General features: G+C 39.2%; 2 protein-coding genes and 3 long non-coding RNA genes across 8 annotated transcripts; 2 read left to right on the forward strand and 3 right to left on the reverse strand.

Moving 5' to 3' along the window:
• Nucleotides 1-25,598: 25,598 nt before the first annotated feature.
• On the reverse strand, nt 25,599-52,639 carry LOC116243711 (ADP-ribosylation factor-like protein 8B). 2 transcript variants are annotated; one of them, XM_031615102.2, is made up of 7 exons: nt 52,394-52,639; nt 48,059-48,139; nt 34,034-34,107; nt 33,136-33,229; nt 30,967-31,034; nt 29,007-29,077; nt 25,599-26,024 (listed from the first exon to the last, which is right to left on the reverse strand). In XM_031615102.2, the coding sequence occupies exons 1-7, from the start codon at nt 52,580-52,582 to the stop codon at nt 25,975-25,977; spliced, it is 627 nt and encodes a 208-aa protein (XP_031470962.1). In that variant the 5' UTR covers nt 52,583-52,639; the 3' UTR covers nt 25,599-25,974. The 2 variants fall into 2 exon arrangements, with proteins under 2 accessions (XP_031470962.1, XP_031470971.1); XM_031615111.2 differs by lacking the exon at nt 29,007-29,077.
• A 175-nt stretch (nt 52,640-52,814) lies between these two features.
• On the forward strand, nt 52,815-79,722 carry LOC149919447 (uncharacterized). The gene is made up of 5 exons (XR_016464965.1): nt 52,815-52,896; nt 71,561-71,738; nt 75,147-75,294; nt 75,604-75,724; nt 78,576-79,722. It is a non-coding gene; the product is annotated as an uncharacterized LOC149919447 (long non-coding RNA).
• Nucleotides 62,144-67,576, reverse strand: SPAM1 (sperm adhesion molecule 1). The gene is made up of 3 exons (XM_031615906.2): nt 66,384-67,576; nt 63,884-63,973; nt 62,144-62,803 (listed from the first exon to the last, which is right to left on the reverse strand). Exons 1-3 carry the CDS (start codon nt 67,350-67,352, stop codon nt 62,144-62,146), a joined length of 1,719 nt encoding a protein of 572 aa, XP_031471766.2. The 5' UTR covers nt 67,353-67,576.
• Nucleotides 77,341-85,397, reverse strand: LOC116243724 (uncharacterized). Of its 2 annotated transcripts, XR_016464962.1 has the most exons (4): nt 84,447-85,397; nt 83,231-83,343; nt 81,176-82,621; nt 77,341-77,942 (listed from the first exon to the last, which is right to left on the reverse strand). It is a non-coding gene; the product is annotated as an uncharacterized LOC116243724 (long non-coding RNA). The 2 variants fall into 2 exon arrangements; XR_004170040.2 differs by lacking the exon at nt 84,447-85,397 and having other exon boundaries at nt 83,231-84,430.
• LOC149919448 (uncharacterized) lies at nt 82,249-86,726 on the forward strand. 2 transcript variants are annotated; one of them, XR_016464966.1, is made up of 3 exons: nt 82,249-82,337; nt 85,639-85,797; nt 86,512-86,726. It is a non-coding gene; the product is annotated as an uncharacterized LOC149919448 (long non-coding RNA). The 2 variants fall into 2 exon arrangements; XR_016464967.1 differs by having other exon boundaries at nt 82,261-82,337; nt 85,634-85,797.
• Nucleotides 86,727-110,706: the final 23,980 nt, after the last annotated feature.

Here is a 110,706-nt window from a genome sequence, read left to right on the forward strand (position 1 = left end):
AGTAACAAACCATACTACATAATGTGATCCTTTAAAAAAAGATAAATCACTGAAGCTGGAGCACTCCATCCAGTGTGGAGTGCAGTATTTCTGGGGACAAGGAAGCCACAGACTACTTACAAAGAGTCCACTGAAGAGCAGTCAAAGAAATATCTGTGAAATGCTTTTGGCAAAAGCAGATTGTTTAAATCAACACTGACATTGATGGATTACATACATGTTAACACGCCGTTCTCTCACATAATGACCTCCTTGAACTGATCAAGTACAACAACAAAATAAATACACAGAAAGTGAAACAGGGCAAGCATAAGCTTTTTTCTCTGAAGAGAAGGAATAGGCAGAACGTTATGTTGTGAAATCCTAGAGGCTTAGCTTGCCTGCCTGAGGAATGCAGGAAAATGGTCTGGAGATAAGAAGCCAGAATAAACCTTCATCAAAAATGCATTGAACTGTGATACCGCAAGAGCTGAAACTTGGAAAATATTAAGAAGCAAAAGTTGACAGAGAAGAGTTTTTCTTGCAAACTGCCCACTGGTGAGAACAAGCCCCCGTGAACTGAATGTCTATGAACCACAGATGTATTATTCCTGTAGATTTTTGTGTCTTTTGCTGACTTGGTTTTCCTCATTCTATGCTCTTGTCATTTGATTATTCTAATTAAAATATAAAGACAAGAATAACTGATCAATAATGAGATCGTAGCGAATAAAATAGATATTTAGCAAAGTCAAGTTTATTTTGAAAGTGGAGGAGGAGGTTCAATCTGAACGGCCTATGTAGTGAGACTGAAAGACTTCTTGCACAAAGTTTTTGCTGAGGATGCTTCAGTGAAGAATTGCAGAAAATGATGCTGTAAGGGACCTTAGGCAGCCATTTCATTTTCCCTGTCATACCCACAAGCATGGTTCACAATATATAGAGCTCAGAGAGATTGGCTTAACCTGTTCTTAAAACTCTCAACAAACCTTGATTTCGTGCCCTTCTGATACAGCCTATTGAATTCTCAACTCTCCTGCCTGATAGAAAATTTTAATCAATATGTATGTTAAATTTTATTTCCTCCTGTTTAAACTTCACAGCTTGCCCTATCTCCAGTGTATATGTGAAGATCTTACTTTCTTCTGCTTTACAAAAAAAAAACCTTTTAATGTTGTCATACTGTAGTTGTGTTTTTCAAGCTGGTCTCTTCTATTTATCAAACAGACTTATCTCTTTCGTTCCTTATCCACAAGTTGTGTTTTTCTGATTTTTCTTAGGATTTCCTCTGAAATTTAATCCAAAATCTCCATGTTCCATTGGCCTGCAGTCCACCAAATGGATGCAATACTTCAGTTGAGCTGTTATTTACTGCTTATTGGAATGAAAGCAATATTCTGTTCTACAGTATACTTCATATTTATATAGCCTACTAAAATCTTTTTGTTTCCTGTAGGACTATGAGCCTTTCCCTATCTTCATTTTGTGCTATTGATTATTTCCACACTCATCTAGTATTTTCCACTTTTTCTTACTGAATAGACTCCTCCTCTTTAAGAACATTTTTCCAATTTGATGAGATCATTTCAATTCTAGACTCCTCAGACAGCGTGCCTTCAGCCTCTCCCAGCCTCAAGTTGTCTGCAGATTTCATTAGAAAATTCTCAGTTCTTACTTCCAAAATGAAAACACTGAGTGAACTCAGGACAGAGCTTCATGGGACTCTACTCAGTCTGACAGCTAACTATTGATAAATGCTCCCAGATGGTCTAAATCATCTTATTTTAGACAAGTTATCAGAGAATAACCACTGAAGGAAGAATTATTGAACAGATACTGTGAGAAGGATAATAGCCTAGTATTTATGTAGATGTAAAGAAAGTTCTACAAAGGAACACCTGCTGTTATTCATATTGATCTTCTATAATTCTTGTTTTACATCTCTAGGGTGTCTTACTTGCATTACAGTTAAAAATAAGATGCCACTGAATCAGCATATTCCTTTATGCATTTTCACCCAGTGTATATGATAGCCACATTTACTTGATTAATTATTCTCTCTGGTGGGCACAGCTTGGCTGGGAATGAGTTTTTAAGAGTTTTTATCCACTGGCTCTGCTGTTATTGTTCTAAGAGAGCTCCCTCCTGCACCATGGGGTGCAATTCTTGCAGGTAACATAGAGGGTGGTAACAAATCCATGCACTAGGAACTGCTTTTTGGGAGAGAATGATATCAGCTTAGCCACTACCTTTACCTGACTCCTGAACTTGTAAGGGAGTTCCTCTGTCCTGCTGTAGTTTGGCAAACTGGAGGGTGGTGGACTGAGACAAAAAGCCTGACTGGAAGTAATACAGTCCCAGAAGGAAATACTTATCATAAATCCCAAAGTTCAATACTACTATGCACCCCCGTGCTAGCAAATCTCACAGTCCACTCAAAATGGCAGAATTTTGAAATTCCAAATTTTATCATGATGCATGGGAAAGGCCCACAGGAAAATGCAACTCAGATAACTTTTTTTTTGAGCATATTTTCCTGTGTGAGTTTTTGTTCCTCCTGCGAGAGAGCATGGCTGAGCCAGACTGAACAGGATTCAGACTAACGAGTCCTACTCAGCTGTTCTTCCATCTCCTTCATATGGCTTTTTTTTGCTACACAATCTGACAACAAGAATTCCTTTTCTATCCATCTGACTCTACTTTTCTAAGACAATTCTGCTGCTACCAGTAACAGATGGGAACTGAAATGCCTATCTGCAAATGGGCTTAGGTGTTATAATGCTGAAAGCTGCAAGTATCTAAACAGTGTGTAGGGAATATCAAGCATCTCCAAATAGGATTGACAGGAACTATTATAATGAATAAGAGAGCTGCCTAAGACAGCCATTAGGAAATGCTAAAGAGAAAGGTTTGCATAAACTCCTTCTAGAATTTAGATATCCCATTCCAGTCTCGGGGCAAGAACTCAAATCTCTTCAAGACAAAATATCTATGTCAGAACAGAAGTTCATATCCAAAGCTCTCTCTTCAAGAGATCATCCCATCCTGCAGCTAAGAGGGACATGCAGATTTGATGCTCCCCTTAACCAAGATCGTTTGAGATGACCAGATGCCATACAGATCCACAGGACTGCGTGGGCCTGGGAAACTTCATAATTAAAACCCACATTTCCAAGATGTGAAAACCTAGATGTTTCACAGCTCACGCTCTTAGACTAACATTGAGTCTTAAAGAATTTTATTTTAGTGCCAATAGCACTGATGTAATTTGGCATTTTCCAGGCCTATGTAACTAGCCTGAGACCACACAGCACTACCTAAAGGATTTGAGGTGTGTGTTATAACATTAGCAGCAGTGCGCCATCCTATCTGACCTTTGTTAATATCAAATAGTTCTTTTAGGAACACTGGAAGAGCTATCACAAACAGGTGATAGGTCCTCCAAATCAGAGTGCAGATGCAAGGGGCTGCCTACAGCATGGCAGATTTCAGTCCATGCGGCACCAAGCAAAGGAAACAACCTGAAGAATCTCTCAGGCCTCACCGTGTACAATTGCTCTCCTCTCCTAGGACTGGTTGGCTTCCAGATGCTTCCACTATATGGCATAATGATCAACTAGCAAAACATATAGACATGAAACATAATGGTGAATAATATCAGTGTAGTTCACACTTGATGAGAATGCAGCATCCCCAGTGCACGGCTTCATGTCAGCTACAGAAAGGCACACCCTGGAAAGCTCCTGTTGGTTATCTGTCTTCAAGTAATTCCTCTCCTTAATTACCATTGTGAAGCATAGTAAGACGTATAGAAAGTACTTCTCGTGTCCAAATAGATTCCTGGTGGCTACATGGAGGTTAAAATTCCTGTTGGCTAATTGCTCAATTTAATATTGTTAGCAGATGCATTTATGGTTTTAAAACTCATTTTATGATATCTAAGTAAATGCATTAATTTGGCAACTCTCTACTTAATTTTAAACAGCTTTAACAGAACACTTACAGTTGAAAACAATTCTTGTCAATGCTACATAAATTGGCTCATTTAAACTGCTATTTTTTGTGAAAGGGGCAATTTCAACAATTACTCTGCATTGAAAACAGCTTTTGTCACTGCTAAATTGAGTCACTTGAACTGTTATTTACATGTACTATAAAATTTTATTTACTGTCAAAGGACTTTTCAAGAAATTGAATTTTCATTGTAACTCCCAGATTTTGTTTGGAGTGAAATGGTTAATTTATTGCTCTTTGTTATACACTTCTAGTCGGCAGCAAAGTGATTAGAAGCACTTCTTTAAAAATAAAATGAATCACTATCTAGCTTTATTTACGTAAAAATCACTGCCATTACTCATTTCTGGTAACAAAAGAAGTTTGTTTTTTGAAAGGTGAAAGAGCCATTTATTGCATTTTCATCATCTTCCATCTCAAAGCCCAGCTTCCCTCAGCCCTTTGTAGCCATTTCCAGCAGGCAGTCTTTGTATTCACCATTTTTGACAGGTTTTTGTTATTGACAGAACTGCCAGGGCAGCTGTAGATTCAGCAATTAATCCCAGACAAGATGCAAAATATGCAGCGTTCATTAGTGACTAGTTAATCCATTAGGAAAGACAGCCCCAACAGCACTGACATCAGTTGTGTCGCTGATACCTTACATCTTCACAGATGAATTCCAGTGGTTGTCAGAAGTGCCAACTTGACAGCTTTGGTGCCTAACATCCTATTTGACCAGAAAGCAATAGGACACAGGCTGTTTTCCCTGCATTTCTCAGCCTACTTTGCAGACCAAAGGAGAGCTCAACCAAGGATGAAAGATTTGTCCTCTGACCATTTGCAAGGTCCTCTGACAGAGGAGACGAGCTTACGCCAGTGATGTGGTGGCTGTGCTCAGGGATGTGCCCAAACTAGAAAAGAATCTGATGAGCAGTTATTTTGCCTGACCCTAGGGCTGGAGCTGAATTGATAATTTACAAAGTGAAAGGTCTCAATAAAGAGAGGGATTGCAACAGTAGCATTTTGAAATACCAAGTAGTCTTCCACAGTAATGCAAAACAAATATACTCAGATCAATGAAAGAGCCTGTATTTCATCTGAATTTCAGAATCCTTACACTGACCACAACGTTGGATTTGCCTCCCTGTGCTGGAAGACAATGGGGAGATGCCTTAATTTGTGCATATGTGGATTTTGTGACCCCTCTAGATCCCTTTCAATCTGATTTCCTCTGATAATTCTTCAGATTATTCTACCTCCATGCTGCGTAACAAGCCCTATTTCTCACCCAAGGAGGTTGCAGATGCCCCATTCCTGGAGACATTCAAGGCTAGGCTGCATGTGGCTCTGGACAGCCTGGCCTAGTGGTTGGCAACCCTCTACATAGCAGGGGGGTTGAAACTAGATGATTGTTACAGTCCCAGGTCATTCTGTGATTCCGTGATATCTGCTGTTTACGCTCAGTCCTAAGAGCGCTTTACCCCTCTGCTCCAATGTGCCAAGAGCTCACTCCACTTCTCTTGGTGGTCAGTTTAACAGTTTGCTTCCAGCCTAAATATTTCCTGCAGATCCACACTGTTTCATTGATTTTCAGATCACACATGCATTCTTCTCATATAGTAGGTGCAGCTTGTTCAGGGTATTTGTCAAGGCTCTTTGTCCTAATCTTCTTGAGGCTGCTGTATCAGGGTTTTGCTGCAAATTAAGTAAAAACCTGTGTTTTCTTCAATGCTGTGGTACGAATGATTCTCTCTGCTAATGGCAGAACTGTCAGAAGCAGAAGAATCTGTTGTGTTTACTCAACAGCAATGGCAGCAAATTGCTATTATTCTGGATGGTTTTACAATTCTTTAATGCCATTATCTGTTTCGCTACCAGAATACTAAGTGCTTTTCATCTTGGTTCCAAGGATTTCTTTGACCTTCTTTGACATTTCTGTGTTTTTGCAACTGTGGCAGCAGAATACCCAGATGCAGTCTCTTTCTTTCACTTTAAAATACATCAGCTTTTTTCCTCTCACTTTGTAGGCACTCTGAAATAGGTATGTTCAATTTTCTTTTATTTATTTTTACTTACTCTGCACATTCAGGCATTTTCATAGGGTCAGACCATTGTGTTTCTTTGTTTTTTAATGTGTGTTTACTTCAAGATCTCTACGGAAGTCTTAAATTGTATTATGTGTATTAAAAATGTTCTCTTTGTCACCTCCCATCGAAGCCATTCCACACCAGACAGAAAAGCCAGTTGGCATGGAAAACTTTTACATTAATTCTGAGTCACTAAAATGTCTTGCAGTTCCAGAGTTCTCCTAATTTACTGAAGATACAGCACTCCTTTGCAGCCCATCAAGTAGCCCACCTGCATATCTCAGGTATATAGATTCCAAGTACTACTCATTAAGAAACAACGGTCTCAGCAAGAGAGTAACTTGCATCAAAGCTGTGCTACAGTGTGAGACAGATCTCTGAAGGATAAACCAGTTTACAATTTCAAATTTTTTTTAATCAAAATATTCAAAAGATTCTTTTATTATATGACAAAGAGAGAATTGTATTGAACTACCCCAAAGTGGAAAACCAAGCAAACAAAAAAATCACCTAATCTGCCAGGCACAAGAAGGGGAGCTTATCCTTTTCCCTCAAATGATCCATATATTCCTGAGGCCACAAGCCTCAAGAAACTCCCCTATTTACCCTGATGCTAATTATAATCTATCATCTCTGTATCACTCCTGCTTCTAAATAATTACTTAAAGGTACCAATACTTTCCTATTGAAATCTAGTAACCCATGTTTATGCTTGTCCCAGTCCAGAATGCAGGCAAGGCAAGACACTCAGACAGCTTCAGCAGCACTGGAGAATGACCTGTAGCCCTCCGCAAACACTGTGAAGATATTCCTTCCCATCCTCCTGACACTGTACTCTTAATGATAAGAGAGCCATTGCCTGGCATGAGGAAGATGAGACATCAAGCCATCCCAGGCCATAACCAGCATAGGGTAAATTCTAGCATTAGGTGGAATGGTTGGTGGCCCTGCGTGTGGCAGGGGGGTTGGAGATTCATGATCCTTGAGGTCCCTTCCAACCCTGGCAATTCTGTGATTCTGTGATTCTGTAGGGTAGATAAAGCTCCCCTAAGTATAATATGTTCAGTCCTTACTTACTCAAGCACATGCCTGAAAAATTGTGAGTGCAGAAATATTTTTGACACTGTCCACTTCAGAGTACTTAGATTGTTGTTTAATAATACTACAGTATTTCACTGTTTCATATACTTAGATCTAATTTAGATGAGGCCTCTCAGGAATTTTTTTTTTTTTTGTATCTTTAGCGAAGTCAGTATTTTATCTTTTTAGCATTAATTTCAATCTTAGCATTTAAGCATAAAGAACTTGTCAGACAGCATTTCAAAGAGCAGATAGCTGAGAGCTTGGAAATGAAGGACTATTCAGTGGTTTATTTGTTGTATCTTCATTGGAAGCATCTATATTTGGAAGCCACTTCAGTTAAACAGGTAATCCAAGAATATGCTGGAAAACTCAAATAGGGACTGAAAAGACCAAAGTAAAGGGCAAAGAAGCTACAGAAATAGAAGTCCTCTCTCTGTCCTTGTCATAGCATACTTAAATGGTAAATGCTTTTACATCTGCATGAATGGATTTTAATTAAATGCATTCATAAATAGAATACTGAAGTGACACATCTTGTTGCAAATACAATCTGTCAGCAAACAGCATCTGGAAGAGATGGTGCCCTGTCAGCTAAAGCAGATCGAGGAAGCTTCAGCTCATTCCCACGTGAAGACAAGAACATTACCTCTGCTAACTGAAGGGATCTATATGGTCCCATATTTCCCCAGGTTGCACAGAAGAACAGAACCTCTGATCATACAGCCAGGCTGACTGCACAGCATTCTGGTAATAAATGTGATATCCTATGTTTATACCTACCTGAGAAGTCATCCATCAGCATCTACAAGCTGCAGTAGGAGCCTATCTTCCATTCATCATGTGCTAGATATGGTTAATTAAAGAAGACACAGATAGATATCAACAGTAAAATAAGGTGTCCATCTGGTGTGGTTCTGCTTGCATTTTCACATCATGGACACCTGTTAAAGAACAGGATCATTCTGAATAATAAATATGAACAAATGAAGAGATGGCACACTGTGTTCCAGTGGCTGTGTTCCAGTACCAGCACTGACTGCCACACTGTGCACACACAGCCACCTGCCATGCATGATGGGGGTGTTTTAAGTTGTGCCAAAAACAACCTATTTTCTATGTTGTTTTTTTTAAATCATTCTTCCATGCAATAATATCTTTTGTCTGACTGCTTGGAATTGTCTCAAACATCTAATATCAAACACTGCAGGTCCTTCACTGTTAAGCACAAAGCTGTAGCTGTTGCCTTCGGTACCTGATTTGATCTACAGCATGTATTACCCCAGCAGGTCTTCCAAACCAAGGCCTCTGAGCCGAGCTGTACTGCAGTAATGGCACTTACCATATCTGCATGGACATAGGAGAGGGGGAAAAAAAAAAGAAAAAAAAAAAAAGCATAAACCTGGGCCAAGCAGAGATCTGGCAGTTTTGTTCACAAAGCAGTGAGCAATAAACAGTGGCACAAGGGTTTTCAAGATCACTTCAACAATAAAAATGCACCATTTGGTGGGTGTATTTAATTAATTCTAAGTGACACAGGCAGTAGTTATGCATTTTCCAGAAGAGAGCTATTTACTAGGTACACCAGCTGTTACACATTACACAAATTCTGAAGGGGAGTTGCCTAGATTCACCACTGTATTCCTCTTCTCATTAAGAGGAAACAAGGCCCTTCCTACAGGCCTTCTGAACCTTTCACCAGTTCCATTCTCCCTGTGTGAAGACAGTGAGTTTATTTACCAGTGCTTTCACCTCTTCTTAACAATAATCACTCTCTCCTAAATTCCTTGGGACTTTCCTCGTGTTCCCAAATTCTTTGACTGTTTTTCCTAACAAAACAAAAACAGAAACAAAGGAAACATTTGCCATATATGCCATACATCCAAGCCTTAAAAAAATTTCTGTATGTTCTCAGAAGCATGCACAGATTAATAAATGCCAAAGCCAGAGAAGCAGGGATGGAAGATCTCATTCTGTCATCAGTGTCAGGAGAAAAATAAAGTAATCCCACAGATTTTAATCTCTTCATTAAGACCATTTCTTAACAGTTATAATGATTGACCCTTAGCCCTTTATTAGGCTTTTATTATGCATCAGAAGTGTGGCTGAGTACCCATAACATTACCTTGAACCTAAAGTACTTTCAACTGATTTCTCTGTGGCTCAGAAAGAGCATATTCTTTAAGAAGTAGAAAAAGGCAAAAACAGCAACCTTGAGCAGCATTACATGAGCATGGCTATGCGTAGTTATGCTGTGTCCATCCTTGCAGTTTAACTTAACGCTAGAATAAAATGCAGGAGCATGTGCTGTAACTTTGAGAGACATTACTACTTGGACCCTGCATTACAGAGATCCTGACCACAAGAAACTACTGAATTCAACTACAAAGGCAGTATTAATGAGAACTGAGCCACAGAATGTGTGTTCTATCTCCAATTATCTAGGCATATCCCTGGGGAGCTGGTATCTTTCTATATTCTTCATTTATCTGGTGAGCTGCCAACTAGGCTCCTGGTTCCCATTAAGGATTGCTAAATGGCATGTGTGATATTTTCTCACGAGTATTACACCAAATAGAGTTTCAGTAGAGAAGTTATTTCCCACAAATTTTACATTCCACCAGTACCCATAGATTTGAAATCATACTCCTGTTTCATTAAGGTACAGGCATAAGGAAGTTGGACAAAAGTGCTCCAGGCCATGGGATGAGTAGAGAAATAGAAAGCCTCACTGAGCTGGGAGTCTGAGGCAGTTCGGTCTTGGATGGAGATACAAGTATGATAGGAGTGATTTGGTTCCTTAACATTTAGAAAACGACACAAGTTCTATGCAAGACACTGTGACTTCCATTTCACATGTGGAGAACGTAGGCACAGCAGTCATAATTGGGTTATACCCTATCCTGAGTTTATGTCCAAACTAAATCCTTCCTACAGGAAAACAACCATCCTTTTAACTATAGCTCAAGCTACGCAGAAAACTTGCCCACCTCCCTCAAATGTAAGTGCAGAGAAAAGGACTGCTCTGAACATTTACCAAGAGCAATTTAGAGAGCATAAACTAGAAGCCTATGTCTTCCAGCTTCTCATTGTGTACAAAGAAAAGTAGTACTACTTGTCCCCACAAGGCTAAGCAGGCAGTGACAGAGGCAGTCAGCTGCAGGCACCAAGCATCCTGCAGCCATTTGCTGGCCACAAACCATAGCAGGGCTGCGGCCCATCATTCTGTATGGCTGCCTCCCATCAAGGAGCCCTTGCTGAGCAAAGGTGACTGGAATCCATGCTGCCTCCAGCCATGAAGAGTACCTGCCTGAGTTCCCCAACATGGGGTTGCTACCCAGCTACTGCAAGACAAGGTATTCCTGTTGTGAACACTTCCACATCTCCTTGCTTGCTTTGGACCATCAGAAAAAATAGGGAACATAAGGTTTAAGTGAGGAGAATGGCAGCTTGATAGTCTAGCTTTTACCTAGAGGGTTACTTTCTCGCTAGATGATAGCAAAGTCATGCAATATCCTTGTATTCCTTGAGTTATTTCTGCTTTTGTCCTACCAATTTAACATTCATAAACACTCATACATGTAGTTATGACTCTGACCTGCAAGCATAGGTGTGAGGCTACCTCATACATCTGGTTCGTTCTACCTGATCATTGCAAAATATGACTTTCCTTGACACATTGCAATATTTCATTGCTTGCATACTTGAAGTAGCAGGGTTTGAGACTGTAAATAAGATCTCTAACATCTTTAATAAGCTTCTCCAGAGATAAAATATATCAAATTATAAAAATTAACATTGACAATGCAAAAGTAAGAAGCAGTAAAATTAACTACTTAGAACTAATTCATATTAGAAATCGAATGTCTCATATCCCATAAGCAGTCAAAATCTTTTTAAGACAGTTTCATAGATGTTGAAGCACTAATTTTGAAGAGACTAAAGAACCCACTTCAAAAAGTTAATTAGGTTATTCAGAAGTTTAATTTGAGCATTTGTTTAATTCTCTTTGCTACTAGAATAGTGGTGTTTCTCAGATCAATTTAATCTCAACTAACTGCATGCATAATATTGAAGTCCTTGCAACATGAACCTAAAATGTAATTGCTTCTTTCCCTTATTCTTTTCAACTTTTAAAATAAAAGCTCCCCTACAGTCTTCTATATACAAAATTCCATAGACCTGAGGGGCATTTTTCCATCCTAATCTACTCTACTGACTGCAAAGTTTTACCTAGAGCCAACAGGAAAGATGCAATTTCCAGAAAACTGAATCCAGTCGGTGTGTGATGATAGATCTCTGTTGCAGTGCAGCACAGCCAGCAACAACACAATGATCTGATGGCAGAGAAGCTTTGGCTCTGTAAGCAACAGTCCATCAATGATCAGGTAAAAGCCCTAGCTTGCTTGATGTAAGTTTTACTATATTAGCAGCTCTTCTAAAACCAGTAGATAAAAACTCTGCTTTTCCTGCCAAAGGTTTCCTACTAAAGGCGTTACTCTCATAGACACATAAAGGAAAGCTTCCATTCTTTCCTTCCAGACTTCCATAGCATTGCCTTCTTCCCTTCTCCACACAGAGAAGAAAGGAATGAAGCTCTTTTGGAGTTTATATTGGTTTTATTTCCTTTTTCATATTCTGTTGCAGCAGAAGGAATACAGTTTTCTATTAGCAAAGGATGCACTCCTTTTAACCTACAGATGTAATATCTCTCAAGAAACGTGTATTTCATACAACAATATCTGAGCTGGCTTGTTACAAACTGCACTGCAGAGAGAGTTGAGAAGAAAGCCACTTTGATGAAGTAAATAGTTACTTCCTTATGAACACTAACATTAAACAGAAAAAAAACCCAACCAGTTCTGATAACTGCCAAGGAGAACAGATGGATGCTCAGCCACTACCAAATGTAAAGCTGTGAAGTATAACTTTCTGGGCAAATCCTAAACTCCATCTGAAATGCAGTTTGGTTACTTTGCATAACAAAGTTTGTATGTTTTTATCTTTGTTGTTAATATACAAAGGCTTCTCTGAAAGTAATGCCTCCTGTTTTATAATTTTGGTCCAGAGTAAAATATTGAACATTGACATTAAGGTTGAATCTTCCCAATAATACTCCATTATATTTAATTCTTGCACTACATTTGTGACAGATAGCAGCTGAGAACTAGTTCTATCAAATAGCATTATTATACTAGTTGCAGTTTCCACAAAAATAAATAGGAGGCATTACTTACAGAGCAACCTACATATATTTAAGAGCCTACAGAATGGCAAAAGCTTACTGGAGAGCCCACCCAATTTCTTTGCTGAGATAAAAACAAACATAATGACCTACTAGCTATTTGTCTTCTGTGATAAGACTGGAGAATTTCAATTGCTCTCATAGATCTTTGATCAGCTCACAGAATTAATGGCAAAACTGAACTTTTTGTGCCTTTTTTTTTTTTTTTTTGTAGGCAAAGGCAAAAGCAGATAACCAATTCCAAATTACCCAAAAAAGGCTGATAGCCACAAACCAGCTAAATAAAGATTTTCTCACTTGTCCCAAGGATCAGGGCTCCCCAAATACTCCAAAAGGAAGGATCTCCAGGTAGAGACACTTCCCTTGTGACTGCCAGCCTTTAAATGAGGCTTAGGGAGGGGTGCAGCCTGGTTCTGGTTGCACAGGTAAATTGTTTGCATCCACGCTCCCAGGGTTGGCTGTTTCCCTTCACCAGGTGCTCAATCATTGGTTCAGGCTGTGATTTAGTCATTCCCATGCCGTACCTTTTTGAAATGACATTTGTTCAGCCTTGAAGCATACCTTAGTGTCACAGACTTCTCAGAGAAGAGAGGAAAGTTAATTTCTCACTCACGAGACTTAAAGATATTCTATTCTGTCTGCTGGTACTTTGCTACCTGCTCACTTGTACCAGTGGTTTTTGTTGTATTCTGTCTCAGTTTGTGACTAAGTGGTGTCCCTGCTTGCTTCCTTGTTAAGGAAGGATGCATGATCCCAGCCATCAGCAGGCACAAACCCGTGGGCCTGAGCTGATTAGTTACTGTCCTCAGTCAACACTGACCCTGGGCTGATTGGAAACAATAAAATAAAGACTGTGTTTTATAACCATTTATTATTTAAAAATATAATAAATGGCAAGTTGATATTTTGGAGTTCAGAAAGGGTTGTTTTGTATTTTGTATTTATGTCTTCCTTTCTTGGTTTCAAAGTGAAGGGTAATGGAAGTGACCTAGATTTGGAAAAAATAAAAATAAAAATAGTTGTGTGTACTCTATTTACTGGATTGGATTTCAAGTAACTGAAAAAACAGAAAGAAAAAAGACCCTTTTTCTAAAATTCTCTGAAATATCCTTCCTTAGTGTCAGATTTCGTGAATTAATTCTAAGTAACATTTAAACAAGAAGTTCCACTTCCATGCGCACAGTCTGGTACACCAATTCACAAAAAAGGGGACAAGAAGTCAAAATCTTAGTAATATTTCTGGCACTGATTTTATCTCATAGCCTGTTCATTTGTTTTACCTACATGAAGAATGTTTTTCCCCAGTTAATTAGCTTCAGAAAAAAAGGAAAGATATTTTCTAATATATATGAAAGAAAAATGAAGATGTTTCCCAGATGGAAACTTCTCAAATTCTGTGATGCCTATTAGTTATTGGCAATTTCTCCATTTTCCATTTTCGAACAATTCCACATCTTCCCACCCACAGCAAAGAATTGATCTCATTTTGACAGAGATTATTAAAGACATTTTGGAAGAAAACCTGGCTGTATTGAAGTCAGCAGGCATTTTGCCAGTGATCTGAGCAATGTCAGGATATTACCTGGCTGCCTGTAACGCCCAGAGCTTTATAGTAAAATTAAACACATTCATTTCTCCCATCAGAGATAAATCTGCTCGCTATTCAATCAATAACCCAGTTTTTGGACAATGCAGAGGCTTAGCTTTTGAATTAAAGTTCCCTGTAGCAGAAAGAGAGAGAGAGATTTAGCTTTTGAGGGCCCTCCCACAACACACCGTTGTGGAGTTTACCTTACAAATTGTCACAGAACTTATGGGAGTCTCTGAGTTCCATACACAGTCAATCAGTTACAGTACAACACTGGGTTCTGCTGGGTTTCATTGCATATGAGCAATGGGGAAGAACAGAAGCAATTGGAAACATACTGGAACTCAAATCTACAGGTATTATTTTTTTAACCTGTATCCCCATTGTTCTTTCTTAACACTCTGAGGCTTATTATTTATCAATGATTTCTTTTAATACACTGGAAATACGTATGTATTGGTCTCCCAAATTGTAATAATGACATAGTTGTCATTATTATTCCTGATAATATATATTTTTATTTCTGTTCTGATTAAAAGCAAACAGGCAAAAAACCTAAGGGAATACAAAAACTCTTGGCCTGTAGGAGAGATTGCCAAGCAGAGGCAAGTGGAAAACACTTGGTCGAAATGAAAGTTCTGTTAAGGTAGCTGAGTTCCCTCCTCCCTCAGCCTCTTAACACAGCAGTTTTCCCAAGGATATGATTCATAGATAGGGACACAGAGGGCAGGCTCTCATGGCTTCAAGACTGCCTTGATGTATAAGTTAGTTAGTATAATATATATATAAAAAATAGATGTAATATATATATATATATATATATGTTAGTATTTATCTCCTTCATGTTAACATCTGCAAACCTGACTCAGGATCCTATTATGTTAGATACTATACATGCACAAAACAGAGTGCTAAGGTGATCTTACAGTATAAAGCTGAATGGCTGCGTGGAATGGTCACCAGCACACATTACTCAGCAGAAGTGACTCTCATCCCAGCTAAAACCTCACATGTATTTCTGTGCCCATGCTCAGAAAAGACTACTGCACATAGACAGATAAATCATCCATCTGTACAGCTGGGCACTTCTTGCTACACTGTACGTTCAGAGATTCTGACTGAACTTTGATGTGCATGCAGTACAACCATCCTGTGCACAGCTAGGTACCTGTCTGCCGTGATGGAGACTCCTCCAGATGTATTGTGCCTGAGGCCTGCAAAGTCCTGACTATACTTCTGACAGCTATTCAGAGAATTTATAGCTGTCTGTGAATAGTCAAAGGAAAAAAAAAAAAGATGAGATTCTGGAGTAAAACGTTGAAACTCAAGAAAAAAGAAAGATAATGGAATTTAACAGAAAAATGAATCTTTGTTCAAATTCTTTCCAATTAAAAGATATCAAGTTCAGCATGATATATTGGAAGGAAGAAGTGTTAGCTTGAATACATCAGTGATCATAGTCTCAGAATGGCAGTAAAGCAGACATCCTATGTTTCATATTTGTGTTTATCAAAAATGTGCTGCACACATTCCAGATAAGTGATGAAGTGTTTTGTCTGAAACAGTATATGCAAAGATAATGCTGACCCATCCCAAACCTGTGGGCCTTCATTCCGCTATGCCTAAAGCACCAGCAGGTTCTGTCTGCTATCTGTTGTGCAGAGTCTCTCACCATCAATTAAATCCTATGCCAAACTTGGAGTGCTGACATCACACTGCAAAAAAAGCCAGTTCTATTGAACGCTGCTCCTTTTCCCTTTCTTTGGTACTGCACAATACTGCAAGAAGAGACAACCTGCTTTTTAAAATATATTTGTTTGAAGAAACCATTCTACAATTATCATAGAATATTCATTTTGAAAAAGATCTCCAAGATCATCAAGTCAGACTGTAAATATGATTTTATGAGTAAAATAATCTTACATTTTCAAGGAACTGTGAAGAACTAGAAGTTCTATTTTCATTGTTATTATCCAGCTCAACTCAGATAGCAACAGACTTTACATAGCAGAGTACAAGGAATTCAGCTGCTTCTGTGTTTCTCCCAAATGTTAAATGCAAGGCCATGGAGTGTTGGTTCCTGCTCTTTTCATGGAAGAGGCAGCAAGTCTGCAAACTTCTGCTCTATCCTATAACCACAGAGTGACAGAGGACATGGTGTGTACTGCAACACATTGTCAAGTAGAGCCCAGTAAAGCCTGCGGAGGGAAAAAAAAAAGAAAAAGAAAAAAGAAAAAAGAAAAGTAGCCCCACATCTTAACAGAGATTTATGCTGTTTTAAATAAATTTATCTTGTTACTATACCTGAAATTCAGCTCAGGTTCTTTCACAAGCACAAAGGCAGTGGCAAATCTCACTATTAATCTCAGAGGAGAGTGATGAAGGTACATCAGCTGGTGGTAAACAGAGCAAGTGAATGATTCTGGAAAACCAATTCATCTTTCTGTCACTCCACCCTCCTAGCTTGCAAATATATAGCTGTAGGATCTAACGTCAAAGCTGACTGCACTATCTAGAGTAGGATGAAGCCTGTTTTACACGACTACTGGATCTGGGCAGGTAAGAATATATCTAAATATCTTAGTTTATTTTTCTCTTCCTGAAAGGAGAACAACACAGAAATAACAGTGCTTACTGGGTTTGGTTTGGTGCTTTTATCTGGAGAATTTCTTCAGATTAAGTTTTGCCGCATATGTTTTGAAACATTCAGCCTCTAATAGACAGTTGAAAAGAAAATGATTTTAACAAGCAATAAAACTGGCAGTTCATTGATTCACAAAGCAAATTTCATTTCACTGTGATTGCGAAACCACATCTGCTGAGTTTTCTTTGATCTTCTGTCTCTAAGTGCAACCCCAGCTAGAGCAAATTAATGGTAAAAGATGTCTTTGGTACATATCCCCTAGCTACCCCAAAGCTATCTATTTCAGTAATATCCAGGCCAGCAGTTTAATAAACACAGCAGGACATGAATGTCTCCAGGTACCAATGAAAATAAGTTTTTCCAACAGATAGAAAAGAGTTCTGCCTGGCTATATCAGCTCTGCACTATATGTACATTAAAAGGACCATCACTTGTTGAAAAAGAGACTGAATCAAGCGGATAATATCCACAGGATGTCAGATAACAATACCAAGAGTATAAATAACAGCTTATGCTGGGTTGTTGAAACTTTCAGAAAAAAAATGTTTATCTGATTACAAAAAAAATGAGCAAGTTATGTACATTTTGGTTTTGTACTCTGCAGATTCTCCAGTCTCTTTCTTCAAGGTAGGCCTGGCAAGGACCCACGTAATGCTATGCTGGACATAGATTTTTGGAATTCCGTATTTAGTATAAATGCCCATTGTTTTTGAGAGTTTCTTATTGAAGAACTTTTCCTGTGGACTGGTGGGATGATTTTTTTCTCATCTGTTCCATTTTAACAGAAGCCTTTACAAAGAGACTATATGCAGTTCCATGGAAGAGTCTGGAGGTCTTAGTGTAGACTGTGGCAATATATGCTTATAATATTTTTCACATTCCTGAATCTATTGTAAACAAAATATGAAGCTTATTCAGCAATGGATTTCACAAATCTTCTTGAAAATGCAATAGTGCGACTGCCAGAACACCTCACCTTGAAAATTCTCACACATTACATGCATACCTCACACCCTGATGTGAGTAAGCAAGTTCCTGGCATGCTGGTGGTCACAGGAAGACACGTCTATTTCTCACTCCCACACCAGTGATTTTCAAGCCAGCCAATATGAAAACAAGTCCATCATGTCAACACTCCCACCCTGGAGCAATGCGCAGGAGGTCAAGAAGTTGTTAAGTTTCCCAACCTTCCACTTCAGAAGGTGGTAACATATGCAGGGAAGGAATGGCTTGACATTTGAAAGTGACCTTAAAGAAGCTTTATCACAGGACTGGCTAAGATGAGAGCAAATAGAAACTGTTTACTTGCTATACGTAAAACAGACAACATCGTTTGCAAAATAGAAATCCATGAACGAGCAGAAATGAAATGAGCATGAATGTATGTATAAGTTACCCTGCAGTAAGCAATTTAGTGATTTATTTGTTCTTCCTCACAACAGCCCTTCAGAACCTGCTGAGAAATGCTCAAACTTAATGTTGAATCTAATTATTACATCTTACATATAAATTAAAAATGCATCCACTACCACATTCAATATGTGTTTGCGTGCATTTTTATATATGTATATATGGATCCAAGTCTGCTGCTTTAGACCGACAGCATATAGGACAGTAATCAATCATTTTGTAACAATAATGTTTGAGGTGAGCTGTCCGTAAACCTTGTCTTTGAAAGCCGAGGGGTTGAAAGCCTGGCTTTCCCTAGTTCTTCTTCCTTTCTCCCCTTCTGAGTATTCTTTTTCTCAAACAGACCCTACTCAGTAACCGTACCTTCAGAGACACCCACCTCACTTCAAGTAGGCAGCCTGTTGCCAATTGCCTGCCATCCTTCGGAAGCAGCTGATAGCACCATTCCCAGAAGGAAGGAAAAATCTCCAAGATTAATTACTTTCCAGTTGAGTGTGGAAAACACATTTCCTGTGACATATCTATCATCTCGCAGTATTCAAAAAGGCTAATATCTTGTGCTCTAAATGAAATGGCAGGGACTGTTCTGAGAAGTTTGAATCTCATTTTAGATCCCTGGTGCACGAACTTTGGTTGCCACCCATCCCTGTCAAACATGGCACCAGGCCGCAATGTGGGGTACCACATCTCCACCACCTCTGAGGAGATAGATTCTGGCAGAGAGGTGGAGCAAAGAAGCAGAATGCTTCTTCAGAGGCAACAGCAACCAAAAACCCATCAGCGTTGACCAGGAATGAGAAGCTGGGAAAGGGCAGCCCCATGAGCCATGGGTGGATCTCTGCACACAGGAGGGCACAGGAGAAGGGCAGATAGCAGGAATTGAAGCAGACAAATGAGCATCATTAGCGAACAGCACAAGAAAAGAAAAAAAGAAAGCCAGATGAAAGGGATGAGGGCAACAGCCACATTAATCTTCACCCCTTTATGTATCATAAGAATTTTCATGGTTGTTATTTTTGAGAGAGCAAGCTGTCAGTTACCACCATCTTACATCTGACTTTGAGCCTCATTTCTCAAATGTACCACAGAGCTATTTTGACAGTTGATATATTTAATTAGAAGTAAGTTTTCCAAGATTTCGAATACTGCTTTATTATTTTGTTAGCATTTCCCTGTTTTATGCTAAGTTCAGCATAGGCTGAGCTACAGCTTTGAACTTTGTTTTGGCACATTTAACACTGTGTGACAGCTTTGACTTTATTGTCAATGAAAACCAATTAATATACATCAGTAAGAAAAATCTTAGAAAAACAAGGTCCTTCTGGATGATAATTCCTCCCTTCAATAAAACCTTCCTCATTCCACGAATCCTTTAGTTCTTCTTTTTCATAGAGACATGTAATCCACTTGTATTCTGTGATGATCTTATAAGGGCAAAAGGGCTTTAATGACCTCAGTAGAATTTGACATCAAACACATACTCAAAAGACACATTTTAAGCAAAGAAATTGCAAATATGTATACAATTAATTGCTAGATCTATTTAGCAGTTTCTTCAAAATGTAAGCTATAAATGTATTTCATGTTCTTGGTTGGCTCTGGTAATATAGATCTTTCTGTGGATACTTTGTTAAATACTGCTTTCCTGAAGCACTGAAAATACAATTCTACCTGCACTTATAGGCCATTCAGCTCTGATTTTTGTGTAATTGATGCAAATGAAGCATGTAATAGTATTTTGTCAACTGCATGAAAAATTGCTTTAGGACATTCTAGTTATAGGAAAGATGAGAATGAAGAGAATTTGAGAATCATGTCAGGGGATTTCATTCTTCCAATGCACAAAATGTTTGTCTTGTCTACTTCCAAGCCTGAATGGATATGCTAAGCTCACCTTCTGGCAGATAAGATACCTTTTTTAGAAGACCTAGGGTATTAGCATCTACATGGATGATATCTGAACAGGCCATATGCATTTGTTAACAGTTGTGGACAAAACACAAAGCACTTCTGAGTGTTAGGCACACATTTAAAAATTTCTGTATTAACAGTATCCCCAAACACAGAGATATTATGTTATATCCATTTCTTTTTCATTTATTGCATTTACATGAGAGGCAGACAGCCACCAGACACTAAGGTTGAAACTCACAGATTTTAAGGTCTCAGATATTCAATACAGATTAGATTGTAAGCACTAAGAAAATTTGAGAGCAGGGTCTACTAGAGTCAGAAGTGAGACTTGAAGTAATAAAAAGGTTAAATGAAAAGCTCATTGTCTGACATACCAGACTTCCTTACAAGCAAAATTAACAGAATCAAACTCTCAGACCCGGGAGTTAGAAGACCAATTCCTGAATATTTCACATCTAAGGAACAAAAATGTACTTTCTTCATTTCATTTTAGAGCAGACTTGCTTTACTGTGCCAATAATTCACTGCTTTCAGAGATGAACCAATTTTGTACAGCTAGGAAATCTTACCTGCTGGCAAAGACTCCACTGCTTAGGATGTCAATCAGCAAACTGGTAGAGTTTTCTGTTACAAAGGAGTAAATTGCCTGATAAGCAAGTGGATGATAACACCATTTCCTTTCTCTCCATACAGAAGGTGAGGTTGTAGAAACATGCAAACATCTTAATGTGGCACTTCATTCACCTTTCAGATTAATGCTTAGCCCCTGGATGACCAATGCATCCTCAATTTTCTGTGTACCAAAGAATGCACAGGGTGATGGTTTGGGAGCTGACCTTTGGCACATCCAGGATTGGGACACTGATCAGAGTTGGCACATACTGAAAGCTGTTCGATGTGGAGTGGTATCACAGGTTCTTAGTTAATCTGACATGGAAGCTTAATTTTTTGGCGCAGTATATAATAAATATTGAGATGTTCCTGAGCCATCTTGATACATTCTATATGGAGCACTAACAGACCTCCATATGGCATGAGTACAGCAAAAATACAGGTAATCTGCATTAATCTCCACAGAAGAGATGACGTGTTCTTTTTTGCTTGTGGCTTGTGACCTGTCCTTTTACAAGTCGGATTAATGTGAACCTTATTCAAATAAGGATGTAGCCAGCTAGATGTCTGCATGTACAACTGAACACAATGTACACGGATGTACTTTTGTGCATCCAAAGTAGATGCACGCGATGCATGTGCGTTTGGAGTTGTGCAGGTACTGAAACTTAGTGGGTCAATTTAAGTTAAGGATTTAAAAATAAAATATTCAAAATCAGTTCACTCCTCTCTGGAGACTGAAAGTGAATCTCATTTAAGCTATGTTTTGTAAAATACTCTCACGTACTGACCAACAGATATCAAAGAATCTTTGTGCCATATCATGCACTTATATATAACTTCCTACGCTGGCTTTTGAGCTGAAGAGGTGTAAGATCATCTTTTAATTAACCAGAAAGTTGAGTTTCTGGGTGCAGAAGCAGCTCTTTACCCTATGTGAAATTTACTTAACACTAGGATTTCTGTGTCCCTATGTGAGTAGAAAGGGGAAGAAAAACAGACACATGATACCCCTTCACTAGGCTTAATCACACCAGTCAAAAACAAAATACAGCTCAACAGTATTTGTATGAACTCTTTAAAACACTGCATTTAAGTTTGAGTGCCATAAAGAAAAACAAAACCAGCTGAAGGAATGTGCAAGGTGATGCTTACATATCATGACTGCCTTGTCGTCATAGAATCGTAGCATGGCTTATGTTGAACAAGATCTTAAAGATCACCTAGTTCCAATCTCCTGCCATGGGCAGAGTTGCCAAAATACCAGCAGTGCACGTGGCTGCTTTTACAGTGAAGGATATATTAGGGAAATGTATTGACTTGTTTTCCACTTCACTGAAACACTTACCACACAATTTACAGGTAACAATGAGCAAAGAGTCAGGCAATGCTGCTTAACAAATCCACTTACTTAAAGTGCACTTAACTGTAAATACCCTATTCTTGAAGAAGTGTACTACCTACATAGATGTATCATAATGCTTCAATTTTTGAAACTGGAAGGCAGATGAGCTACCCTCCTCAGGGACCATTTTGTAAAATTATGTGCTCTGGGTACAATCTAGTTCACTCACTATCAAAAAAGAAAAAAAGAAAAAAAAGCATTTTCTAATGGTGAGCCCCAGGGTTGACTTGTCTCTGGCAGCAAGGATTATGTATTCAGAGATGACAAAAAAATCACCTACCCTTTCTTCACCTCATGAGGGCAGGCCTCCAACTCCACCACAGCACATGCTGGACACTATAACACATCCCATAAGAAGCAGAATCTCCCAGAAGAGCTGTTCTTAACTGAGGGATTAGGTGCACAAAGAAATATTTGAATGACTACCAGGTGCCATACCTTGTCCTCACTGTCATGACATTGAAGTCAATGTCATGGCCTTGGAGAGCCATTAGGAAAATCTGGACAGATGTGGCTAATCCTTCTTGATGCCATTCTTCTGCTCATGGAATGGCACAGGGCTGTGTCCACCCTCTTAAAAGCCGTCCTGTAAATCTCAACAACAGCGATCCCGGATCCCTCCTTCAGCAGCTGGAGGATGCTATTACCATGCCAGCAATGTGTGCCTGCAAACAGAAATTTACTCAGCAGCTACCAGAGCCTCTAGCCTCCCATCAGTGTACCCTAGAAGTTTGGAAGGGAAAAATACAAATGTGTCCTGCTCTCTGAAGACATTTGAGTAAGACAAATTTGTAGAAAGATCTGCACGCTGTATGGACTGCCATATATAGACTCAAGGCATGGACTGGCCTTGACACCATGGAGTAGAAAATTAATCACCAGAACCAGCCCCTCACCTATATATCACCTTCCATGTGTGCTTTTAAGCTGTGAGGTCATGGCCTGACACAGGCAAAGTTTGTTCTGTGGGGCTTTGCAGGATCACTGTGTGTGCTACAGACTGGTCTGCATCATAGCAGGAGCCAGGAGAGCCTGGATGGAGATCTCACCAAGAGTACAACCTGTTGTATTCCACAAGCTTCAAAATGCTTTATGTTATTATATTTGGTTCTAGTATTTGTTCCATGGGCCTGCACAAAACTTGTTTGACAGCCACTATGTACAGCCTGTCCCAGCACACAGAAAAAAGGCACTCAGTCTAGTGTGCTGCTCCGGTGAGTGCAGTACCAATGTTTCACAAAATGGCTTATTGAGGAACAAATTATATGAGTGTCACTGATCTCTGCAATAAATGTAGATAGTTTCATAGTGTATTTCGTAAAACAAACAAAAAACGAAACAAAAAAAAAAAACAAAAAAGAACAAACAAAAACCACCAACTTGACTTTTATTTTTCCTTTAATATCACTTAGCTAAAATTTATGTTCACAATTGCTCTCTACAGTAAATGCAAATGGAAAAGAAACATGGGAAAAATTAGATCCCTAGCAGGAAAAATAATTAATAAATAAAGAGCTGAATGTAGAACAGATGGATGGCACCTGGCTCTGCACAGCCCTGGGTGACAGTTACATTATTCCTATACAGGAAGGAAGGAAAACACATCTGTGTCACTGTTGCACTCATACTATTTTAGGGCTCCTGACATTGTGGAGTCTGGAGCTATTAGATGTGTCCAAACCAAATGTAAGTTCTCATTTCACTGTTGCCTACGCACCCCAGCACTGCTCCCATGGCCTGGAGGACGCTGTCTGTGTAGGTCAGATTACAGCCATCTCATGTGCCTGGGGTCAGGACAGCTGAGTACAGCACACCATGCTGCTCACCACCCCGCAGCAAAGCCACAACACAACAGCAGCCTCTAGTGTTCCATCTTGCAGGCAGCTTCTCAGGAGTACCAAGAAGCAGAAAGCAATCCCAGTGTGGTCATACCACATCTTCCCTTCTGAAACATACCTCATATGGGACCTAGATAAAGCACTATGTCATACACTGCACTCAGAGCAAGTGAACACTTGCAAGTGGGCACTGAGACCCCTCTGAGATTTGTGACCTTCTGTGCAGATTTTCTGCAATATTGCTTCCAGTAGTCTAGAGTGCTGTAACATTTTATGACCATATGCAGTTTCAGAAATAGGATGTCAAAGTTGACAGTCCATCCTTCCTGCACAGCTATTGACTGTGACAGTAAACTCATCTTGAGTTAAGCCCATTTTGAAAGATGATTTGAAGGCAAGTCACTGAAAAACGCACAGGCTGTTTCAAATGCAAACAGCGACGCCAGCGTCTGTGCTCATTTGCCTTAGGTTCAGATACAAGGTCACACAGTAGGAGAAAACAAAAGAATCCGCATATGCTGCACAATGGGATGATTTTAAGAACAAAATAATTCATTCTCACCTCACATTCAGAGATACGTCCAATCAGCCTGAAAGGTAACCTCCCATCTCCATGGGCTACCTTGAGTTTGCACTGATTCAGGCAATGTGTATACCACACATAGGAAGTTAACTTCTTTGGTCCTCTCACACAGAAACACTACTTGAAGCAAAGCAAGGGAAGCACGGGAGCCACCGCTGCTTTTGTCACCAGTGCCCATTCCAACCAACTAGCAAAGACCAAGCTTCTCTATGCCAGAAAGGACCTTGTATGTCATGTTAATAACTACTCAGGTAGGACACCGAGAGCAGTGGTAGAGAAAAAATAGGCCTTTTGTCCACACTTCTGCATTAAGACAAAAATTTACAAATAACTGCAATGCTCTGCCTATCGTGCTTACAGTACCACAACCCTGTCACACTCAAGAAGGATTTTATCAAGGCTGTTCAGTTTTTAAGCAGCTTATCAGTCACCTATACAAAAAGCATCTTCAGAATTGACAAAACATGTTACAAGGTTTGTATTTCATGTTTTTAACTACAAAAAACAGCATCGGCTACCTCTAACTTTTAATGCAGTTCATTCATCTATCACATCTTCAGATCCGTATCTCTGAACTTCACCCTCCCATATCTTCAAGTGTCCTTGAAACATCTGGTAACGAGCACCCATCTCGTGTGTGAGCAATGCAAAATTTAAAAAGTGAAATGCTCTTTTAATCTGTTTGAGAGAACTAATCCTACTTCAGCACCCAGATACACTGGTAAATTCTGCTACATTCAGGAATGGAAGCAGTAATCACTTCAAGCACAAATACAAACGCTTAGAAATACAATAAGTTTGGGGGGCAATAACATCAGTTGGTCCATAAAGAAAAACAGTGTGTACTCTCACCTGCTGTATGCACTCTTCCCTCTCTGAGAGGCAAAAACTTGCACTGCAGCCCCTGAATCTTTCTTTTCCCATGAGAGAATAAGATTGCTGGCAATTTATTTTGTTTTTCACTTTCCAAGGAATATTCAGATGGATCATTTATTTTTGTGACTGGAAAAACTAGATAACTACAGATACATAATTTGGAAATAACTTGTCACCCATCACAGTATTTGAAAGTGCTCTGATTAACAGCATTTTGACAACTAAGAAGCTCTTAAATACGGTTCTAATTGATTATTTAGATTTAACCACCGGCATTAATAGGAGAAACAATTATTGAATAATTAAATGACACCTTCAAAAAAAAGAACAAAACAGTCATATCTGTTTCCACTGTGCAGTTTATTCAGTTCAAAATTAGAAAAAAATAACCAAACAAAAAACACTGTTTGACAATTCACATGCAAAAACTCAAACATCTCAGCCCCCAAAAGCACCGATTTCTTTCCATCCTGTATTAAGGTGTTCAGGAATTTCATCTAGGCAAATATCTGTATTTATTATTAAAAAAAAGAAAAAAAAAAAAAAAAAAAAGCCAGAACCAAAATGGAGAGACAAGCTATAGTTTAATTTCCATTAACAAATATGATCAAAGTGAGTCCTGGTAGTATGCAGCTGTATTTTTTATCTTTTCAGTTGTATATAGGTGATAGGAGTCAAAGTGATTGGGAAAGAAGAGTTATCTTCAGCAAGTTTTCTTCAACAGTGTCTTGATTTGGAGTGCTGAATAAGCCATTGCAATGTTATGTCTGCCAGGATAGAAAAAACAAAATGAAAAACTCAACAGTCTGTCTGCAGAGCTTAGAGGGACAGCACAGCACAAGCAAGTTAATACAAATTAAAAAAAAAAGAAAAAGCAAATAAAGAAAACTCAGTAACCACAGGCCTTCATTCATACCTCATTAAAAACTGAGCACTCAAGACTGCAGGGTTCTTCTGTTGTTTTTTGTTTCTAAATTACGTGCATTTTTATATTCCTAAAATACGATGACTGGCATCAAATTTTCTATAGATAAAGAACTGTTGGAAAAGCAAAGATCTAATACGACCATAGGATGTACTGTAAAATCCAGACTGTAATGAAATGCAGTATGAGAACAAAGGCAGAAATACATAACCAAAAGAAAAGAGAAGGGCAGGCATCTGACAAGGCATGAAGAAGCCATTTAAGTAGGTTCTAGGAGCCCAAGGTCTCTGAAAGACATGGAACACTGGAGTAAAATTTGAGAGCTGAAATTGATCCCCCTCCTGATACTAACTTATGCACTGGGCTGAAGACTGCAGCAGTTTACAAACTGATTCATGAGCAGATCAGTTGTTTTTGCCTCACGGCAGTAACATCTGTTAGGGTGGTAGGAAGGATGCCAGGAGGCAGGAACAACCGTAGCCCTCAATTTTAAATTTTTCGCCCTATTTGTGCTAAATTCTAAATGGCACTCCAGGAAGATCAGCTTAGGCACTGAGGCAGACAAAAGCATCCCAGGGCATCCAAAGCTAATAACTATGTACTAATCTTCCCCAGTCTCTCAGGACACAGAAACTGACAGCCTCAAACAGACACCCCTTGATGAGGCTCGTTAGTTAGGTTACAGTTTGCACTGAAAAATGACTCTCTCGTTCAACTGCATTGACATCAATCATAAATGTGGAGCAAGAGGACAGCTCCCACTCTTCTCCTTAACAGAATTGTATTTTCATCATTTTAATAAGCTAAACACATTTTCATTACAGTTTTTTCATCATAAATGATATCTACTAGTCCTTTGATCTCCCCAGGTTATTTCTCAATCTCTTTTCAGTTTCCCAGGTCTTTCTCAAAAAATGGCACAGAATTCACACTGTGTTCCAGTAATGCACATGCAATTCCAAATGCATGTGATATACATCATCCAATCTCTTTTTTTTTTTTTTTAATTTCCCTATGCAAATATTCAGCAACCAGATCAGCTTCCTCAGGCACAATGTTACACTGGAAGATACTTGACTGATTCTCAGCCAGCACTTGGTTATTTTTGCTTTTTTTTTTCCTTCTTCCTATCTCTACTCTCAGGACTCCCACAAGTAAGTGATCTATACTGTTCTGCATTAGTGATCATTCTTTTCATTAGTTTCCAATTTACAAATTTTAGCATAATTTTTTTTTGCATGCTTTTTTCCTCACAGCCATTCACATAAATGAACTAAGATTAATACCTATTTTCTCCAGAATGCTTCCAGAAACGATGCTGCCTGATAGTTTCCAGTTACATTATCACTTTGAGATCCTCCACTGAAGCCTTAATGATTTTAATGAGGATCAGACACCACATTTATAAAACTTGAAGGCGAAGATGGTTCTTAGGTGAACTGGGGAATACATCCCGAGTTTTGAACAAACCCATGCTTACTTAACTGGGAGCCATGCAATTTTGGGAGTCATCCAGTTTCTGGTGTCCTCTACTCTCAGCCTTTCCTTCCCTACCCTGTATTTTACTTTTTCATTTTGTTGCTAATTTAGGCCAGCCTCCAACTCAGTCTGTCCTTCACTTCTGCAGATATCCCTAACCCTATTCTTCCCAAGTTTAACAATACATTCTGTGCATTCCCCTTACTCAGAAATAATGGTTACAACCCAAGCTGGAGCAAAACCAGGTCTGGTCCCCTTCAAACCAGTGCACCCAAAGCCTACACACCACATCCAAGGGAACAGATGAGTGGTCTGCCTGACACTGCCTAATACATTCCTGCACTTGGCTGAAATTTCCCTAACTCACTGAAGATCAGGTATGACAGCACAGTCACCTCACTGCCTCCACTATCTGCTTCTCCCTGCCCAAAGAGAAAATTTTCCCTGCTGCTGGGAGAAGATGGCTGTCCTCCAGTTTTCACTCCCACTGTCTCTCACTCAGCTGAGTCCTACAGAGCTGACCAGTTCTTCCAAGAAGCCTGTCTTCTTCAAGAAGCAGCTAGAAGTATCTACCAGGTTGTACGTGTCCCAGTGAGCACCACCTATCTCAGCAATGCACAAGGAAGATGGGTGGCACAGACCATGCCAAGGGCTGCCAGGGCTGGCCTAGCCTACCTTCCCTCCTGCTCACTGCAGTGGCCAAGTGAGCTCAACTATCTCTACGGGATAGAGAGGAAAGGGGAGAACATGACAGAAGACAGGAACAGGAAAGTGAAGAAAAGAAGAAAGAGAAAGACTGAGAAGGGCAAAAAGCAAAGGCTAAATATGAGACAACTTCATGCGGCTTTCAGAGGTCCCCAACAGACTTTAGGGTAAATTCAGCATGTCTTCAGTAGGACAACAGCAGTAGTCACTCTATTTGAGGAACACCCTATAGTCATGTGCATATAAGGTCTGCTTTAAAAGTAAGATCACATATGGAGAGAAACAGTTATTAAAATTTTTTAAGTACCACCTAATAATTGGAAGGCCTTCATACACAGTTACTATGTCTTTCAAAAGTAGCACAGTCTTTGTGTGGGGTTGAGTCCATTCCATTTTTAAACCCCCTTTTCCAAGATCCTTGCCAAATTTATTTCTTAACTTCACCCTATAAGTGATTTTTAAATTACATATAATTATATATTAAAAGATACACCACTGAAGGTGGTATTTCCAACAAAGTCTTTCAAAGAAATTTGAGATTTTCAAGCACATGTGGGAGCTAAATATTCAAATCTCATTAATGTTTCTAAACATCTGATCCAAAGTATACAAGATGAGGCAAAAAGAAAAAGAAGCTTACCAATGTTATCCTTCTCTTTACAGGAAATAGAATAGCAACAGATTTCTCTGTCTTGAATAGCTGAAAGGTTTCTAAAGAACAAAAACATGTTTTAACATCACAAAAACGGGCAACAGAAATTTCCTGTATTTTATTCACTGGGTTAAATTCTACTCTCATATATTAAATTTTTAAAATATGCCATAGCACATTAAATTGTTATTTTTTTAATTATAAAGACATTAAGGTTATAAAGTTATTTCAAATATTAAAGTTTCTCATTAAGTTAATGTAATAATGAATAATAAAAAAGCAGAATTTAATAAGCTGACAGTAACAATCTGTGCCGAATAACAGCACTTGTTTTAGTGTTCAACTTCTTCAAAACTTTTAGCTCCATTAACATTTGCAATCAAGCAACAGTATTCAGCATTATTCTTCAGAAAGCTTATTATGTCATATACAAAGCTGATAGATCCGATTCCTACTGAAAGGAAGCCTCTACGGTTAGGAAGATATTGTTTCTTAATTTACTTCAGTTTCATTATGGGAATCTCCCTATTCCCCAGAATTTCTAAACACTCTTCTATTTTTTTCATTTGTTTATCCTCACACAAGTGAAAGGAACATGCAGGAGACAGATGATGCTCATGGAACAGATGGCAAGTAGAAGCACTGAGAAAAGAAGAGTCTAAAGTTTTGCAGAAAAGCACCAGGAAGTTCAAGCTGAACAGGAATCAGCAATGTACCCTTACACAAAGAAAGCCAACAATAATACCCTGGACTACGTTAGGAGCAGTGTTGCCAGTAGGTCAAAGGAGGTGACCGTTTCCCTCTACTAAGCATTGATGAGGCCAGATCAGGAGCTCCATGTTGGCTCTGGTGTCCCAAGTAGGAGAAAGACATGGAGCCACTGGAGAGGCTCCAAAAAACAGACTACAATATTATTAACTGGAGCATCTCTACAATGACGAAAGGCTGAGAAAGTCAAGGCTTTTCAGCCTGAGGAATATCAGGCTTAGGGAGGGCAGGGAATCTTATCAATATGTACAAATAACTGAGAGGAGGCTGTAAACAATATGAAGCCAGGTTCTTTTCAATGGGATTGAGTGACGGGACAAGAGGCAACAGGCAGAAGCAGGAGTACAAGACATTCCATCTGAGCACTGGGAAACCGTTTTATTCTAAGGGTAACCGAGCACCGGAACAGGTTGCCCAGAAAGGCTGTGTACTCTTTCTTCTTGGAGATATTCAAAGCATTACGTGGAAATGGTCCTGCGTAATGGGCTCTTAGGAACCCAGCTTCAGTAGAGGACGTCAACTAGATATCTCCAGTGGTTCCTTCCAAACATTTTGTGACTCTGCTTTCTAATTCTCCATTGCTCAGCCTTTGGACCAGCCTTCTAAACAGAAAGCTTTGCTTCACTTCCTACTGATTAAAATTAGGTGATCTGAGATACAAAAATTATTCTGCAAAATTATTGCAATACAATCCATTTTTACAAAATTGTGTACTTCATTTAAAATTACCCTTGCAATGCAACAATTTAAGTCAGTTTCAGTTATACATGAATATATGCTTAGGATACATGTCAAAAATATCCAAATTGCTCACATTTATAGAGAGTAGTTTGAAAAGATTCTGTTGTAATGCCATTTGAACACTAAACTGCCACTCCAAAGTACTCTGGGAAGTGATCCTACTACTATCTGTAGCAGTTCTACCTTCAGCGATGGGAGAACAAGATTATCTGAAACAACTTTACACAACTGAAATAATAACCAACAGAGGTTCAATTCTCCTGCAGTCAGCTATCAGCCTAGATTGCTATTTCAACAGCTAGCAGCTCTTGAAATGGAGCATCTGAGAATGCAAAATGGAATCTCTTACAGCTCTGTATTGCCACAGACTACAAAAGAACTTTCTCTTATATATCTTATTTCATAGTGTTTTAGCTTTTTACACTGACCAGCTACTTACAATTTCTCAATTAACTGCTTTTCATCCAGTGCACCTGGGAGGTCTCTTTTATTTCCAAGGACCAACACCTGAAAGAAATAATTCATATTTATATTAATCCATGGGCAATAACAGTTTATTTCTGTATTTTGTCACCTATTGCCAATATTTAGGATCTTGCAGCCAAATATATATATACACACACTGCAATAGCTGACATATTCACATTGACCAATGTCTGTGTGAGCAGCCTGGAAACATCCTTTTGCAGTCAGGTATGTATTCTCTGAAAACTGAATGTGTTCAATCATCTATGAGTGCATTAGTATCAGAAGTTCCATACACGGACTCCTTTAGCATGAAACAAAAACTTGGAGGATAGCATGCATCACTGCACTCAAGCCACCAGTAGACAATGAATCTACAGGACCAGATCAAATGTATGACCCAGCAGTAAACGTTGAATCCTCAAAACCACTTAATTCTCTCTACAGTTTTGCTTCCCTGGTTCTTAATGTAGGTATAATGTAGGTATACATACCACAGCTCACCCTTACCCCAGTTAAATGACTGATTCCTTTCCCTCCCCTTTGAATACCCATTATATAAGAATGAAAACAGCAACAATTACAAATGAAGTCTGAGAAATGCAGAAAATTTACTAAACAGATGCTCAGACTTAAAGTCTCAAGTACAAGTTAAAGTCAGATGAATGGTTTGAGTACATTCTAAAATAAAGTAAGCAACAAAGGTTTTTTTTAATTATAACTGCATCACTGTTTTACAGATGTACTTCAATTCCCAGACAAAGAAATGATTGTCTCATTAATTCCCATGCAACTGGAACACAAAGAAACCCATTACTTACACTCTCAGATTAATAAAGTTATCTTAAAATTTATAATGCCAAAGCCTAGTTAACATAAAATGGAGAAAGTTCAATACTAGTGACTATCTATGAAATAAAAATAAGTTAAAAGTACATTACTGCACCGTGCTGGCCAAGCTGGGCAAATGAAATGTGGTATCATAACATATAAAAGCAAAGGAATTTAATTAGGTAGTTTTGACAGTAACCTATTCTGTCAAGGAAGGGAAAGTGAAAATTAAAACAGTTGGTACAGACAGTAAAGAAAAACGACATCATCCACCATTGACTGCTGTAGAATTTGTTCAATATTTAAGTAACACATAAAAACAGAATAACAGCAAACTTTATAATAAAGATCAATAATCACTTGAAAAACTCTCTGATAAATGCATTTGCCTAATTTTATTCTCTCAGTGAATTCATGTGAACTTTCTGTCCACTCCTCCTCAGATGACTTCAAGCTTTTGTACTGGGCTGAGCATCCACTCACTTGCAAAGAGGGTTGAAGCAAAAGCCATTAAGCTGTCAGTAAGTCCTCCCTAATTTTTAAGTATTATTAGTTTCTTTCTTATGATCAAACATAATAACTCATTTGGTGATGTCAGCATTAAGGTCAATGCTAGATTGATTTATATCAGGTCACGAATGACAGATTACATTTAAATGAATCACTGAATAGAAGAATCATAGAATGTCTTGGGTTGGAAGGAACTTTATAGACTACGTAGTTCCAAGCCTTGTCATGGGGTTCAACCTCATTTTTGAACAACATTAGTCTCTAACTCCATAACTCCTCAGCAGAATTTCAGCACGATTATTATTTGACACCTCATACTCGAGAACCATTATAATTTTGCATTTTTTCAAACATTTTTATTTTGAAAATCCAAACAGTCAGGAAATAGAAGTCAAGATAGAAAAAGTCAAGTTCCTCCACAATCTCTAGAAGCAGAGATGACTATGTTAGCATCTGACAGAAAGACAAATCTCACATGTCTTAAGATACTGCCACAAACATATTTAGGTCAGAGGTTTAAACCTAGTTGACAAGGGGACTGTCTGGAAATCATTATTTTCTGATTATGCCACATGTGAAAATGAATTTGTTCCAAATCTCTTCTGACCTTTAGACTAGAAATGTACAAACACACTGCAGCTCTGATAAGATGCTAAGTCCTGTGAAAAAATATTACACAGTTGTAACAAGGCTGCAACAGACTTAAGCTAGTATTTTCTAGAGTCCAGGAGAACACATTCACAAGGATTTAAGACTACACCATCTACGGTCAGGTAAGAACAATAAAAATCAAAATACGTACTGGAATTCCATGCAATTGCGGTTTATCTATCAAACTGTGCAGCTCATTCTTTGACGCTTCTACTTTTTCCAAGTCTGCTGCATCCACCATGTAACTGCAATGGGAAAACAGATATTTATGGTATTGTCCTTCACTTGCAGAAAGCTGCGTTAAAACTTCTGTATAATGTGACAAATGCATTCACATTGTCAACAGCATTACACCACTCCTCATTTGTATAAACCCTGCATTTATTAATACTGGAAGACACAAAACTGGAACATACAATTTCTTATATATCTGGAACATAGGATGCATAAAACACATTACTTGTATAGTGTTGGGTCTTCTCACTGAATGGTCTGACAGACTTAAGCATCCTATTACAGACTTTTCTAGAAGCATCTGTTTCTAGCAGCAATATTTTTTTCAGTTCAGAAATCTAACATCAGCAAAGTAATAAAGAGTAATGGATAAATGGGCGGAGAGAATGGACTCTATTAAATACACTTCTCTCTGTACCTATATCAAGTGCTAGGAATCAACAAGAATATTACAAGTATAGATAATAATTTTCTGTCAGCTGAATAATGTGTTCCTTTCATCCAGATGCCAGAAAAGTCAAGACAAGTCACTCTAATAATAAGTCAATTAACTCACTATTACAATGCAAGTATTTTTTTCTTAAATTCTGCTTTATGCTGATATAGTAGCCAGCTTCCAAAAAGAAGGCTGCTGCAAATTTTATGCTTCCTTCTTGTTTGCATGTTATCACCAAGCTCAGTTAAACATCTCACGATAAGAGAACAGCAGCACAATTAAGAAATGGGTAAGTGATGGAGAAGGACAGGAATGCAAGCATATCCATATTTTAATGTTAAAAATATTATGCATTTTAATATTTAAAAAAAAAACTTACACAACTGCATTGACTCCCCTGCAGTAACGCTCCCACATGCTTCGAAACCTTGGTTGCCCTCCAATGTCCCATACCTGGAAAAGATAAAAACACACCAAGCCCAAAACTTTTTTTGAACTATACAGAACTAACAGAAGAGAGCGTAGCAAAAGAACTCTTCCATGCAATATGCACATTGTGTTTACACTGCCTGAATGTAGCTCCTAGACTGTCTTCAAGAAAATTATATTCTCAGCTTCTTCCAGTCAACAAGTAAGTCAGTCCTATGACTGAAACAGTTCCCAGTGTCTACCAGAACCAGAACGCTTCTGCCCTTTTCCATTAATAGCAAAAAAAAAAAAAAAAAAAAAAAAAAAAAAAAAAAAAAAAGTCTAACTCAGATCCCAAATTGAATTGTTTAAATACATGGTCAAGACCCACAAAATTTGGCTTATTTGAATGAAAACATTTATGGAGTTGCATTTTTTATGGGGCTAGGGAGACCTGAGATAAGAATACATCAAGTCCTCAGTGGGATAAAGGATACTAATAAAGACTTGGTCAGAGAGTAGAGCCAGTCCACAAAAAGGACTGTATATAGAGAACTCCAGGACCTCAGCTCTCCCACTTGTTCATTAGGTGTTCATTAAAAGGCACATGAATTAGAACCAGAAAAGAAACAGCAGGGTAAGGTAAGGTAAGTGATTAATATGTGAATCTTAAGAAAAGGAAACGTAAATTCTGCTTGGGATTTTATAAAGCTCCAATCCTGCAAATGCTTATGCCTATTGTTAACATCAGACAATCACAGTGAATTCCTTGTCATCAAAGGGCTAGCACATTATTCTTCTATACAGGAATTACTTCTACTTTGCTTGCAAAAAAATTAGTATTTTTGGTGGATGAAAATAAACAGCTTCAGAGATCCAAGATCAAAACAGCAGGGATAGGATCTAATTGTCGATGCAAGGACTACACGTTGATGCAGCTGTTGCAGCTACATCTAAAGGCTGCAACATCTAAGTTGTATTACATGCAACATGGCTTGTAAAATATTGATGAATACTGAAAAATAAAAGGAGTGGATTTGTTCCTATACCAAGGACTTACCCCTTATTTCAAATGATTTAGCTATCAAAGTTATACGTTCCATACATCAAAACTAGGACAAATATCCATTACAGCCCAAACTGAATTTGCAAGTAATATGCACAAAAGCAAAAGTTTATGCCTTCCAAATTTCCTTAGGAGTTGTTTTCACATTTATGCTTTCTAAATCAAAACACATTAAAGCTGCTATGACAAAATAAAACAGACAATATACCCTTGGATTAAAGACTTTTTCAATTAATGTTGACTGTATTTTTCCTTCCACAGTCCATAGATCACATTCTGTGACTGATAATCTTACCACTCCTCTTGGAATAACATTAGTATATCACATAAATGTACATTGTCTTTGATCCCTCTTACAAGATTAAGAATTTTACACATTAAAGAGAGTTGGGTGAACTTCTGAACATGAACTGGGTATCAATTATGATCTGCACTGACATCTGAGGTGCTGTTTCAGAAGTCTTAATAAAATAAACCTTTTATTTTTAAAGCTTGAAAGAGATGAGCACCCTGTTCAATATTATAGTTAGATGACAAACCTCTCATCAACACTAATTACTCCAATAACTCTTCAGGACCTTGAAACTAACTGTAGCCATCTGGTGACATCTGTGTGTCTGGAGAAAAAAAAACAAATTACTTTCTTGGTAGATCAGAGGAGAAAAGAAGGGGCAAAAGGATAGGGAAGGCCAGTAATAGAATTAGATTTCTGGAGACTGATTGCCATTATTCCTGGTAGCCAGAAAAATTCAGAAGAAGATGTGGCCTGGACTAATCACAAAACAAATACAAGATAATGAAATATTGGTTCTGTCCTTGTTTGATGATATACTGTATGTATAATGTATTAAATCACACTGCAGAACAAGTGTTATTCTCATTAGGAGAAAGAGTCACCTTGAAACAACAGAAAGATAAGTCATTTCCAGTTAGTTTCCCTCACAAGGCTTACAGTTATTCATTAAAAGTACAACATGAAGGACACGAGGTGTTCTTAAAAGCATGTGCAAAGCAAGTTTCTATCATTGCATTACCTTATAATTACCTTAATTAAAAAATGAAAATTAACTGATGAAATAAAAAATTACCTCCTTATTTATGAAATTAAAATGTTGCTAGGAGTAACTTTCTAATACTCTTTACTATATTGTATAATGGCCCTAAGCCATTTTCACTGTAAATCAAACAGACAAAACTGTAAGAGGCATTCTTACATTCAGGAAAAAGAAATGTGCTGTATTACAGATGTTTTTGTGCATAACCTCTGCATGCTTTGTATGTTACTTATTTTTGTATCCCAGTATGTAATACACAGATAAACATTCTGGGAGAGGAGGGAGACTACACCCTACCAACAGAATATCAAGTTAGCTAAAAAGTTAAGCTCACTGTGTCTTGACGATTTTAAAAAGAGACTGGACTTCAATTTCTCCCATGGTTTTTGTTGATCCCTCAGGAATAAAATTTTCACAACGTATAATAGGTAGTTTTATGCACAGATCAGCTGATGTTAAGCACAAAATGCCTACAGAATGACCAAAACAGACAAGAAGTTCCTTTGATATCCAGTGCCGTTGTCTCAGAGGAGATTAACATCTTAAGTTGTTCTTTACGCTAAATCTCAGTTCTATGTATTTCTGCATTCCTATTTCTGTAATATTTTATAAATCACTACATTTTTTGTTCCCATCTATATCAGTAGAACAGTAATTCCTACCATGCTTGCAAGTCTATATCTCATAAAGAAACGTTTTAATTTGCAAACAAGATTAATCACTGTACTTCAGAATCGCTATTTACCACAATCCTTACAATTACCTGTTCAGTCAGCCTATTTCAGAACAGGAAACTCTCTGGGTATGTCTCTTGTTCATACAGCTTTAAGGCTCCTCGCTAAGACTGCAGATATCAGCTATGTTTAAGGAACAAATATTTTCCTTTTGCACAGAGGTGTATCATGACAGTTGAGAAAAAATGCAGTTATGGGTTAATTTCAAAGTTTCCAAAAGCTTTTCTAATATGGGGAGGCTCATTAACACTCTAGTTGTGCGTCTTATAATTAGCTTATATTGTGGGAAAATTTGACAGTTATTGAGAAAGTTGCAGGAAAAGATAAGTAGTAATTTCTAAATGCTAGTTTTTCACAGCTTTTTTTTTTCCCGACACGCTGGGTGGGATTTCTCTTGCAGACAGAGATAAGTACAGTGACACATTTCTGTCCTCATGTTAATGCATGGGCACAGTACCTAAGACCTCACTGTAGGCTGACAGCTGTTCAGCTATTCAGCTGACCAGAAGCAATGCTTTCTTTAGGAAGACAGTATTTCACTCTAGGCTTGCCAGTAGTGACTAGAGCTTCTTTCAATATTGAAGGAGCTTAATCTTCATGCAGATATGAAGTTGATGGCATTGAAACATCCTAATTTGCAAGCTGAATTTGACACTGTAAGTACCTGAACATAGAAATATATATTTCTGATTGGATGTAGTCAGAAACTATCAGCCATAAAACCTAACCTAAACAAACAGATGAGAAAGTTCTAAATACAGAAAAATATTTGGGCAGAATAAAGTAGCATGAGCAACATTCAGCAACATGTTGTACATAGACAAATCCAGGTAAACTGATACATGACTTAAAGAGCTCACACATACACAGCAAGCACAGTGACAGCATTCATAGCCAACTCACTGTGAAGAGGCAAAGAGAAACTGGAAAGCAGTTCCTGCAATTCATTTCCTGCAATTTCAGCCACCTAAAATGTAGGCATCTCATCCAAGTTACTAGCATCTGGAGCTCCCTGAGGGCACCTAAAGCAGAAAAAGCTGTCATCTGTCTTACCCACCTCACCTATCAGGTGAACCATTCTTGCAAAGCACGCACTGCCTTCCACTGAGTTCAGGCAAATGGCTCCAGTTGGCCTCCTCCTTTTCACTGGCCAAGGTTAGGAGAGAAAAATCCTGAACAGTCACCTACTCTAGAGTGGAATGTTCACTCAGTAACACTCTCCTTTTTTGTCTAATGAATGGGAAGAATAAAAAGAGCTAAATGAAGTACACTTTTTAATAAATTGCCTTGTGATTACAAAAGTATAGAGCCTTACTTGTAGAATTCTAACCATGTAGCTCATTATGGAAGTGAGAACACACTCATAGTTCTATTAATTGTAATTAGTATCTGTCTATTACCTTGTATTTTGCAAACATCTGAACAGCTGCCTTAGAACTGAAAAAAAAAAAAAGGCACACAGCTACAGTTTCTGCAGGCAATACTTCCCAGAACAGCCTGTTCTCTGAAAACAGCCTTGGTCCTTCAAAGAACCCTGCAGTCACCCCTCCCTGGTGATAATGCCCAACTTTTTAACATTTCTGCAATTAGGTAATTTATTTTAGTCATGCCAGGCAGAAAAAAATGTACTGTATGCACAGTTCACACCGTTCATAATTAATTTAATCATGGCACCGCATTGTCAGCGGAGAGCTAGAAACAGACCTGCAGCACAAAATGGCTGAAGAGACACAAGGCACAGTGTCTGATGGACTTTAAATGGGACACGGAAGCAAAGTCTGTTCTCAGCAACTATTTTCTGAATTTAGTGCTGCTTACAGCCACGCTGTGTTCTAAGGCAGGAATGCACCAGGGAGGTTACGTTTAGAGATAAGACTGCAGCCCTCTTAATGAAGATGTAACACATCACTAAACACAAGAAACCAATCCATCCTGGCCTAAAAACTGTGTCCTCTGCCAGGCAGAAAGCCTTGACTAAGGGTGAGTGGTGATGAACAGTCCTCACAGGATCACAAACCAGACTCCAGACATCAAAATCCAAGAGATTCTGGTGAAGGTCAGCATACAGAAGTCATAAGCTATGAGCAGAACCTGCATTTGGAAGACCGACAGCAAGGAGACCAGAGGCAAGGTCATTGCTAGCCCCTAACAACCAATCGATAACTACTGCAGTAATTATTAATTTTACTTGTTCCTGAGGAACATATAACCATGAAAGCAAAAAGAGTACGTGCTCAGCAGCAAAAACTATTGGGATGTGCAACACGGCATATGCTGGGAAAACTTACTCTAATATTGGATATTAATGTCTGGTATTACTCTAATACCAGACAACAATAGGACATTCTCCGAAGCCAGCTTTAACTCCACTGAACTCCCACTGTCTGTCCCCCTTGCTCTCTTACCTCTGGAATGAGCAATTATGACAGATTCTCAGCATGCATCAATGAGACAAAGCTGCTGAGGAGAGAACTAATCAGAGGCAGCATTTATGGTTCCCAGGCACCCCAACAGTATGTTGGAATAGAACATATGTTTATATAAGTTACAGAAAACTTCAAGCTGGAAATGGATAAAAGAAGATCAGAATCCTAAATTACCTGGACCAACTTGAGAAATGGTCTGAAATACAGCAGCTGAGATTTAACACGTGCAGGTTCAGCATCCATATTCAGACAGAAGGAACCAAATACACCAACACAAAATAGGTGATAATCCAGTAGATTATTACGTTTCCAAAGAACAGAAAAATGAGTAGTGTTCTTTACGGCTGTCAGACACAGAAGAACAAAGCAGCTCAATCTATAATGATGGAAAATCATTCTAGAAACTGGGAAAAAGCTTTTTTTTTTTTAACTCTGAGAGTGAAAGTGCATAGCATAAAACAAGGTATACTGTAGAACTCTCTTCATGGAATACCAGATTTTAAGAAAGAGTTAATTAGAGATATTTGAGTATCAAACACCTGGTTCATCTCAGAGCACAAGGCTGGTTTATACAATTGAGTCAGTTCCTTGAGATCAACTGTTCCTATTCTTAGGAGTCCAAACAGTTACTTTGAACGGCCAGTGAGATATTTGAGGATTCTTGCTTCTGGTCCCATGCATTTGCCCAACCAGTGAAGACCCTTCTGCCAAATACATAACCCTAACTCACATTATTTTCTGTGCACAACTGAGCACATACACAGCCTACAAGAATTCTCTGATGGGACAATGATTTAATATTTTCCCTGCCCTTCACTAATACTGGTTGACTGAGAACTAGACAATGTAGTCCAGGCATGGCTTCATCAATGCAGAGGAGATGAAGGTTTCCCTTTCCTCAATCTCCTGGCAATATTACTCCTTGTGCAGTTCATGAACCATTGGCCTTCTTTGTGGTAAAGACACACTGCTGTAGAGATGATGACCCCCATGTTCTTTTCCACAAAGCTGCTTTCCAGTTGGCTGGTCCCCAGCACATCCTGGTGCCTGGGGTTGTTCCTCCCCAGATGCAACTTCCCTTTTTTGAAGTGCTTCAGGCTCCTGTCAGCCCATTTCTCCAGCCTGCTGAGGTCCTTTTATGTGATGGAACAACCACATGGTGTATCTACTGCTCTGCTCAGTTTGGCAGCACCGGCAAACTTGCACAGGCTGCAATCTGTCCCGTGAGACATTAATGAAGATGTTAAATACCCCCTAGTCACTGACTAGTGGCTGGACTTTCTGATGTGATGTGATCCTGATTGATTTGACATTAGACCAGAGATAGTATGGCGTTTTCAAATGGACTCAAACTGGAATACCCCAGTACTTGTAGAGAATCTACTGGAGCTGTATCAGCAATACAGTCACATGGTTGTATTATAGCATGAACACGTGAGATGGTATAGCAGCAGCTGTTTTTTAACTGTAGGATGAAACATTAAAAAGCAGGAGGATTATGTATATCTGCCAAAACTTGAAAACAACTGTTTAGAGGAGGAAGGAATGCAGCAATGAAGGAAGCAAGAGAGGAACACACTGAGCTGGGACCCTTCTCCATCACATCAGAGCAAACAGCAAGCAGCAAGATCTGGCTTGGCCCTCAGGCACTTGCCCAGGCTGTAGCTGCCATGGAAAGAGGCTGGCCTCTAGCGGTGGCAGCTGGAATAACTGCAGTCCGACCTCCTCAGCTCGAGTTCTCACCAGGCTGCACCACCCAGTGGAGCGCAGAAACCAGCTGGTGATACGACTTTAAGACAGTAAGTTTAAAGCACGCTGAAACACCAAGGAAATTGAAGTTGCTTTTTTTCTGTATGCATTTCTTGTGTTACAATATTTCTTTTTTTATTTCTTATTCTAGAACTCATTCTAAGATTCTTTAGGATCAAAGGTTGATTAGTTTGAGTTCCACAAACATTTCAGAGAACAATTAGCAACGTGTGTCTTCTGAGTCTCTCAAAATGTTAAACGTCCTATCTATTCTCTAGCTTACTGAACAGTAAACCTCACTAGAGTAAAAGTATCAATAAAGTGCTGATCCAAAAACAGAGCAATACCACAAAATCAGATCACTCAGCAAACGACATTTTTTTTTAATTAAAACCTCAAATTATTTCAATCATACAGCTTTATCAAAATAAAATAAAATAAAGGAAAGCCATCAGTTTCATTATAAACTTCATAAGAGCCTTAACAGATCCATAAGGTGAAGTACACTAAGCATTTTGATACTGGAATCTTGTAATTTAATATTTTGACCACAGCCTTAAAATCCACTAAGCTTCTTGCTTGGACTGTAAATGTCTGCTCAAACACTTCCTCTTTTCCTTCCATTTTGTTTTGGAAATAAAAGATGAGAGGTTTTATGAAATATCTGGCCACACTAAAGTTTAGCAGTACATGGTTAGAGCTGAGAACTTTATGGCTTTTATCACTTTCAACCACATGAGCCACATTACGGACCACATAAAATTGGCACCTCTCTATTCTTCAGGCCAACACAAATCAGTATTTTTCTTTCCATGTGGTTCAGATAAATGCTTACACATAAGTATGCCAGTCACCATACTTTTACACTCTAGGATGACAGACTAAATCCGCTGGCTTCTGGAAAAGACTGTCAAAACAGGAAGAAAGTAGACTGCTTTTTTTTTTTTTTTTGTCTTCTGGAATAGAATAGAATCTAGAGACAGAACTGCAATCAAGAAACCAGACAACAATGCTGCACTAGCACAGTATTTCCTTTTTAGTGGCCTAAATGAAAATATGGCAAAAAAACACATGAAGGATTATTACCACCCACTTTTTGGTGGTGTAACTTTATCTTCCTAAAGCGATCAGTCCTAGTCTTCTGCAATGCCTTTTTTTTTCCCCTTGATGACTTTTTGACACAGATAGTTTCTCAGTCTCACTCTTATAGTAGATTTAATGTCTTCTTCTATGCAGCATACCAAAACCTACAAAAAAGTCAAATGCAATAACCTATCCGCATGCCATGAACACTTTTCCTGCCACATTTCAAGGACTTCACAAGTTTAGTAAAATAATGCTTTATCCAAGAATTTTCATAGTAGCTGATGGCTGGATTATCATAGCCTTTTGGTGCTTGAGAAAAAATCATGCTTTATTGCTGACACATCCCCCTCAGTATTCTCCAGTCATCAACATATCAACAAATTCTGTCATTCTTCTCACAGTAAAATAATTTTTAGAAATTGTATCTAGCAATTAGTAAGATTTTAACAATTTATCTAAACACAGGAATAGTGACTTGTAAGTACTTTTTGACAGGCTTTTAAGGAAGTAAGCTTTTATACAAAACAGCCATATCCTCCTCTTTTTACTATATACTACTGTCACAGAGACAATTAGAACTTGTTGGGATAAATTATTTTCCTGTGCATACTGGTTTCCCAATTAAATACTGTTTTCAAATCTAGTTATTTTTTAATAATGCTAGCATTATCCTTTTATTCCAATCAACTGTATTGTAAAACCTATTGTATGACTTTTGGAATTGGACACAGTTGCACAGAAACTCACAAACATCTCATGCTTGCATGATGTTCATCTTAGAATGTCAATTCTGGCACAAATTATTAGTCTTTTTTTTTCACATGCTTGGGCAGGAGTGGCTGGAAAGGGACCCTCATGTACTCACAGACAGTTGGCTGAATATGAGCCAGCAGTGTGCTCAGGTGGCCAAGAAGGCCAACGGCATCCTGGCTTGTATCAGGAATGGTGTGATGAGCAGGACTAGGGAAATCATCCTGCCCCTGGTCTCGGCATTGGTGAGGCCTCACCTGAAGTACTGTGTTCAGTTTTGGGCACCTCAGTACAGGAAGGACACTGAGGCTTTTGAAGGACTTGGAGAATATACCCTACGAAGAGAGACTGAAGGAACTGGGGCTGTTTAGTCTGGGGAAAAGGAGGCTGAGGGAGACTTTACTGCTCTTTTCCAATACCTGAAATGTGCTTACAGTGAGAGCCGGATTGGTCTCTTCTCACTGGTGACAGGTGACAGGATGAGGGGAAATGGCCTTAAGTTGTGCCAGGGTAAGTTCAGGTTGGATATCAGGAAAAACTTCTTTACAGAAAGAGTTGTTAAGCACTGCAATAGGTTTCCCAGGGAGGTGGTTGAGTCACCATCCTTGACTGTGTTTAAAAACCATTTGGATGTGGTGCTCAGGGACATGATTTAGTGGAGGGTTGTTAGAGTTAGGGTAGTATGGTTAGGTTGTGGCTGGACTTGATGATCTTTAAGGTCTTTTCCAACTTGAGCAATTCTATGATTCTATGATTCACTATAAATGTACTTAGTATTCTGAAACAAAGGGAAAGTTCATGTAGGAAGACAAAATTCCTGCATGCCTGGAAGAACAGTAAGAAAAAATTACCTGTCTGAATAAGTGAAAACTTAAAGACAGTTGGACTTTCTAAACTAGAACAAATAGTTTTTTCTTGTGAGTCTGCATTTGCGGCTTCATATCACAGTATTAATCACAATTCTGTCACTGGTCTAGTTCTCATAGACATTGGCCATTGATGGTTAAGAGACTAAGAATGCCTTAGGATGCATCTGCACTTGTAAGGCAAATACCTCTGATGCAGTTGTTGCAAATACATTATCTTTATTTGCTGTCATAGCTAGCACAAGTTCATTTGTGTACAGTAAGTAGAATAATGAAGGAGAAAATCTATACAATTAGCACATCAATCAGACTTTTGGTATTGATGGCCACTGACTTTTTCATAAATTCTCTTTTATAGTTAGTATGAATTATTAATTAATTCCAAGGATTAGAAAAGTTTAAAATCATGCAAAGTGCATAAATTCTAACAATATAGCATTCAACATTTATTTTAAAAAACACTGTCACAATCATATAAATTCACAATCAGTCTACGTGTGCAAACTGAACACATAATTCTGGCAGCCCTCTAGCCATAGTCTGTGTTAACTGTACTCAAGAGTTTATAGCTGTCAGGGTGGAAGGATGAAGGAAAATGTAACTTTTCTCCGCAACTGAAAAACTGCTTTATTCCTCTCCACATTCTGTCTCTAAATATGGAGCCCTGCAACCAAGACAGTCCACCCAGATTGCCCCCAATACGCACATTTGTACCCTTTCCCACATCACAGAGGCAACCACGTAGCTGGGACTATACTACTTCAATAATTTGACCAGGGGCAAACTAATAAGGTTGCCCTGCTTTTGTTTTAAAGAGGTTGCTTTCAACTACCTCAGTTACACTGATATCGCTTTGCCATGGGATCACTAGTGCAGATAGAAAGGAGTAGTAGGGTGTATGAATAGGTTTAAAGTAGAACGTAAAGCTTCACACTATGATCAACTTAACCTGATTGTAAAATGTGACCTTTAACCTCCACTACCCTCACCTGATTCCCTCTTAGTTTTCCCAGAAGTAAGTCTGGTTTGTCCCCACTGTAAGGAACATCATTCTCAGGTTCAGAAGTAGGCAGAAGAGCAGGTGTGATAAAAGGTTATTTTTTGATTTTTTGAAAACTAACTGACTTCACCTCCCTCTACAAGAAATGTGGTTTGGAAAGAATTTGGAGCCCAAATGAAAACTATTTAGAAGCTCTGATTTTGATTTAAAAGGTGTTTTTTTTCCTTAGAGAGAAGACAAATAGGAATGCATTGAGCTGCTATTACATTTAAGCATTTTCTTTCTACATCAGACTTCAAACCTTTGATCAGCAATAGCAGATGGCTATTGGGAGACATTCAATTAACAGAGGCACTCAAGACTAGTATTTCTTTTTTCCCTCTATCATTCACTGACATCCACTCCTGGACATCTGCTGCTTTCTCTTGAATTCACAGGAGCAGTTACTTTGAGGAATGAGGAGTTTATGGACTGACCTTCATGCGTACGCACAATGGAATGAGTCATAAAGAAACAAGGCAGTGAAAGAAGGGAGCACGTCTGACTAAGATAATGATTGTGATAAGATTTGGAAGGAAAATTGTTCTGGGAGTTACTAAAAAATGCCTGAAAGACAGCACAGTCACTGGTCACAGCCAACACAAGGAGAAAGTCCTGTTCAATAAACTTAATCTCCTTTCATGAAGTTACCCGCCTAGTGGACCAAGTGAAACCAGCTGATAAAATCTTTCTGAGTTTCGGCAAAACTTTTGATGCTCATTTTCACAGCATCCTTCCAGAAAAGAAAAATTCAGCACACAGCTAGACAAAGACAAATGCAAAAAAACAGACAAAAAAAAAAAAATGCAATGGGTGAAACAGTCGTCTGATGGGTCATGTCCAAAGGGTATCAGTAAATGGGGTTACATCAAGCTTAAAGCCAATCACTAATAGATTTCAGCAGGCTCAACTTCAGGGCCAGTTCTCTTTTAATATTTTCATAATTTACCTGGATGTAGGACTCAAACGCATGCATACTAAATAAGTTTGCAGACAGCAGTAAATTAGGAGGAGCTGTTGGCTCCTTGAAGATAGAGAGGCCTTGAAGAGAGATCTTGACAAACTAAGAGAGCTGGATAATCACCAACAGCATGAAGTTTAACAAGAGCAAGTGCCAGACAGAGTGTGGGACAAGACAGTATGTGGACAATATCTGGATATACACAGATACATAAATATAAGGCTTTGCTACACACATGACTAATGCTGAACTACATGTAAAATAATGAGAAATTTTATCTTTAGGAATAAACCATAAAACTGAGAGCCACTGAACACTTCAATTTCTAGAGCTCTCAACTCATACCTTATTTCTTACTTACTTATTTCTTACTCTTTGAGTCAAAAATTCTTTTGAAGGTTTTCTATCAACATTTAAGAAAATCACTCATATAATTTCTACTTTTTGTGCTATAATATATTTTAATGAAAACATGATAAAGGTATGATAATTTGTATTTACTTTATTAAATCAGACACTGCCATCACATATTTTTGTATCCTGTGATGACATTCTTCAAAGGGTTTGGCCACCCAACACTGACTTTTGCAGTTCTCATCACACAACAGATTTGGTTTTTTAAGCCCACAAATACACAGAAACGATCTGTACTGGGGAAAAAAAAAAAAAAAAAAAAAAGTTTAGGCTTCTATCAATCATCTAGCTTTTGGGTAATGTCAAACTTAAAAATACTTCTATAATTCTACTTTGTCTTCCTGCTCTACCTACTCCCTGATAAGAGTATGGTCAGATTCTCCCTCAAAACGAGCTGTATTCATGCACCATACTGATTGTTTACAAAGACATAGAACTTAGGTCATCACAGCCATAATGATTCTCCTCCATTTCACATTTTATTTTATTTTACATTTTATTTCACACCACTTTTAAGTCTTAACAGCCTTTACTGTGGACCTAGTTTTCAGATATTCACCATCATTTGTTTTTTATATTCCGCCAAGATTTCCCGTGAAATTAAAATCAGGTTAAACCATGAAAAGAGTTGTTATTTCATCCAAACCTGATGTGAATCTCAAGGAGAGCATACTAGAAAGAGGGTTGGAGTGCTGCAAGTAAAAAACTGGATCTAACATTACATCCTTTTCAATATATTTCAAAAGTCTGGCTTTACTAGGCACTAAAATATACAGGTGGTTGTGGTGCATCTAGTGATTATCTTATATCCATTTAACATCGAAGCAGATACTCAGTTTAAATGTTCAGCTGAAACTCCCTATAGTCATGAGAGATTTTGAAAAAGCATACCAAGAGATTAACACCAGAAACAGGCAGTCACAGTATCTATATCCCTATGGTCATCTTAGGTTTTGGACGATGATTATACTTCAGCGTTAACATCTCCCAAGCAACACAAGTCAGTTATCCCTTTTATCAGCCTGTACTTCCTCACTGTTTAAAGTGAGCAGGTAGATAACTTACAACTGCTTATTTTCACATTACAGGTGCTTTCAGAAAATCATTCCTAGGTACAAGAGTCATGCCAACCCAAGGAATAAGAACACCTTTAGAACTGAGCAAGAAAGGAGAGAAAATGAAGGAAAAGAAGGGAAAAGTCAAGGTAAAAGCAAAAACCTACATTCTCTTCACCTAATTTTAGATAAAAGTTATGAATTTGAACTAATCAACCTGACTCCCTTTATTATCAAACAACAGAGAGAGCCTTCATGCTAGTGATTTGTCTGTATTTTGATGCCCATACTATGAATTACAATCAAACTGGCAGCATCTGTATCTCTCCATATCTAGAGAGAAAAGGGGCACTAAGAGATGGTGCAGAGACAACTGACTTAGATTAGATGTACTATTTCTTGATAGCTAACACAATGTGATCTAAAATGCATTCTCCACTGAGCTTCAAAAGTTAACAGGAAAGTTGCTCCAGATTTCTGAGAAAGGAGGAGAGAATACAAGAGAGGCACCTCTAGGTTGTTCGCTTGGCTCCCCAAGTATCTCTGAGTTTTATGACCTTTCTAATCCAAAGGAGCACCAGGTTCCACCTGGCATGGATATCATGAAATAATATATATTAATGTAACACAGAAATGTATAACTATATGCTCTTAAAAGAATTTCTGAACTACAAAAACAGATAGGTGATTCTTTATCACCTGAAAAAAACAACTTTGCATACAGTTTCATTACAAATTCTTATCATTCTCTCTTTTAATTATACATTCTATGTTAATGCAACCATGCACACCTACCTTTATGGTTACGTTTCCTTTTGTTATTTTTCTCATATTGAAGCCTACTGTAGGAATCATATCTTCTGTGAACTGCCCTGACTGGAATGCAAAAAAAAAAAATACATATTATAAAATAACTGACACAAAGCAGATGAATTTCTCACTTGCAAAATAAAATTTTATTTTAAAACACAGTAAAACACCATATTAATTTTCCACAAGAGAGCATTGGCCAGCACTTCAATTAATGCATTGTCACACCAAGGAAGACTGTTCATTTCAGTCCCTTTAAATGATCTTTTATTCTCCTCAGTGACAAAGATCACCCCAGAAACCACGAGACTTCAGATAATTCCTCATCTGATTCTTGAGCAAACCAGAAAGCAGGGTTGTCAAAATACAATAAAACTGACTATATTTGAATTTTTCCCCATAATTTTGTGGGTTGGACTCAGTGACCTCTGGAGGTCCCTTCCAACCCCCACAATTCTGTGATTCTGTGATTTTCACCACTACTGCCAAAGGTTTAACCATCAGATGTAACAAATGGTGAAGAAGTACTCATTTAAAGAGCACTCTGAGCTTCTGAATAGGTGAAGCAGGGAAGTCCAGCTGTGGAACCTAAGAGAATGTCACTGAGACAGAAAAATTCAGGGAACTAACTCAGTATACCATAAACCACAACAAAATGCTGAATGCCTACCTCCAACCCGCAGCAAAGACAAATACTTCTACAAGATAGATACTCATCAGTACAACAATGAAACCTTACAAAAATTTATCCACTGCAGAAGATAGCTTTTGATGAGAAAGGTGAAACACATTCTTATGAGTTATGACTTATGAGCATGACTTATAAGGGACTGAATGTCAACACAAGTAGTGTATTAAGATCTGACCAAGGTTACTTAACAACTCTTTCTATACAGAGGTCCAGGTCCTGCTGTCTGCAATGCACACAGCAGTCCTGGTTTTCCAGTCACACAGAGAGAAGGAGCATGGTGCTTCCTGGAACTGCCACCGCCCTTTTGCTTCTATCTTCCCACTCCCTTCATTCACATCAACATCCTTTGTATTCTTTATTTTTTCAGCATACAGGTATACAAATGAGGGAAACAAACATCCTCCAGCAGAGCCCTCCCACTCGTGAAGCAGATGATCAGAGCTGCAAGGTGCAGCACAGCAGCAGCTCACAGCCCCACAGTGCCATCAGCTATCCTTAGTGTTACTGCTGATCACTACACGCTTTCTGCAACTGCTTTCCTCACTCATGGCAGATTGAGTGACCTCTGGTTTGTGTCCATTAAACAAGTTCTTTTAATTTAGGATTAAAAAACTATATAGCCTTTGCCAGCTATGTGCTCTTCTCAATGATTTGGGGGCTTGGAATTTGATCTCTTAAGCAAGAACCAAATTCCATCAATTACTTGTTTGATCTTAGCACTGTGAAATTGTGTACCACACATCATCCCCACTTTCTGTTGCTGGAAGTCTCTTTTTCTTCTCCTTCCTTGCTTCAGTGACTTGTCAATAGCAGCAGTGAAGACAAATGCACCAGCAGTCTCCTACAGATCCACGCACCCGAAAGTGACAGAAGTTTTTAATAGGATCCATCACTACCAACCTGCTGCAGTGGGTTCTGGCCTGTTTTGCTAAAATATGTAGTATATATACTTGCTGAGGACAAAATTTTTGTGGATGTATACACACTTCCTAGCAGATAAACCATGGGGATGTAATATCACTATTTAGGAACAGGAAAGCCAGGAAAAAACAGATACCCAACTCAGCAAGTTATTGTTTAGGCAAAGCATAAGAAGTCTGGATTCCATTTTGATCACAAATCATACACCACATTCAATACACTGAACTGGAAGATAAAAACAGAAACCAATCCAGTTTGGAGGATAGAATGCAACACATAAATGTTTTCTCTTTCAACAGTTTTAATCTTCTAAAATTTTCAGTTCTCGTTGAGTGGATCCAACTACAAACTATGTACTATGTTTACAGTTCTTTATTTTCCCACAGAATGAAAAAAAGGAAATAAGTATTTTTAATCTTTCACCCATATTAGCACAAAAACTCTGATTACTGTGTTGTTTCAATTGCTGTTAGCAGGAAAGTATAAAAGTAAAGTAAAAAGTTCAGTTTTGCTTTCTAGCAAAGCTTCACATGACAAATGAACTATTTTCCTGAATATTCAAGATGTACAATTTCATTGTTACACTTGAGTAAAAGAGATTGTTCCCTAACAGAAATGAAAATAATGAATGCCAAGAAGACTGTAATGCCTTTTCTAAATGCTGATGAATATCAAACTGACAATGAATACAAAGTCATTACACCTTACACAATCAAAAACAATGGGGCAGATTCACTTCAATTCATCAGTGTGCATCCACAGTAAGAGGTGGTGAACTTACCCAAGGTTTCCACTGGTAACCAAGAACTAAATAAGGCTCTATCAGGGAGGAGACTGTTCTAAAGCATGTTTATTGGATGGTAGCGTAAGAGGAACTCAGAATACTACTGCATAGTGAGAAAAATAATTATTTCTTATCATTTGTTTTTATGATCCACTGAAGTATGCAACGAGTTCAAGTATTTGCTGTTTTGTAATGGTTATTTTCCCCCTGCTGCATGCTAACCACACTTACACAAACACATGCCCATCACCAGTCTGTTTGCCATCCTCTTATCAATTGACACCTACTGCCTTATCCCAAATCATTTACTCCCAAATTCTTCAACCACCCTTCTTTGGTGTTTATCAGGGCACGTGATCTCCAGATTAAAAAATCCAAAAGCTACAAAAACTGTAATCTGTGACATTTCTCAGATCAGAAAACATGGATGCCTTGCAGAATGCTCTTTAAAGAGATGCTGACAAAATTAGGCCTGCATAAAAGGGAGTGTTATCACATCTGGGTTAGCATGAGAAAGACAAACATGTATGTTATTCTACAGGTGTAGTCTGAATGAGTGGGCATTTACAAGCATAAAGTCTGACAATGCACACTACTGTTAGAGCACTGAGGTCTCTGAAATGCTGTGTTCTCCCCTGCTCCCTTTATTAAATCAATTCAAGAAACAATACAATCTATTATGTCTCCTCCTTCAGCAAAGCCTGCTGCAGGAAGCATGCTTCCAATGGATTATGAGAGTACAGAGATCTATGTTATTATGACCATCTGAAACTAACAAAAATGTGAATTTAATCTATTTTCTGTTTATTGACCGATGTGCCTCAAAGCACACTATCATTGCTAGCTGCACTTTCTCCACTCCATTCATTTTTATCCTTTCTCTCAACTTCTTCACTCACACTAATTCACCATCTCCTTTTATTCCCTGTAACGCACACGAAAGAAACAACAAATGCCCTACGCTTCTGTTCATCACTGTCTCCCTATCTACGACTACAGGCCCTACTCCTGCTTTTGTTCAACATCTAGATGCTCCCACCTCATGGCAGGTGAAGCTGCAATACAGTAAGAGCCGATGACTTCGGAGAAGATGGCACCATTGACAAGCTTCAAGATCAGCACAAACCCTATGTAACGTGCATTTGTTTGCAACCTTCTGATGGAAAGCTTTGGGGCAGATAGAAAAGTGCACCAGCAGGGTGAGCAGCACATCAACCAAAGATGAGAGTATTTCAGCATGGAGACAGAATGGAAAATGTCACGGTAGATGTCCGTGCAGACACTGAACAAGGCAGCAAGGCCATCCCATTGTTACAGTGGGAAGGGAATGGCGTGCTGGACTTGAATGCTAGGGAAGGGCTGGGCATCAGGGAACTGAGGGATGTGGTGCAGCTGACGGGAGAAGCCAGTAAAGGGAAAGTTGAGGCCCCGGAGGAAGCACAATGTCTTACTGATTAATTTGGAATACACTGACGTGAGCGGTCAGCTCTCACTGACGGGTGAGAATTCGGGAATCTGATTTGCGACGGTCACGTCGTGCGGTCGCGACACACGAGGCATCTTCTTCTTCTCCTGTGTAAAACGCCACCCCCATTCGAGCCCGGCGGAGACGCTCGAGGCTGCAAAAGGCGCGCAGCCCCTGACGGCCCCACCCGTCCCGCTGCGCCGCACACAGCTGCAGGGATGTCACGACGGCGCACGGCTCCGCCGCGGAGGCGCAGCCCGCACTTGTTGCTGGGGAAAGCGGAGCGAAGGGGCCGGCCGAGACCGGCCGTGCGGCCAGACCTCCGCCCGCCGCGGCCCTCAGGGCGCTGCCGCAGCCCGCCGCCCCCGGCCGCCGCCCGCAGCGCCCGCCCGCCCCGGCCCCTGTCCCTGCCCTGCCGCCGCCCCAGCCCCAGCCCGGCGGCGGCGGCGGGGAGCGTACCGCCAGCACGGTGAGCAGCGTGGTCTTCCCCGAGTACTGCAGCCCCACCAGCGTGAGCTCCATCTCCTCCTTCCAGAACAGCGAGCGCAGCCACTCCAGCACCCGCGCCACGAGCGCCAGCATCCCGGCCAGCGCCCCCGATCTGCGGCAGGCGCCCAGCCCCAGCGGCACCGCCTCGCTGCTGGGCATGGCGGCGCGGGGCGAGGCGGCGGGACGGGAGGGGCCGGCGCCGGCGGCGGGCGAAGCGGCGCACGAAGCGGCGCGGGCACGGAGCGCTCGGCGCGGTCTCACGTGATGGCGCCGCCGCCGCCCTTCTGCCGCTGCCGCTCGCTGCAGACGGGGGAGGGGTTTGGCCCGGCCCACGGGGGTCGGCGGGGAGGAGGCGGCGGCAGCGGCTCGGCCGGCGGCCGGGGAGGTGTCTGCGGCGCGGCGTGGCGGATCCCGCCCGCGGCGGAGGCAGGGCTGTGCCGCGAGATGGCGGCGGGGCCCTTGGGAGGGTGAAGGTGCGGGCGGGGTTGGCTGCGGGGGTGACGGGCGGTGGGTTCGACGGAGGGGCGGCCCGTTGGGCTGCCGCAGGCTGCGGGTTATCTGCCCGGGACCAGCATGAGGGCTGGTGGGCTCATCTCCTCGCAGGTTCCGTGTTGTAGGTCCGCCTCTTAGGATGACAGCTCTCGCAGCCTCAGTACTGCCACTCTTCCCGTGAAAGTCTGTTCCTTGTCCTTTGTATTGGGACAGACTTTTAAGTTCCGAGGCTTGCCACGTCTTTGTTGGGGTTCTTCTCTGTCAGCTCCCTTCGCACTCTTCCTTGCTTCAACAGGAGCTGTTTGGTTGGTTGCTGTGTGTAGTTGTCAATGACAGGGTGTGCAGCATTGCAGGGAACTGTCTTTTGCCTGTGCTGGGTAGTGACATCTAACACACTTAGACAGGTTTGTTTTCCCCAGAAATACAGAGCTAGCACTTAGCCTGCAACCCTCTGCCAAGCTCAGAAGTTGTCATTTAAATTCTTCATGATGCTCGAGGAGGTTCCAGTTCCAGGTTCATGCATGTATAAACTGTGCACTTACAAATTTAATATGGATATTTCTATTTTGAAACCTAGCATTTTCATCAAGCTGTTCAGATTATTTTTTTTTTTCCATGCTCTTTGTAGAGGCAGATTTCATCATTTTAGAAAATGCAGTGTGTAACAAAGCTCACTGGTTACATCTGCCCAACCACAAAAACTTAAAGCTCTTGTTGCATTACTGTCAAGAGCAACTGGTCTGGGCTATCTATAAAGGTGACAGATTTTTATGCTTTTTCATGCCCTGGTTGTATATACAGCCAGAACGACTCAGAATGTATTTCTGTGATTTTTTTTTTTTTTTTTTTTTTTTTTGTAGATACTTATTTACCGTTGTAAATTTAATTAAACATCTGAAAAAGAAAATGCAATGGAGAACTGGCCTTGCCTCCCAGCGCTGATGCTAGGGAGTTGTTTTTCATTGCTTCTTTTTATTAAAAGTCTGGAGGAGTGCAGACATTTATTAAGTGACAAGTCCCAAACAAACAACTAGTGGCTTTTTTTTTTTTTTTTTTGCTTTTTTTTCCCCCCAACTAACCTAAATTGCTGCCCTTGATACAGGTAATCTCTTTGTTTCAAAGCTATCCCCTAGTTACTGTTGAACAGCCCTTTTGGGGGCAAGGTGCTGGGCTAGAAAGAGCGATCAGTGAATCAGCTACAATCTTGCCTATGTCATTGGGAATTGCTATTTCTAATGCTTATTTTAATGATATTTTCATTGCTTTGTATATTTATGAACTAAATTATCAAACGGGAGATTTGTTTCAGCAACTGAAGCAATTTTTTGCTCATACCTAAGACTGACTCTAGCTAAGGGTTGTATAATTTAGTGTTTTCCTGAATTGTGCAGTTTTTATTAGAGATTTGGCAGTTGTGCTAATTATTTTTATTTCTTTTTCTTATGGTCTAAATCTTTTATGCTAGATAAAAGATGAAGGTAAAATGGTAGAGCATTAGCCTTAAAGATTCATAAATTTAAATGAACATTATGGAAGTCATGTAAGAAGCTTACAGAATAGAAGCAAAGTTGAACTGTAATAACCAACAAATATATAAATTTAATTATTTTTCTTGAATGGATTTATGTTCTAAGCAAGAAACTAGTGAATTTAGTTTAATAACTAGCTAAGAACCATAAACTTTGCTTCTCTTCTGCAGTAACCCCTATTTTCCTCTTTATATCCCCTGTTTTACTGATCCAGAGCTATACATGCAGCCAAGACAAACCACCTTCAGCAAGTTGAATCCATGATGTCCAAGTAGTTGGCCCAATATAGTGGCTTGTTGTTCCCTCAGTGGAAGGTCTAATTCATGTTCCTCCCTCTTTTTCAAGCCACTACCTCCTCTTAAATCTGTAGAAACTGGATAAGTGAAAGCTTCAGCCCGTGCTAATTCTAATTCCCCTAAGGTTTTAAAAACACAGTGAAAATGGATGACCAGACAAAATCGGAAGACAAAAAAATTTCATGACTTTTTTCTCTTAGGTAAGGAATTAAGTTATAAAGTGGTAAACAGTTAATTTTAAAACTGAAAGGATGAAAAGCTTTGGTGGTTTTGGTTAAAGGTAGAATTGCAGATGTCACTCTCAAAACTGAAACAGTGATTGTGTTGTCAGGCAATTTCAGGGCATGGTACAGATCTTGAAAATTGGTAGCATGATAGAAAGGGAGTTTGATCAAGTCCTGCAATAGAGAACAGGTTAGCAGAAGTCAGCTATTTTGCTTGTTTCTTGGTAGCAGCCAATTGGCCATTTAGTAGGGGAATCACTGGAGGCATGAGTGAAAAAGCTGGCATAGGAAATAGATCATTCTTATTCTGGTTGGATGGGTAAAAGTATTTCAGGAAATATTTCATAGGCAAACAACTCTTCTTTGCTTTTCTGCCATGTATTTTGTTATTTTAAAAACCTTGTTTCAGCCAAAGCAATTATTGATTTTTTGAATGATTAGATTAAATGTTTCTGGCAGCATCAAAACTGAAAATGTAAGGATGTCTCCCATATCCACATATCACTCTGCTGACAGTGTGTGGAATAAAGACAGGCCATTTGTACAAGTAGTTTCTGAGAGTGAAGTAGTTCTGATTACTGCATGGGGAAAAATGCACATAAAATAAATCAGTCAATATTTTTCAGGAATTCTAAACTCTGGAATAGTGCTTACAGCTTACATAAGCAATATGTTACAGATACAGTAGCGTATTCTGGAAAAAACTCTCCTCATAAAAGACAGCAGAGGAAAGGCAGGTAAATTTTCAGACTAATTCAGTTACACACTAACTGAAATCTTTCATGGTGTTTAGGGCATCCAAATATAATATATTAAAAATTCTTGGTGTGTTTACCCAAGTTGAAAGTTCTGTTGTATTTGAAATCTTCTTCAGCGCCCCTATTTTTGAGACTAACTATGGGATATGACAAGCAATTCTTTAGTTTACAGGCTGCTTGATGATAGAATATTGCATGAGAATATTGTATGTGAAAGTATTACTACCTTGTTACAGTTAGCATCTCCAAGGATATTTGTTCTTGCTATTGAAAGCCTGACCCAAGAAGGCCACCATTCATTATCCCCTGTGACTGTAGGCAGGCCACTTAATCTCTCCGGGAAACATTTAACTGTTGATAAAATATTTCATTTTTCTGTCTTGCCTATTGAGATTTACACACTTTGGGACCGGTTTAGCTATGTTATGGCAATACATAGCATGTGCTATATTGAATTTTTCAAGTTCTCTGTCTGTGAAGTGATAATAAAGCAGCTTACTTTATTGTGGAGACTTGCTTGTGTAATAAAAATGATAATAGCTGATACTATGTTTCAGATGATGATGATGATACAGAAAAATTTGACCTGAATGAATGCATCAGATACAAACATTTGATCAGTACAAGATGATGGGGACCCACATGTCTAGTTCTGAATATTACCAAAGAGATCAGATTATCTGTAGCTTAAGCCTGGTTTTTAGTGACAGCTGTAGATCTTAATGAAAAGAAGCCTTCAGCTGAATGAAATGTTTAGGGAGGAGAGAATGAAGTGATGTCTCCCTCTGGTATTTTCAAGTTTGTCCTGATATATTAGCTCTTTGGGGGGTGGGGGAAAGTAGAATAAACTATGCATCTTTTCTGCTACCGAGGCACTGCGTTGGTAAGACGCTGGTCTTCCCTTTGTAAACCAGAGTAAAGCAGCTGCTTTGCTGATGAGAGAAAGGCTGTATTGAAGGTCTCTGTGAAAGCATTGTAGTGTGCCCGTTGGTGTCCATGGCATTAGTTGTGCCCTCTGCTGGCTGCAGCCTCAGAGATTAGTGTGCCTCTGTATAGTTTTTCTCACTCCAGGAAAGAAAAACGTAAAAAAAGATTTAGGTATGGGTTGTTACATTAGCAAAGTAGGGCAGATTGAGATTTTTAACTGAAGAACTCTGTGTTTTGGATACCTATGTTTGGTATTTTTAGCATGATAACTGAAATAGTGCAATGGATTAACAGACAGGCAGCCTAAATCTGTACATTATTAGTCCAGTGTCTTTAAGAAATTGTTGGACCCACTAAGGTGCTCCATATTTTGTTGTGGCATTAATATTGTTGTTATGTGACTGCAGGCTGCCCTTAGCCTCCCTTTAAATGGGTGGTTGTAAGGTGTCTGCCTCAGGAAATCATCACTATACACTGGCAAGCTGTCATTTTGTCTCAACCTGTTAGTAGCCTGGGGGAGCAGCTTGCTCCAGAAGGAGATTGCTAACATATGGCATATTTCTTCTGCAGGATCTTGAAGTTCTGTTGCATAAATATATTTTCTGTGATGGAAACAAAGTCAGAGAAAGGTGACTGCATATTGTCTGATGTCCAACTGTGGAGCAGAAACAAAATATTTAATATTCAAAGCAGTGGTTCACATTAATCTTCATACTGTCTGTTTGTGTCTGATTACTAATCAATAAATATTTTATCAGTTATAAACTAAAGGATATACAAGCATACACTGGAAAATGTTATCTAATTACTACTGGCAAAGAAGAACTATAATCAATAAATAGTGATGGTAGAAACACATTAGTGAACATAGTGATATCCAAAGTTAATCCCTTAAGGATGCTAATATTGATAGGTATCCTTTACCTTCCTGCCCTTTTCTTTCTCAAATATGATGAGGGGAAAACAGATGCAGGAAGTTTTTGCAGTTCTGAGTACTACTGACAATGAAGAGGAAAAGTAGCTGCTGAAGGTTCGGAACACCTACAGAAAATAACTGTTCTCTAAAAACCTGTCTTGACTGACAGACACAAAAGCCGAAGATTGTCTTGAATTCTTCATGTTTGCATAATTTTTCCTAAAGAAAAATATCATTTCAATGAAGTATTTCCAGCAAAATAGAAGGATTTGCAATAGCCACATTGCAGGAAATATTTAGATGTTATAAGGCATGAAGTCAGATCAGTTAACCTTTTGAACTCATTTTTAGCCACCAAAGTACACTGCTTTTGAGTAAGATGTTTACAAAAAAAAAAAAAAAAAAACAAACCCACACCTACCACAGAAGGATAGTAATAATGAGATTATTTTTTCTTTAAGAAAAATGAAGCCACAGTTTAATAAAGTTGCACATTTTTAAATGTATACAGTATTACTTTGGAATTAAACAAACTCATGATTCTGCCCTGAAATCTCAGGTCAAATATTTGTATTCTGTGTGCCTGAAAGAAAGAATTTAGTTGCTCATTGGTGCTTCGTAACTGAATATATTTCAAAATTATGTGACTGTCTGCTGTCTTGTTGCTTGTATTAATATTGTGATGGATAGAGATACCAGTACACACGTAGTAGGAGTCTAGGAGTGTCTAGGAGTTGTATAGTGTGCACTGTACTGGCTTGAAATCTCTGACACAATTCCTTTCTTATATATATACAGCAGTACATTCCAGTATGTTTCAAGGATTAACGAATTTTCCTGGATGCTTGGGATGCTGTCACTTGCAACGTGGTCCTACTGGCCTGTCTCTCAGAATCTCTCTGCACATTCTTAGTTTTCAAACAGAGAAGCAAGGAACTGTAAGGCAGGGACTAGTCTGTGGTTTCACTTGTGTTCAGATTCTGTGAAATCCAACAGTCATCTCCTGTGAAAGTGCCAGTATCTTTGGCTGTCCCACAATAAGCAACACAATAAGCCAGATCCAGGTCCTTCAGATAGAGAAACAGAATTTTAATGAAAATACTAGCAAAATTTGTACACATTGAAGAAAGGCACTGAAGGTGGTTGAACATCTTTCATTTTTTAGAATTTTTCATCAAACCCAGTTTAGAATTCCCCATTCCTTGAGTATTAACAGCCTGAGTTATGCCTGGAAGGTACAAAATGATGAATGGTAATCAAAGTGAACAAATGCTTATCTAGTATTTAATCTTTTGAAAAACACAAGAACATAGGAGCTAAAACTACAAGGCTACAGAGACAACAGTGATTATAGGAAATGCAATTAATGGAAAGTGATAGTATTTTTGTTTGTTTGTTTGCTGTAGGAGAACACAAGTTTGGCTGTGAACATAAGGTAATTCCCAGCAATGGAAGGAGTAGCTCTCCTTTTCTTTCTTTTCTCCATCCTTACTCCGTGAAAACTCTTGCTGACTCCATGTGACTCTTTGACATAGAAGGAGGAAAGACAAACTTAATGCAGAACACAATAATGTGCTTGGAAAATAATTGTACATGTCGGTGTACACAAATCTCTCTTTGTAAGAAGCTTGTAGGATTTAAGCATGAATTTCAGGTACATTTGAGTAACATACAGATTCAAAATGCTTGGTAAGGCATTATCCTTCAGAGCACAAGATAATTGCTTATGATGGAGCTTAGGAAGATACATTTCTGTGAGAGTTTTTGCGATGGTTTGCTTTCACTTGTCTTACACTTCTGTTATTCTAGCTGCTCTTGAGAAAAAATTAGATGAGATCAGATAGATAGTATCTAACCTAACATATCAGTTACTGTGTTCTTTTATCTTTATAGTGGGCATTGGGAAAAGGCTGTCTATATTAAATACCAAGTAGATAAAAAGTGTGGTACAGAAAGGCTGTCCATATTCCCTTCTGATTCACTCTTTCACTTCTGCAGTTCACTTCTTCACCCACTGAGAAGTTTAGATGCTTTGTCCTAACTCTTATTTATCTTCTCTTTCCTACTTCTTCCCTTGGGATTTCACAACAAATGCTCTGCTTGCTATTACTTGGTAATATTTTTGGGAAGACTTGTAGATTTTGTGATGCTGCAAGCTCACTTATCACACAGTAATACAAATTCAGTCTTGAAGCGAGCTAGATATTTACAAAGAAGCCTGACCTCAAGCAACTTTTCAGTACATGATTCAACAACGCAATGCAGCCTTTGAACTAAAACTCTATGTGCCAGCAGAAAGTGTTAGCCACGTTAAAGCATTCTGCTAAAACAAACAAACAAACAAATACTTTGTATAAGCAGAGGGACCTCAGATGCAATAATAATGCAGAAGGGCACCATGGCTTTTGTTTACTCAAGGTCAAACATATGGTAAAAGCTGCAGTGACAAAACTACATTTTTACAGAAGTGATTAAAAACCTGCTGGCTTCTTTTGTTCTGGACAGTTTGCTACAAATAGTCTTAGTCTACTTGTAACATTGATGACAGGAGTAACTTTGACTTGTGGGCTCAACAGTGTTAAGTGCAGTGAGAAAATCATTACTTCCTCCTGATAACTTGCTGTCCAAAAGCCATTAAACATTATTTCTTCTTCTTAAATCTAAAGTCTTCATTATTTTTCTGCACGTTATGACTGACAACATGAACATTTGAAGGCATTAGATCTAATACACATTTTCTGCTAGATTTAGGCATTAGGTTTTTGCAAGTAAAGGGCTGCTATATTGAAATGATAGATCATTCTGTTATGTTGTATCTATGCAAGATGATCATTTATTTATGCAGATCATGCCTAGCTCTATGGAGACATTTTTAATCTATCAGTGCCAGCAGCCACTCTTTACCCATTAGAAGTCAAGCCTTCTACTAAGCATCTGACTTAATAATTTGGAAATATTATTTTATCAAATGAACTGCAGTTAGTTGCTTCTGAATGCTTCAGCTGGCTATACAGAAATCATAACTGGACTCTTGCTGTGAAACCGGGAGTGATTTTCTTCTGAGGTTTATATGTGACTTCAATAAAATAATATTAAGTAAATAGTCTTATTGTAGCTACACAGATGCTACTGTAGCTACACAGTGTGGCTTTTGGCAGATCATAGGCTTGAATAACTGATTTTCTCTGAATTCCTTCTGAATATACCAAGTTCCTTCCTGTCTCTCGAGGAAAACACAAGCTGCCTAGCCTCTGCATGACAGCTGAGCATCTGCAGTGAAATCATAAATTGCAACCCATAGTTCTCATGTGTTTGCTATTTCTCTTCAGAGCTGGAAGAAAGTGGTTTCACACCGTGGCCTTCACTGTAATGCCCTGGATGATGTGCTTTTTGGCCTCTTCTCCAGATAGGCCTATTTCCTCTATTACTATCTTTCCTGTCAACTGCGGTCTGCTTTTCTTCCCAGGTTAATGGCACACATTGAATGCTCTCGCCAAGAGAGCATTTGGGGCACAAAACTTTCTGCATGCCAGGGGAGGTAGTTTGAGGTTTGGGGAGCAGAACGGATGAAAAATCTGACATGATTGATCATAGACACTGGAAGTGAATAATGAGGGTCCCTGATCCCCAGCATCACATCTGCCATTGTGCAGTTTTCATAAGGAATAAACTATTTTCCATGGAATAGACTGAATAGGAAATAACCAGCATAGAAAATGTCCTATGCACTCAGGCTGCTGTCCACATGGCACAGAGACAGTCACATGCACTTTCCAGGGCTTGCTGACCAGAGAAACCAGTGCCATTAGGGACTGAGGAAGCAGATCTGATGAGTTTTGAGTATTGGCCAGGCAAAACAACTGAGAGCCAATAAGAAAAAAAGGAGAGAGCTTGGGAGAAGAAGAGGAGAAGAAAGAAGGGAAGATTAATTGCTACAGCTCCAATTTTACATAATGAAGTTGTGTTAGTTAGAAGTCAATATTTACATTAGCTTTTGAAGAGTAAGGAGCATATTCAATTAAAAGAAGAACCACAGTGTGCTTGTAGATATTGTAAAAAGTTGGATTTTTTTTTAAAAAGGGGGGGAGGGGGATATCTTCATCATAGAAACATTATGTTGCAAAGATCCACAATATAAAGTTAAGTCAAATATTTTAATATCTAGTGTTCAGATGGAATGAACACAGAGCATTAACTGTTGAGAATGAAATCCAGGTTAAGATGGATTTAGCTGACTTAACTTGAAGTATATGAAGTGGTACTATTCACAAATGTGTTCTTAAAATGCAACTGTTAAAAATGTCAACTATTAAAAAACAAAAAGTGTTACTCATGCTGAGTTATCATTTCAGCAGGTATAATCAGTATATACAGACCAGTATATTTTTGGCACAAATAGTAGTTTATAGAACTAAACTGAAGACTTACATTCAAACTGAAATGTTTCACAAGAAGTAGAAGAGGTTACCTGATACAGATAAGAACACAGAGTTGCAGCTATTTTACACCTTTTAGGAATTATTTTTCTGTGCAAATTAAACACAGCCAAGAAAAAGTATTCACACTTCTTTGAGTCATTTATATTAAGGTTCTCAGAATTAGAATTAAAAAAAAAAGATTAAATGTATTTATCTTATAGGATGTAGAACTACCAAAACTACAAGTATCATTTGCTTCTACATCGTAGTTAGTGGCTGCTGTGACAGTGTTATATTCTACAGTTGTTAAATGCAGTATATCACTTCCAGTGGCAGATTGGAAATCACCTATTTCAGGATGTGTAGATAATGTCACCTTACTCTGAGAGGCAAGTGGAAATACAGTTCTGTTAGACAGGTTCTTTTCTTTAGAAGAGTCTATATTAGAAAATGAATTTGAGGATATCTGAATGCAAATTTCTTCTGAAATACAAGCACGAAGGTAATGGATGTCATTGATATCAACCCTGGGTTCACATCTGTGCCCTGCGTAACAGTGGCAGTCAAATTTTTCTATGAATGTCTGCAGATCCTGAAATGCTGGTTGCCCTTGCAGAGTGTATTTTCCATCCTTTGTCATTTGAATGACAATATTCTCTGGGTTCAAGTGAAGATAGTCATTGGAATTCCATTTTTTCCGTGCACAGGCACCAGAGTCTTGGCAAACTACCTGGCTGCAGATTCTGGCTGCCATTGTGACATTGATGAGGTAAGGAGTCAAAGTCTTCCTAAGGTAGTTGTCCAGAGTCCTACAAGTGTTCTGTAAAAAGAGCATCATATCTGAAAAGTTTAGTACAGGAACTATTAGAATGCTGTCTTTATAGTAAAAGTACTCTAGTGGATATCTATAAATGCTTTTCCTGAGGTTTTAATAACAGTTGTAACTGATTTTTGGAAGCAGATTTATCAGAGAAGTTGCTGTATAATCCAAGGATCACAATAAATTTATCTTAGGTGGTTATTGGAGATGTTCCTAAAAGCACTTCTAGAAGATAGTAGATGACTTTAAGCTTTCATTTGATCCGTATGAGATTCCTTGTAGCCTTTTGAATCAGATGCATTTTAAAAAGCTGTATGAAGGATCAATGTTCCTTTTTATGTGTTTGGAATATATGAAGGTATCTTGAGGGGAAAAATAAACAGTAAAACCAACTCACAAAACAGTCCTTCAGCCTAAGCAAATAATTTTTCTGTTAATTCACATTGTGATAATCTTCAGTTTTCCTCTGAATAGCTGGACTGCAGGAATGAGGAGCTCTCACAGCGTTTTTGAATGGAAAGGATTTGGGGAGTATGGTCAAATTAAATGTATGCTAAGAGAACATCTACTTGACCACGAAGCTGGCATGTATGCTGTATATGCTTTTCAAACCAGAGGTTTGGGGAACTGTTTGTTTCTGAAGCTGTATGTTCTTAGGGCATTTGCCTAATACCACTCATCTGTAGACAAATAATGCTAATATTTACACCAATAGACATCATCTCAGTGAATCTGAGGTATATGCAGTTGTTTGTTTTTCTTAGATGAAAAGCCTGCCTAGAAAATTTTGCTTGATGCAGTTTGTGTAGTTGCTTACAGTTACTATAGTAGGTTGTGCAGTTGCTCACAGCCAACACCAAAAGTTCAAATAATTGAAGCCTTATTCTGAGTAGTCAGTGGCAATCTTCATTAGCCTTAGATGGGCTTGGTTTTTGGTTAGTGAAGACAGTAGATCTGCTGACAATATGGAGTCATCGCTTTTAAAGTAGAAGATATGATGTAAATAATTGTAATCCTTTTCTGTATCCTTTTCACTTTATTGCTCTTTAAAAATATCACATAATAATTAACCTGGCATACCTTACTTTGTGTTAAATTCATATCACCCCAAATCACAATTCCAGAAGCACCCAGTGCAGCAGACTCGCCAATGGTATTTACCAGGTCATCCTGAGAATAAATGAGGAAAGAGTCATACCAGTGTATGTAAACCATAACATACAGGCTAAAGATAAAATCCATGTAGTAAATTACATAGCCAAAGTAACTGCTCTGAAGACAGCAAGCAACTAAACTACGCAAACATTCTGCTCACAGTAACGATGTTTTGTTCTGGGATGGAGTTGAGCAGGTGATACTGGAAAATATTGACTACTGTTTCCAGTTTATAGAAGGGCTGCTCTGAAAGTAATGCCTCTTATTTTATCATGGTGCCCATTATATCAGAGGCAGATGTTGGTATGGCAGTAGAGTTTGAACCAGCAATATTCCATTACATGTTGTTGCCATGTGACAAATTGCAGCAGACGGGCAGTCTGACAAAATGCTGTCTGACTTTGAAGTGCATGTGAAGCAAAGGTGTGTCATTGAATTTCTCCATGCAGAAAAAATTGCACCCACTGACATTCACTGATGCTTGCTGAGCGTTTATGGAGACCAAACAGCAGATGTGAGCAGAGTGAGGTGGTGGGTGGTGTGTTTCAACAGCGGCAACAGTGACAGTGGGTCACCTCAGTTGGTGCAAATATTTATGAGCTCAGCATGCAGGCTCTTATTCATTGCTGGAGTAAATGCATAACTACTGGTGGTGATTATGTTGAAAAATAATGTTTTGTGGTTAAGAATTTGCTCTACCAAATAGTGTTATTGTGCTCTTTACAGCTGTTGTAGTTTCCATGGAAATAAACAGGAGGCATTACTTTTGGAGCAACCTACGTATATGGTTATAAAGTCCATATACCCCACCAACCATTTTAATTTTTATTCCACTACATTGTTTTCTGACTGCTCAGAGCTGGTGGTAACTAATTTCAGTAATGCTGCCTGAAGCGCAAGCTAGAAAGCACAGATGTATGATCTTTTTAAATTTAATTTAATTTCAGTTCTCAGAAAGTGCTGGAGCAGAAAAGTAGCAGGAGCAGAGCTTTCACCAGCAGGAATCTCTTTCCTCAGGAGAATGCCTCTGACCTTTTACAGAGATTGATCTGGGAAATTTGTTTCTGTTCACTTCTCTTTCTAAGGGTCAGCTATTAGCCCACTCCTAATAAAGCATTTAAGCCCATCTGGAATGGGAGAGGGCTACAGATAGAAAAAAAAAACAAGGGGAAGAAAAAATCTTTGTAAGAGGCACAACATGAAAAGGCAATATGTGAGTGTTGGAGGATTTAAAGAGAGTAACCAGGAACCCAGCAGAACTGCTGACAGAACCTCCTGCTCCTCGCAGGTATGCGCAGAGCTGAGAGCAATGCTCAGCAGCGCTCTGTCCAGGATTTGGGAGACACAAGACAGTCACCAGGACCACAGTCTCTAACATCCCCCTCCCTGTGGCCTAGAGGAGATTCATCAATTTGGTGGTATGTAAGATAGCACAGGTAAATGAAGAATGTTCAGAAAAAAGTAGCCAGAACTGTAATAAGATGATTAGAACTTAGTCAGATCCTAACCTTGGCAAACCTGTGATTTGTTGAAATGCCATTTAGGAAGCTAGCATAGCGTACCCAGGGACAGAATTTCTTCACTAGCCTTAAAACCTATCAACCAAAGAAAGAATTCAAAGTAGTTTTCTGTCCTTGTTTTGGTTTTTACAAACTGATTTTTTTGCATCAGTATTTCAAGTCCTAAACAGACAAGGAAGTTCTTCAATTCTGGAAACTAATTAGATTATATCATCATAAAAATCAGGTAACTGGGAGTGGGAAAATGGTACCATTTTCCCACCATTTAAGAATTTCTGCAACAGAAATTATTTAGTTTAATATGTACTACAGAATTCCAAAAGAAGAAAAAAGTGAACATTTTGGGCAAAGAAATGATGGTTGAATGACTTCTCATTTTTCAACTGGAGGCTGAGGAATGGAAGAGGTATGAAAATATAACATCTTACAATAGTCACCTGTAGGGTACCTCCGCCTCCTCTAACAAAATCAGGAGGGATACACCTCATATTTATTGAAGAGAAAAGCAAGGAGAAGGAAACACTTATTGTAAGACAAAAAGAAAAACTTTCTTTTATTGTTTTTTCTCTTAAGAAATAGTTGTTAGGCCCACCCAGTTTTATTAATTCTCTTTGGAAAAGGTTATTCTTTCTTCTGGATTAATGTACTGTAATATGCTCTCTAGATGCTAATATTTTGCTGCAGGTAAGGATTGTTCAGAGAGTAAAACATAAGTTGATAAATATCATAAGGAAGAATTGAAAATAGACCTCTTTCTGTTCAGTTTGCTCAAATGAGGTTGGTAGATATTTTTTTATATATAAAATCTAGACACTTCTGATAAAAATTCATGTTTTCTAAATAAGCGCCCTGTGATAACTTCTTTCCATTTAAGTCTGAAATACTTAAGGTGTAGCTCCACTCACCTGAGAGAGATATTCCTCATAGAGATCTGTGAATACTGGTCGTGTATATACAAAAACTGGAAGGGGATGAGTAGAATTAGAGACATACGAAACTCTGATAGCTTCTTGAACTCTGTTGCGAACAAAGAATTGGGCATTTCTGGAAGATCTTAAGGCTGTTTCTAGATAGATAGATGGATAAAGTGCTGTGCTTTTCTCCCATAACCAGTTAAGCTCATTATTTCTTGCTATTTCAATATCTAAACAGGTTCCTGTATAATTGTGTGGATTTTGTTTGTAATCGTAGTTATAACAGTCTGGGTAAAGGTAGTATCCCCAAAGACGATTTGGCTTCATTGCTATGCCCAGTTTTAATGATTCCAACATAAGAGATCTTGCTGCAGCTTCAAATTCCTTTTTAGCTATAGTCCTGACTTCGGCTTCTGATAGACTTATGTCTCTCTGCTGAACCAGTTCAATAGATTCCTGCCTATAAATGTCTTTTGATCCCCAATTCCTTATCCACACAGGTCTCCAATTTTCCCAGTCAATGACAGCCAATCCAAACTGTTCATCTGAAGGAATATAGAACTGGATATCCTCTCTGGCTTTTTTTAAATGATTTTCCAGCAGCGCGAGTTGAGGGAGTCCTCCATTGAATGCTTCTCCCGTGACTTCATTTTTGTATGGATAGTAACCAAGCCTGTCTGGATAGAATAGAGTGATGTTTTGCCCAATGGATGTCTTCAGTGTGCTTCCAATGAGAGAAAAAAATGACATGTCCAGCTGCACTCCAGTCCTTTCAGTACAAAGTTCTGTAGGAGCATTCCAAATGGAAAGGAAAGGTGAATTAGAAAGAAGTGGACGAGCTCTGATGTTCAGAGATGAGCAGCAAGAAACTAGAAGAATGGTGAACACCATGCCAGAGGCTATGGGATATGTACAAGTAACACAGATGCCAAAATTTTGTATTTGTCTTAGAGTTTCCATTGTAGTATGTGCAATGGCATTAGATGGTTGTGATCAGACAAAAATTAAATGCTCTCTGGGTTGCTGAGAAGTTTGGTAGTCTGTTAGAAGCTGTACCATACAATAATGTTCTTCAGGTTAAAGCAATTAAGCAATATTCCTGAGGTGCAGAATGGACGTGTCCTTTATGTGACTTTCTCTACCATTTCAGACAGCAGGAAACTTCTCAACAATTTCTAAGACCTAGTGCACAAAAAAAAGAGAAGAAAAAAAAAAAAGTAGATAAATAAGAGGTGATAAATCTTTCTTTTCTAACTGTGAAACAAATACTATTTTTGGTTTTGAATATATTGTTATCTTTGGGTAAAACTCTCTTGAAGGAAAAGTACAGCATACAATCATAGAAGAAATAAACTTCACAAGAACAGATACAAAATTGTCAGTGAAGTGGTACCCAATGAGACATGGATTGGAATGAGTATGCTCGATAGTAGTTCTGACTGTGGCTGTGACTGATGTCTGTAAACATGAGCGTTCTCACAATGTCTTCTTTTAATCAAAAGTAACCTACAAGTAATACTTCTCACCTGTCTCAAAATAAAGTTTTAGGTCCTACTAGATTAATTTTGCAGAGCTCTTAAGGGAAGATACAAGATAACACAAAATTGGAACCAGAACATTGGCACACATCCAAGAAAACAATCCATATAAACTCATTTAATTCAGTGAGGTATCTGAAATATGAAAGGCACTCTATCTTCTGTCCAGAAGTTCTTAAACAGATTCAAAAGCTGTATATCATCTGGGCATATGACTATCTATATTTTTCCTGAGGCTGGTTCACATTTACAGATTAAGTGTCCAAAAGGCCAAGTATGCCCAGGAACATAATGCATTAGGAAACCTGAGGTCACGCATGCATACGCAGTGAGCAGTCACACTTACTTTTAGTCAAGAACATAATGGTAGCGGTGGTGGTTGTCTTGGTTTCAGCTGGGATAGATTTGATTTCTTCGTACTATCTCGTATGATGGTATGTTTTGTATCTCGTGTCTCGTATGAGACGTTTTGGCATTAGTAGAAAAGCAGTGTTAATAACACACCAATGTTTTAGTTGCTGCTGAGCAGCGCTACACAGAGAGAAGAATGTTTTAGCTTTTCACTGTCCTGCAAGTGATGGGACTGGAGATATGCAAGGAGCTGGAAGGGGACAGAACCAAAACAGCTGACCCAAACTGACCAAAGGGATTTTCCATACCATATGACATCATATGGAATTATAAAACTAGTGGAGAGTTGGCTATGGCAGCAGCCTCATCATTAGGCCATTGAGTATCTAAAGCATATGTATGGGAGCTGCTGAATCACGGCCTGAACCTCTGATTGATCACCTGAGGCAAGCAATGAGTCAGCCACGGGAGCACAAGTGAAGGCAATTCACCTGTGCTGCCGGGTCTTAAGTGGGTCTCCTAGACTCGTTTAAGAGCTGACTACCAGTGGGGAAGGATCTCTTCTGGAGATCCACTCTGCTGGAATTTCATAAGTGAGCCCAGGATATAGGTAAGCGTCCTATCTATTTTCTTTGTGTTATTATAACCTGCTTTGCCTAACTCTCTTGTTTATTTCATAATTATAACATCTTAATATTCATTGATTATATAGCATATAAGAGCATGGAGGAAAATACAGGAGGCACCATGAAGTGAGCACATCATCCAGATAATTAATGAAGATGTTAAATAGTACTGGATGCTGACTAAAACTTTAGTGTGTATTGCCAGAGTGAGGTCTCCAGCTGGACATTCTGGCACTGATCACAATCCTTTGAGTCTAGTAGTTCAGACAGTTTTCAGCTTAATTTTCCGTATAATTTTCTTCAGTGAAAAAGCTATGGGAGACAATGCTGACTTGCTATCAGCAATATCTACTACTCTCCACTTGTCTACTAAACCAGTCGTTTTATTATAAAAGGCAATTGGGTTGGCCAAGCATGATTTCCTCTTTGTAAATTCATGCTGACTCCTTTCAGTCACCTTCTTGTCCTTGATATTTTGAAGCATTGTCCAGAAATATTTGCTCTGCCTAATTCCTAGAGATCAAGGTGAGACTGTGCTGACAAGTGTGTCATTCCTTGGGTCACTGTTTTTTGCCGTTCCTGATGATGAGTGACATTTACTTTCTTCCAGTTCTCTGACCCCCCCCCCCCCCCCCCCCTTTTGTTGTCATTACCTTTTAAAGATTATCAAGCGTGGCCTTGCAAAGACATCAGCCTGATCCTTCAGCACTCCCTCATGAGCATGTGCTACTGTAACACATAGACTTGGATTTGTGCCAAGAAGGCCAATGGCATCCTGGCCTGCATTAGAAATAGTGTGGCCAGCAGGAGCAGGGAGGTGATCATCCCCCTGTACTCAGCACTGGTGAGGCTGCACCTCGAGTACTGTGTTCAGTTTTGGGCCCCTCACTACAGGAAAGACGTTGAGGTCCTGGAGCGTGTCCAGAGAAGGGCAATGAAACTGGTGAGGAGTCTGGAATACAAGCCTTATGAGGAGTGGCTGAGGGAGCTGGGATTGTTTCTTCTGGAGAAGGGGAGGCTCGGGGGAGACCTTATTGCACTCTACAACTTCCTGAAGGGAGGTTGCGGTGAAGAGGGGTTTGGCCTCTTCTCCTAGGTAACAAACAGGACCCAGGAAATGGCTGCAAGTTGTGTCAGAGGAGGTTTAGGTTAGACATGAGGAAAAACTTTCTTTCCAGAGAGTGGTCAGGCACTGGAATGGCTGCCCAGGGAGGTGGTGGAGTCACCATCCCTGGCAGTGTTCAAGATGCCTCTGGATGAGGAGCTACAAGTTATTGTTTAGTAGCTTGTGGGAGGATGGTTGGACTAGATGATCTTGTAGGTCTTTTCCAACCTTGTGATTCTATAATTCTATGATTCTATCTCTGCATCCCCCTCAGGTGTGCTTCCTTTGGGGATTTAGCTTTGTGAAGTTCCCTGTTTATTCATACAGGGTGTCTCTTCACTTGTTTTTCTGTGTGTTGGGATGGACCATTCATGAGGAGGTGATTCTTAAAGATTAAATAGCTGTCCTGGGTCTGTCTTCCATCTAAGGCTGTCTCAAATGAAAGCTTCCAAGCCAGTCTCTTATAAAGTGTAAGTTTGCTGTCCTGAAGTGGTCCTGAAGTCAGTCCTGCCATTTGCCTTGTTCCTGATTTTCAGGATTCTAAATTCTATCACCTCATGATCACTGCAGCCAGTCCCTGTGTAGTGGCTGCAACCCCCAGTCTTCCTTGTTTGTAACTATGTCCAACATTGTCTCTCATTGCTGACTCTTACATTATCCAAATGAAGTTATGTTTCCTGATACAATACAAACTGAGACTTCCAGGACAAAATAAAATAATTCCATGGAGAAACACTTTAAAAAAAAAAAAAAAAAAAATTCCACTTATGGAAATACAACTTAATGGAATGATCACACACAGAAGCTGATCTACATTGGCATTTGCCAAGACAGTGGATCCTTCGTATAGTGGTTGCTGTCAGAACAACATGGGGCCATCTGACTGGAGTTGTAGGGTGTAGTTAAGTTTTCAGTGTGCCTCTATTTTGCTTATGAAATGTTTCTTGACTCCACAGAAGTCAGAACTACAGGACTGAAATTTTTGTTCCTGTAAGCTTTTTCATTGGTGGATTTCAACGGCAAGCCACTGATAAAGAGGAAATTATCACTTCGAATACTGTATTTACTGGTTTAGCTGAAACTCATTCATTACTGACTCATCTTACAACGTTTGATTTAACATTGTTGGGAAATAGTTCTCCTCCAAATCCTGCTGTAATGTACTCTGCTGAGTATAAACTGATAGATTAGTTTATGTGATGGCTTCCAGTTAAAAGGATTGTCTTTGGTCCAGCCTGACGATGACAGCTCTAATAAATGTTATTCTTTTCAGTCTCCTTGAATATCAGTCTAAGTGAGCTGAGTAATAAAGCTGCTCTTGTCTTTGTCAAAAAGTCAATATCTTTACAATATATTAACACTAATTGCTCTGGGGCTGGAGCTATGTGCTAGAAGTATATACTGATGAAGCTAAAAGCCCGTAGTCTAGGGAAATAATTTCTGCTTTAGATTTTCCTGAAATTGGCATTTGTAAAGGTTACATATTAGAGAGAATCATGGGAATTTTCTTGGTTTAATTATTTTATCTTTTTTTTTTTTTTTCCACAGCATAAACTGGACTGCAGAAACACACATTGTTGAAGATACAAGTGTGCTCCCACATTTTGGTAGCTACACCATTATAGACTTGGGTCATGCTACATGGTCCTGTTTAAAAAATGCCCCACTTGGCCAAAGACAGTTAGAAAATAAGAGGAATACAATATCCACACTTCAACAACTGCATGTAAGAATAAGCCTGAGATCATCAATTTAATTATAATAGTTTTCAAGAGTTTATTATCTGTTTCTTGCCTTGCAAACATGTATGTTATTCATGCTTATTAATGATATAAAATAATAACAAATTATTGATATGAAAATCAGTATTCTCCCTGTGTTGAGGAAAATACAGACAGAAGTCTGCACATGGAGCTGATTGCTCCTGATAGAGCAGTGCTTGTCTTTAAATCACTGTGAAGCTGTGGTGGAAAAAATGTGGTCAAATACACAAATGAGACCAGAGTATAGTATACTTAGTTCCTATTCTTCCATTTGCATTATAAGAACTACTTAAAATAGTGTGAAGATGACTCCCTACTGTATAGAGAAGATAGAGTTCTTGACACCATAGTTTGTAAGTGCCTGGGACAATTTGCTTTGCATCTTCCCTTATCTCAACACTGGGAAAATATGAAGTTGTCTAAAGACTCATCTTCAGGAAAGAAAGCACCACTGAGTAACACTTAAGTAGAAGGAAATTTCCATGATTCCTGAGTAGCAGAGGAACTAAGAAGTGCTAAGAATATGTTTAATTGTGTTAGTGTATTTAAACTCAGAACTTGAAGTAGAATACAAAGGACTTTGTGGTTTTTTCATTTTTTTGTTGTTGACAAACCAGAAAATATCAGCAATACCAATGCAATCCATTGACTCGTGATTCCCCAAATAGGATCAAAGCAGTTCATGCTGTTAGCAGTTCACACTGTTGGACACCTCTACTTCTGAGGGATCAATAGAAAATACTGAATGTATTTGAAATCCTTCTGCTCTGTTCTTGGCTGCCTCAGGTAGTGATGTGAAAAATGGCCCTGTTGTCTTTATTCTCTAGTCTGGAGGCGTCTGAAAGAATGGAAAAGTGCTACTGATATGTATGAAAGCACCTGCTCTGCCAGAACTGTGACCTAGAGATGATTTAAACACTTTTAAAGGGAAGGAACCTGGGCTTATCATAGAATGGTTGAAGGGACCTCAAAGATCATCAGGTTCCAACCCCCCTGCCACCAACCTCCGTATCTAATACTAGGCCATAGTATTGCAGGCATACACAGAGAAATACAACAGCCACAGAAAGAAGGGAAGAATAATCCTGCAGCTGCATTGCACTCCCAAGGTGAATCATTTTGGCATTTCTAAAATTCAAGACAGTGATGCTCAATTAAGACATACATGCAGGAGCTGTGAGAATAACACTTGTGAGGATTAGGTAGCCTCTCAGAAAGAAGGTGCAACTAGAAACATTAACTATGTGTGCTGCGCAGTTGACGGTAAATTGAATGAGATCAGACAGTAAGCATGAAGCCTTTGCATAGTAGGATTTAGCCTTGTTAGAAAGGTATTAAGATGCACTTGTTTGTAAAGTCAGAATTTGGCAAGCATTTATTTTCACAATGGTTTCTAAAACTCCACCCTCACTTCCATATCATCTTCTCATTTGAACTACTAAACTATTTGTGGGGCCACGCAATGAGTCGTTGAGGTAAAAAATGCCTCAGCCAAAAGTGAAGAGAGGAAGGGTTTTTTTTTCCTAAGTACACAAACCAGCAAAACTGGCTAGTTTAGCCAGCACCAATGATTTAAGAAGTGCTTGTCAGACTACACCCCAGTGCTGGAGCTGTCCTTATCAGCAATGACTGGCAAACCAGCTCTTATGTGATTGCTTACTCTCGTTCCTGAGTTCTGGTTTTGAGTATAGGGCAATGATTGCATGAGGACCTGTAGCCTGAGAAAACCTCCAGACAAATTTCTATACAGACGTTCCCAGCTGAGAGGAGTTTAGTTTGCCTGTGGAAGAAATCAAAATATGTCGATATTGTTAAAGGTCAGTAGCTGAGCATCCAAGCTCCAGATAGCCTGCCTTAAAAATGTGCATACAAAAGTCTTAGTCAAACTAATATTTGATTATTTATCTGTGATTCCACTATATGTTTTTGCTAATCTTTCCAATTGGTTTTCAGAGTCTTATTATGACTGCTCCTGTGTTCCCTGGCTAATTTAAAATGTTAGAAAAACTCTTTTCTCCTCTTAATTTCTCAGTTTTTCTTCTTGAAAGTTCTAATTTCCAACACTGTAAAGTTCTGTAATATCCTAGCAGCTTTTTTTTTTTTTTACTGATGTTCTGATTTGTTGAGTTTATTTACTGAGGTAGCTGAATAAGCTGCCTGAACACATTTTCAAGACTAGTTGGAGCATTTTGTTTGCTGTATTGTGTATAATTAGACTTGGCAGAACTCAGATTCTGTAATGACAGTTTCTATTGCAGGGAAATCAAAGACAATAAGAATCTGTCACTTGTCACTTTGTGGAGAACCCTGTAGTAGACTTTAAAATAATAAAAAATGTGCAATACTGGTCAATATTGTATGAAAACATACAGAATATTGGGCAAGTCACAGCTCCAATTCAAAATGCAACAATTGTTTGTATTTGGCCTATTTTTAGTTAAATATTTTTTGCTACATCCCACTGAACCCTACTGAATAACTCTAATTAGAAGCCTTCAGAATAAAAGGTCAACACACTTTGTTTTAGCTCACGTATTCAACCTGTTCTTCCTTCTAACTACATGACAAGATTGTATGTGTGATCTTTGATTTCTTTTTTTTTTTTTTCCTCCTATCCCCTGGGGACACAACTGAGTAAATCAAATAATATTTGAATACTTTTGTCAAAATAATGCTTTGCAATTCCACCTAAGATGTTTAATATCTTTTGCTTTGCAGCTGAATCCTGTTTGCATTCCAGTATTGTTTTAAACTCTTTTGGACAGCAGTCTTTACAAGAGAGCTATCCATGTACTTGGAGCTGCAGTTCAAAAACAGGCTTTCAAGGCAGCTCACTGGATCTTGCAGGAGCTCTTCCAAACAAGACAATATTATGTCTGCAAGATCATGGCTAGTCTCAGAGGGAGACAACAATCTAGAGGATTATAATATGCCATTAATAAATATGTTCATCATCTCTCATAGGAGTATTATTTTGAAAACCAGACATCTGAACTGAGCAGAAAAACACATGATCTTCTTTCCTCTTAAGTGTTCCATGCAGTATGGAAATATAATTACAGTACACTTTTGGTCGAAGCAGATGGCATTTCACATCTGTGTTAAGAATATTTTCCCCCTAGCAAATCATTACTCTGTCCTAATAATTAATATGAAAAAAATGATCTGCGCTGTACAAAAGTAGCTGTGACTTTGAAATAGGTGTTTGTAGGTGAAATATACTGTTGTAGACATCTCAAGAAGAGATAGAATAGGCTTTCATTTAGTCTGTGTAAAGTAATGCATTATTAAAATTAACACAACAGAAAAATTAAAATTAACACATTCAGAAAGCAGTTTCAGTCACAAAATCATGCCCTCTTTTTTTAAAGGAGAGGATGCTACAGGAGAGAAATGGTGGCATTCTTTTTTGAAAGCATGGGAGCAGATGTACCCTTGGAGTGAACCCTACCTGAATGGATGAAGTTGTTCCCAGCTTTTAGCAACAATGCTTTATAACTAGAGCCACGGGAGGGAAAGGTAAGGGGGTCCTCAAGTGGGAATTAGCCTTGGAAATAAATATGTATTATAAACCTCAGCACCAGTTTATATATTAGTATCTGTCTTCGCAGTATGTGATTTTAAGATCTTTTGTGCTATACCTAAATGTTCTCTCTTTTAAAACTTCCTCTTCTGGGACTGTAATTCATTCTGTATTCTTTTATTCCATATGACTATATATAATCTGAGGAAAATGTGAAACTGCAGTAAAGAAATGAACCTTCCACCAAGAATAATTTATTTCCTGCTGTTTCATACTGTGTCTCCATTCACTCTGTTTCTTTCCAGTCTCCCTGGTCTTTTGTTATTTTGATAAAGCTCCTAATACCAAAGAGCCAACATAATTGCCACCCATCCCTGGAGATAAGTGAGAGAGATGGTAAGCAGATGTCAAAGTCTCAAAACAAAGGTGAGTACAAAGCTATGTAGAACACCGGTGATTTTATAAAGGAGAAATTAGCATTATCGAGCATTGTTTGGGGAAATGGTTATGCAAAGAATTAACAATTTTATCTGAAAAGAAAGAGAAGGCAGCCGCACCTGCCTGAGCAAGCACATTAGCATAAGCCTTAAAGAAAGCCTAAGAAGAGGGATTTACAGTAAGGGAGCTGGAAAACAGAGGCTTGCAGCTCTCCATAGACAGCAATTTGTTGATCTGCCAGTGCTGGGGAGGTTAAAACTTGTGTGATTCTTGGAACCAAACGGATAGAGTACCTGACCTCAGCATCAGCTTTTCTTCTAGCTGAAATAACCTGCAAACTCTTAAAATCCTGGGTAAGTGGACAATTTGAGAGATAATGTCACTGCTTTTTAGGATGAAGGACCTAATGTTTCACATACTGAGAAAGTCAATTTGGACCACTTTCCACAGGTGCTATCCCAGCAGTGTAGAGGTGCCCTCACATCCACACCTCCCTCTCTGGGCTTTCTCCTCTCTGGAGGAGCTGCCCAGCACTGGCTCTATTGTCCTTAAGCAGCTCTGACTCAAACCTGTTGCCCTTGATATTTTGTGGTTTGCTTCACCCTCCTGTAGCTGCATATAAAAAATAACTATTACACTGCAGTGTATCATTTACCTGAGTTGAGTGGTTAAACACATTAAGGTCTCATCTCTTTTACCTCTGAGTAGAAACATTCACTATGGACAAACAGATCCTTACTAAGCTTCCCCAAATGTCAGTTTACTCCAGTTGACTCAACATTCCCTGTTAGCATACCCCTGTCTGTATATGGAACCTATTCCCACCATCACCCCAAAAAATCACCCAGACTAACAATGTAACCCAAAGCATTTGAAATTTAAAATGAGACGGTTTTAGCAGTTTTGTTGATATGTACACACAGATTTAACTGTGACAACTGTATATTTACTGCTTCTAAGTAATCTTTTGTGTGTGTAATAGTCAGGGAATCACTTGGAATGAAAAAAATAAATCAGAAGACGGTGAGAGAGAAGAAGTTGATAGCATCACACAGCAGAAGTTCAACACATGGTTCATCACAGCAGATAGGCTGCTATGTGTCATGTGTATTCACAATCTTGCTGGAAATTACTGCTGAAATTTACCTTTCCTTTATGGAGATTTAAATTTCAAAATAGTAAAAACCAAACAACATAGAAATAAACAGTAAATACTCACCTACATGGTACCACAGGTCAGGACTTGCTGGAATGAATGAACAAGTGAGTTGACAATATAATTAGCCTTGTCTGGAAAGGCAGGGCTCTGGCCCAGCCAATTGGGACTTGTCATTCGGTGTAAACCTTAGCATAATTACAGGGCAGTTGATTAAAGGTGTCTTCTGTCTTAGCTGATCACAGTAATTACTGTGACAAAACATTGCCTGTCAAAGGTCTTACAACTAGTTTTGTGATATAAAATTTCCAAAAACAAATTGAAACTTTTTTTTTTTCCTAAAGTAAGAAATACTTTATATTTCAACTTTTACTTTTTGATGCACCAGTGGTTTGACCAGTGGAGGCAAAATTTTTTTCATGGGTTTGCTATGCAGAAATGAGGTGGAAGAGAACTGCCTTCTCTGGTGCTCAAGCATAAAGAGCCAACAGGACCTGCATGCGTGTTGTGTGCCAAACAAGGCAGCAGGGGGAATTACCCACTGGGGAGCAGAGACTGAGGTTGCTAGGTTGGGGATTGCCCAACTGAGCAGCACAGTGCCCTCTGATCGTTCTCACAGAGATTCAGGCAGGAGCGCTGGAGCATTTCTGGTAGATGCTGATGCAGAGCATGTTGCCAGCCATATGGAGGTACTGAAACAACCTCCCACTATGTCATTAAACTCCTCACTGTGATGACACTCACATAGCCCTGTAGATTGAGGGCTTCCCACAACAGTGGGGTGGCAGGGAGCCATGGGTTAGAGCCGTTTTGAGCTGCAGACCTTCGTTTACGCTTGTCATGTGGAACTTCATCAATGGACACATTTCTCCCTCGGCAGAAAAACAACTTTGTTTTGGAGTTGATTTTAGTATCAAGATTTTTGTTACAATATTAAAACCTTTCAAACATCACGCATACTGATTTCTTAGTGTACTATCTTTTACTGTTTTCTGTGCTACATGACACATCCTTCATAAACGTATGAGTAAATAGATCCAATGATAAACCCTAAAATGATAGAAGAGCCAAAATAGTCCATTATTTTATACAATCATTAAAATCAGCCACTATTTAGTACTTATATTTTTACACTGACTTTAAATAAATGTATAGAAGAATAATTTAGAAATTATGATCTAAAAAATAACAGTTTTTAACACCATTCTAGAATTATGATAAAAAATATTCTAAAGCAAAGAGTTTTCTGTGGTGAAGGAACAAGTTGGAATAGAATTTACATATATATGTATACATTCATTTTATCTCTCCTTACTAATATGCTCCTGTACATTAGATAAGAATCTTAAAACAATATTAATAGGTAAAAGCTTTGAAAAAAATCAAGGGTTTTAGATTTTTCAGTGTTATTCTAAAATTTGTTCTTGTCTGGGTTGAATTCTGTAAGAGAAAATATTTCCTTCTTCATGGAAAATATCAAGCCAGCTTGATGTGTGAGATGAACAAGGAAAACAGAGATACACAATAATGAGACCTCATAGGTCGATTTACTGTTGAGAAACTCATGGTAGCTGTTTTCAGAAACTTGCTGCTATTTCAGCCCAAGCTATAGATTGCAAGGCTCTGCCAATTCATCTGCAGCAGTGGTTTTCTCTCCTCTAACGCTTCATCTTTTTGGTACAGGATCCACTTCACAGGGGCCTAACAGCCAGAATCCTAGCTTGCACATTCACCACCTGTTGTCTACCATCCATTACTCATATCAAGTAAGAATTTGCTCCCAGAACAGGGCTTTTGCTGGCGGAAGTTTTAAATAAAGAAGTGAAATACCAGGCAGTTCCTAAAATGGGAAAGAAGCATTGGTATGCATGGTGGAAGTGGTCTTGTGAAATAGAATGAAAGTTGAGGAAGCTGAGGAGACATGGAAATGGTTCTGAAGGACTATGGGAAGCAAAAGTTAAAGAAGAGCTGCAGGGAACCTTGACCAAACCATTCTTCACGCCTCATTAACCTACCAGTTTGTTTTTAAGACATTCACTTACATTCTCTCTGACTTTTACCATCAAACTCTTTCAAAGCAAGACGCTCAGCTGCCAATACAGAAGGTTCCCATCCCCTACAGGGGTCAGCAAATTATTTTCTGCAGTACTGCAGGGCTTCTCTGTGGCCACTTCTGGGTGTTACAAACAGCCCCACAGCCGCTGAATGTGTCAGCCCCCCTGCTGAGGCTGCCAGAAGAAGTGCTAATGCTGTTTGTGTAATCTAATGCGAACATCTGTCCATTAGCAACTGGAGAAGAGCCACCAGTGTCACACCCCACAGCTGCCGGCCAGTATGCAGACGCTCACAATTTCCAGTTGCTGGAAATGAGCTGGATTCAACCCAATAATCTGGTGGTAAATGTCTCTGTGCCCCTCCAAATTATAAGAGTGTGGCTGTTAGGTGGCTTTTGATTTCATTTTGATATGACACAAATTGGAAGGTGTATGTGCTGGCTGAGGGACAGTGGAAGAAGAATAAAAATCAGAAAAGCAACAGCTGGTATCGAATAAGGGTAGAGATGTCTGAAGCAAGATGGGAAGAGAAACTGGTAAAGATATACAAATCTACCACACAGTCTGGATCATTGAATGCTACAAATAAAATAATGGGATATCATAGAATTATAGAGTCATAGAATGACTTACTCTGGAAGGCACCCTAAAGACCACCTTAATTCCAACCCCCTGCTGTGCTTAGCGTTGCCACATGCTGCATCAGGTTGCCCAGGGCCCCATTCAGCCTAGCCTTGAACACAGGAATAGGGCATCCACAGATTCTCTGGGCAGCCTGTGCCAGAGCCTCACCACAGTCAGTAAAAATTTCTCTCAAACTTAGAAATAAAGGATGTGGTGTAGAACCATGTCAAAGGCCTTGCAGAAGTCCAGACATGTAGTGAGCAAAGGTAAAAGTGGCCCAAAACTTTTAAATAATGTAAGCAAAACTGAACTCTGCTTCCTTAAGAACAAACCATAGGAGAAAGTGCACTTGCAGCCTGAAAGGCCACTGCTTTTTGGAGAACTGTGCCTTTATTCTACCCAGGCCCCCAGCACGCATGTAGCAGCTCACTGAGCTGGGCCATCCATCATAGCTACTGCCACCTGCCTTCTCTGCTGCTCAACAAAACCACTGCAAGTTCTAGGGAAGCTGTAGTTTTTAAATTTTGTAGGACGTAGAAGTGTGAAGCTGCATGAGATCTGATCAACAAGTGTATAATATGAACATCCTCAAATCTCACTTTCTGAGCATCCAGGTTAGAAATTTGACCTGAGTTCTTATGGTCTCTTTCTGGCCTTTGTCACAGGTTTCCCTGTGACAGAAACCAGGGCACTGGGGAAGAGCCATGGAAAGCAGTGCACTTCCATACCTTGCCCGAGGTTGTAAGTGACACATATAACAAAAGCAGGAATGTTGAGAGCTCACTGTGATTTAAACTGAGGCAGTATTTTCCTTCCTATGCATGCATAAAATGTCCAGGTGGAAATGCCTCTTGAATGCTGGCAAGTCATCTAAGCACAGAACCCTTTATTGTATTACAGCAGTTACAGTCATTTTGAAAACTCCCACCATTTGTCTGTCTGCATTATGTAATGCAGCCCAGGGAAGATTTTTCCTCTGTTATCTCCAAATGAGACAGCTTATTTACACAGTACAATCCAGTGCAGAGACATGAGCAAGGGTCTTGAAAGCAGCAGAGCAGATTAACACATCTCACCTTGTCACGTGTAGCACTGTTCTATTTGGTACAGATCTGTTTTAATTTGTCTGGAGTACTTTTAGGACCTGAGCAGCTCCCTTCATGCGACAGTTCAGAACTGCACCTCCTGATCCTAAAGGCCCCATGGCTGAACTAGCAGATTATTGTCCCATGCTCAGTGCTGCAGGGCAGCTATGCTGTTTCTGCCTCCATAGAACTTTTACTTGGGAAAAGCACCACACTTCCACACTTTGGGTTTTTCCTGCTCTGGGGCTGGTTTGCACAGCCAGTCTGCCTCGTGTTCCTCTGTGCAGGCTGATGGGCAGCACAGTGCTCCCCCACTGGTTTGCCTCAGTGTCTTCCTGGACTCAGATGTAAGCTTTTGAAGGCTGCAGAGAAGGCTATTTTGCTTCTTTTTCTCGGTCTTGCATCATAACTAATTTTCCTTTCAGAATGACATTTCTAATTTACATCTTTCTAAACCCTTGTAAAGCTGCCATGACAATAGGCACTATAAAAATTAGTAAATAAGAATTTTCTTATTTACCTGATTGCCTTTCATGTCTCATTGTCTTTTATGTCATTCTATGCCAAGCCACCTTCAAGTTATATCCTCAGATGTGGAAGCTAAAAGCAATCTAAATGAAATGGTTTTATGTCAAGAAATATATATTCCCATGTACCCTGTGTACTTACTGAAAGCTGCACTTTTAATAAGGAATAGTAGACATTGACATCCTTCCCTTTCCATCCCAACTGCAAAAAGGGTTGGGAAACTCAGCTGCAGCTTACACCAATAGCATCAGCACAACATCCTTCTGAAGTGCATCCAGTCCCACATTCTCACTGCTGAAATTCACGGCAGTGCACATAGCTCTCATGCACCTATGAGAATTGATGTCAGTGTGCCAACACTCCCCAGTATAATGGATGTTTGGGATTGTGTCTTTAGCAAGAATAAACCCACTGGCCTGCACATTAGCATGAGCATGCAGGAAGTCATCCTTTGCATACAGACTGGCTCAAAGCATATGTGGAAAGAAAGAGAAGCAGACATCCTCATTACCCTTGCAGAGAAAATGAAATAAGCCCCTATGGATCCTTTCAATTGAAAAGAATTAAGAGTGCAAAGAGCACTTTATAGTCTTCCCTATGCTCCCAGATCCTTGCCATTTGGGATACACACATCACTGGATCACAGTAAATCCCACTTTTCACTATCACTTGCCAGACTTTACTTTTTGGTGCCAACACACATCTTGCAGGCCAGAATGTTTCCCCTTTTATGAAAATACAACCCACCTGAAAATCACTTATGTGGAAGTTGTGCAAAATCCAAATTAATATTCTCTATTCTCATCTTTCTAAAATTTAGAAAGATTTCTAAAAAATCTTTCTAAATAATTATTGCCAACCATGCAATAATTACTGAGAATACCATGGAGTAGAATGTATCACCTGTGATCCTGGCCAGAAGCAAACCATCTTTGTTGAGTAATACTGACCTCCACCCCAAACACAGTGACATCACTGCCCCAGGCAAAGAAAGCAGCAGAGATGGGCAACGCAGATGTGGGTAGCATTCCTCAGCCAAAACCATTATCAGCACCATCTCACCATAACACAGCAGGCCCACGGGCTGCAGCAGCCAGAAAGAGGCACATGAGTGCTTCCACAGCATATTTCAAGCTGTGAGAACATTTGCCTAGGTAATGTGCACATGCATAAATTTCTTTGAGAAATCTATAGTTGCAGTTTATTTTTTGAACAGACTGGAATATTCCTTAAAAAAATCATCAAACAATTCCCATTCAGCAGTGCTATACAGTGTGTTTGACTGATAGGTTTTTGTTCTCTTCACATTTGTATGTATTGAACTTGATTAGGAGTTTGATCTCAAGGATTTTCTTCTGAGAGTTTCCTGCAGTTAAATTAGCTCTTTCTCCTGAGCATTCAGAACTTCCCTGCTGAGTCTGCTTTTTTTCCACCCTGCCTGTGAAGTTAAGGAGAGTAAAAACTCATTAAAGCTTTGCCATAACTATTCATGCACTGGAAAGGAGTTCTGAGACGTAGAAACTAAGAGGTCCTAATTAATATTTGCCCTGCTTTGAAAGAAGTTCAGGTGCTTCACAGGCATCTCTCTCTTATGGTTTTATTTCACACATAACTTCTGCAGAAATCAGATCCATTTCTAACTAGATTAATATGGAAGGGATCTATCTGGCGAAAGTTCATCAGAGGATATTCCTGATTTGTTTCTGCCAGGAAAGAGGAATCAGACCCAGGGATCTTTTCCTTGTAATTTCTATATTAAGAACAATACCACAAGCAATTACAAATTCAGCCTGATTAGGTCTTTATGCATTTGTAAAATAACTTTGGGAAAAAAAAAAAAAAAAAAGATCCAGCTGTCTGCTACCTTCCAAAAAAAAAAAAAAAAAAAAAAAAAAAAAAAAAAGTCCAATTTACTGAGCCTGCTGAGAAAAGTGCTAATTAAAGCAAGTCATAAATGTTCTGTGTCTGGATGACTACCTGAATTTGAATTAAAGAAAGAAAGGAACCGCGAGGCTTTTCACAGCGGCTGGGACAGGAGGTTGCTTACCAGCTAGCAGAAGCTGTTGGAACAGCAGTGACTTTCCACACCTTCAAACACAGCTGGAATGTGGCCCTAAGGAGAATCTGCATTATAAAATGCCTCTGAAGTCTTTCACCTGCCTGCGAAACGAATTTAAACGACTTCTGAAACATGCAAAGGTAGCAGTGCATTTGGATTGCAAAGCAGGATAGAAGCAGTAAGTGTCTTCTCAGGCTACCCATCTACATATTAAAGACATAAAAAGACTGCTTTGTGTCATAAAGACCAGTGCCAAAACAAATTCAGGAAGACCCACGGCAAGTAAAATGTTGGTTTTGGGCAGCAGTGTCAGCAATCAGGTGTTATTTCTCATACACAGTCCTAAAATACTGTTGTAGGATATAAAAATTACACCACAGTTTGACATAGCATTGCCCATAGTTTATAGGCCCTGAAGAAATAGCTTTAGGAAATGGCACTTTCATATCCAGACTGCGTGTCTTTTTCCAATAGTTTAATTCTTTGCAATATAAAAACATATTTTCTGAAGTGTATTTTTGCTATTCAACACGTCATTTGAGCACCATTACAGTTTTTTTCTATGCTTTACTTTGCTCTGCTGTTACCTATATAAAGATGATATGTGCACTTGTATGAAATGAAGTGAATTCATTATTCCAGTTCAGTCTTTCGGATCCTAACTACAGAGATCTGAACTTGCTAACAAAAACCATCTGTAATTCAGTCATTGTGAAACAAACAGAATGTGAAAGCAAGATGAAGCTTTCAAACTTATTAATCTGCAGACTTGTATAGATGGTGGATTTCTTGCTGTTTTCTTCTTTCTGTGTTAATGAAACACAGAGTAAATAATCTTCGACAGATGTTTCTGTGTATATAAAGGAAATGATCAATTTACTGAAAACGGAAGATTTTGCAAACTGCAGGAATTTCCCCACCAGTGTTTGTTGGGATTTAACCCAGCAGGTGGCTGAGCACCACACTGTGTTCATTCACTCCCTGCCTTCCCAGTGGGATGGAGGAGAGAATCGAAAAAAAACCCACAAAGTAGAATTCACGGATCGAGATAAAACTGTATACTAAGATAAAGGAAAATGATAATTATTATGGCAAATATATATAAAAATATATAATGAGTGATGCACAAGCAATTGCCCGCCAACCCCCAACCAAATCCCAGCTAGATCCCCAAGCAGCAGAAGAGAGTGAGATGCTCTCCCACCTCCTTCAGAACTCCTTCCACGTGATGTCATAAGGTATGGAATATCCTTTGGACAGTTTCAGTCAGCTGTCCTAATTCTGTTTCCTCCTAGCTACTTGGCCCTTTGCTGAGAATGGCCTTGGCTCTGTACAACGCTGCTTAGCAGCAACTATAAATATTGGTGTGTTATCAACAGTGTTTTTCTCCTAGAACCAATAACACAGCATTATACCAGGCACTGTGAAGAAAACAATTCCCTCCCAGCAGAAACTAAGGCAGTGTTACATCAGCAGCGCATGCATGTTAGAGGAACATCTCTTTTTCTCTCATCACATTATTGCCAAATTCATGTGTTGCCAGATAAAGGAAGACCCTCATGATGGATTAGAAGATCATGGAATCATAGAATCATAGAATCATATAATTGTTCAAGTTGGAAAAGACCTTAAAGATCATCGAGTCCAACCACAACCTAACCATACTACCCTAACTCTAACAACCCACTGAGCACCACATCCAAACGGTTTTTAAACACATCCAGGGATGGTGACTCAACCACAGGAGCCTATTCCAGTGCTTAACAACCCTTTCTGTAAAGAATTTTTTCCTGATATCCAACCTAATCCTCCCCTGGCGCAACTTAAGGCCATTTCCCCTCGTTCTGTCACCTGTCACCAGTGAGAAGAGACCAACCCTGCTCTCGCTGTAAGCACATCTCAGGTATTTCAAAAGTGCAATAATGTCTCACCTCAGCCTCCTCTTCCCCAGACTAAACTGGGGAATTACCTTCAGTCTCTCCTCATAGGGCATATTCTCCAGGCCCTTCACAAGCCTTATTGCCCTTCCTTGGACCTGCTCCAGCACCTCAATGTTAAAGATCATTAAAGACTACTGCTTCTTTACAGTGAGACTTTATTGTAATAGTTTTTCAAGGAAAGATTAGGGAAATAATCATTCATATGCAAGTTATTTCACAGACATCTGAGCCCAATAAAATGAAGACTGCTGTAGGAGTGTTTTTGTGTAACTGGAACGCTTGCCTCCCCCTTCTGAATTTTTCCTCTGGACCCTTCTCTATCAGAAGTACCACAGATTTCAATCACTTTCTAATTCCATAGAATACATAGCCATTTCACTGCATTTTTGACAGTCAACCATTTAGTCACTGCTTCAATCAGTTCTGTCACTCATAATTATCTATAACCCAGTGCAGGATACCTCAGGAATGGATTTACAATCAATTATTATATACCTTACTCTGATGCTCCATCTGCTTTGAATGCCCACGGAAGCTTTGCACAGGAGGAGGTGCTTCCTTGGTGGATGCTAAAGCATGCAGCACTTCATCCACAGCAGCAGGTGGTACAGATAGGTGAGCCAAAACTCAGTGTCACTTGGTAAGAAATTGTCTGGAGCTACCAACTCAATTTTTGTCAGTTGAGCCTATGTCAGGCTCTTTGGGCAATAGTAACAGTTATGAAACCAAAATGTACCACTCATTTGGATTATGAAATTATTAATTTGCAGCTTTCCTTGCAGCCTAGAGCACTTGTTTATTGCTTGTAAATATTTCCATGCTGATTAGATATGAGCAAAAAGATTGTGCTGGAGTAATTTATTGCCAAAAAAACCCTCACAACTCCACACTAGAAAATGATCAGAAAAACAGACTGGTACTAGAAAGATGTAATGAAGCCCCCAGATTGAGGGAATGAAGAACATTTCTTTAGTCTTTAGAAGAGATTATTAGGAAAGCGTGGTAATGTTTGTAATAGCCATGATAGCAGGGAAGTACTTAAAAGCCCCTGTTGTCCATGTCTACTAGGAGTTAGACAAGGATTAATGAATTTCAATCAAATTAACAAAGACTTAAATTAAATATTAGAAATCTTCTTAACAGTAAGGGTAGATAAACCATAGAATGCCTTGTCTTAAAGAGTTGGGAAATCCTTCAAGAAATGTGTAATTAATCCTACCTTTGTAAAGCAGCGGATAATCAGACAATCTCCAAGGAGCCCTTTCAGGACTGTGTTTTTTGAATTCTGCAGTATTTAAACATCTCTGACTTAAAATTATTTCTTTGTAGATGGACCGATGCAAAATGCCTTTTTGGCTACAGATACGTCAGACAACATAATAATTGAAGAGATGAGACAAACTGCAGGAGTATCTGCTGGATAAAGCCTGTAAAGGCTGTTCACTTTTTCCATTGGAAGTCAGCATAGAGATACAGGGACTGAAGTCCCCACTTACAAAACTGCCCACCACTTTCTGGTGCTTCATATTTTTTCTAGAAGCATTAAAAGCTCTTTACAATGCCTCAGCCATTCAGAAGTTTTATAGTAACCTCAAGACAGGTTATTATATACCTGCCTTGAGGTATATACCTGCCTGCATCAACCAGAATTAATAACTGTGTTTAAAAAAATTGGCCCATTATTATTTTATTTCCAATTGCCTGGATTAAAACATCACCTTTAATGTCATTTATTTCCTCCTTGTGCGAAACCAAACTGAGTTTCTGCACACTGCAGCCCGTAACACCAGAATGTAGTAAACTTCAAGTTCACTCTTGATCTTCCTTCTGCAGTGCAGAACGCATCCCAGACTGCACCAGCCAGCACTAAGCCACTTCTCCAACTCTGGTTTGTGCAGCCTTGTGAGGAATTTCTCAGTGTAGCAGCCAGCTGCTCAAACTTGCATGAAATATGATAACAAAATCACAAAGATTTTTAAAGGACTTTAAATGCTATGTAAACAAAGACATAAAAAGCAGTAAAAATCCATTGCTGGCATTATTACAAAAAATAGGTGATCAAGGTTTAAGAAATTTAAAATCTTCATGAAACTTGTAATCTTCATCTCATATTTAAGCAATCCTGGCCCTGGCCCTTCTCCATCCTTCCTCTTTAAGGATTCAAAGTATTCTACAGTGAAATTTATTTTTTCCTCCACTGCATCATCACAACAAAGTTGAAAGCTCAGCTCCACTCTGTCCTGTTAATATCTTAGCTACCTGCTAAAAAAAATTAGTATAGTGACTATTGAGCTCTCTGACATAAAATTTACCACACATATGGAAGTAATTAAGTTAATGGCAATGAAGACTGAGCTATTTTCCCATCTTCTGGCAAGTCAGAGACTAGTGGCTCTGAATGGTGCTCACAGAAGCTTACAGGGAAGTTAGCATCCTGCTGTTTTTTTTTCCATCCTATTGGGAACTAAAAGATTACTACAGGCTTTTGAGCTGCCAAACTCGTACTTTCCTTTATCACTTATGAAGGGATTTCTGTCAGCCATCTAAAAGTTAGGTGACTACTTCAAGATAGTCACTCCAAACACTTTGTCATTGACAAAAAAAAGGACAGAAACGGCTAGAGCATGATTCATCCCATCTATGTATGATATCATCTAGTAGATTTATCTGTGCCCTTCTTCCTCTGATGACTGAATGAAAAATGAATACATAGCAAAGTCCACAGACTTAACATAAATGGTTAAAATAAATGGTTAAAATTGCAGGAATTAAATACTATGCAGTTTACCCAGGTAGCTTTGGGCATTTAGCATTTTTGGAGGAATGCAGCTATCCCAGCTGTCTGCACATTCTTTTCCAGGCCCAGACAGTGGGTGATATGGGAGGAATCACCCTGCAGAAGTGCCTGTCTCTTCAGGGAGGCCTAATGAGAATGGGCCTCTAATTAGTGCAGGAGAGGTTAAGTATGTAGATAAATTCAAACCAAAACAGTCAGTTATTCACAGAGAAAATGAAAAGTAATTTCTCTCCCTTGGAGATGGAAGCACTTTCTGCACTACATTGCAGCGCTCAGGATGTAATAAAGGACGCTGTGAATATCATCATAAAAAAGTTACTCAATTTGAGAATTAGTGCATGGTCTGAAGGTGTTCTAGGGACCCACTGTGGCAGAACTGTGAATTTTAGAAGCTCACCAGTGTTTTCTCTAAGATACAGCATGAATGAATACTTGATGTGTAGCCTAAATTTCATTAAAATTGTATAAATTCTAATAATTACTCACTTAAGAAGGGAAAAGCTACAAGAAGGAAAATAACCATGGATACTAATAACTTTTCCAAAATACAGACAGCATTAGACAGTTTAATCAAAGCACCGCCTGTACCAGGTTAGTTCTAAGGATGCCTACTGTATAAGAAATTATTATCAACTTGCTGCAGTAATACACTGCACAAGGTAATTCAGTAAAGAACACATGTGAGGCGTAGCCATCATCAATGGGATCTGAGCAGCAGCCGCAGCAATTTCAGTAAGGAGTGACTCAAATAATCAATGCAGACACCTCTAGCTTCACGAGTTCACACATACATAGAATCATAGAATCATAGAATTGCTCAGGTTGGAAAAGACCTTAAAGATCATCGAGTCCAACCACAACCTAACCATACTACCCTAACAACCCTCTGCTAAATCATGTCCCTGAGCACCACATCCAAACGGTTTTTAAACACATCCAGGGATGGTGACTCAGCCACCTCCCTGGGGAGCCTATTCCAGTGCTTAACCACCCTTTCTGTAGAGAAGTTTTTCCTGATATCCAACCTAAACCTCCCCTGGCACAACTTGGGGCAACATTTAAGCCCTTCAGTTTTATTTGTTGCAGCAGTGGAACTAGAAATACTGTTTCAGAAAATCAGGAAGACTAACGGGTCCTGAGTGCTCATGAGTGCTATCCCCAAGCTCTTGTTCATTGCCCCATACCACCGAGTAATGGAACAGCTGAAAACTAGTTCACATTACAGACAGATTACCCAAAGGCACTCCTAAAATATTTTGCAAGCAAAGGAACCACCCTCTTAAATTAAATTGCTTTCAAAAACAAATGTCAAAACAAATCAAAGTAAAGGAGCTTCTCAGCAGAAACCCAGCAGGAGGTATCACCCTTGTCCATTTGGATGGCTACCCTTCTAAATGGCTGGCTGTGAGATGTGAAGGAGCACACATGAGGTCAGCCACTCATAACACAGGAGGAAGAGGAAGGGAACCAGGAATTCTTCAGTTCCTGCTCTGCACCACCACAGGTAGAAGAGTGTCTGGGAGAAATCACCTTGGTCTATTATCTACGCCTTCTCAGCAGCGTAGAGTCAAACATACATTTGCTGTAATATATGTTGTATATCGCAGTGAAAGAATGTATCTACAAAACATTGAGAAAAAATACCCTGATTTTTTTATTGTTTGGCTAAGCTATAAATTGTCATCTGAAGTCAGACTCACAAAATGTAGGAAAAAGGGTAGTAGTGACAGCAGGCAAGCTCAGGAAGAGAAAATGCTTGCACTGTCCCCAGTGATCCTAGGCTGGGTGCCGGATCCCAGCAAGGTGCAATCTGTCTGGGAGCTGTGGGAGCACATACCACTCTGACAGCAAATTCTTCCTTTAAAAATTAACTCTCTACCCTGGGTTAACAGCTGGCACTTAGCAAATAGTGTGTATGCTCTACTGATTTTATGTCCCTTGTAGCTTTCTCTGTGACTGCCCTTGAGTTAATGGTTACATCATTCATTAGTGGGATAACGCCAGTCATTCATTTCCCAACACAGAGAACACTGTCACGTGCTGGATAGTAAGCAGGTCTAAGCCAGCCTAAGTCCTGTGTAATTAACTTTGGCCCAGCACATGGAAGTGTGTTTGACAATGCATATCATTCTCCCATCGGTTCTGCAACGGGAGGATGGGAGGAACTCAGATGGATGACACAAAACAACCTGGCATCTTTCTGCAGATAATAGCACCACAGCTGCAAGGGAATGTCTGCATCACACTGCAGGGATCAGAAAATTGCAAAATGAATTGTGATGGCCTAAAATGCATCAGTTCTTTTCCTATGCATCCAAAATAATTCAAGCAATGATAATTTACATATTAAACAAAATATTACGCATTTTACTTTTACAGGAACAAGGTCAACCGCTTTTACTGAGAGTATCAATGGGCTTGAGGGTAGGGAAATAACAACATATGTATATCCCCTACTTGCCATATTCTTTACAAATAATCCTCATAGAGCAAACTACAGCTTATAACTTTCACTTTAGCCTACTATTCACCAGACATTCTCTCCTTTCTTAGTGTTTTGCATTGTTGGCTTTTTTAACAACTTCATACAACATGGATCTTCCCTTCCCTTGCATCTACAGGGATTTTTTAGCAGTCTGGAATTTTGTCCTTTATGCCAGTAGTCGTTGTGTAATCAGTCATTCTTATCTTATCTTTTTTTTTTTTTTTTTTTTTTAATGTAAACTGTGATCTCTTCAATTCCTGTTCATGTTCTTTTCCCCTAAACTGATCATAATGTTTAACACATTTTTGTGGGAGAGTCCTGCTCAGAACAGTGGGCAATATCACAGAAGCTGGGATACTGCTTCCTGAGGTCACACTGCCACATAAATAGCAGATTTTTTTCTTTGTGCATGTAGATAAAGCCTCTATTTGTCACCCACTTATATTTGTTATTCTTTTTAAATATTTTCTTCTTTAAATATGTCTCCTTCACTGAGCCAGTGCTTTATATTATTTTCCTTCAACCATCTTTCTTTCCTTGAGGGAGAAAGATTTTTTCTTCTGCGATTGTTACCACTAAGTTTACCTTCTTACGCTCATTGGCCTATGAAACTTGAACAATTTACTAAACAAATCCCCTGACAACAGCTACTAACTCTGAAAATGTACTCCTGTGCCCAGTGAATACAATTTACTTAATTCAATGGCTCTGACTGTCTCCAAGGGGAAATCAAGCAGAGAGAGATCTTTTCTTGCTTAATTTGTGAATAACTCTGACTTTATTCTTGCAATGGAAATTTAAATACTGCAGAACAGAAGCATAGGATGAAAAGAAGCAGCACTGTCTGATTCCCCTAGTTTTCTGATACCACTTATTTCTTAAATAAAGGGGAAGAGAAGAGATCGTGGCTTTACATGGGATAACTTGAGGAACAATTCAGAAATAGGATGGAGGATAAAAAGAGACAGCCAAATGGTGAAAAATACAAGTTGCTAATGGAAAGGAACAAACAAAAGAGAATACATTTCTGTTGACTGCTCGACCTTGTGCCATCAAAACTAATGTACTTTTTTTCACTGAGTTTAATATGAGTAGGACCAGGCTCTATAGCTACACAAAGCATTAGGATCTAGAGAATTCAGTGGGCTGGGGCTGCTCAGGTGGCTGTGAGCTGGGCAGGAGGATCACTCTGTGAATGGATGACAGGAACAGTGATGCAGTGATGCCTTTCTGTGGTGAAACTTGGAGTGAAAATATTTTCAGGAGCCACAGGAAGGCAGTGTGTAACAACTTGATGGAGTTGTATGTCCCACATCTGAGGAAAGGATGGGTGGCATCTACCAGCTGTTCTACCTGAGCTCAGTTTAAGAGCTGGTGGGATATTTTTCAGTAGCACATTATTTTCAGGCAGAAAGTGCTGACTTTTGACTTTTTGCTGAATTCCAACTTTCTCGTTTTGATTGCTACAATGTAAATGACTGATTCAATGTGCATTTGCATGTAAATACTTACAGCAGTGTTTGACATTTATTACATTTCTATCATCAAAGCGAAGTCAGCCTGCTGTGAATGCCCTGAAGGAACTGCAAAAATGTGAATTTAGGTCAGTAGAAGATGAGATGCGTCAGGCAGCAAAATGCCTGAAGCCACAAATGTGAGCATCTCTCACAGCCTTTGGCCTCATGGACAAATACCATGGGAGCTATTACTCCACTGATGAGCAGTGTGTGATTTATGTTTACGGAGGGAAGCAGCAGGGCACTCGTGTGTTAAGGCCCCCCAGTAGAGGTACAGATGCTGGCAGGTGTCTGGAGCAGGGATCAAACCTGTTGTCCTGTCCCGCCCATCATCAGTGCTTGCTCTCTGCTTCATCCATCTTTAGAAACCTGCCCCTTCCAGCATTTGCTCCTGAGTGAGATGAATTCTCTGCAAAACTGATAACCACAGCTCTGACGTGTTTGAATGCAAATTAATAACATAAAAGTTGCTGCATAAAGAGTTCACAGTACTACTGGATCCTTTGAAAGAGTTTCCTGATGTTTGACCTGTGTTTTTCTTTTGAATCGCAGAAATTCTTTACAAAAAAATGCAATTTTTTTCCTCCAACTTGGACCCAATAATCATCTGCTTCTGGCAATAGTTATATGAATTTCTATGTATTATACTATTTCCAAAGGGATTAATGCGTTTTTTCAAGTTAATTAGTCAGCATTAGAACATATTTTTCATTATGCAGGCAAGCTTACAAACCCGTTAGCTATTGTGACTCTAGTTTGTATTCTTAATGGACTTAGTCCTGCAAAACAGACTCACACAAAGTTTTCACCACAAGAAAGAAAACCGTATTATACTGCTCACCTCACAGAATATATCCCAGCCAAGCAGACTGTGTTTGCCAGTGGGTGAATGTCTATCACTGAACTCAGCTGGATGTATGCTCTGGCTAGGGAATATGGAGAATTTTTGTAGTAGTAAAGCAGATGATAGAGAGGAAAGAAGAGTTTTACTGAAGTAGTGGAGCATACCAGTGTTTTTCAGCTTATATGTCATAGAAAGAAACAGCTGGCTTGTGACCCTTAGAGAAGTACTTTGAGGTTTTGCTCTTTTACAGTGTGGAAAACTAAGAGCATTGAAGCCCCAAAGGGAAGAACCTTCAATTCTGCCCAAAGCCAGTAAAGACAATTTTTGTTTTTGTGACCTTTTAACAAGACAAACTTACCATGTTGCCTAAATCAGTGCTTAAACAATGATTTAGTTATTTATATACATACATAGCATATTAGAAGATACATATACGCAAAAATATTTAAAAATAATGTTTCTGTGAATAAAAGAAAATTCAGGGACTTAAATATTCAGCAGGCTTGTTCAACTTGCAAACAGCTATCTAACAGTAACTGAAACTCACTGAAGTTTCCTGAACCTTTCCTAGGTGAGGTTTTGTACTGCAATTTCCAGTAATTTCTGTTTGTGAGGTTAGTAACATCATCAGATGAAGGCTATTTTATGGTATTTGTTACTACTTCTATTTCCAATTTAAAAGTGAAATTATTGTGAGGTGCATTAACTATGATGGGCTGAAACTCTGCTGTTTTTCCAAGAGTTCAAATTTAGAGTTCTTTAGGTTTTGGGCAAGGATCACTAAAAAGCACAGGTTGCTGTTACTGAACCAGCTTCTCAAATTCTTTAGTTCAGGTGGTATTTTCCTTTCTATTTTTAGTGCTGTAATCCCTGAATTATTATTATCAACATAGAGTGAAGGGAGTAAGGTTTACGTTTCCTGAACCACTTAAGCATGTAGGCTGAAAAGCATTCCAAAGTATGAGTTCTGTTTAAATCAGTTGGAGCTGCTTGGTAAAACACATTCTTTACCACATTCACAGTGTAAATGTTAGGAAAAATATGACCACTGCATGTTTATTTGCATGTTTAAACATCTCTGGCTTTGAGATGTTAAACACTCTCTGCACAAATGGAAATGAGCAGCTGTTATGTAGCATTCTGCAGAATATGTCTAATATATGCTTTAAAGAGTAGTTTGACTTCAGTATTTAAAGTGTGAGAGGTAGAGCTGCTAGAAAAGCTGCTTTGCATTAAAAAAAACCAATACTTTTAATCAAATATAGTTTTAAGATGTATGAAATGATTTACTTTTTTCCCATTGTAGCATTTAAAGCTTGAAACAGTCTGGAAAAAAAAGTTTATCATTTGAAATATGACTTTTCATTTTCATGTTGATATTGTATTTAGTTAGAAGTTAAAAAGCTGAAGGCAAAATCATCTGTTGAAGTGAAACAGCTATAAAGGGATTTTTTCACTTCCTGGCTGAAAAAAACCCAACACACTTTGGAGTCTCTAAGGTGATAGCCAGAGAAGCATCTGGGTTACATTATCCGAATCCCTTGGAAATAAGAGGACATAACTGCTGGAAAATACAGTTGAAAATTAAGATCTCTCTCAATTGTTCCTAACCTTTTTTTATTCCTCCCTCCACCCCCCTGCTGCCCAGGCCTTGCTTGTTTGCTTGTGGGTTTCCTTCAGCCCTGGGGCTGCCCTGGCTCTGAAAACCAAACCTGGCCAGCAGCAGTGAGATCTCCCCAGGCAGAAGCAGACCTGGCTTCTCCATCTGGGTCCTCTGCAGCTGGTGGCTGCTCACAGTCACCCCAAGGCTGGATCGCTTCCCTTCAGGATCTTAGTCTGGGGAAAAAACAATTGAAATCCTAACCCATAGGTTTCTACTCTGCCTGTTCTTCCTACTCCACTTGTTAGGAAAAAGAGGAAGTATATTTCAACATGTGAAATTTTATTTATGATTTAATCCAAAAAATATCTTGCATTCTTACTTCCAAAGTCTTGTTTTGCTGACTGGTCCCAGCATAGAATTACAGAATCATAGTTTTAGAATCTCTAATTCTATGAATCGGGGAATGGTTTGAGTTGAAAAAGACCTTAAAAGACCACCTAGTTCCAACCTCCTGCCATGTGCAGGGTCACCTCCCACTACGTCAGGCCACCCATGGCACTGTCCAACCTGGCCTTGAACACTTCCAGGGAAGGAACATCCACAACTTCTCTGGGAAGCGCCTCACCATCCTCCAAATAAAGAATTTCTTCCTAGTATCTAATCTAAATCTATACTGTTTTAGTTAAAACCATCATCCCTTGTCCATTACTGCTTATGGGCAGCTTTATTCTGCTTACATGTTGAACTAACAGTAAAAAGTTTACCGGAACCAGTGGCCCCCCAACAAAATGATAAACAGGGATACAATAGGCCTTACTCTGGCACTGTAAGATGTTTTTTCTATTTTAAAAACAGGTGTAAAAACAGCAGAAAAACAATTCTATTTTGTATAAACATCATTCTTTTTTCTCTTTATTTTACATATTTTCAAGACAGAGCGCTTTATTTATTGCCATTGGCATGTGCAAATACAGTGAGCTGGGGAAGATTAATTGGCTCTAACATGTTGTACCAATCAAGTTTGTCTACTTGCCAGCATCACATTCTTCCCCTAACTTTGTCTCTCTGAGGGAAGAACATGACTTTTTGGGATCTTGCTACCATTATATTGTCATGAATGTAGTGGGTAGACAACATCTTGAGTAATGTGTCAATTCTGAGAGTTATTTTTAAAACTGTATCGCCCACTTATGTCTGTTAAGTAGCTATTTTACCACGTATACTGCCAAACCACTGGCAATTAATGTACACAATAAAATTCAGACACATAGTCTTATCTGCACTAGCTCTGTTAAGACCAGTAACCAATGCTATAGTGTTTATAGAAGGCCTGTCTGAGTAAGTGTAAATAAATTGACAGATAGAACAATATATTTATGAAACGATGCTCAGTAATCTCCTGAACAGCTTTTAGTAGGCACTTCTCACAGTGCTCAACTATTTTTTCCAGAAGGGAGCAATGTATTTTCTGAGTTACTTGCTGTATCTGTGCATAAAGCCCTTTGGTTTATTTATTTATTTATTTATGTCTAGTTTGAATATTTGAAGCTTTGTGAAAAAAGTGAAAAAAAATAAATAAAATCAGAAGACTGTGCATAAACAAATGGAATTTCCTGGCTTTAGATTTTAAGCGATTTAAAAGTTTTCTAAGCCTATCAGTGGAGATTGTGTGTGCTATTTGTTTGCCGTATTTAGCTTGTTACTAAAGAAGGTTCCTTCAAATCTGTTTTCGTTTTCTTTGTATTTTAATTTCTCTTCATTCCTGACCTTTCTCTATTCAATTTTAAAATGAAATGGGGCTGACAGTGCTTTTGTAAATATGTAAATTACAGTCAGACAAAGAAATTTTTTTAGGATTAATGGGTCTTGTGTTTCTACAACAGATCTCATAAAGATGATGAATTAAGCAATTCTTTGAAAGTGAAAAACAGTCACAGAATTTCATACAACCACAAAATATTTTAAGGAGAGAAGCAAGAGCAGTTCCAAGAGATCTTAATCCAGCACTTCAGCCATATTGTTAAATGTGTCAGTGTGATGCAAAAACACCAGCACTTCTAGATAAGATTCACCTATCCTGGAAAAGTGCTCAGAGACAAGTTAATATTCATTGATTGAATGCAGTAGCATCACCAGTAGTGTCTGGAGGATAAAATGTCCACCAAGACTTTATTACCAGCTCTGGTGTCCAACAGAATGTCCACAGCATCGTGCAGAGCAGGGGCCTTACGTAGATCACTCATATAAGGAAGGTACAACTACAAAGCAACTTTCCATAGATGAGTTACAGCTGAGGGTAGGAGCACAGGCCAGGGCTGCCTGCCCGCGTTCCCAAGCTCCCACACTCCCTTATTATGTGCTAGTTGCAAGTTCAGGCTATGATCTGTATTTTTCCACACAGTCAGCTGTAGGTTTCAAAAAAACTCTGGATCTGCCTTTCTCAAAATAAAAATCCAGCTAGGGAACATTAGTGGGAGTTTAGAGAGCCTGAGTCTTCTTCCTACTACACCAAGATTTTAGGACTGATACATATGCCACAGCTTCCAGAGCTTCTCTTGGCATGGTTCGTCTCACGTCTGCAGCCCTTATTTTCTATGCTTTAGTGACTGTTCCACAAAAGAGGGTCAAACACTTCTCTGTCACAGCCCTGATGGCACTAGTGGACTTTCTGTCCTTTTCTAACCTCACCTGGGACATCTCTCCATTCCTGCCTATGTTAGACGCCAATTCTGCTCTTGCCAGGGCTGTCAGCTCTTAATTCAGCAACATTACAGGAGTGTCCACTTCTCCAGTTCTGTACCTGTCTCCTGGACAGATCGCTTGGGCTCACACTGTCATTGCATCTCTGGCTCCACCTCCTCCTGCTTCTTACTGAGCCCCTTGAACAGCTCCTGGACTTAGCTCATCATTTGCCTCATCTGGGGCTGTTGATGAAATTTGTTACCAGCACCCATGTCTTTCCACTATGTCCAGTCCCTATGGGACTGCATCCTTCAGTGAGGTCACAGCCCATGCTGGGGTCACCGCAGCTCCTATCTATCCAGTTGTCATGGAGCTGCTGGACCTTGCAGCTCCCTGATACTCTCATCTTGGGCTTTCTATTCTGAGCAACTACGGTCGATATCACGTTATATGTATAAGGAACAAAAACTCTTGATTTTTCCTATCACTGTAATGTTTCAGCAAAATGACTTATTTTATGTCATTACATAAAGATTCGCTAAGCTTAAACATACAGTGGGCCTAGGTTTAGGTCTTTGCTCCCAGACAAGATCAGCAAATCGAACTTTCAGATAAATTGCTTGCAATATGAGGCTACTGAATAAAATGAGATACAGTTGCTGTTTATCAGGATTAGCTGGCTCTTCCTCAGATGTCCAGGAAGTATAATCTAAGGACACAGAAAATCATTATCTGCAGGTCAGATAGAAGAGAATTCTAGAGAACCCCACCAATTATTGAGTGTGAAATAGGTCTCCAAGTAACCAGGCGCCAAGAGGAGACAGGCTGTGGTAAGAAGTTATCAGGAAACATTGAAGCGCAGAAGGAATGTAGTGGCCTAGAGCTAGGAGATACCTCAGCAGAGGATTTTAGGAGTTAGGTAACATCTGCATGCTAGATGTAAGCACCTTATCTCATTATGGTTGCTAGCACTGCACTTATTAATGAACCTAGCAAAACAAACCATCTTTATGAATGTCGCAACCCATTAGAACACAGCAATTTCTTGACTAAACATAAATTTATGCAGACTGGGCCCCAAAAACCAACCAAACAAAAACTGTCAACAGTGGAAACAGTTGTAAAACAAACAAACAAACAACAACAACAACAAAAAAACCATGGTGAAGATCTGAAGATCCAGTTGTATATTTACAGACACGTAGGTATTGCCCAGTTCTATCCCAGGTATCCCATGCAGTTGGCAGGTATGACACAGGATGTACAGGAGTCCCACCTCCCTCTGGGGCAACACCCTTTGTTTAGAAATTACCCAGCTCAAACTGTAGCAGGCTTAAACCAAAATAGGCAAATTTATGCAGAGTTTTTACCTGGTTCTGATGAGATCTGCTGCTAACAAGGCTGTGCAGGTAAGAGCTACCAGAACTACCTGTTCCCAAGTTACCGTACCTTTATACTGTCTGGCCGAAATCCAGTTCTCCCCGTCCTTCCCTGAGTGGCACAGAGTGAAGTTTGTGGCACACCACTTATGCCCACATTCACTTACAGTTACAGCATGTACTCTTTAGCAGGACAAACAAAGCAATCCCAGCCTCCCCCGAGCATTTGCAGTCAGGAGTAGGTGAGAGCCCTTAATAGGCAGACAGAAGAACTCAGCAGTTTGTAGAAACTAAACTTAGAAACTTACAGGGATGTAAGGAAAATGAAAACTAGAATACTCTGCAAGCTTTTGAAATGTAGGTGTGAATAGGAAGTCGGAAGGACAGCCTGAAGCTTGGTGTGAGTCTATTTATACTTTTTATAGGACTCTTCTTGAACTAGTGCACTAGGCCTCCATTTTCAGGTTAGTTATATCTGCCTGAGAAACAATACCGCATCAGAGCAGGCTGTGGGGATGCTCTGGCAACCCAAGATAATTTGTGACAACTCCACTCATATGCTGCTGCAGACCCAGATCTTCTTTTGTTGTTTTTCTTTTTTTGTTGTTTTTATTGATAGGGTTTGTTTTGTTTTGTTTTGTTTTGTTTTGTTTTCTGATAACTTGTGAGGAGCAGCTGAGTTCACTTGGTTTGCTCAGCCCAGAGCAGAGGAGCTGAGAGGCCTGATGGTGGCTGCAGCTCCTCACAGGGAGCAGAGGGCAGCGCTGAGCTCTGCTCCGTGACAGTGACAGGACTTGAGGGAACGGCATGGAGCTGTGTCAGAGGAGGGTGTGTTGGGTGTTAGTAACAGGTTCTTCACCAGAGATTGATCAGGAACAGGAACAGGCTCCCCAGGGCAGTGGTCATGGTACTAAGCTGCTGGAATTCAAGAATCATTTGGACAATGCTCTTAGATAAATGGTTTAACGGTTATCTTGCCCTGTGTGGAGCCAGGAGTTGGACTGGATGATCCTCATGGGTCCCTTTGTATTTGGGAGATTCTGTGATTACTCTGGGATGCACCAATAGAAGTGGGGCAAAGCTGCTATGGACCTGTGGAAGAACCGATCCTCAAGAGACAAGCAGGTGCCCACCTCTGTTATTGTGGGTGGACTGTGTTTCTGATCCCCTCTCCCCAAATGCTGTTGGAAAAAAAAACCAAACAAACATTTTTTGAAAGTTTTGAACTGCGTAGCATGAAAATGTACTGAAAAGTAGTCTGGAATAAGGAAAGGCAATATCACCCTTCTTTTTTCTTTCAGTTACCAGGACGATTTACTTTATTTTGAAGTGGTCCTTTCCCAGGAGATACTATTCAAAAGTCACAACTTCCATTATCTTTGGTCATTTCTGTACTATCGAAGCTTCTGCTGAACAAAGAAAAGATCAGAAATGTTATCTGTCCGTGTTCTCCAATGCAATGAGTTGATCAGTGCTAAAAAATCTATTTGAGAAATTAGGTGATCAAATTCCTCTAGGCAGATTTCAATAAATATGTGTTTCTGTTCATGACCCTTTTTTCCCTGTTTCCAATTAATATTTTAATGAGCGCATTTTCTTCAAAGAGCCTCTTGAGGAAACAGCAGATTTTATTTCAATTGATAGAAAATCTCTAAAAAGTAAATTTTATATTTTTCCGTTAACACTTGCCTTGAATCTCTGTTGAAAGAATTTGACTGATCTGGTCAGAGAGATCAAGTCACTCAGAAAACCTAATAAAATTGTGAATATTATTCATTAACCTGCCCTGGAAAAGGGCAGAATATAGGAATGTAATGATTTTGACATAAAATTCAGGTACTGCATTATATTAAACAAGTAGGCAAACCACGTAAATAAAGCTTATCTGTTACAGATAAAGCAGATTTCAATTTCAGGTTCAATGGCACTATAAAGAGCTATCTTCTCGTAGGCATAATTACTTTATGTTGATTTCTGTGTATGCAGTATCATTTTCAGCAAGGAGACTCACATTGCTTATGTGCCTATAGCTCAAGTTTTCAAACAGTGAACTGAATAAACGTTTACCAGGCATCACATGAGAGGTTCACAGCTCTTCTCCCAGTGTTGTCATATGTCCAAAGGCATTTGTCGGTAGAGACTTTGGTCCCTACCAGATGAGGACTGGGCTATATAAGGGCAGCACTGGTGACTGTGAGCAGGCTGTGAAACTTGAGTTATGTTACCAATTCTGGTCACTTACAAAGTGTTGGGAGATGTTTTTTTAATCTGTTTCCTACTTTCTTTCTTGATCTTGAGCCCAAGGATCGTGTTTTGAGGCTTGCTTTCCATAGGCTGAGGAATTAGTAATTTAGGAGTTTCCTATTCAGAAGATTGAACTGGGAGCAGACTGATGAAGAGAACTGGGAATGCTGCTCTAGGCCAGCTAAAAGTGTTTACCTAAAATGACTGGGAGAGGAGTGAACAAGAGTACAAGTAAAAAGGGTGCTGACAGTCCTAAGGCATGTAGCACTACCTTATCAGCACTACTCACCTCTGCCCTTACTGCTCTGCCTTCAAATCCCAGCACAGTGTACAGTGCCACCTCTACTAAGCTGAGTTGTAAATGTGTTCCTCCAAAACTCTGGTATCTGCCAAGACTGTACAAGAATAGTCACACTGCTGGTTCATTATAAAGCTCTAATATGTGTTTGATGACAACATTTTTTTCTGCAATGTCCATTGGTGTTTTAATAGCCTTCATAGTAGCACATAGTAATGTCATTACTACTTGCTTGTGTAACACTCACCTTCAGTATGCTATGCCAGCAATAACTAATGAATGCACATTTCAGGAAATTCATCCACCTAGGTATTACTTCTCAGAGTAGGGTTTTAACCTCAGGGAGAAGAAATGTGAGTTCAGGGTAGATAAGAGAGATTTGATGCTCTTTTGGAATTATATATCAGCTTCCAGATTGTGCTGATGCAGAAAGCAACTTAAAAATATATAGTTCCACCTGGGCTATTCCCGTGCCTGCTGCTCCAGACTCAGCCAAGAGCAGAAGACTCACTGCACAAGCCAAGATGCCAAGAGGTAGGAATCCAAGATACAGAGATACTAGAGTGATATCTCTCAGATGGTCTTTTCTGCATATCCATCCTGCAAATGTCTGTTAAAGTGATTAGCAAGAACAGATGAGCAATATTACTGGATCACTATATCACTTTTGGAGTGTCTAATGAAAGCAGCTTGCCAGCAGCCTCATATATTCAAGCACTAGAAAAAAGTTGGAAACCAGGCCTAAGATTAGTTTAAACTTTATGTTTTGCCTTCAGTCATCTGCTTTACTCAAAATACATAGGCCTAATCAATCAAGTTAGCAAGATAAAACTGTAGGACGACAGCAAAAAGAAGATGAAAGCCAAATTCTACCAAATACCTACTGAGGTCAGCCCTGACCTTTTACAGATGGTATAAGCAACAACGCTACCATTCAGAAGATAGTCATCAGCATATCTGATAGGAGCTCATATTCCAGTAATCCTTGATTCAGGTTCAGCATTAGTTTTCTGTCTACTTGAACCGTAGAACATTCAGCCTGGCCTTGGACACCTCCAGGGACAGGGCATCTCTGGGCATACTGTTCCAGTGTCTCACCACCATCTAAGTGAAAAATTTCTTCCTAACATCTAACTGAAATCTCCTCTCCTTTAGTTTAAAGCCATTCTCCCTTGTCCTATCACTATTGAATCATGTAAAAAGTTGGTTGCCCTCCTGCCTACATGCTCCCTTCAAGTACTGTAAGACCGCAATGAGGTCTCCCTGGAGCTTTCTCCAAGCTGAACAAGACCAACTCCCTCAACCTTTCTTCATAGGAGAGGTGCTCCAGCCCTCTGATCGTCTTCATAGCTTTCCTCTGGACCCGCTCCAACAGCTCCATATCTTTATTGTGCTGGGACTCCTAGCCTGTACACAGTTCTCCTGGTGGGGTCTCACAAGGGCAGAGCAGAGGGAGAAAATTCATCTCTCTCTTCCTTCTGGCTACCCTTCTTTTCGTGCAGCATAGGTATTTGCTGCATGCTTGGTCCACACATTGAGTAGCAATGCCAGTACATCCTACATAGATCATCTTTCACTGTCACTGCACTTCTTCTTGTTTAGAAGTCTGGTTAAAGTTAGAGAGCTAGTTTTAGGCACTCTGTTGAGATCTACCTCAACTTATAGCAACTCCAAGGATGATAGTCATCCTGGCCTCTTTTACTCTATATTGATAGTTAATTCTTTGTCCTTCCTACTCATCTGCTCAGAGAAATGATCCCAGTACACAAATCTCATATGGCTATATTTGCATTTTCCCCTTTTCATGTTTTTCCTCGTTCCTTCTCACCTGCCCCAAAATGTTGATGCCACAGCAGGTGCTTTCAGCAGAACCTGTAACCACTACCAGCTACTAAAACCACTGAGGCAGTTTTCTTGGCAAAATTTCCTCTGTAAAAACCAAAGATTGAACTGGCAGCTAAATACTATTTTTCACATACAAATTGAAAGTTTTTCCTCTTGATTGGCAATTAGCCTGTTCTGAAACAGTAATGGACAAATTCTTAGCTAGTGTAAATCAAAGAAGTCCCACTGAAGTCTCTGATTTATTTTCCAGGTGGTTTAAAAATTCAGCAGGAGCTTTAAAATGCCAGTGTTATACATCAAATAACTGGCTAAAACTCACAAATACAGCATATCTTCTATAATGCTCTTTGACACTAAGTATTCCATATGGACCTGACAAATACAAGTGCTAGAGAGACATTCTGATTTTTTTCAAAAAAAAAAAAAATTTAAAAAGGAAAAGGAAAAGGAAAGGAAAAAGAAAAAGAAAAAGAAAAAGAAAAAGAAAAAGAAAAAGAAAAAGAAAAAGAAAAAGAAAAAGAAAAAGAAAAAGAAAAAGAAAAAAAAGGAGAAAAAGGAGAGAGATCTGATCAACATAAGTTTTAAAGATAAGAGTCAAAACATGGAACCAAATTTTACATTTTGAGCCTTTGCTGTCTTTTATAGAAGTGTGTTAGTTACCATAATGAATCAAATTTCAGTTTTAAGAGTCCTGTACTTTTCTTACATGAAAGTTTGACACTGCTGTCGTGGTGACTGGGAGGATTTTGCCAGCTCTTAGTGGGAGTGGACTGCATCCATTGTGAAGCTCAGTTCCCCAGCAGCTGCAGATATTGTGTATGTGCAAGCTGCATGATACATTTCTACTCCATTTCTCTTCTTAAAACATTCAGCATGTTGCCATCCCAGACAAGAATTTGGGTGGTGAATGAAGGCAAGGGAAGCTCCATATTCTGCATTTTCTCTGGTAGCGAAGATGTTGTCTTAGTAAATAAATGATCATTGCATGCACTTATTTCATAATTTCCAAGAAATCTAATGTCAGGCTTACCTCTGAAATATACTCGTTTTAGGAAACATGTAAATCATGTAATTCTGACTGCAGTTTTTCATATGCTTCCTTAGTTGCCTAACTAAGCAGAACTGGTTCAGGCCTGTACTTCAGGGTACACATCCTATTTCTGAACATTAGTGCAGCCATACTAATTTTCTTCTACCTGCTCCACTCTGTTGTGGAAGTGAGCCACTGTTATCAAAGTCTGTATTATATCAAGATAAGAACATGATCTATGTGATTTGAAGAGATAATTTTTCATTTTACCAGCCAGAAACTTTAATAGGACTCATGTGGAACTCATGAGATGTCCCTGCCCTTGGAGTGGGGGGGTGGACAAGATGATTGTTAGTTACCTTCCAACCTAAACCGTTCTGTGATTCTGTGAGGGCAAGAGCAGGCTGTGAATGGCACTTGACCTTGAATGGCATGTTCTCTTTTATCTTCCACTTATTTAAAATACAACAAAAATCCTTTTTTTTTTTTTTTAACTTTTTTTTAAGTCCTATCTTCTAAACTAAGGACTTTTCCTTCATCACTGAGCAGCCATTCTTCCTCTCACTCCCTGGGATAAACAAGCACATGTCCTATTTCTCTTAACACAGATTGTTCTGACAGTTACAGCAACAACTAGGAAAGTCTTTACCTTCCATACTGCGATCATTTCCATGGCCTATGCCTGAAGATCTGGAAAAAGGTTAGGCTTTTATTTTCTGGATAGCTCTGTGAGACTTACCTCAGATTGCCCATGCAGTAGGAAAATACAGAACAGCTCCAGCCCTAAACAAATCTAAAGAGAACTAATGCTCAAGCCTCATGCAGAGAGGGTTAAAGAAAGAGCTATGTTTTCCACAGTCACACTGAAAGTGCAACTGCTGCCAGTCCTGTCAGATTTTACTGTAATTTTGTCTATCTGCTGAGAGAAAATCCATAAAAAAACCCATAGATTTTAGGAAGAATTAATAAGTTTCATGTTTTCAAGATCTGCTATTTATCCAAAATCCTAGCAGAACTTAAATTCAATGAAATCATTAGCACGTGGATTTTTGCTATCCTTGGAATAGCAGAGCCTTGACTTTCTGTCCAAGGGGCTTAACTTAACAACAGAACTTGTTTTTGTTGTTCAGGATGAAGGATCAGAAACATGGTGCTTTGATGAGATGGTTGTGGAACACCTCTGTCCACCTAGGCCTAAGGAAAGAACTTGAATCTTAATTTTCTGGCATGTGTGTTAATAAGTGATTACCAGCTGGTTCATATTATATTTGTCCTTTCCCACCCTCTTGAAACAGCCACAGAAATCCTGAAAAATCAGAAGAACAGAAGTCTATGACAATAGTTAATAAGTCACTTCAAAACACTGAGGAATTCACATATAGCTAAGACTTTGTTTTCTGCAGGGAGACTGTACAGTGTACTATGTGAAAACTCATCGGAGTAAGCAATCCCACTGATTAAGTTCACATAGCAAAGGAAGGCCACAGTACTTCTGAATCTGCTACAGCTTTGAATCCTTTTTCTTTTTCTTTTTTTTTTTTAATTATAAGGGCCTCTTTTCAGAAGGTCCTGCATTAGAGTGGGAGCTCCATAGAGAATTCAACTGCTAAGGAAATGGCAGGTTGGGGCAAAAGGTGAGCTAGAATTAAAATGTAACTCTGTAGTTTTTTTTTTAAATGACATTCTTTAGACTTTCAGCAGTCAAGAACAAAGTGGAAGTATATGCAGAAAGATAAAGCAGGTCTATAGTTTGCTCCCTTATTCTCAAGAGAATAACTATGGTGATTAAATTATTCAATATAAACATAAAATAATCTGTCATAACTGAGAGTACTAAGGCTCAGATAGGTAAGTAAGCTTTAATCCTCTCTACATTAAAGTAATAATAATAGAAAGAAATATCTAACTGATTAAATGTTTTAGAAATTCTATTCCCATCAGTTTCAATACAAAATACAATTAAAAATGAATGTGTATTGCAATCTGTACTGTGCATAAAATGTTGTATTTAATCATTTTATTGCTATGTAACAACCATTTCTGGGAGCAAAGAACCTGAATTATGCCAAGGCAAATCTATTTTGCAATTGACTTTCAATTTGATATGCAGCAAGGCCCCAGCCTGGGATTAAGATCAACATCCAGGCATCTGGAACAGGTTGAAAGATAAAAAAAAATCCCTATCTGTAAGATCAAGCAGCATAAATGGGCAAGAAGGTGCAGCATTACCCTTCAGCTGCCTCCAGGCTAATAGGAGGAAAATAGCTTACTACTGAATAAATTAGTGTGGTTGGCATAATGGCAGCCTACACCACATCAAAATTTCTGATTAAATTTGAAACATTAACTTAAACTTGCTGTTGTTTGGATCTTTTCCTTCAGATCAGAATTTCAGATGTAATTTGAAATACCTACTTAACCTTGCTGTTACTTGGATCTGTTCCTCATAACTGGCTACACACGCAGATGGGGTTTGCCTGATTGGATCTAGATGAAGGAACAAGATCATGAATTTTACAGCCTCTTCACTGTATGACTGTAATCAGGTGCCAGCTTCAAACATCTGTCCTTTTCCAAGACAACAGTAAATGGAAGCAAAAAGAGAAGATATCTTTATTGGTATAAAGCTGGCGGGAAATGTGGTACAGTTTTTTAATACTAGACATTACTACAAATGGAGCTTCCAAATTACCTGAAATTCAGAATCAGCAGCAGATTTCCCATTTCACAGTGATGCATGGAACAGCCTAAGAGGGTCATCAGCAGCTGATAATGTCAAAGCAGTACGTCCTGTTCTCATTCACAATTACATAATCATTTCAATGAAGGCAGTTGCCTCTGCTAAAAGATAAGATGTACTGAAAATTGTGCACTGTTTCAATTGTTAGTGAGACACATGCAGATTTTAGCTGGTTGTTAAATGGTTGTTAATCTTTTGGTTAGTTGAAAGAACATGTTATTCTCATGCCTTATACCAACAAATACTGTTAAATATAAAGTCACAGAGAGTATTTTCTAGTTATCTTAAATACTTAGTAGCCTACCAAAATGTTTAACAAGTTAGATAATTAAGAAGTTATTTCAGATGCTTCTTAGATATTTTCTGCATTTAGTTATGCCTACAGGGACATATTTAAAATTCGGGTTTTTTTGTAATTATCATCTATCTAATTTACTATATAGATATTTCAACATGGAAGAGGCACCCATCAAAGTCTCAAGACTCTTGAAGTGTAATTCTCTGGTAGACATCCAGCTCAGTGTGAAGCTATAGCCTTGAACCAAAGGAAGTTTAATGTTGATTTTGTATAGCTATGGCTCAGACTATCAGCTTTCCTCTGATTTTAATTCTTTATATTATTATTTTCATGGGCTACTACTAAGAGATGTTTAACGTCACAAAACATGAAAGAATCACAAATCATACTGTAATAAGGGAAAGTAGCATATTTGTTATATTTAAAAGCATCCATTCTGTGAATATACAGAGATTAGTAAATTTTGTTACTTATTTAATGAGTAAAATAACATAAATTGATCTCTAATTATCTCCAGAGAAAAAGCCTACAGCTAGAATAATTTGAGTTTTGTTACCAGGTCCTGCATTATGTTCTACATATCACATGTGATAGTTTTAACTAGGCAGCTGATGAAAACCAAGGCACAGATTCTCAGGGCTATTTAGGTGCCTAATTTCTGCTACAATCTATGAAGTAAGCTCAGTTTTGGCATGCCTAAATCTGAAGAGCATTGACACCAGAGTGGAACTTACAATCTGAAGCTTAAGCAATTTCACTTTCTATTGGATGCTCTATGACGGTTAAGTCCCTGGGCAGAAAATTGGAAGTACTAGCACATCACTGGAGCACTGTGATACACAGGCCATAGGAAACACAAAGAAAAAAAAAAGTAGAATCCAAGAAGTTATAAAACTGGAACCATAAATATGTCTTATAGGAGGACAGAAGAGGGATGGTCCAATCTTAGAGAAGCAGATGATAGGAATTGATACCAGTTCTCACATAACCCAAATCTCAGAAGGATTATAAACTGGTTCAGTTATTCCAATGAGAACAGATTCAGCATGTCTGTAGGGTAACCTGCTCTGGTTTGGAAAGTACCTCAGTACCATCCTGCAGGTGACATGTGATCATGCATACATCTCTCATACTTTGTGCTCACATAATCATCTGTGCTTCCTATAGCATTTATGCAAAGAAAGAGAAATTGGAACTTGATGGATACTTCTCAAACAGCTGAAAGCTTGACTTTGTTGTACTGGTCTGTGCTTTGCTGGTTGCCTTCCAGGGCTCAGGGAAACATGGATTTTCAGGTCTTCCTCTTGCTGTTGGAAAACAAAACAAAACAAAACAAAACAAAAACCATGCATGTATATCTCAATCATAGAATCATAGAGTGGCTTGAGTTAGAAGAGACCTTAAAGATCACACTGTTTCAGTGTCTCTCCATGGGCAGGTAACTGCTTAAAGAGGAAATAGGGCTTGACCACCTTCTCAGTGAAGAAATTTTTCCTGATCCCCTGCCTGACCCTCCCCTGACACACTTCCATGCCATTCCCTCAGACCCTGTCCCTCAAAAATTCCACAACAATCAGCACTTTAATTTTAACAAACTGCATTTGTCTGAAAATGTCATTCCATCAAAAAAAAAAAAAAAAAAAAAAGTCAATCAGAATATTTCTACTTTTCTTCACTATCAGAAAAGTGCTTTTGAAAACATTTATTTTCTGAAAGATAAAGTCTGAATTTCATTTATGTATTTCTTCTTTTAAAGAACAGTCATTCTAAACTCAATTTATTTCTCACTGATTGGTTCTGTTCTAGTCACAGTCCTCCTTAATTTAAAAGGAATTTAAAGTATTTCATTCTGCAGAGGTATTCTGTCAAAAAAAGAAAGTTTTTCTCACTTGCCTTCAAATGCTCTCTTAACGTAGCATTTATTCACCTTTTACAATCATTTGTTTGAAATAGCTATTATGACAATAACTCACTGAGGTTAGATATGAGGATAACAGCATATGTTTGAAGAATTAAAAGCTGCTAGGAGTTTCAAAACCTTCCACACAGCATACAAATGTATCTGCCTTTATTTCCACATCATCATTTGATCTTTTTCTTTTCACAATGAATCCTTGGTCCTTTGAGGCATCTATCTCTTAGGATTCAAATACAGATATTCTGAAATCATAGAATCCTTTGAGCTGGAGGAGACCCTTAAAGGTCATCTAGTTCAACTTCCCTGCAATGAACAGGGATGCCTGCAGCTAGGTTGCTCAGAGCCTGGTCCAGCCTGGCCTCGAATGTCTCCAAAGACAGGGCATCCACCACCTCTCCGAGCAGCCTGTTCCAGTGCTTCACCACCCTTATTTTAACTTCTTTATATCCAATCTAAATCTCCCCTCTTTTAGTTTGAAACCTCATCCTGCCACAGCAGACCCTGCTAAGAGCCTGTCCCCTTATTTCTTGCAGCCCCCCATTAGATACTGAAAGGCCGCCCTCAGGTCTCTTTGGAGCCTTCTCTTCTCCAGGCTGAACAGCCCCACCTCTCTCAGCCTGTCCTGGTAGGATAAGTGTTCCATCCCTTGGATCATTTTTGTGGCCCTGCTCTGGAAATGCTCCAACAGGTCCAGGTCTCTCCTGTACTGAGGACTCCGCATCCAGATGCAGTATTCCAGTTGAGGCCTCACCATGCAGAGTAGAGGAGCAGGATGACCAATCACCTCCCTCACCCTGCTGGTCACACTTTCGATGCAGTCCAGGATGCAGTTGGCTTTCTGGGCAGTGAGAGCACATTTCTGACTCATGTCCAGTTTGCAATCCACCAGTACCCCCAGGACCTTTTTGGCAGGGCTGTGCTCCATTCTTACATCCCTCAGTTTGTACTGACAGTGGGGGTTGTCAGGACCCAGGTGCCGACCTTGCACTTGGATTTGTTGAACCTCATATTCTTCTCATAGGCCCACTGTTCCAGCCTGTCTCTGGATGGCATCCCATCCCCTGGGCATGTCAGCTGCACCCCACCGCTTGGAGTCACCCACAAACTTGCTGAGAGTGCGTTCAATCCCACTGTCAAGGTAATTGGTAAAGATGTTAAAGAGCACTGGTTCCAGTACAGACCTGTCTGGGACACCACTTGTCACTGATCTCTGTCTGGACATTTAGCCATTAACCCCTCTATGGGTATGCACTTGCAACTACTTCTTCATCATGGCTCTCCAGATTGTTTGAACACTTCATACATTGCCTGAGACCTGCTGCACATCTCATCTGCTGCTGTGGTATTGGTAACATAGGGCCCAACTTCAGAATCAATTAATTTTTGTACTTTTTTGCAGTTGCTCTGTAAATGGTAAAAGTTTTTTTTGTTTTGTTTTGTTTTGTTTTTTCCTGATATGAAACTAAATGGTCTATTTTTTTTTTTCCTTATTCAGTCTGAAAAATACACAATATGTATGTAGCCCACATTACTAGACTCATTCAAGATAACTTACACGTATCTGATTTAAAGAATTCCTAGATTTAATGCAGAAAATATAACCAGCCTAGTGGAAGTGCAGAGTGCTGCAAAGGGCTTTATCAATTTGGATCCCCACAAAACAACCCAGCCTGTAAAACTAGAAAGAAACCATGATATATGCTAAAAATGCAGGTGATTGCTGCCAGGCTGTGTGGCAAGAGCCTGAGGGTCTGGAGATGATGAAGATGCTCCAGGGGCTTGCCTATGTTATCTGACCCAGCTGGAAAGAAGTTCAGTCCTCCTATTTACGTTGAGGCTGACAG

The sequence above is a fragment of the Phasianus colchicus genome, chromosome 1 (genome assembly GCF_987193195.1).
Source record: "Phasianus colchicus chromosome 1, bPhaCol1.hap1.1, whole genome shotgun sequence".
NCBI lineage: Eukaryota > Metazoa > Chordata > Aves > Galliformes > Phasianidae > Phasianus > Phasianus colchicus.

Bases quoted from the DNA above. Each gene is read 5' to 3' on its own strand.
- LOC116243711 (XM_031615102.2), bottom strand. From the start codon at position 52,582: ATGCCCAGCAGCGAGGCGGTGCCGCTGGGGCTGGGCGCCTGCCGCAGA. The intron at 31,035-33,135 runs GTACGTATTTTG...TATTTCTTTCAG, and splicing joins CGCAATTGCATGGAATTCCA to GTGTTGGTCCTTGGAAATAA. The intron at 29,078-30,966 runs GTAAGTAGCTGG...TTTGTTCTTTAG, and splicing joins AAGCAGTTAATTGAGAAATT to AAACCTTTCAGCTATTCAAG.
- SPAM1 (XM_031615906.2), bottom strand. From the start codon at position 67,352: ATGGAAACTCTAAGACAAATACAAAATTTTGGCATCTGTGTTACTTGT. The intron at 63,974-66,383 runs GTGAGTGGAGCT...ATTTATTCTCAG, and splicing joins ATGAGGAATATCTCTCTCAG to GATGACCTGGTAAATACCAT. The intron at 62,804-63,883 runs GTATGCCAGGTT...CTCTTTTTACAG, and splicing joins TGAATTTAACACAAAGTAAG to AACACTTGTAGGACTCTGGA.